The sequence below is a fragment of the Enhydra lutris genome, unplaced genomic scaffold (assembly GCF_002288905.1).
Source record: "Enhydra lutris kenyoni isolate GAN:26980312 unplaced genomic scaffold, ASM228890v2 scaffoldscaffold19, whole genome shotgun sequence".
Classification (NCBI taxonomy): domain Eukaryota; kingdom Metazoa; phylum Chordata; class Mammalia; order Carnivora; family Mustelidae; genus Enhydra; species Enhydra lutris.
The window spans coordinates 17719158-17863336 of record NW_019154103.1 but is presented as its reverse complement, the minus strand read 5'-3'; the positions used below and the strand labels follow the sequence as shown (position 1 = coordinate 17863336).

The following is a 144179-nucleotide window of genomic DNA, read 5'->3' as shown; positions in this document are numbered from 1 at the left end:
CTGTGTAGATTCCAAAGCATGTCTCAGCTCAGAAGGTATTGCTGACTCAGCACTCCCTCCCTTCACCTCTTCGCCTTCTCACTCACTGCAAAAAAAGAAGTCCAGATTCTTCTGCCTCAAACAGACTTTTTGAAAATGACATGAAAACCAGAGCCTGTTACCAGAGGGAGCAAGACCCACCAGTCCGGTTCCCACCATCGTGGCTGGCCGGGACTGGGGGACAGTGACGGACGGACATGATTGACAGGGCCAGGCCCAACTTGGTGTGAAGGCCAGGGGCTCCAGGCCGATGAAACACCTCTGGAAGTGTGCCCAGTGGAAACACAGAGCGGCATGGGTTTCATGCCAAAGATTTTCGGGAATGGGTCCAAAAACATCTTCTGCAAGAGGAAATGAAAGAGGAAATGACTTGTTATTCCAAAGGGGTGAGAGGGCTAGGGTGAGAGTTGAAAGAAGGGTTGAAAAGAAAGAAAGAGAAGTGAGCTGTGAAGGTGAGGATATGCCGAAGAGGGGAAGTGAGCCGTTGGAGCTGGAAATTTTAATAAGCTCACAAAGATAAGGAGGAAGTAGGGACTGTTTGGAAGGTAAACACACCATAATGGAAAGGGCAGCCTTGCCAAGAATAACAACGGCGAGATAATTAAAGGAAAAGGCTAACATAAATGTGAGGAAAAAGAGAAAACGCTGAACAGGTCTTCAGTATAAGAACATTCCAACTCAGCATTTCGTAACTGACAGCATAAACAGGAAAAGGAAAGAAACGCATTCTGCGGCAGGCGCACAGATATCCTACCCTCTGCTGTCCGTGTTATCTCTCCATGTTTTGTTGACTCAGGTAGAGTGGGATACGCTGGGTGGGGTGAGAATTACAACCTCCCTTGTTTATCTCTCTGGATCCAGTGTGTTTGGGGTATTTGTCACGATCCCAGGAACTTCATTAGCTTCTGAGAATCTATTATTTTGCAGTGTTAATATCTGTGATTTAGGAGGCACTGCAACCGAGTCCTACACCTCCTGCACACACAGAGTTTCAAGATTTTCATGAGCTCCTTTCACACTAGCTAGTGGGGTACCCGAAAAATGATTTTAAAGGATGATCAAGCTTATTAACTGGTGTACTAACCCACACGCAACATCCCATGGCTTGGTACTCTACCCACTTCTGCGCTGTACATGGTTCAGGTCCCACTCAAATTTGTGTTCTCTTTTAGCTCTTGAGCATTCTGGAACTTTCTTTCTAGAAATGAATTAAATTGTTCAGAGGACTGGATATACAAAGAGGGAGTTACAGAGACCATAGACAAATAAAAATAATACCTACCTCTAAAGATCCAAATTAGATCTCTAATTTGGTCAAATGAAAGCGATGTTGGGGGACTTCTGCCTCCATTATTACCAAAAATATTTATATATAACTTCATTTATTTGAATTTTTTTTAAAGATTTTACTTATTTAATTGAGACAGAGAGATAGAGCGCTGGTGGGAGGGGCCGAGGGAGAGGGAGAAGCAGACCCCCCGCGTGGAGCAGGGAGCCTGTTGCAGAGCTGGATCCTGAGACTGGGATCATGACCTGAGCCCGAGGCAGACACTTAACTGACTGAGCCACCCAGGCACCCCTGTAACTTTATTTATTGAAAAGACTCAATTATTACCCAAAATAATATTTATATATAACTTAATTTATTGAAAAAAATATAAAAAATGACCAGCAAATAAATATTTTTCTTTGTCACAAATCTAATTTCACCTTAATGCTTCCCTTTAACAAAATTTTCCCAAGAGTTGCTTTATGTATGTATGTATGTATGTAGAGTGGGCACACAATGTTATATTAGTTTCAGGTGCACAACATAGAAACTCGACAAGTTTATATACATTATGCTATGCTCACCCCAAGAGTAGCTACTATAAACTGTCACTATTTGCGGTGACATGCTAACATACATAGAAAATCCTGAAGACTCCATCAAAAAAACTAGCAATAAATAAAATAAATAAATAAACTAGCAGCAATAAATGAATTCAGTACAGTTGCAGGATACAAAATTAATACCCAGAAATTGTAGTGTGCCTATGCACTAATAATGAAGTAGTAGAAGGACAAGTTAAGGAAACAATTCCATTTACAGTTGCACCAAAAATTAAGATACCCTAGGAGTAAACTTAACCAAAGGCTGTTTTATATGTATCTAGATTTATAATACCTGCTCAGGCTGCTCCAAAAATGTGTATCGAATGTAAGACCTTAGGAATACTATGTGACTAAACATACCAACCCTTGCTTTATTTCCTCTCGTTGGGGTTTTTGTTAAGTTTAATTTCATATGGTGTTTTAAAAATGTTTTTACAAAGTTTTCTTTTTTTTCTTTTTTTAATAATACATAACATTGTTTCACAGCAATTCAGAGCGTCTTAAAATCTTGACATATTTCTCTTCTTTTGCCAGGAGCAGTTGATGAGAAATAAAATAAAATAAAAACCTCAACTTTGGCTCTTTTACCACCATAAAAACCTGATAATTTGGCAATATTATCTGTATATTAATTAAGATATGAAATTTAAATGTAAAGAACCAAGAAAGATGACAGCTGAACAGGCAGTCTTTTTAAATGGCAGGAGATCCGTTTGGTTATCAGAAAAGCAGGTGCCCTGGAGCTACTATCCAGGCCTGGCTTTGTCCCAGACTACCTGTGAGACAAAAGAGACAAGCAAAATGAGAAAAGAGAAAAAGAAGGTCTGCCTTCTAGAGAGGCTGGGGAGATGCACATAAGGAAAAAAAGAGCACAAGTTACACAAGGACCCTAAGATCTGAAGCAGAGTTGAGTTGGAATCCAGTTAAAGCAAATGGAACAAAAGCCGGTTGTCGTTCTGTGTGTCAGAGTCCAGAGAGGATAGCCTAGCTTTTCATGAAGACTCTCAGAGGGATTGTTACTGGATTTTGGAATAGAGAATGTGGCTCTCAACCACCAGTCAAGACCAACAGTCCTAGAACTTGATTCATTTGACAACTGGTATGCCCAGGAAAAGGCTGTTGACGCTCTAATTTTTACTTGTTTGTTTGTTTTTAGGAGAACATTTGTTTTAGGGTTATTCTTACTGCATTTGAGAGCAGCATGTATATATTTGATTTCTATTTTTGATATATATAACTTGAACTGTGATCTCAAAGAATTAAAAACCCCCTTTTAACACACTTCAGAAATACAAGGTAGTCCTCAGTTCTTTACGGTGCTGGAATGGGGTGGGGCTGGAACAATCGAAATATGGAATACCTGGGAATTTCGGATGTACGAAGAGCCTGGAAAATGGAACTCCTAAATTGGTATCACTACTCTTACTAGAAGAATGGGGAGTAGAGGCTAACACAAAGTGAGACAACAGACAAACAGTACAACCCATAAAGCACCGATGGAAAACTGAAGTTTGAATCGAATTTCTTGACTACTCCCTTCCTTGTATCTTCATTTTAGAAAAGGTTGTGGGGCACTTGGGTGGCTCAGTTGGTTGTGTTTGCCTTCAGTTCAGGTCATGATCTGGGGGTCCTGGGGTTGAGCCCCAAGTCAGACTCCACAGACAGTCTGTTTCCTCCCTCTGCCTCTGCCCCTCCCCCTGTTCCTGTGCAAGCTGGTTCTCAAGTAAATGGATACAATCTTTAAAAAAAAAAAAAAAAGTGTTGCTTTAAAGCTCACTCAGGGCAGGTGACTCATTTACCATTGTGCTTCATTCCCAATGTCAACATCTAGCTTATTATTTTTTTTTTTTTTGTACACAGTAGAGGCTCAATTTGTTTGATATATCAAATTGAGGATAAGACCTAGACATTCCTTGTGAGTCAAATCTCCTTGATAAATTTTCGTGACAAATTTCCAGCTAGAGAGAATTGTGTGAGTAGTATTTAAAATGAAATTCCGGGGCGCCTGGGTGGCTCAGTGGGTTAAAGCCTCTGCCTTCGGCTCAGGTCATGATCTCAGGGTCCTGGGATCAAGCCCCTTATTGGGCTCTCTGCTCAGCAGGGAGCCTGCTTCCTCCTCTCTCTCTGCCTGCCTCTCTGCCTGCTTGTGATCTCCGTCTGTCAAATGAATAAATAAAATCTTAAAAAAAAATAAAATAAAATTTCATTAGAAGTCTCTGGGATGCTGAATGAAGATACATTAAAGAGCCAAGTTTTATCTTCTAAGTGGGATCAGGAACAAACAGAGATAAGGCATTTACCCAGGCACATGAACCGCACCTTAGGACAACTCAGAAAATGTCATTTCCTTACCACTCCAGTGGAAGGTGAACTATAGAAAACAGAGATCTCCAGACTTTTGTGTTCTGGTCCTATCTTAAGGGCACCCAGAGACCCTCCTGGAAGAAGTACATTTATTGTAAGTTCTCTTAGGACCACCTGACAAAAAGTAAATGCTTTTTTTCCTTTAGGGAGCATGTTTTTATTGGTGTCCTGATTTTACTGTTCATCAAAATGTCACAAGAAAACAACTACTCATAAAGCCATCTCTTCCTTTTGCTTCAGAATATGATCGGCTGCCAGGATGCATGAGGGGAAGTTTATGGGGATGGCAATTATCAACTAACAGCATTTTAAATACATCCTTATTTTATGGGTTGAGTTTGGAAACTACTTCCTTACACTGCAGGTTTTATTAGTACTTAAAAACAAACTTGAGGGGTGCCTGGGTGGCTCAGTGGGTTAAGCCTCTGCCTTCGGCTCAGATCATGATCCCAGGGTCCTGGGATCAAGCCCCACATTGGGCTGTCTGCTCAGCAGGGAGCCTGCTTCCCCCCTCCTCTCTCTGCCTGCTGCTCTGTCTACTTGTGATCTCTCTCCCTCTGTGTCCAATAAATAAATAAAATCTTAAAAAAAAATAAACTTGAATTTCCCTGCTCTTTGGGTAAATAAAAAGTGGAATCTTACTTTAGTCTGATTACCTTTATATTGTAGGTACTTTGAACTGATTATTTTAATTTAACTTAATATAATTTTATATTTAATATATGTATTTATATATTAATATAATATAACAATTATAATGTTTTAATTAATTTATTTTAATTTCTTTGGATTACAACATAACACCGTTCTCCCTAGCACATATGAATCTCCTCTTTGGTTCTTGTGTGGAGGAGGATGGACAGTTGTCCACCACAGAGACTGAGAGGCTGCTGTGGTGGGTCTGAGGCTGAACTATTGGTAGGTCCTCTCAGAGGATCCATCTTTGTGGTCTAGACGATAAAAGACGATCCGTAACTTGACTGATGCCTTCTTCTCTTGAAAGCAGAAGGCCTGATAACTTGCCTTCTAAGTATCGGCAAGAAGAAAACAGTTGTATGTGTTTCCTGTTGTTGCTGTAGCAAATACCACAATCTTGGTGACTTAAAACAATCCAAATTTATTTTCTTACCGTTCTGGAGGTCAGAAGACCAAAATTAATTTTATTGCGTTAAAGTCAAGATGTCAGCAGAGCCATGGTCTCTGGGAGAATCTGCTTCCTTGCTTTTTCCAACTCTTGGAGTTGCATTCCTTAGCTCATGGGCCCTCCCTCCATCTTCAAGGGCACTGACTAGCATCTTTTTTCTTGACTCAGCTTCCCCCTGCTTCTGTTATACAGCCTTCCTCTCTTCTGTGACCAGATCTCTACTGCCTTCTTCTTCTAGGAACACTTGTGATTATGTTTTGGATCCACCTTGGATAATCCAGGCTAGTATCCCTATCTTGAGATCCTTAATTTAATGGCATCTCCAAAGTCTCTTTTTGCCATATAAAATAACATTCCCAAGTTCCAGGTATTAGGATCTGAATATATGGCATACCCCTATTAAGTCTTCCACAACAATTGTTGAGCTTTTTCTAAAAATAGAAATACCTGAGTCATGTATCGAGAGGGGGATCCAACTATGTTTTTGCTTCTGCAAAAATTCATGATATAGAGACAATTGTTTCAAGAGGAGAAGTAGGGAATTCCTGAATCACAAAGACATGGTTGTTTCTCCTATAGGAGTTTAGGAAATAAAGGTGCTTTTATAGTTATAAGTGAATTGCCATGAAAACTAAGATTGAACTTTGAGGCATGCCAACATCTCTGTTTCACGTTTGAGGAGTCTGAGGCATGGTGATATTATATAACTTGCCTATAATCACATGAGAAGTGAGTGGTGAAATTTGGGTTTATTTATTTATTTAAAAAAATTTTTATTTATTTATTTGACAGAGATCACAAGTGGGCAGAGAGGCAGGCAGAGAGACAGGGAGAAGCAGTCTTCCCACTGAGCAGAGAGTCCAATGCAGGGCTCGATCCTAGGACCCTGGGATCATGACCTGAGCCGAAGGCAGAGGCTTTAACCCACTGAGCCACCCAGGTGCCCCTGAAATTTGGGTTTAAACTCAGAGCCTGTGTTTGACCTACTAGACCAGAGTGAAGAGTAGAGGGTGAACTGAGGGCCAAGGTGACAAATGATGCTAAGGAGAGATGGGTATAAGTAAAGGTGGGAACAGTGTTGGCTTCTCAAGTCAGAGTCATAATCTCCAAGAGTTAGAAGGCAACCAGACCTTCTAGATTTCATGAGGTGATACCTTGCAATCCGGTATGCTGGGCACCTAGGATCCAACCTACGCTGGTTTTTTGTTATTATTATTACAAATAGCGGTCTGCCTAAAGAAGAGCTGTGGAACACAAGGCCTGTGTCTGCTAAAGGAGAAGTCAGGTGAGGGCCTGACACCCCGTCCATTCTCACCTGCTCCAGATCTTCTTTCCTCGGTTCCTTTCTTCTCGCATCATCGTCCGTCCTTCTGCTCTGGTCCTGTCTGGTCAGCCTGCCAGCCTTATCTAAGTCTGCCTCTTTCATTTTATTTTCTTTTGACCCAACCTTCCATCATGCTGTTACTCAGTTTCCTTCCTTCGGGTTACCACTACATTTCTTGGAGGAGTAATTCAGTCTTGCCAAATTGACTTCATGCCTGCTCCTTTCTCCTCCCCCTACAGTCAGGGTTCCCCTCCCACAGCTCCTCCAGAACTGCGCTCATAGGTCGCCATGGTCTTTCTGGTGGCCAAGTCTACTGGCCTGTTTTCAGTTCTTCTCAGTGACACCTCTGCAGTATGTGAGACCACTGATTGCTCTCTACTTTTTGGAATCCTCATTTTTGTGTTCTCTCCCTGAGTCTTTTCTTCATTCCTTCCCCAGTGTTTCTGTGTTAGAACACTGATGATTATGTCTCTGGTCCTCACCTCTTATCTCTGCATACCTTCTTCATCTTTCATCTACTCCTGCTGTCTCAGCCAGCAGGACCGTGGGGAAGACCTCCCTGTCCAAACTTGCACCTGGACTCTTCCTTCTAACAGCTTCCCTGAGATCTCCTTCTGGATGTGACCTGCAAAACTGCAGACTTACCATCTCTGTCTTCTTTTCTAAATTTGTTTCATAGCTTCTGTTATTTGGACACCATCTACCTAATATAGCAAACCAAGAACTGTGGAGTCACCTCCTCTCTCTTTATTTTTACATCTAATGGTCATTCAATTCTGTGTCTTTGGCATCCTTTTTACCACCTCCTTGACTGAGGCCTTTATTCTTGACTACTCGGTTATAATAGTCTTAACTTGTCTCTCTCTCGCCAGTCGTCTTCGAAGTCTGTGCTGCTCCAAAGTGCTCTGTAATCAGTCACTGTTGAGAATGTCTTTTGTCCTTCACGACGTCCTTCTAAGTCTTCTAGGCCCAGCTAGAATGTTGGATCCTTCTCTGTGGAGGAGGAAGGGACTGCCCTTCATTACGGCTGTGTGGCGCTCAGTTCCTGCTCTGGGTCTGAACCCCCAGTGGAGTGTAGCTCTTCAAGGGCCTTGTCTTGTGTCTCCAGAGCCTGGCACAGGACCTGGTTCCCAGGAAGAGCTCATGAAGGTCTGTTGGATGACTCATGGAAGCCGTGACCAGAAGATGGAGGGATGAACCAATAAAGCTACAGCAAGATGATTTTCAGAATGGGTGAGAGACACTTTCTTGTGTCGTATTTTCTTTCTTTTCCACAGTTTGCACTTTTGGGCTCATTGACCCAGACTGTTCCTTTCAGTACAGTAAGGAGGGAAACTGGGAGAATAATGTAAAATAATTAAGTGAGGAGTCCCTAATTAATAATTTCATCTGCTGGCATTGGGTTAACCTTTCACCCACTGGTTCCCAGATAAAACTTTCAGAAAGCCTCATTCATACTTTGTAAATTGGACCAAACATTTTTCCTTGGTCTTTCAGTAATTCACAGGCTTGGGCTGCATTTATATCTTTCATAAGTTATGCAATTATAGGAAGGAAACTTCTGAAGCATTTCTGAGTACTGACTCTGGTCCCCTATTAGAAACCCCATGTATTTTATGAGAAAAAGGAGGCAGCTGTCAAGAAGAAAGGAAACTCACATTTACTGAGCCCCAAATACTTGGCAAGCACTCTGCTAAGTGCTTTCACAAACATCTCACATCTTGCAAAAACTTTGCCTGGAAGGCAAGACAAGACAGAGATGTGCACCGAGGGCCTCTGCCTTCTAGTCAATATTTTGTAAATATTTAGTCACATTTATATGAAGACCAGGCTGGGCACTGCCTGTGGGAAGAGCTGAGAAGGAAGATGTTGTACAAACTCAGCATCCTCCTTATTGTTCGTGGCAATTCAGCTCTCCTTCAAAAAAGCAAAGCAAAACCCTCCATGACTGGCCCCTTTCCTCCTTTGAAGGCACTTTATGCCCCGTTATTATAACTTGCAGACCTCTCTTGTGATCTCACCCCTCCTTCCCACCCTAAATGAAACTGTCTGAGTTAGAACACAGATGAAACTAGGGCCACAGAGACGACAAATAGCAAGTTTGCCACATACAAGTCAATTAGGTAAGCAGTCCTGGACCGGTAAGGTACCCCCACAGTGTTAGGGGTTCAGACTCCCTGGAACTTGTTGTTGTGCCATCGCTACAGCAGCATATTCATATTCACGGTCTGGGATGGCTTCCTACCATATCCATGTTCCATCCAACGGGAAGGAGAAAAGTATGGGCATGATTTGGAAGCTCTGCTTAGACCTCATTGGCCAAAACCTAGTCATACTTTAAGAGGCTGCAGCCTTCCCAGCTTGGCCACAGGAAAGGAAGGGACAATGGGTATTAGATATCAACCAGATCTCTACTGCCTTCTTCTTCTAAGAACACTTGTGATTATGTTTGTAAGTTTGTCAAATAATGCACTTTGACTATATGTGGTAGTCTTCGTGGAAGGAGTTCTGTACCCATGTTTCCCCCTCTGGCCATATTTTTAGTGTTGCAAACGTCAGGGAGGTCCAGTGTCCTTTTTAGAGGGCAACCTTTGGTCACTGCCCTGATAGCCCACTGCTCTGGCAGACTCGCTGTGGGGTGGTGTGTACCCAGCTCAAAGATGAGGTCAGACAGCCTTAGGGAGTTTGCTTTTCTCTGGGTTTCCCCCCAGTTCTCCCTTATCTTCAAAACTTAGCAAGACAGATCTTAGCCACTGAAGAGAAGCTTCCAGGTCTGAGCATAGTGAGCCCCTCCAATCACACACGAGTAGGGCATGTCTATTCAAGGACTAGTTCTTGCAGGAGAACTTCCGGGAAGCGAATAGAAATTAGGACACTCTTTCTGTTGTCACGGGTTAATCTTAAATGTTTAAAAATTCTTTTCTGTCAGCATTCAGTCTCAATTCTCTTTCCGCCTTTTCTCCATATCGATGCCTACAAAAAAGTTCCCTGTTGGGAGGCTCTCAAGTCATTGTGTGGTGAAGTCATTGAAAAAACAGCTGTGTAGCCCCAGCAGGTGTTCGTTCCTGGGGGTCCAGGCACCCTGCCCCGCAGCTCCCATACGGCAGCATCAAGAGCAGACTTAGTATGGCCAAGCATTTTCAAAGGCAAGGGCAACAGCGTTTGCTCATTTTTTCCTCTCTTTGTCCCAATCTTTGCTTCTTTCTTCCCCCTCTTCATCTTCTCCTGGAGGGCTTTCTTCAGCTTGCATTTTCTAAACCATCTAAAACAGCCGTCTTCTGTGCTCGCTCTGTTCTAAGTGCTTTCTTTACCTCGCTTCCCATTCCGTCCTCCCCTGTAAGAGAAGACCTGTGAATGCTCCCATTCTCTAGGACAGGGCATTGAGGCACAGAGATGTGAAGAAACTGGTCCAAGACTGCACAGTTGGCTATGCCTATCTGAGCTGCCGTCACTTGCCTCTGGCTGTACCCGCAGCGGAACTGGGATTCAAGCCCAGGGCTTGGACTGCAGCCCTCCCGCTCTTCTGGTCCACCATGCTTCCTGTGAAACATGGTCCTTACAATCAGATGGCCACTGAATGGGGGGGGGGGGGTGTGGAGCTCCTGTCTGTGACCTCTCCCTCTCGTAGAAGCTCCTCCGTGCGCCCCACCCAGGTGGGAAACACTGATTTAATCTCAGCGGAGCCTAAAGGCAGCTGTGGCACATATGCTGCAACAGAAGGCACTAGAAAAGCGTTACCTATATTTCATATCCTTGTTCAAGGCTCCACTCTCCTATTCACCTGCCGGCATAAGGAGAGTGCTTTTCTTTTGCGCAAGCATAATCTGAAATGCTACTTTTGCATCAGAAAACTAAGAGGTTCATATATCCTGCCTGGATGGGAATGTTTTTCAGCCTCAGAGCCTATAAAAATATTGTGGCATGAATGGTTCAGCTGAAACAACAGAGTGCTGGGAAAATGAGTCTGCAAAATGTACTTGAAATATTAGTCATCAACATGGTATAAAACACCATTTCTCCCACAGAGGGAGGCCTGTGCCTGGGAGCTAAGTGCACTTTTGCCTCCAGGACCAGGTGGGGATTGTAGGTTTATGCTTTGCAAACTCTTAATTACCCAGACCCATTTACTATTATGAAGATTAAAGATTAGGGAATATATCTCATTCCTCTGAGCTTCCTGATATTTCTTCAACAGTGATAGAAAACAGAAGTCTCTTTGTACTATAAAGACATGAGAATATATATATATAAAATAAGATTGTATGTAAATATTATATAAAATTTATACATACATATTTTATATTATATAGAAATTTACAATAAAAGGTGTATTTATATAATAAATTATATTATACATAAATGTATAATATAGGGACACCTGGGTGGCTCAGTCCTTTAAGCCTCTGCCTTCAGCTCAGGTCATGATCCCAGGGTTCTGGGATCAAGCTCTGTGTCAGGCTCCTTGCTCAGCAAGAAGCCTGCTTCTCCCTTTGCCTGCCCCTTCTGCTTGTGCTTGGTCTCTCTCTCTCTCTCTCTGTCTCTCTCTCTCCTTTGTCAAATAAATAAATAAAATCTTAAAAAAATAACATAAAATGCGTAAATTATATTATATATATAATTATATATTTTTATAAATTTGTATACATCTTCTAAATAATAAGTACTTACAGTGTATTCTATATATACATATATAAGCCAGTGGAGCAAAGGTTTGTTTTTAAATTAACCTAAACAATAAGTTCTGCAACGAATCTTCCTTTCAATAAAAACTTAAGACCAAAAAAAAAAAAAAAAGCCAAAAAACACAAAAAAACTTAAGACCAAAAATATAAATAAAAGGATAAATACAAAAAGGTATTAAACCTTGCTGAGGACATTAGTTTGGTGTCTTGTGGAGACGTGGACTGGGGTGGGATGTGGTTTTCTTTGAAAATGATGATTAAAAATCTTTTTTTCCCCTCTTAAAATCCCCTGGAGGTTTTCTGCAGAATTTTAACGCAAGTTGCCCAAGATTTTTATTATTAGGAGACTTCTTATCCTGATCTGCTTAGGCATATAGCTTCACCTTCCACCTCTGCATTTTGGGCGGGCGGCTTTAGGTTTTCTCCAGCATTTGGATCCGGGGTGAACTCTCCTCCCGCGCCTTCCACGGCAGTGACTGTGTGCGCGCCTGGCTGGACGAGGCGCCTCTCTGCCAGCCAGCGCCCCCGGGCCCTGCACCCCCAGTAGCTTCCGGCCCATGGCTGGGGTGGGGGGCTGAGTCCCCCGAGGGCCGCAGCGCAAACTGACGACGTGTGACGTGTGATCATCGTGGATTCAGAGAGCTTGAGCGAGCTGACCCGCGCTGGATCTTTAAATGCATTCTAAACACAGGGGCTGGATGCTCTGTTTTAATTAGCAGCCTCCGTGATCCTTGAACTTCCCCACGTGTTCTGCTGTGGTGGCTACACACCTCGTTTAAGGAAAGGACTCCTTTGAAAGAGTCACTTGTCCGCACAGCCCATTTCCTGGAGGCCGGCAGGCTGGCCATCACTCAAGGCGCCAGTATTTGTGGACTGCGGGTAATAGATTTCTGTGTTTGTTTTATGAAGATTTTCATTCTCAGACTTTGAAGAACTTTGGCAACCCTTACGTGAAGGCAGCTCAGAGTGAGACGTGAACTCAGGTGCAGCAGGCTAACCCATGGTGCCCACAGGCGGTTTGCTCCCTCCCTGGCTTGGTGGTCACTGAAATCCCTAGAGAACTGGTTGGCTTGGCTGAGCTAGAAGCCCTCCCACAGGCTCTCAGAGATCTCCTGGCAATGTGTGTGGTATTATTTCAGGAGTACTGGTGGGGGTCGGAGGGGTGGTAGGGTGGGGGTGCGAGGCTTGCTAGAATTCCAGGGGGATATTTCCACAGAGGTCCCAGAGGCGCTGGGGCCAAGGTTATATCCAACAGTCAGAAACTTCTCGAGATTCTGATCTAAGACCTTATGGCTAGAAGGTGCTACGGGGGCATCTCAAGGCAAGCCTGGTTTTGTGGATTGAGCACTAGATTGGGTGGGAGTCCTCAGGAACCAGGAGTCTGGTGCTCGCTTGGCCTCTACCTCGGTGCGTGGCCTTGGCTGTGTCATTCTCTGGGTAGCTGTAAACGGCGGCAGATGGATGAAAGTTTCTTAGAGTAGCCAGTTTGGAGAAGTGGTAACAGGGCCCCCCGGGCGAGGCCAATTTGCCCACATCCAGCAGCTCGCTGGCAGAAGCCCCATTAGCAATGCTGTCCCCACACCCTGGAGAGCACCGGGAGGGACTTGCATGAGCACGGCAGGCAAGAGAGACCTCATGGAGTGTGACAAATGAAAAATTTTAAAACGACATTTACTTTTACAAGTCAGACATTTAAGTGGGTCCTTTTTATGGAGCATTTTCAATTTTTATATCACCTAAGAGACTTTTGCATTTCTTACAATCCTTCTGCACATTAAAAATGAATTATAGTCTCATCCATTTTTAGTAAAGAATTTTGAGGAATTTGTAAAACAGACAAAAGTCCGCATGTGCCCCGAGACAGTCCAATAATCTGAATGAGGTTCCCCTCGTGATTGATGGACTCGTACTAGTAACTGAGGAAAAGAAATTAAACGTCAAACTTTCAGTCTGAACCTAGTGTTTGGTATCATTTGTAAATATTTTTACCGTCTCTCCGGCGGCTTAACGTGTTTCTTAATGTTTCTTCGGGGAGAGTCATGTGGACAGAAATCAGCAGACTGTGGGGCCAGTGTTCTGAGCCGGAAGCGCCCAGGCACCCGTGTGATGTGTCCTAGGGCTGTGGCCACCAGCGTCTTAATGCCAGGCTCAGAGCTAACTGGTTTGCAGGTATGCACTCATTTAATTCTCACAACAGCACTGCAAGAAAGTACTGGTTTGTCTTCTGCATTTTAGGAGGATGCTCTGAAAGGTCAGGGGAAGTGCCAAGGTGTTGGGTTATGAACGCAGGCATTCTGGCCCAGTGCCCTTGCTGGGTACCGCGGTGCTGTCTTGCTGCCTGGGGGGCACCCGGGCTGGCCTGGGCCTTCCCCTCTGGTTTTTATTACACAATGTTAGGACTGCTATCTCAGCAGGCTCTGAAATGACCCTCTTTAAGTGTAAGTTTCTAGAGAAGAGGATCCAGGTTTGGTTTTACATGTAACGGGTACTAATTTTCGACTTGCCGGATGATTGGGTTGAATCGAATGGTCTGTATTCTGCACTCCAGAGAAGAACTGGAGGCCGGCTTTCTCCCAGAGTATGTAGCACTAATGTGGGCTGTGCCATGCTCCCGTGGCCATTTGGAGAGCTCTGGGTTCCAGAATCTGGTGAGCGTGCAGCTAACCTGGATGATAGCGATGGGCCGGGTAAGGAGACCAAGTCTCCGTTCTGGGTTTACGTGATTGGAGTATTGTTGCCCGTGGCTTCTGCAACCAGTGCTTGACCCAGTGGTGGAGCCTTCCCCTGGCCCCGCTGGATGCCTTTCATGGGCATGTGCAGGTTAGAGAGCTGCAGGGAGATGGGAACCAGGCCTCCGAGGAGACTGGGAAGCACCCAAACAGGGGAAGGTACAGGGAATGTTTTCCCCAGCAAGAAAAGCTTTCACCTGCATTGGTAATGCTGTAATTCACGCAGTCTTTTATGAATGAGGAAGTTAATTTGTGGATATTTCGGTTCAGAAAATTCCTTCTCCTGGTATTCCATGGCATACGTGAAATTTAGGACACAGTGCCCTGATCACAGTTATTTTAGGAAGTTAAAAAGAGAATACTATAAATACTGTACTCTACCAGTTCTCTAGAAAGGGGGCAGGAATTCGATTCTCTCATTCACGGCTATTTTCCCAGCACTTAGAACAGCACCAGACATTGTTCAGGGGCTGGGAAATACTTGTCGAGTGACTGTGAATGAATGAAACATGGAGGTTACTGAAAAACCCTGCAGGCTCCTGGCAGAGCTCCTCGCCTTCCCTAGCGAGGCCTTATTTTAGTGATTTTTCAACCTCCAAACAATATGATCTTATATAAAACTTGAGGATATAAATAAAAATGTCTTTGATGAATGTGTCCCAGGATGTACCCTTCCTTTATTTCATAGCTCGTTGATGACTCTGAAGGTGTTGTGGGACCAGCCGACAGTCCGAAAGTCAGGACTCTGGGTGACGGCTGCCGAAATCCAGTTTCTCTCTGTCTTCTATTTTGCTTGCCCGATACTGTAGCCAGAAACTATTGGTTCACACAAAAGTAGTTTGCCTCACAACCCCAGGACATTCCTCAACAGAAGTGATTCAGAAGCTTGTGAGGACCAGCAGAAAATGTTTCAAAGTGGAATCATTTACCGTACAATATCTATTTGCTCATGGGCCTCATTGTCGGCTTGTCAGATCGGAAGGGCTGCAAAGTTTATACAAAGGCTAAGGGTATCCATGAGATGGATAAGTGATGGGCATTCATTTGTCGCTGAGCCCGCTCGTCAGTTTGTCTGAAGGGAGGGCGCCACGTGGGTTTGCCCGATCTTTATTGTGGCTAGTATCCTGGGAGAGCTGCTCAAACCCAAATGCTCTCCTATGCTCGCAGAACCGTGGAACTCCGACGAACATCGAGGGTAGGAGGGAAGAATGTAGTTAGGTAGGAAAAAAGCCTCATTAATGAGTGGGACCTGGCCTGAATTAGGTTTTCACTCACTTATCCATTTGTTCGTTCCCAAATATCTGTTGAGCGTGTACTGTAAATAAAGGGCTACTCTCATTGAAGAGGTTAACGTCTAGCTGCTGTAGATATAAAAATATCAGGGAAAATGGGAAAGGCAAGAGTAGAATGATGTAGCTCACGTCACTTGGAGGGAGTACAAGGACAATATTGGTATGAGGTGGAGGGGGTTAGTGAAGGTTTTTCTAGCTGCCAGTTCCTTGGATTGCTTGAAAATATTAAAACAGTTAGGAATATGCTTGGTGTTCATCACCAAGCACCCCTCACCCACCCCCCCAACACTATAGAGATTAGCTGTTTTTCAGAACAGATTTAATTTTATAAACTCCCAGAAGTCAAAAGCGACATCAAAGAAGAACATTCCTTGACTGAGATCTTTTTGGGTTGGCCCTGACGGTATGCCCTCTAGTAAGGAGTGACTCAACTTACTGTGGGTCAAACATAAATTAGGTCACTTGGAAATTGACACACATCATGAATGGTTCGAGTTATGGGGCACATTTTATTTTACCATTTTACCCAATACCTATTTGAATTTTAATCAGCTGTCAAGTAAATATTTAAAGTTGGATAGTTGTTGCCAAGGAGGCTCATAATCCCTGAATGGTAATGTTGCCTTTATCTCTACCTCCCAAGTCTGGAGAACACGAAAGTGCTTGGGAAAGAAGAAAGAAGAAACGCATTTCAAGATAGACTACATCGTTTGTTTGTAGACTGAAGACTATGGACTACAACCCATTTCATTGGAGGATGCTGTGGTTTTGACACAGGAAAGAAAACGCTGTAATTTCCTTCGGGTTTGCCCATCTGCATTTCCTTCCCAGGCTACGGTGGTTATCATCGTGGCTCCGAGGATCATGACTTCCAGGAGACAGAAGAGAATTAACAATCACTTAATTATTAATCCCCCGTAATTGGAACTGAAGACTATAAAACGGAAAGGATGAGAAGCCAGCAGGCTGGCGGAAAGGGAAAGAAGGAGAGCTGTGAGAACTGCTTTGGCGTTAACCCTTTAATTAAGCCACTCCTTTGACCTCAGCCTTGACTGTCTCTCTGTGAGGCTCTCCGGGTACTTCTGCAGGGAGGAGGAGACACGGAGAGGTCACACTTGGTCAGGGGAGGGAGCTCTGGTTTGCTGGGCTAGCTGGAGGCCCAGTTCACACGGGAGGTACAAGGTCAAGTCAGGTCAACGGGAACCAGCCTAGGCAAGCAGCAGCGGCTCTGTGGCTTTCGGCGCTTTTCAATTTGGAAGAACCGAGAAGAGCAGCTTCTCTCTGAATCATTGCTTTCCCAGGCTTATGAATTTCAGAACCTCTTGTACTTTCTCCATTGCTTTCCAAACACGGACTCGTTTCAGGCTTCCCTGCACACAGATTGCAGCGATGTCGGCAAACAATTTTGACAAGATGTGCAGCTTTGAGGAAAAGCACTTTCAGCTTACAAGGACATGCACCGTTGTTGGTCTCTTTGCGGCGGTGGTGGTAGGAGCTCTGGTGCTTGGCACCTGGCCGGCACCCCCAGGCCTGGAGGGCCGCCCACACGGTGGGGCCTGGGAGGGCAGTGGGCTGCCTCCGGTGTTCTGGGCGAGGCTGTTTGTGACATGTGTAACCACCAGACCGTCATTTTCTCTGGGCTCTAGGGGGAAGAAAGCAAATTTCATCCAAGGTTTTGGACTCCCACCTTCCACATTTAAGTTCCCAGATCATTTACCGAACACCATTTGTATGCAGAGTGCTGTAGAAGGATGAAGAACAAACTTGAAGATCATCACTCTGTCTTTTAGGAGCTACCTTCTAAACTGGAACTGAAAGTTCATGAACGCTGATGTAAAGGCTGGTGAAACAGCAGAGAAAGGACAAAGAGACTCCAGGAAAAGGGGAATGGATAGGATACTTTCTAGCTCTTCCTGCTGGGATTTTCAAAGGGGCCGGGGCTCTGCAGCAAACTTCGCTTGTTTTCTCTTTATAAGGTTTTCTGCCACGTATTAATTTTCTTCAGCCTCCTTTGGTTGATTTTGTTCTGGGTTGGTTTCCTCTTGCGCAAGGATGTGGGTCTAATTGTTAACTGGAGGCTGGCCTGCTTCTGGCCTTCACAGACTAGCTCCTCCCACCGAGGGGGGCGGGCACCGGGCGGCAAAGGAAACCAAATGTCTTTAAGGACAGCCAAGCAAAAAGTAAAACGACCGGATTTGAATTAAGCTCTTTAAAAATAAGAGAACACGACTGTCTATCGTTTGCTTTTAAAATTCAGGGCTCTGGGGCGCCTGGGTGGCTCAGTGGGTTAAGCCTCTGCCTTCAGCTCAGGTCATGATCCCAGAGTCCTGGAATCCAGCCCCGCATCTGGCTCTCTGCTCAGCATGGAGCTTGCTCCCCCACCCCCCTGCCTGCCTCTTTGCCTACTTGTGACCTCTGTCTGTCAAATAAATGAACAAAATTTAAAAAAAAATAAAATAAAAATAAAATTCAGGGCTCTGCATTATACACGTAGCCGGTACTTTACTGAATACCTAGGACAAATGATAAAGGTCAACACTGTGTTTTGGGCAGGGAGAGGAAAGACAAGGTAGAGGGAATATTTATATAGGGAAACGAAGAACTTAGAAAAGAGGCAGAGCCAACGTGAGTGTTTTCCCAAATCCTGAAAAACAAGCTGTGCATGGCCAGGCAGGATGCGGAGCCCTGGGCTGCCCCATTGATGAGGAACAAGCCGTGCTTTATGAGCCTGGGGTTCAGCTCCAGGAGCCCTGGGTGCTCATGAGCTGGTGACTTAGCTCCTTTCTGCCTCGGGCGTTCATTTGGTTAAAAACGAGCAATAAAAATAACGTGCAGAACGAATTTAGCACAAAGCAAGCCCTAAATAGAGGTTAGGACCCGCCTAGCTAGACTGCATTTCCTGCCTCCCTTGCAGCTAGGTGTGTCTGCGCGATTGCATCTGGCAGGGAGGGGAAATGATTTGTGCTGTCACCGCCCGGCTTGCTGACAAATAGATCCACGCTGACCTTCCCCTGGTTGTTATTCCTCTGGGATGGGAACAGATTAGAAGGTAATCCCTGCTTTGAGCCGGCAGATGAGGACAGCGGTGGTGCAGCAGAGTCAGGGTGGGAGGAATCCGGGCCAATGTGTGGGCAGAGCGGTCCCGGCAGCTGAGACTGGGTGGGCCGTCATGCCGGAGAGAGCCAAAGTTCCAGCTCGCTGTTGGAAAGGAGCTGTCGTAGTGCCTGACTTTTACCTTACTGATACGGATTTTGGTGGGAGAGTCACCGGGTTCTTGGCAGCTTCTGTAAACAGGCATTGAGGCTGTCTTGAACTGCACCTGTGAGACACAGGCTCTGGGGAGACCCAGGTATTGCGTCTTCCTGAAGATTCCCTGCCTGGCCTCCCAAGTGTTCATGATACCCAGCTCCTCCCCACCCCCAAACCCTCTCACAAAGGTGTGAGTGGGAGAACCCGGCCTCGTTATTGGGGGTGCGAGGGTGGCCCTTTTCAGGGGTGCATGTCTCTGTGGGATTAATGCTTAACAGGGGAGCCAGAGTTGGGTGTCCCTTGAGACTTAGACTGCTTTCAAGGGAGCATGGCAGCTCTTGCGGTCCAAATCATGTGGTATGATCATTGATTGTAGGCAGGATAGTGGCTCCCCCCAAAAGTTTGGGTCTTAATTCAAAGAACCTGTGAATATGTTAGGTTATAAGGCAAAGGGAGTCAGAGCTGCAGATGAAATTAATGTTGGTAACCACCTGACCTTGGGGTGGAGGGAGAAGCCTGTGCTCTCCAGGTGAACCCAGTGCAATCACCTGCATCCCTCAGGGGGAAGAAGATCTGGGACTGGAGGACTAAGAGAGATCGCAGCACACAAAGAACTGCTTCTTGTGGGTTTGGAAGATGGAGGAAAGGAACCATGAGCCAAGGAAGGTAAGGAGCCTCTAGGAGCTTGCTCTTGGCTGAATGTGTCATCTCAAAATTCATATGTGAAATCGTAATGGCTACCATGGGTGTAGTTAGGAGGTGGGCCTTTGAGGAGGTGATCTGGTCATGAGGGTGGAGCCCTCCTAAATGGGATTAGCATTCTTAGAATAGCGACCCACAGAGTTCCCTCAGCCCTTCTGCAAGGTGAGGATTTGACGGGGAGTCTGTGACCCAAAGAGAACCCTCACCCGGCCATGCTGATCCTCTCATGTTGGACTTCCAGCCTCCAGAACTGTGAGAAATACATTTCTGTGGTTTATCATCTCTCCTGCCTGTGGTATTTTGTTAGAGCAGCCTGAGCAGACTAAGATAGAGCTGGAAGAGGCAAGGAAATAGATTCTCCCTACAGCTTCCAGAAGGAATACAGCTCTGCTGACACCTTAATTTTAGCCCAGTGAGTCTCATTTTGGACTTCTGACTCCCAGAGCTATGAGATAATAAATCTGTGTTGTTTTAAGCCACTACATTGGTGGTGATTTGTGGCAGTTGTTACAGAAGACAAATTCACTGCCCTAATAATTAACAGAGCTGATTATCAATATTTGGGGACTTAATTCTCAGGCTCAGAGATAGATAATTTTCCAATGGCCGATTTGGGGAAGAGTTCAGAACAAAACCTCACGAATGGACAGGTAGAGACCTGAAGCAGTAACCTTGAAGCTCTGTTCACTTTATGGCAAAGAAAGCTGTTTTCCTGACCACCACCTTCTTACTTAGGATTTCTGTCTGGTATTTCTCTGTTTGAAAGGGAGTCTTCAGCCTTTCCTAAAGAGGTGTGACCTTTATGTATATCCACTTTTGAAAGTGTGGTGGGTTAAGAATCACTGAAATGTGACAGAAAACAAAAATCAGCATGGTTTAGGACTATTGCAGCAAAGGTTAAAATACCAAATAAAGTTAAAATCGGTCAATTATTACAATAATATGTAAACCAAAGAGATTTTCACATGGTAGCTGAACCTTCAAACACAACCATTTAAGCATATTAATGTCATTTAAAATTATACATGGTAAAGTATGCAAAACTATATATATAAAGCTGCCAATTTGAATATCCAACTTAAATGTCTGCATTATGGGGTAGGGGCCATTCCTAATTTAGGAGTGCACATTGTAATTATTTAAATGCAATGCCTGGTAATCTTAAATGCTAACATAGACGTTGGACTCAAAGGACAGCTTCCATTAGCCAAGGCTGTTATTCCGTTTTTAAACCTTAGGCTTTGAGAGAAGCGGGAGAAATGGAACAGAAGTACTTGGTTTCCTAAGTTCCAGACCTTCTAGTAACTAGAAAATAACCAATACTGTTTAAGGAAGCAAATGAGAGAAGTTAAAAAGAGCTGATTCGTAGTATCTTGGAAGTGAAGTTCAGAGTTTCAGTCAGAGATGTGTGTTCAAGGAAAATGCTAGTAAAAAGCTAACACTGTCTCCCCAACATGTGCAGCAGCTTAATACAGAAAGCTATTTTTATTGTATAAAGGGAAACATAATTGTTTTGAGCATTTTCTTAGAGACTCTGTAACTAAAGAAAAATAGAGTACAATGTACTGTGTTTAGTGACACAGACACATCTTTGGGTCTGCCTGGGTTTGGAGTCTCTCCATCTCTACACGCATGTCAGGGGACACAATGGAGTGAGAGATGACAAGTGTAAATTTTGAAAAGCGAGAATTTAGGGAATTAGGAAAGACAATAGCTAATGTCAAAAGGTGCTGAGGAAACTGCCTATAATTTTTCAAAACATACTGCTTTTTTTTTTTTAAAAAAGATTTTATTTATTTGACAGAGAGAGATCACAAGTAGGCAGAGAGGCAGGCAGAGAGAGGGAGGGAAGCAGGCTCCCCGCTTAGCAGAGAGCCTGATGCGGGGCTCAATCCCAGGACCCTGAGATCATGACCTGAGTCGAAGGCAGAGGCTTTAACCCACTGAGCCATCCAGGCACCCAAAACATACTGCTTTTTAGAGAACCAGAGAGTGAAAGCAAGAAAACCAGAAATCCTCCCATATCAACTCTGTAATTGTTTTATTTAAAAGCCTGTCTTCGAAACTTTCGCAGTTTTCTCATGCTCTTTGTAATATTTGTTCAGTTAAATCTCTTTGTTCATCTCGGGGAATGTGTGCATTTCCAGGTCACGAAGGCAACGATTCTCTCTATGATGCTCTGAAGTCTGAAAAGTTAAATCTGCTTCCGATGCTCATTTGATCTTTGTTACTATAGCTAATCAGGAGTTTACGGAGGGATCTAAAGTGCCAGTGCCACCATCATAGGGTTGTTTTAATTTTCCTTGGCAAATTCGACTGCATTTTTCCATTACATCTGGAGCTGCCGGTGCTATTGTATTGAACATTCTAGTTTTCGAGGAAGAACTTGTGCAGTTGGAGACCCTCGGTTACCTCCTCCAACAGTGTGTTTCTTCTGCATTCTATGTATAAAGAGCGAATAAAGAGAAACCTTCTCCAGAGTCAGAAGAGGTTGACAGAATAGTTTAAATTTTATTTTATTTATTTTTCAAAAAAGATTTTATTTATTTATGAGAGAGAGAGAGTGAGTGAGGGAGCAAGTGAGCTAGAGAAGGAGCAGGAAGAGGGGCAGAGAGAGAGGGTTAAACAGATGCCCCGCTGAGCAGGGAGCCCGACGCGGGGCTCGATTCCGTGACTCCAGGATCACAACCTGAGCAGAAGGCAGATGCTTAACTCAGGCACCCCTAAATTTTAAGGAATATCTTTGCAAATTTGGGTCCTCAAGCTCATTTGGACCTCATTATTTTCACATCAGTAAATACAATTTTATTTCTAATGATGACTGAAATTTTGGCAGTAGTTTGTTTTTCAGACTTTTCCCCCCACGCAGCACATTTTCCAGGTAGTGCTTCTGATTATCATAATCATTGACATTCTCTACAGTTGACTATCTTCCAAAAGTTTAATCATTTTTCTCTTTATTCTTGAAGTCTTTAATCCACTTGGAACTCATTTTTGTGTATTGTGTGATATAGAGGTTCAGCTTCATTTTTTTCCACATATGGGCAAGCAGTTGTCTGACACTTATTGAAATGTTTCCTCTCTGATCTAGAGTGCTACTACTTCACAACTCAAGTTTATATATGTAAGTGTGTATCTGCCTGTCGATTCTGTATGCCATTCCTGTATTTTTCTTTCTTACAGTCTGGTTCCATACTGCCTTCATTAATATAACTTTATAATATTTTTTGGTATCAGATAGGGCCCTTCACTCATTCTGTTTTTGTTATTGAACATAATTAAAAAAAGTTTTACTGGGGAGCCTGGGTGGCTCAGTGGGTTAAAGCCTCTGCCTTCGGCTCAGGCCATGATCTCAGGGTCCTGGGATCAAGCCTCGCATCGGGCTCTCTGCTCAGCATGGAGCCTGCTTCCTCCTCTCTCTGCCTGCCTCTGCCTACTTGTGATCTCTGTCAAATAAATGAATAAAATCTTAAAAAAAAAAAAGTTTTACTAAAAAGGGAAAAAAAAGTTTTTATTTATTTCAGAGAGCGGGCAAACACGCGATTGGGGGGAAGGGCACGTGAGAGGGATTGAGAGAGAATGTCAAGCAGACTCCCTGTTGAGTGCAAAGCCTGTGGCCATGTCTTGTCCTGCCCCCGAGATCGCCACTTGAGCTGAAACCATGAATCAGCCGTTCAACCAGCTGAGCTACCCAGGAGCCCTGACCCATCCAATTTTTTGTCAGAAGACAGACTCAGTTATTTTTAACCCTTGATGTTCCATGCAGGGTTTAGCATTGGCTTATTGAGTTTCAAAAACCTTTGGGAATTTGATAAGAATTGCCTTTAGTCCACATATGAATTTGAGGAGAATGGCATCTTTATAGTATTCAGTCATTATATGCATGGACACGGCACATCTGTCAACTTTGTTAGATCTTCTTTTATGTTTCCCGATCAAGTTTTATAATTTTCTTCATAAGAATATTACAAACCTTAATTTATCATTAAGTCTGGGTTTTCTCTCTCTCTCTATATGTATAATTGTATTATCTAAGAATCATGAGAGTTTTCTTTCTTCCTTTCAAATTCTTTTATTTATTTTTTTCCCCAAGCATTAAGTAGAACTTGTCATAGTGGGATGCTTTATCTTCCTCTTCCTCTTCTGGCTTCTCTCAAGATTTTCTCTTTGTCCTTGGTTTCGTGTAATTTGAATATAGCATCCCTAGATGGTTTGCTGTTGTTGCTGTTCTTGATATTTAAGAAAACCTTGCTCAGTGTTTTTAAGATTCTTGGGTCTGTGGTTTGGTATCTGCCTGTCATGAATATGGAAAGTGCTGGGCCATTACCAGTTCAACTATTGCTTCTTCCTTCTCTTACTTCTTCTGATATTACAATCTTTCATTTGTTATACATTTTGAAGTTGTCACACTGTGCTCGGATGTTCTGTTCTGTTTCACTCTGTTTTCTCTGTGCATCTCAGTTTGAGAAGTTTCCACTGGCCTATTTCCCCTGACTTTGCTCCTGCTTTTCTCAACTGTGTCAAGTCTACAGATGAGCTTATCAAGATAATTCATCATTTTTTTTTTACTGTGTTTGTAATTTATAGCATTTCCTTTTTATTCTTTCTTAAGGTTTCCACCTCTTCACTTAACATTACCCATCTGAATTTGCGTATTGTCTACTCTTTCTGCTAGAGCGCTTGACATATTAATCGTACTTATTTTAAATTCCCTGTTTGATAATTCCATTAGCTCTGCCATATCCAAGTCTGGTTCTGATGACTGCTTTCTTTCTTCAGATAGCTGCTTTTCTCCCCCTGCCTTTTGGCATCCTTGTAATGTTTTGTGATTGTAAGTAGAATATATTGTATCTAATTTAATAGTAACTAATTTAATAGGCCTTTACTGTGCGGATTTATACTACTCTCGCTAAGAGCTGGGGTGTGTTTAATGTTTGTTGTGAATATGGTTCTGGAGGCTTCACATTACTCCAGCATCCTTGTTTTTGTCTATGCTCTTGGCTTTGGAGCTTCCCTAAGTACCGCTCCTCACAGAGAGCCTGTGTCTTGCCGCTCTTATGGCTAAAATCCACTGTTATTATACTGAAGCTTGGTTGATGTGGTGGTGGGGGGGAAGGGAAACATACTATAATGTTTTTTTAGGTAATCTCCCCACTCAATATGGGGCTCGAACTTGTGACCCTGAGATCAAGAGTCACATGCTATACCGACTAAACCAGCCAAGTGCCCCAGTAAGCTTTATGTAATCTTCTGATGCACTCTGAGTCTTTTAGTGGGCCTGTGTTCAGGGGCTGTGGTCTTCATACTTATTTCTCTCTGTCCTGCAGTGGTTTGCTTTTTATTTTCCCTGCTCCCTACTCCCTTCCCCAGCTGTTGTATTTTGAGTCTATTTCCTTGAAGCCCTGTCCTTGTTCACTGTAGTTTTATGGGTTTTCCCCCCCCTTGAGTGAGACAAGAAGGCTGGAGAGGAGCTGGAATGGGGAGGACTTCCTTTCCCTTATCTGGGATGAGGTTTCAAAACTGTGCTAAGGCAAAGAACTTTGCCTTGGAGAGTGGCCCTATTTAATGGAGAGGTCTCTGAATATATTTTGTAAGGATTACTCTTTCCCTCCACTTGCCAGAACCACAGGGAAATTTTTGTCCAATTCTCAGATCCTCAAGTAAGACCTGTTGGAATTTCCTGAGAGGAAGCCCATTAAAATCCAGGGGGACCAAAGATTGCCCCCAGAAGAAACTCCCCTCGGAGTTTCTCACATGTTAGTCCACACTTCTCTTTCGGCAGTTGTCAAAATTACCATTTTATTGTTGCTATTGGTTTGTGGTTTCAGCAACTTCTTCTCTAGTGAAGCCAGTCTGGGCTGCCATATCTTTCTGATGGGCCTCCCTGTAGGGTTTGGGTGGCATTTTGTCTTGCAAACTCTTATCTGAGAGATCCAAGGAAAGTTTTCGATTTTCAGTTTGTCCACCTTTTTCTTCTTGTAATGAAGCGAAAACTTCTAAAGCTCCTTACCTTTTGAAGCTGAAACCATGTGTCAACTCTGTGTTCTTGACAGAAATTGAGTTGATGGGAGTGTATTTTGTTTGGAGTGCTTAATTAAGTTTACTGATATTTTATTTGGGATTTTTGAATCTATGTGTATGAGTGAGATTGGCTTATAAATTTCCTTTCTCTTACTGTCTTTGTTTGCTTATGGTGTCAGGGTTTTATAAAATCACATAAAATGGATTGTCCCCTCTGGGCTGCTTTTTTTCTTCTCTCGAATTGTTTGTGTAAGATTGGAATTAGTCCCTGAAAATTGTGTAGAATTTGTCTGGGCCCATTGTTATCTTTGTGGGAAAAATTTAAAATCTATGTCAATATCCTTTATGGTTATGGGACTACTTGGCTTGTTAATCCTTCTTGAGTATGTTTAGTTAAATTACTGTTTTCTGGAAATTTGTTCGTGTAGTCTAAGTCATCGAATTTATGGGCATAAAATTATTCATTACATTTTCCTATTGATGTGTCTACTGTTTTCTCTTCTGGTGTCTTGTCCCTGTAGGAGGATTGTAATCGGGCTGGAGGTAATTTTCTTTAGGAAACTTCTCTGGTAATTCAATATGTGATTAGGTCACAGCTGAGTTTTAGAAAAATGAATAAAAATGAGTTTTTACTTCCTGCCACTCTCTGATCAGGGTCATCTGTTACCAACTCTAAGAGTAGTATTCGCCTCCAAATGTTTTCTGTCATTCTGTGGGATATGTTGGGCCTTAGCCTAGACTATGTGTGGGCCTATAGATTGAAAATGTCTTTAATAATTGGATCTTTTTGATATCTTAACATTTGATGAAGATCTCTGCAACCAATTTGGCTACATTCTGCATGAGGCAGTCCAATTCAGAGGCTGCATTTAGACACAGCCTGTGAATCCAAAGTAACATGAGCAAAGTTCTAGTCACGCCATAGTTTGTGGCTGCCAAAATGTGGACACGGAAGCAGTTATTTTAAAACTTGATAAGCAACACAGCATTTTGGAGGACTGTGGAATAAAATGAATACTTCTAGTTGCCCAACTGGAAAAGCATTTGCATGATTATTTACACCCTTATCATTGAATGCCCTTTATCTGATCATAGGATGTATGTTTTGGGTAAGAGTTCTCTTTAAAAGCATAATTTATATTTTAAGTAAGGTAATTTCTTCAAGCAAGATTTATGTTCTAGGGATTTTTCTATGTTTAGTATTTTATTCTGGCGGGATTTAGTAATCTTTTTGTTAAAAAATGAGGATATTTTAATTTTTATCCCCTTTAAAATATAATTTATACACAAATAAGACTATCTATCTATCTATCTACATATATTTAGATACATAGATGCCTTAATATAATATTCCTGTATTATATTTTTTGAGGGGGGGGTATAATTTATACACAAGTTAAATTGGGAAGTTGGAAACTTCTTCAGTGTTCATGTAATGTTTAATTTAAATTATTTCCAACCACAGCCTAAGTCTCATGCTGCTATGGACAATCTGTGTTTCTTGGTATATGTTCCAACATTTTATTTAACAAAATAGAAATAGAAGAACAAATATAAAGGCACCAAATGTGAAGTATAGCTAGAAGGCTTTGACAGACATAACAGCAAAGCTACTTCATCTTTATAGCATTTGATTCAGCGACATTGTAACTCTGAAGATTTCATCTTTGAGCATTTAATTCTGTAATTTAAAGAACAACTCGATGCGACATAAAAAGGAGAAATGTCCAGTTCAATCCGCACACACACAAATCGAGAAGTATGAAGTGACATCCGCTCTAGCAAATTCAGTCTTGATCTGATTCTGATTATCTTAGAAGAACCTCTTCTTGACGCTCCAAACAACTTCCTCATTTTCTTGAACTCGAGAATATTAAGTTTAAGTCAGCTTGGAAAAAATAATTATTAATGATTAAAAAATATATGCTACATTGATAAAATATGGTATCTTGAGATCTTCAAGACCCACATTTTTAAGCACAGCGAACCACATGAAAAGCTAAAACTGCCCTCAAATTAGCAGATAAAACAGAAACCTTAAACATTAGAAAATAAAAAGAACCTGTCAGATAATAAAAAAAACATGACCAAGGCAAATAGTTTATTTTATACTCTCTTCACGTAGATTCCTCAGAAAACAAAAGATAAGTGCTAATGGTTTATGGGGAGGTTCAATCTCAGGGAAGCAGGCGTGAAAGCAAGAAAAGCACATCCAGTGTGGTGCATTGTGGAACTGCAATGAAGGAGGCGTAGGGTGGTTAGGTCATGCAGAATGTCTCCAGAGAGGCTGGAGGCAAGAGCTGACCGCAGAGATATGGTCATTCATCTGACAGCTCTTTCCCATCTCCCCTTATCTTATTGGTCTAAACCAAAGGAATTAACTCCTGTGAACTTTGAGGACTACTGGGAAGGCTGGGGTTCCTCCTCGTCTACTGGTAATATGTATGGAGCATCCATTGGCTTTTTCTACCACTGGAAGATCTGTATCTTTGTTAAGGAAGCTCCCTGTGGAAAGCGAGAGGAGTAGTAGAGGCCAGGGTTGGAGGATGGTGGCTGGAGAGAGAAGGCAACATTTGGGATGGTGCTTAAATTAGTTTTGTTATTAGTACACCTGTGAAAAGAGTATGTGTGTTTGTGTAAGTGACAAATTTATGGCTATACATGGGCATATCTGACTCAGTTTATAAGTAAATGTAAAAGTGGAGGGTAGATTGTTACTGTAGAAGAGCTTGTTAGAGAGCCTGCAGGAAGAATCCAGATCATGTCAAACTTAAGATGCCTTTAGATGCTTCATTGGGAGCAAAGGAGATTTCACTATAAGGCCAAAGTTTCTGGATGGCGCTGTGTTGGCATAAACCTAGAAGGAGCGTAGCTGGCAGATGGTCATATCGAGGTAAGGTCCTTGAGCAAAGCTGGCCAGGAGGCTGACCTGTGGCAGTAGCCCGAGAGTAACCAAAGGAGAATGCAAACAGGTATGGGAGCCATCCCACCTCTCTCCCCATGGGCTCAGTGACAGCTGAATAGGCATATTCCAACCTAGTCTGTTTTCCACTCATTTCTGATGATTGGTTTCTTAAGTAGGCATATATTTTTCTTCACCTTATCTGTAGGAATTTAAATCTTCTCAGCCTTAAAGAAATGAAGAACTTTGGTGGGTGCATAAATCAAGAAAACAAAGTCTCCATCAAGACCAACACACAGAGGTGCCAGAGTCTAGGAAAATCAGGAAGAGTAAATGATCAGTGTGGTATGACTTAAAAGACTGACTGACAGAATCGAGAGATTCTCATTTCTCATCTACCTGATTTCTGTCATGTAGACCAGGGATGTTATTTGGAATTACTGTTGTAAATGGGAGGACCCTTTATATTCAGCACATTATTCACTTTAGGATGATTTTGGAAAATTTGTCATATTTTACATCTGGGTATCTGCTTTTCACTTTAAGAGGGTATGACCAACCAGGTGGATGGTGAGACTAAGTTTAGTCATAGTATGAGCAACATAGCCTTCTTACATTCCATTTTTGAATGACCTCTTAAGGGTTTTTTTCTGTATTTAGGATGTGTTAGATGATTTCTAGACCAACCATCACTATCATCTAAAAATGCTTCCTATTTGTTCATCTATAACATGTTGAGAATCTACTTCATCCTGCTCAATTAGAGATCTGCTTATGGAAGATATTTAGAATATAATGTTCCTGTGCTCACTCATAAATTGAATGCAGCCTATCAAATAATTAAAAAATGTAAATGAGGCCCGTTTAACAAGAGTCAATGTTAAAATATTTGGGTGCAAATTTTTAGGGGTTATTTATTTATATTGTTGCAAAAATAATTTCTAAAGTCAAGAAACAGATTTTTGTGGTTGAATATGGAGACCTTATCATCAGTTGTCTCCTTAACTGCGAGATGGAGAATTTAGAAGCAACCCCTGGGTCATGTGAATGAAGCACCATTTTGCAGAGGAAACATTTCAAGCATCCTGACATTACCAAATTACTGACATTTCCATTTTGGACTTCAGAGAATACTTTGGATTATGAGGCAATTATTTGTGGAAATAACAGGAGTTTATAGGAAGCATGGTGAAACTGAAAAGTGCTCCCCAGTCCCTTTGCTCATTCAAACTTGTTCTGAATAGATTTTCCCTTTCCCTTGAATGAAATATGGCTCATGTCCATAAATTGCCCATTTCCTCCCAGAAAATCAAAAGCTTTTTAGCCCCATTAGTAATAAAAACAATTCTTTTAAAGTTCCATATAATAGCAAACTTTATACTTTATATCAAATTAAGGTTTCTCCCCTTCCCCAGCTTGGACCTGTTCTGGTTGAGGGTCTGCAGTGGCCCGCAGGTGTAGAGAACAACTCTTTTATCTTCTGTTTCTTCCGTCTGTACCCACCCCATTTGGCTGTCTTGTTCCTCCATGGGTATGAGGGGGATAGAAGAGAGGGAATATTCAGGAAATCCCTTGGTCTGATAATGGGGTTCTCTGGTGTTAGTGGTTGTTTAAAGCTGATTTTTTTTTCTCAAGGGGACACTTTTATGGGTCTCTTTGAAATTCATCCCATTGGCCACACCTGAGTAAATTTCCTGTGACATAGGCATTGAGTCTTCTGTCTTCCAGCTGGCTATTTTTAATTTTTCCCTTTGCCTCAGGTCATATAAGTCCATCATCTTCATCCCTGGGAGAGTCATATCACCTTTTCAAGCAGTCCTTTTGGCAATACTTAATATGGTTTAGCCTATTCTCTCATCATGGCCAACATCTGATTTGTGCAAAGTGCGTACTCATTCTTGCCTTTACTCCTATGTTATCCCAATTTCCTTCCAATAAAGCTAGCTTTCTTGGCTGCCATCAGCCACTTCAGCCAATTTCTCCCTTGTAGGCTTTTTTTTTTTCTTTTTCCCTGAGTGATTCCATGATCAGTTTATTGGATCGCTAGAGGAGAATGGCAATCTCCTCCTACCTGACTTGAGGTGAGAGGAAAGCAGCTTCTTTCTTTCCCCTACTAAGGTAGTGGGAAGAAAATGCCATAGCATCCAACACCTTTCTCCAAAGATATTTTCTTTAATGGCCTCTCAAATCTCAGACTTTTTCTACCTTCAGTGGGTGGACTAAGGGTCACAAAATTGGCTTTAGCCAATGACCTCTTCTTTTGCATGTCAAAATGCATCCTGCCTACTTGCATGAGTAATTCAACACTTCACTCAGGAAACTGGGGAAACTGGGACTATCTGTGATCAATGTTCTCTGATCTATACCAGAAACTAAAATAGAAATGCTCCATTTTTAACATACTAGTACATTAAGTAAACCCAAATTAAGAAATTTATAGTCACATGCATATTTTCTGCTTGTTACGTGAGGATTTAGGAAAAATTGTGTTAAGAAATATTTAAACACATTAACAGATCAAGAAACCAAATAGGTACCCTAAGACGATATTTGTGTGTCTTACTCTGTCAACAATTCAGTTTACATATTTTAAAAGAATAAAGAGCGACTAAATAAAAGACTGGTTTTTAAAATCACTGACATTTATTTTTGCATTAGCAAATATCTCTAGAACTCTAGTATGGACCAGACACAATGCAAGGGATAGAAAGAAATAGAAGTGAGAGACGGATTATCATTGTGGCCTGGGATTAGGCAGGGATGCAGAGGTAGGAAGAGGGAAACTTGTGAATATCTAGACAGAGAAAGACTGTAGAGTTCAATATGACTCTGGAAAACAGAAGAAAGGTTTGGCTTAGAGTTATATAGCCAGAGTAACCAAATGATGATCTTTGAGAGGAAAAGCTAAAAGCAACAAAATAAAATGTTTCCTTGCCTTTTCTTAGAATGACCTACATAGGCAGGACCTAAGTGGAAAGCAGGTTGGAACTGATAGTGTGTTTTCCTTGGAAATAGCTAAGGGTAGATTCTTAAGCCACTTGCAGCATAAAAATGACTCCATATAACTTTTTCTATGTAATTTTTAGAATAAGAAAACTCACTTGAGTTCTAATTTAGAATTCCAAAAACTCTCTCCCTTGGCCCTGGCTGCAAAAGTGGGGCTGGTTATTGTTCATGGAAAGCTCACATTCCTGAGGAGTTGGGTCAATTAGATATACCTTGGAACTAGTAACTAGTTATACCTCAACATTTGTATGAGAGAAGGTGTCTTTCTGGGTCAGTCTGCCCTCAGTTTTTAGTTGAGGGAAATGTAGCCACTGCTTGGAGAGAGAACAGCCAAGGCTGGTGGAACTGTGGTGGCTTGTGTACTTGGGTACCGTTTACATTAGAAGTTTATTGCTCTTTGCTCCCTAAACCCTCAGAGAATTTTTGAAGTGGATCCCCCCCGCACACAAATGAACATATATAGGTTTTGTGTAAAGTTTCATAGGGCTTCTAGACCTCCTGAAGCCCTTCTATGGACCTCCTTTTTCATACTACAAAACAAAGCATTTGATATGTTCTCATGAAAGAAATCTTATATAACTATGTCCAAGGGAAAAGTATACTAGAATTGCAAAGGATAAGATTAAAAAAAAAAATACATATATGACTGACAGATAAAGCATGGAAAAATTAGAGTGGCTTCCAGAAAAAGGGATAGAGGGAAAAGATAGATCCATACAAGGTCAGTGTATCAATTTAAAAAAGATGCTGTAGAGAGAAATTAATCTACTTAAAGATGGAGAATATACAATGAATGGAATAACTTCTTTAAAAAAATTGTGTCTCTAACAAGAAAAGTAAAGAACCAGAATTTAGTCACCTAGGAAGTACAGGAGACCTTACAAGAATAGCCATTCCCCATGGGTGAAAAAGGAAATAATTTTTAAAAACTGTAAGAAGGCCAAATCAATAGGTCTGAATAATGGATTATTAAGGAAATGGCCATTATTCTAACAGAATCACAAATGATTATTTTTGAAAATGAATTATTGAGGCCAGATAACCGAGATGTATGCAAAATAATTATATATTTTAAAATAAATATGTACATACCAAAAAAAAGTCCAGACCATTTTTATGTTCTCCAAGGGCCTAATTTTTCATTTATTAGTGCTTCCTCCTAAGAAACCCTTTGAGATATAATTGTCATTGATACTGAAAATAGCTACACCCTGGCAGTATGTTACTGTGTAATTCTTCCTTTATACTGTGTAGCCCTAATGAATATGCAATGTGTTAGGTGGCATGGAAAAGAGGCTCTTGAACGAGTCACTGTCTAGCTATGGATTTAAATACCTCAGATATAGTCAGAAGCAGCACTAAAATGTGATCACCTTGGATAAGAAACATAAACAAATGTACCTAGCATCTCTTGAAGATAATTTCACTTTACCAAAATACAGATATTTAGGGTCGCCTGAGTGGCTGAGTTGGTTTAAGCGTCTGCCTTCCGCTCAGGTCATGATCCCAGGGTACTGGGATCGAGCCCCACATTGGGCTCCTTGCTCAGCTGGGAAACTGCTTTTCCCTCTGCCCCTCCCCCTACTCGTGCTTTCTCTCTCAAATAAATAAATAAAATATAAAAAAAAAGAAATACAGGTATTTGTTAAAAGTTAAGTGTAACATTGAAATCTTGGAGTAATTCTGGAAGAGATCATTTGACAGGCACTTCTACTCTAAGTAATTCATCCCATTGGTGTGGATAGTTTCAGGATCTGGGCATTTTAGGGAAATATTTCCATACTAAACACTTTACATTAAACATATTTCCACACTAAACAGTCACCTGGAGGGGAAGTGGTAGCAGTTTTTATTAAGCCATATTCTTTGGTGTATCTAGATGGTGCAGTCTGTGGGGCAGAGATATTGCAGAGAAAGACAACAGGACTGATACTAAATGGGGATAAACGTGGTAATAAATCTGATATGGATTAATACTTTACCTATGATGCAGACAAAATGAACAAATATGTTTCTGGTCTGATGTGAACAAAAAGATCTAGTCATACTTCTGAAAATTCCTAAGTACCAGAATTTGGTGTTTAAAGCAACATATCTTAGGATTTGTCAAACAAGATGAGATAGAGTATGAATATTTATCTCTAGTGCCAACTGTCCAAATTGAAACTAGAAACATCTGTCAAATGATTTTCATTCTACTTTTTAATGCTATTTTTTCCCCTGTTTTATTTTTTTCCAAACACAGTGTGACAGAATGTCAATAGGAAAATCCTTGCTATAATATGAAGAACCCTGGACTTCTTGAAGTGGCTCTAGGTCTTGGAATAAACTATTTTTGGATTCAGATACTATGATTGGGGAGTTCCAGGCAGTAATCTTTCTCCAAACATCCTCAACAATCTCCATAAATTTTTATGGTTGCTAGATTTATCAAGTTGACCTTGAAATAAATGTATTTACTAAGAAAATTATTACACCTGAGTACTTGGTAAATTGAAGTATTTTTTAAATTTAATCTTAGGCACAGCTATCAAAAGGAAATAATGACTCTCAATACCTAGAAAAAAGATGTTTGATGATCAATTTATATTTGATATAAAATGCTTACCACTCCAGATAGCAATTGAACATACTATTTTTTTAAAATCTTGACATGTTAAGTAAACTTTGTTGAATTTGAAAACATGCAGTGGTGTGATTAGACTGTTCCAAGTTTTTCTTGAGCTAAAGCAATCCTTACCCAATTATCACTGAAATTAATCTAAACAATATTGAAAGAACCATTCAGTTTAAGTTGAAATGCTACTTGTCAAATGTAAAAAGTGAAGAAAATCTAGTATATCCTAGTTGGCAAATACGCTTTTTTTTCTTTTTTTTAAACTTTTGCTTTAGGGAAGTAAAACAAACCTGCACAAAATTCCAGAAAAAGCAAAAAGCAAAATGTAGTTCTTCGAGGGAACATGAGAACTGGATTGCCCACTGCATGATGGACATCTCCGCTCTTTTCTCTCTTGTGTTCCCAGGCAGTGATTGTCCCAATGAAGGCTTAAAAATATGGTAGCTGTGGAGTCTTAAAGTTGTACAAAGAGTCAACATATTAATAGAAGATTCTGCAAGTCAGTGTTGGACCCACTGATGTGAAGTGGCAACTCGAGCTTCAGGCTACCTTGTTGCTGATTCTGATCCTTCAGGAATGAAAATGGTGGCTTCTAAACCCTCTTGTAGTTAAGCATCTACATAGTTTCCTGCATTTATGAATCAAATCTGTTCTGAATGCCCCTCAAAGCAAAGAATGTTCTTTCCTTTATAACTATGAGTTTTTTTTTTTTTTTTTTTAAGGAGAAGAGAAAGATTACTGAGAAAGATTATAAAAAATTGAAAATTATTTTCAGGTTATTTTTGTACTTTAGTAGTAACAGGAGGTGGTTAATTCTGAACATTTATCTGAAACTTTACACCAGTTTTGCCCTGGGCGAGTTTGCAAATCTTCTTTTCTGCCATTGGGTCCGGCTGAGGAACTTCTGTTTGCTGAATCATGTGTGCGGTAACCGGTCCTTTGGGTCACCCTGGCAACCGCAGTCCCCTCAGTCCAGGCCACACTCGTGTTTTGCCAATGAGAGGGACAAAATGGAGGATCTCAACCTGATGCTGAGAAGGAAGAAAGAAAATGGGAGAGAAATTTGAAATCGATTGAGCTGATTGTACCCCTCTCCAAAAGGACTTCTGTTAGAACACAGATGATCTTATTGGAAATGGAGTAGTTGTTCCCTATTCCAGAAATAGAATAATAGAATGTCGTGCTGTGGTGGTTTTGTGATGAGAGGTAAAATTGAGAAATGCAGGTGTGAAATGTTCAGAGTAAACAGGATATCCAGCTTCGGAATCCTAATTATCCTTATTTATCCCAGTTAAGGAACTGTTGTCCAGGAGTAGCACAAGTGATTTCACCCAGAAAAGTATTGTGAAAAATGCCTTAGAAAAGAATTCTCAATTTTGCATGCCCCTCCCATGATATCTGTCCTCTTGCCTGATATGCATCTGTTTTCTTTCTCTTTTTTACTTGGTCAGTGAAGCAATAATTACCTGAAGGACAGCATTTTGAAGTTTAAGGGGAAAATCTGAAAACATATACATAAATTAAATAATTTTCTTTTTCTTGATAATAGGGACAAAGGCGACATACATTTCAGTGCTGAGAGAGCATAGTTCTACCTTTCACTTTCATGTTTTGCCTTGTTAATACAAAATAGCACCCCTTGGAGGACCTATTCCTAATTCAGAGTTCGTTAATCACTGAGCACGAGCCATTCTTTCAGTCTAAGGATGAAAGACAGCAGGTATTCCTGATTTTACACAGAGAAGGCCATCTTTTGTAGATTCTAAAAGATCCCTTGCATCCAAAAGGAAAAAAGAAGAAGAAGAAGAAGAAACTCTGGGAGTCCGTGGGTCTCGTCAAACAGCAGTCTAAAAATTTATGTCAGCATTACAGGTTCAGGCATATGCCATCAGAATTAGAGCTGCTGGTCAAATGTTTATTTACAAAGAGAACAACCTAAAATATTTGTATATGTCTGATGTAGGCTCTGGTCTTTGCATTAGCAGAAGGGCCAGCAGTATTCTGTCATCAGGGTATTTGAAAACACTTGGGATCAGTTGTGATGTTGAGTCGTGTTTCAACATTACTGATATGGCCAGTAATGTCAATGATAACACACTGAGTTTGAAAAGGTTGTATTTCAGTGACTTTTGTTCTGCTTGAAATGCCAGAAAGTGGTACCTTCTGCCACGCCCACCGGCCCCCACCTCCCCTGACCCACATGAAACTGATTTAAGCTTTGTTGGTGAAGGTGTGTGTGTGTTTATGTGTGTGGGGACTGGAATCCAGTGCCCACCCAGTCATATCTTCCTGTTCCCCCCTAGTCCCCTGCCTTGCAGTCTTGGTTAGTGGTGAGAAATGATAAAAGAAAACGAGGACAAAGAAGGATTTGGAAAGATAAGGGGAAAGGGGCAGAAGAGGAAATAACAAGGGAGAAGTGGGGAGGGGAATTCAGACTGATGATACCTCCACAACCTCATTCTTAACCACCCACCACCCCAGAAAATACCAGTCAGATTGGAAGAGTCAGGGAAAGGACAACACCAAACCAAATAAATAAATAAATAAATAAATAAATAAAAAAATAAATAAACATCAGAAAGGTCACAGAATGCTGTGTGGCTTATGTGTATTAGGAGTGACCTGAATTTCGGTTTCTGCTCAAGTCAGAAAAGCTCCTATAACCCACAATTCTTTACATAAAATTCCTTGGCAGTTGCCACTGCAAATCTTCTGGTCTTTTCCTGTCTCTGAGAAACAATACTATAAATGCAACTGCTGTCAATCATGGAAGCCTGCCTCAAGGTTATGCCAGGTCAGATCTGGAAACCCAAGGATCAGTGAGTGAGGTGTTGATGGCAGGGTGGGTGGCAAATGCGAATGGAAAGAGCTTGAAATTTACAAGCTGCTGTCACAGGAAGATTAGGGCAAGACAGAGGCCTAAATTTGAAAGAGCCAAGTCAGAACGCAGGAAGATTAGGAAGTGGAGGACTAAGGGAAGAAAATGTGTCGTGGTTTTATTACAGAAAGCCTCACAAATTTAAGCACTCCGCTAGGAGGGATTTAAATGTACAGCAGACCACATGTTCCTTCCAACATGGCCAAATAATATTCCATCTTCCCACAGAGTTTCTCCTCTCTTGCGTGCACTCTGCCCCTTCCGTAGGCATCCTGTCATTTCTTGGGGTTACGGAGTGTCTGGATCGTCCCAACAGTTCCTCATTGGCTGTTTGGAATTAAATCTCCTGTTCATCACAACAAATGGCATATGATTAAAAAGCCTGGCAGTTATGTCATTCAAAATACATACCTTTGATGGGGACAAATGAACGAGGATGTAAACAAAAGAAGAGAAAGGACAAGTGAGGCAGCAACGTCTTGCAACCTTCCGGCTCTCTTTTCTCTGTCCTCCCACAGCCCTTCCTGGCTCCCTCAGGACTCGGAATGCCCAGCAGATCATCAGCAGCTGCTGAAAATCCTCTTCTCACAACCTGTTTCAGAGTCTTCAGCATATTTTGACAAATTAATGTTGGTACTGAATTCTCTTAACAAACTTTACCTGAGTAAGATGATTCTTACGCTCTCTGATTTATGAAATACAAGCGCTGACTCTCTTTTCAAACAGGGAAAGATATTTTTAGTAACTCAAAGGCGAGGTATTTATCACCTCTCTTTCTTCTCCAGGAAACAGCCATCAGGGTTATGCAATGGCAGTTGAGAATGGGTGTGTGTAATTGATGTAGTTGATGTACTTCTATTTTTAGTACAGAATACACCTCAACAAAATGTCTTAATGTTCAGTGACTTCATGGCGCAATTGTCAGCTGGATTGTTTCCTATCCAGCTCCTGCAGTAGCTCTCTTTCAGAAAAGATTTGAAGGCATCAGAGATTCAGTTTCTATAACTAAACCTAATCAGTCTTCCTTTGGGACTGAAACAGGTAAAATAACATTGACAGTAGAATGGAAAAGTCTAAAATTTATATAAAACGTCATTGATAGCTTTTCTTTAGTCTCATATAGATAACATGATGATCAATCTATTTGAAGTACACGACAGATCCTTTCTCTCCTGTTGCTGAAATTAAATGGGACCATGAAAAGAGAAAGCCTAGAAAAACTGATGAATTTTTTAGGTTTACTGAACGAGCATCAGTGGCCACAATGGCTGCAAGGGATCCCACCCTGAGGAAACAGAAGTAGCTCCTAAAGTCGAACATTCTCTTGAGTCGCCCCACAAATGTCATTCACATAGTAATAAAACATTTTAAGTCTGTGGAGTCCTGTGAATTCTGAGCATGAGGCTTTTTTTTTTTTTCCTGGAACAGAAGGAAATTATAGCCTGTTGTGATGGTTCCTGCAAAACAGTCTCACAGATCTTTCTTCTGCGTTCTCTTCCCTCGGCTTCTGTGACTACATATTCTGTGACTTTTCCAGCTGCCTTTCTGGCAGTGGCTTCTCAGCATCATTTCTGAGTTCCCTGTCTCTCAGTGGCCCTGAAAAGGTGGTGCTAGCTGTTTTCGGCTTTAGGTCCTCCTCCCTTGTCAGTTCCTCTGGCTCTTGGGTGTGTTCACCCACAACTTGGGTTTCCATATGCAGACTGGGAATTCACACATCAGGGTCTGTAGTGCAGCTCTCGCTCCTGATGATTGGATGTGACCATCTCCTGGACCATCCTGCCCAGCACGCCCAGGGCCACGTAGAGTGGGTGTGCCACTCGTGGAACTCAGGAGCCCCGGGCCCTCCCCTTGCTGGGTATGTGTTCCCTGTCTTCAGATGGCACTAGCACTCATCCTGTGGCGGAGGGACAGAGCAGAGTCATCCCAATTCCACCTTCCCTCTTCGTGCCTGCAGCCAATTAACTACCAGTTTCTCTCAGTTCTCTCCGTCTCCCATCACACCATTCCACCTTCTCCCCCCATCACCATCACTCCTTATTTAGGTGCTGTTAGCTTTCTTCTGGACTCGTGCAAAAATGTCCTAATGGATCTTCCTGCCTCAGGTCTTGATTCCCTCCAATCCCTTTTTCAAACCCCCGTAGAGTGATTTTATGAAATGTGAGTCTGGCCTTATCATTTCTCTGTTGAAACTCTTTAATGGTTCCCCAATGCCTTCAGGTTAAGTCCAGTTTCCTTAATGGCCCTTTGTGGTCTGACCCCTGGCTGCATCTCCAGTCCCCTCTCACCTGCTCTTACTATGTTTGTGCTCTTTGCTGAGCCTTGTGGAATTTCTAATTTCAACTCCTCAAATGGAACATGCTTTCTTACCCGCTCCGGGTTTTGCTCATGTTGCTCCCTTTTCTTTTCTTCTGGAAGGCTCTTTTGTGTGGTTAGTTAAGAACGCAGGCTCTGAAAGGAGACTGCCTGGGTTGGAATCCTGGCTCCCTGTTTCCCAGTCCTTTGCTCTCCTGGACCTTGATGGTGATGACGATGACGACAGTGGTGAGATCAGTGACTGTATCTCCTTTTCAGGGTTTTTATGAAGATTAAAGGAGTGGGAGCCAACGCCATACGTGGGTTCAAGTAAAGACTCAGTAAATGTTAGTGGTCTATTACTTCTCACCTGATCAGATAATGTCTAAGAATGCTTGCCTGGGCTTCTTCATTGGAGTAGATACACTTTGTGTTTCCATAGTACCCGCATACCCTTGTGGGGACCGCTGTCACACACGCTTTGGTCCCTGCTTCTCTCTTCACCTCTCTCCCCTGACTGGTTACATATTTCTTGAGGTCAGAATTTTATTTTGGTCACCGAGGCTCTAAAAACACGTCTGGCTGGTAATAAGTGCTCAACAGGCAACTCGATTTCCACATAGAAAATCTTTGCTTTTTAAGAACCAAGATTTCAGGAAAAAGAAGAGATTTGATGTCTGTGTTTTACATGTCCTATCATGGCAATATATTTTAAGGAAGTACTTATATTTGACTGGGATGTCATGTTGAACTAAGATGTATAGCTGTTTGGATTTCTCTCCTGTAAACAACAAAAACCAATAAGGAGACAATTATAAATCGCTTCCCTAGGAAAATCAAAGTCTGCCTGAGGTTATTGCTGTGTCACTAGTGCTGTCAAGGGTTTCCACACCTCCAACGGTCTTAATAGACAAGAGAAATGGAAAGAGGAAAAGATAATGCACTTTTTAAAATCTGAGTGTGCTATAAAGACCCTGGGCTGAGTAAGGGGAAAGGAGTTGGTTAGGAGGGACCAGGAAAAGCCTCTCTAAAATAAGTCAGATTCCTCTTCTTGTTCTCTCTGGCGTTTCTCGAGACCAGTGTGTGAGTTCTGTCATTCTATCAGTCTCCATTCCTGTTTCCATTTGTCTTCCTGCGCTTGCTGCTGCTACTCCTCCTGCTGACATCGGTCCTCTTGGTGAGTTTTAAAAGCTATTGGTTGGAAGGTGGTAGACGCAAGATCATTTTTACTATGGATCTACTCTAAACCTGTAAGAAAAAAAATGTTTCTGAAAATGACATATTTAATTCCTTACTTTTTTTTTTTTCCCCCTGTCTGGATCCAAGTCAGGAAGAACATGTCTAGAAACCCGTAACACTAGTTTTGTATGGAATTGAACAAAGTTTTTTTTAATGGAAGAGATAATACCAAGAGAAGTTTTTACCATGAGTGGAGGGGCAAAAAGAGGAGGCATTTTAAAGGTATAATTCATATTCCCTTTATCAATCACTTTTAATATCTTTGGTTGCATGGACTCTCATTATCAGAAGGGCCTCTGTTTTATGGAAGGGGAAATGTATCAAGTTTGGTTATTAGAAATAATGTAAGTGACTAGTAAATTTGGGGAAAGTGAACAGGTAAGCTGAGACTAATAGAGAAACACAAAACAAAGACAAGACAACAAATACCAGTCATCTTGTGGCTGCGGTTTGGATGCAAGCCCAGTGACCACGGAGAGAGTCAAGATCTTGGTGAAGCATTAACTGTACCTGCATCACTTCTAGTTACAGATCTTCCTCAACTTACGGTGGGGTTATGGCCCAATAAACCTATCATCAATTGAAAATATTGTGTCGAAAATACATTTGATACACCTAACCTACTGTATATTAATCTACCAAATATCATAGCTTAGTCTTGCTTATCATAAATGTGCTCAGAACTTTTCCACTAGCCTACAGTAGGGTAAAGTCATCAAAAATAATTTTACAAGAAATTATTGAATATTCCACATAATTTATTGAACATCGTACTGAAAGTGAAAAACAGAATTGCTGTGTTGGTACAGAATACTTGTAAGTATATCTGTTGCTAACCCTCGTGACCATGTGACATAACAGAAGGTGTGGCTCACTGCTGTCAGGGAGGGAATTGTACTGCATATTGCTAGCTTGAGAAAATACCAAAATTCAAAGTACAATTTCTACTGAACGAGTATTGCTTTTATACCGTAAAGTTGAAAATTCGTATTGAGCCATAGTAAGTCAAGGACCATCTCTACTTTAGAGTGATTCCTCGTAACTGTTCTCTTTTTACTTTTTCATTTTTTAAAACTGTAAGTATGAAGAAAATCAGAGAGGATAGTAAAATGACCATCTATATTTAAGAAGTTAGGGCCCTGGCAAGAAAGGGATGGCAGGCTCAAACAGGAGAATTTGAAGAGAGTTTGAGAAAGGACTGTTTATGAAGGTATGGGCAGGGTTTGGGGACCCACCAAGGGACAGTGTAGGCTTGGGGAGCTACTAATAATGGGGTTTGTTATCGTCACAGGCCTGGAGACATGAGAGTAAGTACTGTTTATTTAAACCTAGAGAGGCTGCCTGTCAGGAGTGGTGGTGGTGGGGGGCAGGGTCATACACGCTCCATCTTCTCTTTCCTCCAGCTCTCCTGCAGTTGTTTCTATTGGCCAAACCCAACAGGAAGTTAGAGGTCACAGGAGTCCACTAACGTGGTTCACAGAGGTCAGCCTCCTAGAGAGTATAGTAGGGTGGAGGATATATGTGCAGGACAGAGAGAAGATATTCAGCACAGTACAGGTAAGAGGAAGAACTCCTATCTAGGGGTGGAGAAACGTAGGGTCTAGCTTGTTTTTCAAGCTTTAGGTTGCGATCCATCAGTCAGTTGTAAAAACAGTTTAGCAGAGGGTCACCAGCATTTTAAAAGAAAAACAGAATGGAAAATATTAGGGTGAATCTGATGCAGCAAGAGTGTGTGATTGTGTGCACACCTATGGGCCTAAGTTCACACTGGCTGGATGTATATTTCTTACTGTTGGTCATAGTGAAGGAGAATATTTAGCCTGATTCAGAAAGGGCAAAGAATTCGAGTAGGCATTCCTCCAAAGAAGATCTACAAATGGCCAATGAGCAAATAAAAATATGCCCAACATCATTAATTATTAGGGGACTGCAAATCTAGCACCCATTAGGATAGTTATTCTAAAAAAAAAAAAACCCACAAAAAAACCAAAACCAAACAAATAGAAAAGAATGATCAGTAAGGATGTGGAAAAACTGGTGATGCTTCGGTGCTCCATTGGTGAGAATGTAAAATGGTGTTGCCCCTATGGAAAATTCCTAAAGAACTCAAACAGAATTTCCATATGATCCAGATAGTCCACTTCTGAGTATATATCCAAAGGAATTGAAAGCAGGACCTTGAAGAGACAGTTGTGCACCATATACATAGCAGTATTGCTCACAACAGCCAAGAGGTGAAAACAATCCAGGTGTCCACTGATTGATAAATGAGAAAATAATATGTGGTATATACATAGAACAGATTATTATTCAGCCATTAAAAAAAAGAGGAAGAAATTCTGACAGAGGCTACAACATGGTTGAACCTGGTGGACATTTTGTTAAGTGAAATAATCCAGTTCTCAAGAGACAGATTCTGTATAATTCTACTTAAATGAGGTATGTGGGATAGTCAAATCCATAGAGACAGGAAGTGGAATGGTGGATGCCAGGGACAGAGAAGAAGGGGGGATGGGGAGTTGTTATAAAATGGGTATAGAGGGGCACCTGGGTGGCTCAGTGGGTTAAGCCTCTGCCTTCAACTCAGGTCATGATCCCAGGGTCCTGGGATCAAGCCCCACATCGGGCTCTCTGCTCGGCAGGGAGGCTGCTTCCCCCTCTCTCTGCCTGCCTCTCTGCCTACTTATGATCTCTGTCTGTCAAATAAATAATTAAAATCTTTAAAAAAGATAAAATGGGCATAGAATTTTAGTTTTAAAAGATGAAAAGGTTCTGGAGATGGATTGTGCAACAACTGGGAATTGATTTAACACTACTGAGCTCTGCACTCATGGTGTTACAGGATGAATTAGGTCCTCCTTCCCCCAATTAATACATTGAAGTCCTAACTCCCCAATATCTTCAGAATGTGACTGTATTTGGAGATAGGGCTTTAAAAAGGTAATTAAGTTAAAACGAAACCCTTAGAGTAGCCTTAATCCAAACTGACTGATATCCTTACCAGGAAATTTGGACACAGAAAGATTTCAGAAATGTGTGCACATGAACAGAGACCAAGTGAGGAAGAAAGTGACCAGAAAATGTTCATCTGCAAGCCAACAGGAGAGGCCTCAGGAGAAATCATATTGGATACCTTGAACTTGGACTTCCCAACTTCCACAGCTGTGATAAAATAACATTTCTGGTGTTTAAGCCATCCGGTCTATGGTATTTGTTATGGCAGCCCTAGAAAACTAATACAGATGGTAAATTTTATGTTATGTGTATTTTTATCACAATTTAAAAAAATGTGGAAAACAATGGTCTAGCTGGCTCTATCTTGGAAGAAATCTGGAGAGAAGTTTATGAAGCAATAAATGATGAGATTGCCAAGAAAATAATTTGTATTCTGTGAAAGGAGATTTGACTGGGACTGTGTGTTGAGATACATGTTTAGAACTGTAGACTTGTTCTCCAAATTTGAGGTCAGCATAGCTATAAACTAAATGTTGGCGGGTTTTCCTTGCCAGGTTCAATATAATCCTAGCTTGGAAGGAAGCTCTTGAGGAAGCAGTCTGGGTTCTTGAAACTTCCCCAGTAGTACAAGTATCAAACAATCATGAAATTATTAAGTTTATTAATAACTTTGCTGTGCTTAGCATAACGTTGGAAGGATATTGATCATATAAGTTAAATATTATTCCCAACTTTTTTTTTTATTACAAGTTGCCAGTGGCACTTTATTTTTTTCTTTTCAGCTTCCTGTCATGCAGTTTTCTTGGCCTTTTGGCCTGGATGCCACAGAGCCCGACATTGGCATGGGCCATGCAAAGATTGGCTACACCTTGAAGTTCCCCTCTTCTGTAATGACTCTGGCTTTCTTGTTCTTATAGACATTCCATCTGGGCATGACTAGTCCTCTCAGCTGAGTAGCAAATTCGAATTCTTTAGCAGAGTTGCCTTGCTTCTTGGGGGCTGAGGGCTTCCCAGGGTAGAGGGCAAGCTTGGAGCAGTACTGTAGGCATGGCACGTTGGCTTGCAGGGACTCTGTGGACTTGTTCCACCTTCTTGGATCCACCAAGATCCCCATGGCCCATGCCGCCATCTTGTGAATGCCAGCAACCTGTAACTCTAACAAGCTGAAGCCCTTGCCACACACTTCGGTGTGATCCCTCACTGTGGGGCCCCTCACAATGGGCCTGTTGGGTCCACTTGGCTGTGAGGCGTGCCTGGGTTTGCCAGACCTCATGTCTGTGGCTCTTCTGTGCCGGCTGGTTGAACCACGTGGCTACGTGCTGCTGCCACTCCTCATGGAAGTGGGGCTTCAGGAACATGCCGTTTGGGCTGGGTGCCATGGCTGCTGCCTACAGATCTCCTCCATGGGAGACTGGCCAATGGAAAAGAACTGGTGCCACCAAATATCCTGAGATGGTCTATTCCCATTTTACAGATATGGAAATTAAGGATCAAAGATGTTAAGTTGTTTACATACCTATACCTCATAACACACGTAATTCATATGTAACTGTGTCTGAAGCAAGGAAAAAACATGTATAGTTTTAAACTTTACCTGGTACATATCTGAGAGAGATATCTAAAAGGAAACAATCATGTGGTAAAGGCCTTTTAAATAATAGGAAGAAAATATTTTCTGTGCCACACATATTGGAAGTCTTTCTATTCCTGCAGGAAGTGGGGAGATCCATAAAACCTTTTGAAACTTGCTTGTGGTTAGGCTTTGGGGTTTGTTCATAGCAATCTTTGAAATCAACTTTATTGAAGTATAATTGATATAGGAAAAACACATGCATTTTGTGTGTAGAGTTTGTTGACTTTTGACAACTATATACACCAACAATCCATTAACAAAATGAAGACAAAGAACTCCATCACTCCCCAAGTTTCCCAAAGCCCCTTGTCAGTTAGCCACCCTGCTGCGCACTCCTGTCTTCCCTTCCCCCTCCTCCTCCCTACTCCTCTACCCCTACTATCCCTGTTCCAGGAAAGTACTAACTTGTTTTCTATTACTGTAACTGAGATATTCCCCCCACCTATGGCACTTGATATAAATGAGATTTTACACTATCTAGTGTTTTGTTTATCTTTTTTGTCCTGGCTTCTTTCTGTCAGCAAAACGTTTTTGAGATTCCTTCATGATGTCTATGTATCAATACTTTATTCCTTTTTATTTTTTTAATTTCTGGGTAGTGTTTCATTGTATGAATATACCATGATTGGTTTATCCATTTATTTATGGAAGGCCATGTGAGTTTTTTCTCCCAGTTTTTTGGCTATCATGAATAAAGCAGCTGTGAACACTCAAGTACAACTGTTTGCGTGGGCATATGCTTTCATCTCTCCCGGCCAGTTACCTAAGGGTAGTGTTGTTGAGTTGTAGGTGCATGTTTAACCTTGTGAGAAGCTGTGAGGCTGTTTCCAAGGGGGTACCACATGGCATGCCCATCAGTAATGCATAAGAGTTCCAGGTGCTCCACATTCTCACCAGCACCTGGCATTGTTGGTTTTATAAATTGTAGCCATTCTGGTGGGAATTTAGTAGTTTCTCCCTGTGGTTTTAATTTGCATTTCTCTGATGACTAAAGATGTCGAAAACATTTTCACATGCTTATTGGCCATTTGTATGTCTTCTTTTGTGAAAGTGTCTATCCAAATTTTTTGTCCACTTTTTATTGGGTTATTTGTCTGATTGTTGAATTGAAGGAATTATCTGCATATTGGGGATCTGAGTACTTTGTCAGATATGTGCTTTGTAAATGTTTTTTTCTGACCCTTGGCTTGCCTTCCCATTTTCTCAGTGGTGTTTTCTGAAGAGTTTTATATTTTGATGAAGTCCAGTTTATTAACTTTTTTCTTTTACGGTTATTGATTTTTGTGTTCACTGGAGAAATTATTGCCTGTCCCAAAGTCATGAACTTTCTCTCTGTCTTAGAAGTTTTGAAGCAAGTGTTTTATAATAGACATTTGCTCTGGAGCAGAGTTATATTAACTTAAAAATTAATAAATAGCAAAAGTAATAATCAGATACAGCATCAGCTCATGGTTATGGGCTGAAGGTAGTGGCGTGAGCAATTTTAGTATTGGAGACAGAAATGACCAAAATTAGCCTATTACCTTTGCAAAATGAAATTCCTAGCCAGTCATTGCCATGATGTGGGCCATTACTGGAGCTGAACTTGTGAGGGTTGCCCATGTGCATGGCAGAGAACAAAATGAGAACAGAGACAAACAAAAAGTAGAATTGAGGCAGCTATGGCACTGATCTGACCAAGGGTTCTGCTAATAGGAGAGTGACAAGGGATAGTTGAAAGCAGGTGTATATTGTTCGTAAGTTTTATACATATATATATATGCATATATATGGTAAATTGTATATACTTTATTTCAAAACATCAGTCACTTTTTTCCTAATGAAAATTCTTCAATAATTTATCCACGCAAGGCTTGATATAGAGACACCTGAATTGAGAATACCAACCAACATTCTAACACATCAGCAAAAGCCCTTTACAGAGGCACATGAGAGGATTTATTTGCTTCTAACATGGAACTTAGAATAGATACCTTTAAAGGCAGAGAGAAAATCATGGTATTTCTTTGCCACCTAGGGTTCCGATGAGGTGAATAAAAGAAGACCCACTTGTCCATTTGAGAGCTAAACTTGAACTGAACATTTCTTTACCTTCTGAAATGTTCAGTTAAGTGCTTTTACACTTCAATTTTCCAGCCTGGGCCAAGACCAGAAATGCCAAAATGATATGAGAAAGGCTGTTCTTACTGTTTTTCTGGCTGGGATTGGAAGAGAAAGTGCCAGCAATCTTGTAAGAAAGCCTGTTCTCGAAAGATCTGCAACCCAGTTTGCAGAATCAAGGGGTTTGGATAGTTCAGATGAGTCTGGCTGAGTGTCCTGGTGTGTTCATCCGAGTAACACCCTGCAGAAAGCATTTTGTCTTATCAAAGTCAACCACAGAATACTTTGTGTACTTCTTCAGACGTCTTAACCATCATGTGTGCCCATCCAGATAAACCGCTAAAGGCTAGCTGAACACTGCCAAATTGAAATCTTTGAGTATGATCCCTACAACTAGGATTCAGATTTCAACTCGAAATAATGAAAATAGTAATCACAGCGATAATTTTATAAAATGTTTACAGCATTGGCTCCAAAGTGCATCAGAGTCTTTAAACTACAGAAGGCATTAGAGATAACTTAGCCTAACCTCTCGTTTTATACTTTAGAAATTTAAGGTTCAGAAAGATGAGGTTATTTGCCCAAATTCATGTAACGAGTTAGAGGCAGTGTCCAGCCAGGAAAATAGGAAAGTTTCTTTCCTGTGATACATCATGAAGTAGGCTGAATGATTTGTTCTTTATCATATATGAGCCCCCCAAAAGAAAAACTGCCTGTAAAGTTATTATGTGGTCCTAGTGTGGCAAATAAAAAGGAAATTCATTAGAGGTACTGGGATGGAAGATTATTACTTCAGTATTCAGGGCTGGAGTGCCAAACAGTATCTTCAGATCTCTTAAAACCCCTCATTGATATGCTGGCTTTAGGATATGTTAATTATTTGGCAGCATTATATGCTGGAAGATGTTTTTTCTAAAAAATCTTTTTATTCTGAAAGCATCTTGCTGGAGGGTCGTTAATGCCTTGAGAACCTGAGTTGCAAATTCTCATTCACACACATCTCTTCGAGATGCAGAGGTGAAAGCTGTCATTCCTGATGACCATCCTACTTGGACTGTGGGAAGAACAAGGGAGCCTGGCTGGGGACAGAGGGGTGTGGAAACAGACGCCATGGGTGGGTCCACAGAGAAGATCAGGGTCTCTAGCTGTGAGTGAAAACCGCAGCCCTAGTGGGAAGAAGGAATCCCCCAGCTGCAGACAGCTTTGCCTGTTCGTTGCCTGCCTCCACAAAACAGCACAAAGGCTGTGCCAGGGTTGTTTCTCTTCCTGAAAACAGCTGAAGTCTGCTCACTCCCAAAACTACAAAGTGTTGGGTATCTCCCAGTTGTCAAAATTCTTATTCTTGGGGCACCCGGGTGGCTCAATGTGTTAAGCCTCTGCCTTTGGCTCAGGTCATGATCTCAGGGTCCTGGGTTTGAGCCCCACATTGGGCTCTCTGCTCAGCGGGGAGCCTGCTTCCTCCTCTCTCTCTCTGCCTGCCTCTCTGCCTACTTGTGATCTCTGTCAGATAAATAAATAAAACCTTTAAAAAAATTCTTATTCTTTCCTTATAGAACACACATTTCTTTTCTTCCCTGATGTTTACAGCAACAGTTGTTCTATTATTATTATTATTATTGTTATTATTAATATTGTTAAATTTTTAACAGGCTCTGCTTTGCTGGTTGATTTGACTAAAGAAAGTATTTGGAAAATATACAGCATTTGTATATAATATTATTAACTCAATTTCCCCATTGGTAAAAATTGGGCTCGGTCTCTGTAATCTCTAGGTCCCTTCCATCTCTAACACATTAGGCTTCTCTGTGTGTGGACCCTCTGTCACACAACTTCTATTTCTCAACCAGGCAGCCAATCAACCACTCTGTCCCCCATATATTTGTATAAAACATATTATGGGAACCTGACAGGAATGAACATAAATACATTTCAACGAGACTACATCAAATCGCCTTAACAACAGCAAAAGTATTTCTATGTGCATAGCACATGCACTACAGAGTTTCTGTAATATGGAACACTTTGAAGTTATGGTAAAATTTGTGCTGAGACAGACGTGAAGAACTTTGGTGACCTCAACCCCATCAGCTCCATATATTCTTTACTTCCAGGCGAAACACCCGCTGGAGTGATGGCGTGATATGAAGGAACCTATGCTGTTCACCAGAGCTGGTAAGTTATTCTTAAAGCCTTTAAATAAAAGTCGAATCCCTCATGACTGTGGATTTGGATAACGGAGGCACAATGACTTTTTCATTAACGGAAAGATATATTATTATTAATGGAAAGATCTATTATTCATAAGACGATAGTCAGACAATAGATTTTGCTCATTTTATTTACTATCATTGGTTTTATTTAGCAGATGTCACAATGTAAGCAATTTCTATTAACGGGAATATCAAACAGTTGGAAACGGGGCTTTTGAGTGAAACACCTGGTTCAGAAATGATACGTGTACGTCCTGTGGTAACAGACCTAATCCCAAATACATATTTTTTCATAAAATCTTACCTGGTTCTCTACTCTTTAAATAGCTCTCCATTTTACCTCGGACTTTTAAAAAACACACAAAATAATTCTTAAGCATTAGGTCTTATCATGAAAGACAGTATATTTCAGAAGCGTACGTGCCCACTTATATGAGGAATTTAAAACAGTCAGACTCATAGAAGCATAGTTTGGTGGTTGCCAGAGACTGGGGGAGGAGGAAAAGGTGAGGTGTTGGTCAGAGGGACAAAATTTAGCTATGTGAGATGAGTAAGTCCTAGCGATCTACTATACAGTACAGGGCATAGAGTTAAGAGTACTGTTCTGTATATGTAAAAATTTGCTAAGAGAGTAGATCTGATGTTAATGTTCTTGTCACACCTGCATACACACACACGCACACACACACACACACACACACACACACACACACAGGAGGGCAGGAGGAAACTTCTGGAGGTGATGGATAAAGTAATGGCATAGGTTGTGGTGATGGCTTAACAGGTGTCCATTTATCTTCAAATCGATCATGGTGAATACATTAAGCATGTAAAGCTTTTTGTATGGAAAGAAAGGAAGGGAGGGGTGAGGGACAGAGGGAGGAAGAGAGGGAGGGAGAAAGAGAAACCCTGGGGACTAAAGAGGAGCTAACTCTCTGTGGGATCGACAAGGTAAAAGCTTCCCAATAATCTCGATTTTTGGCAAAGCAGGATCTGTGTGTTAGGGGCAGCAAGAGAGGTCATTAATCTGTGGAACCCAGATGGTCGCCACCAGCAGGTTTCCAGGCAAATGTGAAGCCTGCTTCTGATTAGCCATCCTCTCGCCTCCCTTCTTTACACTTTCTCTCTTCACACTTTCCCTGTCCCCCCCCTTCTCTGGCTGCTGGGCTGTCTGCCCCTTGCTACTTTCATACGGTCCTTCCCTTTCTACAGCCCTTCTCTTCCCTCCAGTTGGAGATACCCAGCCTTCAGCAGATAGAGGTTATTCTTTAAGAGATTACCAGATTAAATGATGCATAATGAGATTCAAGATACTTGTATGCAGGGTACCCTGTATTTGCATTTTGAAAAAGCAGATTATTAACCCTAAACAAATACAAAATTGACGTGAGAATGTTTATAAGTGGGAAAAGATTTTCTAGTGTTTTCCTCTACTCCAACCTACTGTGAAGTCAATGGATTTCCAATAATTTTTTTTTTTTTTTAATTTGAGAGTGAGATAGAGTGAGAGAGAGAGAGAGAGAGAAAGAGAGAGAGACGAGCAGGGGTCGGGACAGAGGGAGAAGCAGATTCTCCGCTGAGCAGGAAACCCAATGAAGGGCTCGATCCTGGCACTCCAGGATCATGACCTGAGCTGAAGGCAGATGCTTAACCTACTGAGCCACACAGGTACCCCTCCAATAAATTTTTTAAAGTAGTGCTTAATAAAGAATTACTTTTCTTCTAAAACTTTACAGACTCTTCCCTGGCCCACAGACTTCTAGTGAGGGATAGAGTCGTGCCTTCAGATGCCAGGAATTGACCAAATCAGATAAGTAAGACTGGAACACCCTCCTTTTTCTTAATAGTAGTTGTATTTTAATATTTATTTCATTTTTAAAACAGAAATAGATTTGCATAGTTTAAGAACTTTTAACAAGAGTGAAAAGGAGCACAAAGTTCTCCTCTCCTCAGTCCCATATCTGGTAGTTTCCACCCCGATACCACATAGAAAACCTCTGTTTCTAGCTTCTTGTGTAAACTTCCAGATATTTAAAAAACGTTTATAAGAGTGAGTGTTAACACCGGTTCCTTTTCCCGCTTAAGAAAAAGGAGCATACTACGCACACTTTGGTATTTCCCTCCTCACTTAATATGTCTTACATATCTTTACATACTGGTACTATGGAACAGCCCTATTCTTTGAAAAAAAAATTATTTATTATAGTTGAACACTATCCCAATATTTGGATGCACCGTGATTTACTTAAACAGTTCTCTATTGACAAACTGTTAGATTGTTCCAATCTTCTGCTATTAAAAGAACTGCTGCAGTAAATAACCCTGCACATTCATGATTTTGCCCATGTGTGAATATATCTGTAGAATAAACTCCTAGAATTGGAACTGCTGAGTCAAAGAGTACATGCATTTGTAATTTCAATAAATATTGCCAAATTGCCTTCCAGAATGATTATACCTATTTACACTCCCACCAGCAATGAATCACTGCTCCCATTTCTCTGTATCTTGCCAACCCTAAGGGTTGTCAAATTTTTGGATTTTTACCAACCTGATAGTGAAATATGGTATCTTGATGTAGTTTTAATTTGCATTTCTTCTATGTGGGAGTGATTTGAGCATCGTTTCATATGTTCATGAGTCATTTGTATTTCCTTTTCTGTGAACTATCACTCACTTTTCTAATAGGGTTTTTTTTTCTTTTAATTCTATGGTTTCTTTGTAGATGAGAGTTTAGTTCCTTGTAAGTATACTCAACTGCAGATACCGTTTCCTGGTTTGTTGTTTGTCCTTTTACTTAAGAGTTGTTTTAAAGGCTGAATGATGTGGATAATTGCATTAGTACTTCTTGTCATTTTGCCTGCACACACAACTTTGGATGAAGATAGGTAGACAAATAAATAGACTGTGTGTGTATATGTAGATTTTTTTAAACAACCCTCTCTTTATCTTGTTGTATAAATACATGACACTCATGTATCAACCCCTCCTGTAAGCAAATGAGTACAAGCATGTTATCCAAAAGAGGTTCAAGGGGTTTAGTGAGTTGCCACTGGTGCTAGAAAAATGACTGAGACATTGAAACTTTACTCCCAAAGTTCACAATTTGGTTATAAGGGTGGCGCAGTTGTACATGCAAATAAAGAAATAAAATAGAGGGCTGCCTGGGTGGCTTATTTGGTTAAGTGTCTGACTCCTGGTTTTGGCTCAGATCATGATCTCAGGGGTCGTGGGATCGAGCCTCAGCCTCTCCTGGGGCTCCATGCATAGCAGGGAGTCTGCCTGAGATTCTCTCTCTCTCTTACGCGCTCGCGCAAATAAATAAATTTCAAAGGAAATACGATAGAGTAAGAGACATACATATAAACAGGTAAATCATGAGGATGCTGCAGAAACAATGTATAATTAGTTGTGAGCACAGTGATTTGGCAGTAGGGCGGGTGGACTGAGTCACTGTAAGTTTACCGGCATTAGGTTAATCGTTAAATCACTGCCTCAATCAGACTTCTGTGCAGAGAAGAAATTCTGTGCCGGGAGTTTTAAGCAGAAAGGAATTTAATGTAGGGGATTATGAGTTTACAAAACCACTGGGAGAGACTGGAGTGAGGGAAGCAAGGAGCTGCTTTGACCTCAGGTTTCTGGTGGTCCCATCGCCACTGTAGTTGTTAGGGAAGAGGGGACACCCAGGCTCCTGCTGTTTTTGCTCCAGCTGCCTCTCTCCCAAGACCCTGATGGGCAGCGAGGAGAATGTGGACCCTGGTCACTGCCAGCACCTCTGACTGTCAGAGCTTGTCTGTCAAGTGTAACTGTCACAGGAAAATAGCCTTGCCTGTGTTTCAGATTTGTCATAGCTACATCCTTTTTGGCCAAATCCAGAATGCACCTGGAACTGCAGCTGCAAGGGAGTCTGGGAAATGTAGTTTGAGACTTTGCAGCACTTGTAATTCAGGGAATGTGGTGATGGATGCCAATAGTTTCAGTCACTTTGGTATGTATTTATCCGATTATCGAGTGTAAAGCAGATGACTACAGACTGGGAACATTAAATTGATATATTTTGTCTGGGTCTGGAAGAAGAAGGCTTCTAGAAAATAAGATTTTTTAAGGAGCTCACCTGGCAGGAAACCTGGTAGTAAGGAGCAGAAGGATTGAGGACATGGGGCTTTAAAGCATGGACAGGACTAGGAGAATTGTCAAAGGAGTGGTTGGGAGGGTTGAAGAAAGATAAATTGGTTTTCATTGTTCTATAGGCATATCAATGATGATAGGAATAACAACAAAAAGAACAATATGATTTAGTAGATAATGTGTGTGAAAACCTGTGGTAAGCCATAAGGTCCTGATGATAAGCAATACTGGAGTAAAGTGTTCTTTTCACATATATGCAACAAAACAGATTTTAAAAAGTTAGCAATTTGCCCAAGTTCATTTTACTGTGTATTACAACTTGAATTGAATCTTCCTTTCTTCCTCTATTCCATTTTCCCTCCCTCCCTCCCTCCTATTCTCCATCTCTCTGTCTTTCCTGTAATTTACTGAGCATTTACTATCTGCTGGGATCTTTGCTTGGATGGTCAGACGAAATCCTTTTCCTCAAGGAGGCAGTAGCCTTGTATCTTGTCTACCTGATGTTTATTTGGCATTTTCTTCATTGTATATTTGCCTCTCAGAATTGTATTAGTAGCACTGGATTCTGTTAGGAAGCTAGCTGCTTAAATCCTACCTAGAGAACACACATACACAAACAAGACACAGGCCAGTTCCAAAAACAGGACGGTAGAATCCAAACTCCAACCTTCAGAATTCTGTTGGTGGCAGTGAGCACGGCTTCCTCGAGGATGTGTGGGTCCTATGGATCTTGTATAGAATTGCCTACATGTGCAAGGGTTGTAGGATTTGACTCCGGGGGGGAGGGGGGAGGATAAAATGGAAGGCTAAAAATGGCTACAAAATATCTCCAGGATATTAGAGTGAAGCTAACCACATAAAAGACACATGACATTTGCCGGTGAATAGATAGACTGAGCATTTTGGTTCTTATGCTGGTTTTTAGCTGCCAGTGATTCTTGTGGCAACCATCCAAGTTTTCAGGACACTATCACATTTTTAAGTTTTCCTAATGAATTATAATAACATTTCTGTAGTTTACATCAAATTGTGTTGAATGGCATTTTTAGCAAATTGTGTCACTTTGTGAATTTCCAAATTTTACAAAATTTCTGTGCCAAAAAATAATCAGTGAAAATGATTTTGTGTGAAACTTTTTGAAAGCCAAGTTTAGCTGATTTTGCTAAACAGCACAAGCAAACAATTTATTCAGTCTTTCTCCAAGTCCTTTTTCTGTGCCTTGTTCTTTGCTTCCAGGCCCCCCTCCCTTCTCCCCCTTTCTAAGCTTCTTTCACTCTGTTTACTGGCCTTTGTTTCTGCTCCTAGTTTGTCTTTCTCTAACATTATCTGCCCTCTCCACACCCCTCCATCTTGAGCTATACCAAGCCTTGGGCTATGGTTTTGGGTTGAGGGTCACAGAGGTCATGGATTTTCCACTGAAAGAAAGAAAGGAAAAAGGGTGGGGGGAATGATCACTTTTGGTCTCTCTTCTGCCCTTGGTGCTGAGAAATTCAGTTGAGATCAGTATCCCAGCCAGCATTATTACTGTGGGATTGAGACAAACACAGTGCTCACCACAAGAGAGGCCATAATCATGTTGCTGAGAATAAAAGAACATATTTCTATATGCCTGGACTCGTGTTTTGAGATCCTTGCATGTGGGTGGTTAGACGACCATGGTAGGTTTGGAGCATGTGCTTCTGAAATGCCCTGTTTCCCAAGGGAGAAACAGTGAAGAGGAGTGGAGACAGCATGCATTTTGCAATCAGGGTTCCTGGGACGGAATCTTGGCTCGTCAGCCACTTAATCCTCCTAGTGTCAGTATTCTTTGTTACCAAATAAAGAAACCAGCTACTGATACAGCTCTAACAGTATTGCTAACAAAGCGGTTACCATTAATTGAATAATTCCTATATGGCAGACATTCTGTTAAATACTTACGTGCCCTGTTTCAAACTCTTTTACAGCACTAGGCAGGAGCCATTTCTCCCATTTTATGGATGAGGAGACTGAGGTTAGAGGATTTAAATTACTTACCCTAGGCCGCTCAGCTATGAAGTGGAGTTGGATTTTGAACCCAGTTCCGTCTGATTCCAAGTCCCATTCTTGAAGCACTACCCTAGGTAGAAATGATGATTAAATAATGCCACCCACCCAGAGTTTCAGACATATAGGGAGGGGGTCATTCTTTTTTTTTTTTTTTTTTGAATCATTTTGTTTAAGGCTAGAAATTCTGGGAGGCGTAAAGTTAGCTCTAGCTCCTACTCTGCTTCTTCAAGAATTTTCTCTCCTCTCTGTGGGCACACACCAGGCCAAAAGATGGCAACTAAGACCATGACCCGAATCCTGGGAGATACCAAGTCACCACCAGCCCTGTGTCTTTGACCATGTATACAGCTTGGTAAACCATCTAGAAAATACATGACACACGAAAACTGGGGCACTGTCTGGTCTCAGATCAGAGACTGTAGGAGGGTGTTGTGCCCAGCTGGAATGGGAGAGGGAGATGGGGAAGGAGACCAGAAACATCTTGCTGCCAGTAGGTCTTAGTGGTATTCCTTTTTTTTTTTTTAATTTTTTTAATTTTTTTATTTTTTTTTTTCTTAGTGGTATTCCTAATGGAAGCCACAGAAGTTTACAGTGACTCTTGCACAAAAGCCACATAATTATAAGACAGCGCTCTATTCCAGCCTCTTGTGGCTTCCATGTGTGTTTCTGTGATCCGAGGTTGTGTCTCGCCCGTGTGTTAATTTCTACCTGCTGAATACAATTTGGTTTGTAGTAAGTGATGCTTTCACGAAGTTTCTCAGCAGCCCATTTCTGGGTGGGATTCTCTTCCAAACCACATGAAGCCAGAGAATCTGCACGAACGTCTGATTGGTATGTTCTGCTTTAGGAGGATAATGAGTCTGCAGCAAAAAAGATCAAGTCCCTAAGCTAACTACGCCAAATGCTTTAGGTATGTCTGTAAATTTGGGATTCCGTGAGTTTACTGACGCCTTTTCAGCGATGCCTAGATCACAGTGTGTCAAATCACATTGTTATTGTTGAGGTTTCAGGAAGTCTTTGATTATTTCGTGACCTTTTCCCTAAATAGCTCCTATTACTTTGATACAAGAATTTTTGAAGTGCTTTGCAATCTTTCGCTATTCCCTGGGGCCCGGGTCAACATTCCTATCGTCTCTATTTCAAGATGAAACACAGAGAGTTTAAGTGATTTTCCCATGGGCTCCCAGCAAGTCAGCATCTATTCTGGACAGAAACTTCTTAAGCTTCTGGCTTTAGATGAGCTCACGGAGCCACATATCTCTTCCATCAATTATTTATACACATTATGCATCTGACCTGGATATGCTGGTGCTTATTTCCCATTTGCATAACGACGAACCTTTCTGGCCTCCATGAAGGACTATTTCCTCAACTGAAGTAGCCGAGATCTAATGTGGGTCTTGCTTTAAGGACTCAGGGAGGGTCAGGGAGGGGGATGACCCCAGTCAGCGCACGCCAGCCCGCAGTGTGCGTTTTGGGTAGAGCTTGGTCAGAATGAGGTTGAGCGGTGATCCGTCACAGGCTCATGGGAGAGAGATGGGGGAGGGATGCACATTTCTTACTTGGGCTTTTCTAAATGTGAAATTCGGTTTCATTGTGGAGGGCCGGAATCTCTTCCGGGCTCTTAGGCAGCTGGAGACAGGTCTTCACGAAATACTGTGGGTAATGAACTTAGGTTCAGGTACCACAATAAACATGGGATGTGGGTGAGGGCAGAAACTTTTTGCTTTATGTTTGCCTCTTGCATTCAGAGCAACAGATCATAAAGCGTTATTTTAGAAAGTCTGTAGGGAGAATTTAATACCATAGTCTGGTAAGCGCTTTCTGTTTAAATGACTTGGGTTAATTGTTTCTTTGTTCCAAAACTATCTTGTTCAATTATAAGTTTATTCAATGAACTTTAGAAAATACAGGTAACAGAAAGAAGAAAAAAAAATCACCGAGTTCCGCTTTACTCAGGGGTAACCTATATTAACATTTTGGTGTATTTTTATCTTCCTTAAAAATGGACTTACTGTCGATCTGTCTCTCTCTTCTTTAAACAAGGATTATATGTTCAAATTTGTGATAATCTACTACCTATTTTATACACACATACACGTAGGATTATACGAGGCATACTGCTTTATAAACCTGCCTTTGAAACTTCAATTCAGTTTACTTTGAAAATCTTCTCTGGTCATTAAACAGTTTTCCCCAGCATCATTCCTGATGGTTGGATAGCATTTCATTATATGGATATATCATTGTTTATTTAACTGATTCCTCATTGCTAGACATTTATGCTGTTTCCAAGTTTTCTCTGTTATAAACAGGCTGTGATGAAGACGTAAATCTCATTTATAATGGCATCAGATCATATGTTTTATTTGTATCTTCCAGAAGACCTGAAACATAAGGTTGCTAAGCAATAGTGCTGTATGGATCTTTTTATGGGAAAACCCGACCTGGGAGAGCAGCTTTGAGGCTAGCCAGGGCTGAAGAGAAAATACGTCAAACAGCAAAGTGCTCATTCTTGTCCACTAGAAATGGAGAGAAGTCCAATGAGCTAAGAGCCATATGTGGCTAAGCAAATCTGCTCGTACAGAAGACTAGATGATGGCAGAATGGTTCTTAATTAAGATACTGAATGCAACAGTTAAAAAGGTAAGGAACTCGTTTGTCTAAACTTCAAGCTTGCTGAAGTAGTTGCCCGAGGACATAAGCATACTGGTCCAGTCATCCACGCAAGGCTTTCCAAGTCCTGTTTTCTAAAGTAAAAACAAACAGCAAACAGAAAAACTCCAAACTCCCACATCAGAACAGTAATGACAAACATCCAAATCCAAACCTACCTCTGGTTTATTTCATTTGGTTCTCCATTAGCTGGATCTGATTCTGCCTTTCCAAATTCAGCCGATATCCCTAGATGCTTTTGGAAAGACCAAGTTGCCTCATGCAATTTTTTTTTTTTTTTCATGTAAAGGCCTCTTTTGCTAAAGATCTTTCATTATCAGCAAAAACAAGATATTGTGGGAATTAAAAAGAGACCATTCACATTCTATCAGTTCTTACCTCAGCTACCCCCCAACAACACCCCAGCTTTTTTTTCTCTTTTTTTTTTTTTGGACACATACATTTTCTATGACTTTCAAGCCTGCCCTGATGATTACTTGACTGGCAGACGTGAAGATCTAAGCTGAAGAGCCATGGGATCTGAGCAAATTGCCGTGGTTTTACAGATTGAAGAAATAAAAAACATGCATTTTGACTATTCAGACACTGATGGTCTGTGTCTTCTATACCAGGACTCCACGTGGCCTAATGATGCCAAGCTTCTCCTTAGAGAGTTTGGATGGCTCTGTGAGCAAGGTTCGAGAATAATATGTGCTGTTTCCCTTCTCCTTGGGGTGACCATTGTCTCCAGTTGGTCCTGTGCTCAGTGAGTCATTAATTAAACCCAGAATCTCTCTAAGTGACCTGTTGCAATGTGGAGGTTCATTCCCAACCTATTCTGCTTCACTGCGTCCTCTCTGGCCAGGGCGCCTTGTTTGTATTTTTTAAAAATTTCCCTCATTCTTCCTCACACCATGAGGATTCATTTTCGAGAGAGAGAGAGCAAAAGGCTAGGTGAAGAAAAACACAGCCACCTCCAGAGTGCAAAAACTGCAATAAACCCATCACCTCTCACGAAGGCAGAGCATGAAAAGATAAAAAACAGCCTGCCAAGAATGTAGTAACCACCCATTCACTTTTAAATGCTCTCCACACTTCAATGCACAGACCTAATTACTTTTCTGCATTCCCAAATCCACTTTGCCCGTACTGCAATCAGAAACCTGGCGTTAAAATATTTTAGACTTGGAGGATCAAGACTAATTATGGCCTTAGCTGCACCTTTTGGTTTCTCCCCCCCCCTCACCCCCCCCCCCGTTCCCCCTCCCCTTCTTCTCTTCTTTGGGTTACTTTAAAGCACGCTCCACTGGAAGAAAGGCTGCCCAGTCCCAGTCGGGGGTGAAGCCGAGAGAGAATAAAACAAAGAACGACTCAACTCAATTCAGTAAGCTTCAATGAGGCTGGTATATTTAATGTGAGCCCAGGGTTAGCCCACAGAATTGTGGCAGAATGCAATATTCTCGACAAAAAAAGATGTGTTTAAGGTCGACTAAGGCCCCATAAGGCTGTTGTTGGTGTTTAAGCAGTCCACCGAGGTATTTAGCACCGAGGGTTTCTAAACATTCCAGCTGAGAATTAAACTACAGCTTTTACAGTAGCCGCTGAAAGGTTTGGGGGGCTGGGAGCGTCCCCTCCCCCTTGTATTGAAAGGTCAACAAACAGTAGGAAAGATCATGTCATAACAAAGATGAAGCCACCTATTATGGAGTCTAGTGACAGCTAATAGCACTATCAGAGGGACTAATCCAAGGTATTAAATAGTGTAATTGTTAAAATAATATCATGGTTATTAGAACACCCAAGCATGAGACGGTTTTCATTTTACATCACATGGAAATGTCGCAGGTGAGCTTGAGCCTTCGCGTGACAGGCACTTGTTATAAATATGTAAATATTAGAAAATTGCTTCAGTACTGCAATTTTTCTGCAGCCTACAGAATGCATTTTTAATACGCAGATGTTATGTTTTGTGGCATTTGCTAAACTACTTTTGGGTAATTTTGCCGAGTTACACTCTTAAAAAGCTTTCATTCACACAAAACAATTTGCTGTGTGAGTTGGTGCTAATGTTTTACTTCAATGAGGCATTTTTAGTTTCATGGATTTAATAAGACAAATACTACCGCGAAAAAAAGCATCGTTTCTCAGAGATGAATTTGTGAAATGGCTAAGGGAGGCTGAATGCTTAGAGAGGGAATTTTACAGAAACTGCAGCTCTCGGTCTGAACTCTGGAAAGTTTTATGAGCTTGGGATCTGGGCACAGGTATCTTCGGCTTACACGGTTCTTATTCAGAATACTGGAAGGAAATGTGATCACCTTGAGGGGGGACAAATGTCACAAAAACAAAAGAACCCTTAACACGGAAAACACACGAAGCTACTGAAATGCCTCCCTCTTTCTTTTAGTTTCCAGTAGCCAAGAATCCAAACCACAGGTTGTACTGGGGAGAGGGTTTAAAACAATATGATGTTTCAGACGGTCAGAGTTTGCAGGGTGCTTAAAACATAATACAAAGGGCACATACACTGGCTCACAACCACCAATTAACCCTCCTTGTTAGATAGGTAATTTATTCCACTCAGAGGCATCAAATATCAGAGAAATCATGGGCCAAAACAGTAATTATCTGCAGGGAATTCAAAGGCTTTGAAAGCCAATAATTCCAAAGAAATAAAAACAGAGTCCTTTTCACTGTATAGACTTCATCTTAAAACCTGTAATAAGAGCCAGGCCCTGGCTGTGAGCCTCTACACTTCAAGGAGAAAAAAAAAAAAGAGGCCAAAGAAGGTGAAGGCAATATTCATGGGGCTTTTCTGCATAAAACTATCTGGGAGTGGAGGTTAGAGACCTGTCGTCCCGGACACTGTAGCATACATGTCCCCCATCCAAAATGAGAATGAAGGGCTGGGTTGGCCAAAAGTGGGACTGGAGAAAAAAATCTTAAATTACCAAGCTAAAGAAGATGACAAGAAACTCTATTTAAGAAGTCCAGCAGTTTAATTTGAATTTTTTAAAGCTCGAGTGACATAAAATAATCTTTCCTAGGATAAAAAAAAATAATCACAGAATTTCTCAAATTTCATGGCAAACTTCTTGAGAAAAGCATTTATTCTTAACAAGCTCATCTCCTTTGAGCTACATCTGTGTGTTGTAATGTCTTGTCTTGGTCATCTAGAACCAAAGGAGCTGGTCATTGAAGGTTTGACACTGAGGTTCTCCCTTCATTGTACCCTCACATATTTTCCATGATTTTTTTTTCTGTATTAAAAAAAAAAAAAAAAAAAAGAACCAAGTTCAAACCTGTAATAAATTACCTATGTTGTATCTACGTATCTCACACATGAGTGTACTAGCATTTGGTGTGTCTACCCTTTCACACACATGGCTCCTGAAGAGGCTGTAGGGGGGCCTTGACTTTTACACAGTTACTACCAATTTCATAGAAATTCATGGGGGTAGCACCTACTTTTCACTTAACAAGGTCAAGGCACAAATCCACATGCCTAATTTAATTGATTTCTTTTTTTCCTCATCATTATAAATCCGTACCAGATGTGAGGGAAAGAGGACCACTGTTCCCTGTAGTTCAGTTGCTCAAATCTACCTCTGATGATTTTCCTGTGGACTTCAGAGAACAGATTTGCATTTTCTATAGCAAACTTTTCCAATGAAGTAGAATTCTCCAAGATTCTGTTTTTGTCCTGAGTTGGGTTAATGTTAGAATTGGACACTGCTGCGGTCTATGACAATCTAAGATACCGAATCTGGTCACTTTGCAGACTGAATAAGGTTCTTGGGTGATGTTTGAGGACTGTTGACAAGATGTATGTATAAGTAATCATGTAGCCCAGCTGTCATGCAACAGTGGCTTAACGACATACCTCCTGGTATGTCATCCAAGGGAGTTGGACTAGATCTCTTTGCTGCCCTCCTCCAATGCTGAAGGTTTTGTGATACTATCATTTGTCCGATTTAGAGCAAGACATTTTATTATTCTTAAAAGAGCACTTTACTTTCTGCCTTTAGGTATGCGAGAAAAATTTTAAATTACATTTATTTTGGTAATTAAAGATAAAATTGCCTGTATCTGAGCTGGCAGGAACATTGAAATTCTTACACAGCCAATGCTAAAGTGCCATTTTTAGCATTTCAAATTTCTTAGCACATTTAAATTCTCTCATGTGTTCCTTTTTCAGGGGTTTCAACAGGGAAATAGAGGCTACTCCTCTCAAAAAATGCAAAGCAAATGCATAGATAATGAGAAAGCCCCTCACATCCCACCTGCTGCCCAGAAGTCATACGTTTTGTAGTGTCACCTAAGAAATGGAAGAACAAGAGGTACACCAACCGAAACTCCTCTTGGTGACACATGAATATGGTAGAAGATCGCAGTACTCATTTAGGCTACTTAGTCCAGTGACTCACTCTCTACCCTCTTCTTCGTGCTGATAACTCTTGCATTTATATGTTTATCCTGACCACTTACTGGAGTTTTCGTCCTACTGGATGAATTTGCACAGCGCCCTGGTCTTGGGGTGTCCCAGTGTCACTCCACCCGGTGTGGAGCTCAACAAACTCAATTCAACTCGCTTTGGTTTCCCAGCGTCTCCTCTTGGTGGGGTTTATTTCCCTCCAAACTGAGGACTGTGTCTGTCTCTTTTCCAGACCTGGGCACCTCTCTTCCTCCCTGGCTGGGTGCTCCTGTGATTAACAATAGAATGGCCGTTGTGGAAGTTCTCCAGGTTCAAAGCCCTGAGGGTACTTCTCACTTGTTGCTCTCTTGCAGGCTTCACTATTATTAGTTCTTAACATTTTGCCTTTAGGGAGAATGCTGTGGTGTTATTTCCCTTCTATCTGCAGCAGGCAAACCATCGCAGACACACATGTCACGCCGTCCCTAAATGAGGCAGTGGGCTTCAGCGGCTCACCTGACCACCTCTTCCCTTTCTCTAATTCTGCTGTTAAACACACGTTTGTAACACACCCCCGTCCCTGCCTGAAAGCCTATAGAGGCTGCTGAGCTCCCAGCTTCAGCCCTCAGCTCCTGTCTGCTCATTCCGGCTCAGTCTCCTTGCTTCTACTCAACTGTCCGCCGCCCTTTCTCTTCTCCTTCCCTCCCCGAGTTCTAACCACTTCTCAGCCTCTTCCCATGATATATATATATATATTTTTGCTTGTTTCTACCCACTTTGATCCCCTTTCCTTTGAACTACCAGACCACATCTGATCTTTACCTTGGATGAGTATCTTGGCTACGTTGGCAGAATGGGAAGAACTCTGGATTGGAGTCACATAAACCTGATTCTAAAATATGTTTCAACAATGTATCAACTTTGGTCATTTTACCTCTCTGAGTCTTTGTAGCCTTTCTAAAACATAAAATGGGGATATAATGAGCAGTAAGGACAATGATTACAAGTGTGAAAGTACCAGCATGTTATCAGATCCTAAGTGGTACCTGAATTGGAGTCTTTACAATTGTTCTTAATTTTATATTTCTGTTTTCTTACTTTGGATTTGGGTAATGTGTTCTACATCCCTTTCTCCGCACCAAAGCCCCAGACATTGTTATGTAAAAAATTGTGGCCAATAAATAAATTTGGAACAAAACTTCCATTTTGGAAACTTGGTCTAGAGTTTTCCAACAAGGCAAGATAAAACTACTCACATCTCAGACTTTGAAAATACCAAGTGTAGAAACAAATTACCTCTTGTATAGAGAAATATACCAAGAGTAGAAACAAAGTTAAATCTTGTATAGAAAAATCTTACCCATGCTAAAGTCCATGCACAAATGTTACAATTTTATAGGAACTCTCTCACCCTGACAAAAGTATATCATTTACTACATAGTTTATCCCACTTTCTTATAAAGTAAATATATCAGTTCTAAAGAAATAAAGCTTTGAGGATGCCCTAACCTACTTCTTTACATACCATACCTATCACATATACGTCATTTATATGGGCGGGTATTGTTCTAGCACTTTGCAAAATATCCATTCACTTCACATTTGCTTCCCCCAAGAGGTAGGCACTGTTACAATGGCCATTTTCCTGATGAGGAAACGAATCCGTAGAGGGGCTGGGCACCAGACCCAGAGTTAACACAGCTAGGAAGTTTAGAAGTGGATTAGAAGCCAGGCAGGCAGTTGGCCCCCAGAAGCCCATGCTCTAAACCAACAAGCTATGATTCCTCTTTTGCACCTTTCATGTTTTTATAATTTTCTCCTTGTTTGGGCTTCTTTCATTGGCTGGCAAAACTAGCATGCAATTAATATCAGTCATGGCGGTTATACTCTGCTCCGTGCCTTGACCTGTTGGGTTGAAAATGGGGCTGTCAGACTCTCAGAGGAAAGAAACTTCACACGCCTATGGGATGGGAGAAAAAAATTTCTCTCTTATGTCAGGGGAGAGATTATTCCTTTTATAAACAGTGAGTATTTTGTTTTGCCTCAGAGATTAAGAAAGCAGAATTGACATCACTGAGTCATTCTTTCAGTCACTACCAAGAATCTTAAAATGCATGTAAATGCAGTGTCACAACATAATTGCCTCAGAGAACACATCTCAAATTGTGAGTGAGATAATAGAGAATTATGTTGAATTGGCCAGTTGACTTAATTATATTTTGCCAGTACTAAACTGTACTTTCCAGAATTGTAATTTTAGATTTGAGACAGTTCAGCAATTCCTGAAGAAAGAACATCATATGGTCAACGTGTTTAAAAAGCCTGTTTTTCTAGAGTTTTACTGTGTTTTTAAGGATGTCAACAACCATAGCATTGGAGGGTTTCTGTTGGCTCTTTTACACAATAATATGGGTATTGTGATTTATCAGGCATTTGCTCAGAGAACTTATGACTGCTTCCGATGTTACAGTGGGACGTGTTTCTTACCTGTGTCCCATCAGTTTGGGATTCTCAAGGGGAAGGAAGGGCTTGTTAATTTTATATTGGTCTTTGAAGTCACATTTATCTATCATGAAAGGACCTCATTTGATGAGCCATTTTGGTATACAAATAACTTTATAAGAAGATAGAAATAATTTAATTGTGTGAGGGATTTTAAACCCCAGAGTTTTGTTTTACAAATGTAGACTCAAATGAGGCTTGAAAAGTCACTCTCTTACATTTGCTAAAACTCACATATATACGTTTTTATAGCTTTTCAGCTGAGGTCCACGCTGTCACCCTCTTTCCTTAGGATGAAAAGGGGATGCTGACACCCTCCTATTTGGTATGTTATAATGCCTGTGCTTTTGTTAACCGAATAGTAGATACCTGGGTAAGTCTGACAGTAAAGCAAGCAGCTGTTAATAAAACATAGTAGAGGGTATGGTTATCAATCCACACACTCAGATGGGCAAGAAATAACACACTTTTAGGATTGCTTTGAGCCAACTGTGATCCATCCCCGTCCCCAACCCTTCTTATGTGTCAGACAGAATGTTTGGTGTGATTGAGGATTCTCTTTCCTTCCTGTGTTGTGCAAAGACCCCAGAGTATTAAACAGCAGTACTCTGTACTCTCTGCCCATCGCTGGCCACTGGGGCAATTTCTTTTAAGGACACCCATTCTCTGAGTCTGGATGTACATTTCTGGTCAGGAGGTTGGACTGGGAATCTTTGCCATCCCCGGGAACCCTTGTATTTGCCTTGCAGTCCTACTAGCCATACAGAGCCCTCCCTCCCCGATCAACCTGGGTCTCACCATCTTCTGTTCACACCACCATCAAACAGCACACGGATCCCATCCCTTGCAGGAGCTCCACAGGCTCTGCTCTCCCAGGGTGTGGGAAAGCCTCCCTTTACCTTTCTCCTCAAAACCACTGCCCTCAATCTTCTTTCCCTCTAGGACACATGCCATGACATCTTTAATGACAGCAATTGTCTTCTACAGCTTATGTGTTCTGCTCTGTCACAGACCATCCCAGAGCCTAGATGTAGCCCTTGGCTAGAAATGGCAGGAGACGGGGGTAAGGCAAAACAAAGGGCGAATAAAACCAAAAGAATTTCTCTGTTCATTATCCTACCATTTTACCATTTAAATAAATAAATGCTCTTATGCTGGGCTTACCTGTACATACGATAGAGTCATAAAATCCCACCATAATCCCACGAGGACATGTTTATTATCTTCATTTTACAGAGGAAGAGTTGTCCATTTTCCCTTCCAGGCCAGTCATGAGGGCAATAAGGAGTAGGGCCAGCATGTCAGTTCAGACCTGTCAGACTCCAAGGCCGATATTCTCTTTAATAATATGCCATAAATGAGACACTGAACCGAAGTTCTTTGCTTTATGAAGAAAGCACCATCACCCCTAGAATATTTCTGCCATGTTAATAGTGTAGACTGGATCAGATGGTTTCTTCTGCTTGGGCTTCTGTGAGCTTTCTGCCTGCCGGAAAGTTTCATTCTTCAGACTTCTCCGGGGCAAATTTTCCCAAAGGCATGGCCTGTGAAGGTGGGTGTGGTGTTTCAGCTCGGTGCGGGTCGCTGTTAGATATTAGCATATATCTGGAGGTCCACAGATGGCTGGGCCTCAACCCTGGAGTCCTTGATTCAGTGAGTTGGGTTGGTACTTAAGAATTTGCATTTTTATCAATCCCATCCCAGGAGATGTGGATGCTCCTGGTGGAGGGGACACATTTGGGAACTAGGGTTCCAGGTCATATTGGCATTTCTAATTTAATCTGAGTGAGGAGGAAGAGAAGGTAATTGTTCTCATGCCTCGGTTAATTCAGGGATTTAGCTCAGCTCCGTATTGCTAACTGCTGTCAAGGTTTAACATAATTATTTTGTGTGTGCATGTGTGTCTGTGTGTTAATTTTTAAAAAATTAAAAATTAAAAATTAAAGAATTTGAGTATATTTGATACTCAATGTTACATTAGTTAATATTATCCAGTTTTAATTTTTTCCCTAGATTTTTAAAAAAGATTTTATTTATTTATTTGACAGACAGAGATCACAAGTAGGCAGAGAGGCAGTCAGAGAGAGATAGAGGAGGAAGCAGGCTCCCCGCCGAGCAGAGAGCCCAATGTGGGGCTTGATCCCAGCACCCTGGGATCATGACCTGAGCCGAAGGCAGAGGCTTTAACCCACTGAGCCACCCACATGCCCCCAAACAGTCTAATTTAAATTGTATTAGACAAGAATATTATGATTTTTATTACATAAATTAGACTTAATTAAATAACATGAACTTCTTGTTAAACGTAAAAACCCAAAATTCTTTATATAAGTCCTTAATGTATGACATGAACTCGTAGCACACTATTTAACAACTTAAGATTCTAAAATAAAAATACATTACTTTTATTAAATGGCATAAAAATTATTTGAATTACCTCCAGGGTGTTGAAGAGATTAAATAATCCAAGGAAAGGCATTCAGGACTCAGAAAAGGAAAGGGAAATCTTGCTCTAGGAGAACAGACTCCTTTTCATATATTTATGTGTGTGTATGTAGGTATATATGTGTGTGTGTGTTACTATTCCTTTCTTCTTTTTCCTTTGGCTAGTGGGATATATGTCCTTACCCTTGAAAGCCCATTGGGCACAGGGCACATAGACTGAATGCTTAAATGGAGCAGGTTCTTCATTAGGCTTTGGGGAGAATATCTTCTTTTTAATGCCTTCTCTTTGAGAATTTAATGCCTTCTCTTTGAGTCAGGGCTTCACACCCAGTGGTTGGAGACATGACTATGGGCATGGGAAGGTGGTTTGGAAACCCCCAGTTGGGCTTGTCCCATAGGCCTTCCATTAAGGAACAAAAGGAATCTTCCCAGTAATATACGGTTAAGCCTATTTTACCAGGATGGGAGGCCAGATTGGAATCTGGGACATTCCAATAAGGTAGACATTCACCTGTAATGTTTTCCATTCTTGAATCTTTGTTCAACATGAGGTGGCATTATGGGACTCAGGATTCATGATTTGGGACTCTCACCCTTTTTCCTTCCTTTCTTCCTTAGCAACAATGGGTAACAGAACTTTTCATCAGAGTTCCCTGGGAACGGTTTAACTTTGGTCCTTTTTATCCCATGTAAAACTTTTTTGGCCCTCCAGACCTACTCCAATAATATCATTCTTCCTTGGTTGGGCACTAAAAGTGTGCCATGAGATGGTCCCAATCTCTGTTCCTCATCTAAGCTTAAAACTTGCTATCTCCTAATACATACTGTGTTTTGGTTAGCACTCTGCTCATTTTTCTTTGGCACCTTTTTGCCTCTCCTCTGACCAGGAATGACAGTCTTGGGTGTTTGGTGGCCCAAATTCTCCTTCCTTTATGAGAATGAATATTTGACTCTTGGTTAAGTTCTGCTGGGATTGATACCTGTTTGTATAATGTTCATTTCTGCCACTGGATTGTGAGTTCTCGGATAATCATCCTTGGGATTCCTCTTTCTGGAGCAGCCAGTGTTGCACTTTTAAAGATACACAATGCCTTCCGCTCTATTATTTTGTTTGATCTCCACAGCACTTCTGTGAGTGTGACATTTGGCTTGTACTGAAAACAAAGAGACTAGAAGAAATCTAAAGATATATAGAAAAATAGTATTAAACAGCATTGCAGAATGAAGAGCCAACCATGGCATCAAGCCGAAGCAATTTGGCAAGCAAATTGTAGGTAACAGAACAGAGTTTGAAAATTGTTGTTGGTATAATCTGAGGAGAGGTCATTCTTAGTACCTGGGGTTAAGAAGTTTTCTGGCTTACTGACATTGACTATAGTTGGAGATGCCATGTCTAGTGATGTCTTTTGAAGCCTGTGAGGAAACTACCATATTCTGAAGAACATTGCCTGATCTGTAAATGACAATGGACCCTGTACGGTCCTGAAGAGTTGGGGATGGTCGTTTGCGGTAGGCTGATCTCATTAGGCTGAGTAACGCTAACCAGCATTCGGTGGAAAAGAAAAGAAATTCACACAAGTAAAAGTCAAGGAAAGAGAAGTTTATTGCTTTTAAAATTAATCAAAGCAAAATTTCCTGCTTATATTCCTTTCTTTCTAATGCAGGAAGGCAGAGTCATGGTGAGATCCCTAGGACACCCTGGCTATGTCATGTGTATGACTTTGAATAAGCCTCTTAGTTTCTTAGAATCTCATGATAAAAATGGGTTAATGAAATGTGTCCTATAGGGGGCCTTGTGAAAATAATATAATGCATGTATATTAAAGTACTGTATACAAATAACATAAAAAAACTTCTGAATTATTTGTTTCTTTGCTAAAGGTATAGCAAAATGTTATAATAATTTAAAAATTGTATTTCTACTGTTTTATTTGCTTTTCCTTAAATATTTACTTTTTTAAGACAGGCTTTCTGTTTTGGTCCTCTCAGGATCTTCCTGAGGCTGTATTTGAGTATGGCAACCTAGGTTCTTACGCTTGGGTCCCTGCTGCTGGCTTGTTTCTGTACAGATACCTTCTGTATGCTGGCTAGTATGGGCTGAATTGTGTTCCCCCAGGATTCCCATGTTCAAGTTCTAACCCCAGGACTTCAGAATGTGACTGTATTTAGAGAGAGATGGGGTCTTTAAAGAGGTAATTAAAGTAAGATGAGGTTACATGGGTGGGCTTTAACCCCGTTTGACTGGTGTCCTTATTAGAAGAGGAGATTCGGACACAGATTTAATTTATAGACATTAATCTCACCACCATCTTGACTGATACTTAGTCTATAACGAGAGAGGAAACAGTATTCTTTTTATTTAGGATTCTTTCAGTAAGGACATAACTTGACTTTGACTTTGATTAATTTGGGGGAACTATCTTGAGTGCCTGTGGAGTAATTAAGTTGATTGCTCGGGATGGCTCATGGAAGTGTTCTTGTCGGTCTGAGCATATAAATTATGCTACAGAACCATTTCCAAAATTAAATTGAGGTTTTGATAAGACACATAAACTCTTTGAAACTGAAGTTTCAGTATGGCAGTAATTCTCTCAGGGCTTAATGTGTTTATTTTCTTATCTCTGCGTTCAAATGATTTCTTCCTAACCCAACCTAAACTAACTAGTTAACTAACTACCTAAACCAAAAATCTCTGAATTCATTATTACCTTTTTTTGTTGGACTTACTCTTAGATTGGGCATTGTAGGGTATATAATCCATGTGACAGCTAGTGTATTTTCATATGTCTTCAGGCTTTCTAAGACTTTGTTAGTTATTCTCTATTTTTTCTGGGAACACTGAGATTGGTCCTGAAAATTGGGGGTTTCCAATAAGGAAATGTGGGAAAAATGTTGAACAACACATTTCCAAAATGAGACCTTCTGTTGTAACAGATTGAACATGACCACAAAATCTTAATTTTTTTTCCTTTTAAGAAGTGAGTCTGTGTTTCCTACTCTTGAACCTACTGAGCTCTAGGACTGCTTTGAGCAGAACACAGTGGAAGTGATCCCCTGCCAGTTTCTGGGTCCAAGCCTTAAGAGACTAGAAAGGTTTACTTCCTGTCTCCTGGAACACTCATTCTTGGAGCCCTGATCTACTGTATAAGAGCTATGACTACCCTGAGACTACCCTGATGGGAGGAAGCCCAAGCTAGCCACATAGAGAGACAGCATGGGGAGAGATCAGTGTTGGCCAATCTCTTGCTATTTCAGTTACCCTGTTCCAGGCTCTACATATGTCAATAAGGAATCCAGACCAGCTCAACCTCTAGCTGAATATCACCAAATGACTCCAGCTGATACCATGTGAAGCAGAAGAATGGCCCAATTTGAGTCCAGTTCTGATTGTGACCTACAAAATAATAAAAAAATAACAAAATAAGTAAATTTTAGGTGTAGTTCATTATATAGCAATAGGCAACTGGAACTTTAATCTTAAAGACTTACATAAGGATGATATAAACTTCTTGAAAAATGCTTATTTATAATCATGTAAAGTTAATTTCTGGCAAAATCTAAAACCTAACTTGACTGACTTGGACAAATTTAATCTTCTGTTTGAGTATTTTTAACTATTCACAAAAATTGTATCTGAATGCTTTTATCAAGAATAAATGTTGAATTTTTTAAAAAAAGATTTAATTTTTTTAGAGCAATTTTTGGTTCACAGCAAAATTGAGAGTAAGGTACAGAGATTTTTTTCACATACTCCCTGCCCCACACATGCATGACCTTCCCCATTATCAACACACCCAACCACAGTGGTACATCTGTTATGATGGTTGGACCTGTGTTGACACATCATAACCACCCATAGTCCATAAGGTTACACAAGGGTTCACTCTTAGTGTTGCACATTCTATGGGTTTGGACAAATGTATAATGATACATAGCCACCATGATGTTATCATACAGAGTATCTTCACTGCCTTAAAAATCGGTGCCCCACTTATTTATCCTAACCTTCCCTAAACCTTGGCAACGACTGATCTTTTTACTCTCTTCGTAGTTTTGCATTTTTTAGAATGTCATAGAGTTAGAATCCTACAATAGGTAGCTTTTCAGGTTGGCTTCCTTCACTTAGTAATTTGCATATGAGTCTCCCCCATATCTTTCATGGCTTGATCACCCATATCTTTTTAGTGCTGAATAATATTCCATTGTTTGGAGGTACCACAATTTATTCATCCATTTACTTGCTGAAAGATATCTTGGTTGTTCCTAAGTTTTGGCGATTGTTAATTAAGTGACTCTAGATATCTGTATGCAGGTTTTTGGGTAAATAGTTTTTCACCTCCTTAAAATAACAAGAAGGGCAATTGCTTGATAGTAAGGTAAAGACATGTTTGGTTGGTAAGGACCTGTCAAACTGTCCTCACAAGTGACTGTACCATTGTGCCTTCCAACCAGCAATGAGAGTTTCTGTTGCTCCACATCTTTGCCTGCATCTGGGGTCAGTGGTCTGGATTTGGGCCATGAGAATAGGTGTGCAGTCATTTGCAGTTTCCTGATGACATGTGATATAAAGTGTAGTGGTTTTTTAAATGTATTCTTTGTTCTCTTTTAAAAAATTAAGCAGGTTTCAGATATTGTATTTTATTTTTCAGTAAAATGAAATGTAACAGTGCTACAAATAGAGATCTCCATTTTGTAACTTGTTTGAATAAAAACTGCATACTGTGTAATATAGGATAAGCAAGGAAAATGGGGATAGTAATGAAATGTGCCTTCTTTTACAGATAGTGCTTTGACTTCAAAGGGGATTATTTGTCTGTTATTTATATGTTCATTTTATAAAGTTATAGCCAGACGTATAGAGAAAAGAATTCTCTTTAGATGTCTTAGAATAGAAACATAATGTATTAAAGATCAGTTGATATCTTATGTTTCCATCAGTGGTGTAAATTAAGATTTAGTTGATAATATAATTGAAACCTCACAAAATATTGAATAGCATTTTCATTTAAAATTGGGAATTCCCTATATTCTCCAGTTGATAAATTATTCTTATGCATAGAAGAGCTAGTAAAGAAGAATTGTTTTTATAATAAGCATTTTCTCTTTTCTTTTTCTGATGTCTTATGTCAATGGAAAGGCACCCCCAAAATAAGTGCTGCTTCTTATCATCGTGCAAATGTGATTCCAGAACTCACTTCTCTGTCTTAATCACTGAAATTATTTGGTTATCAAAGCCATACACAGTTCATGATTTGACTTTCATCCTTTTCAGACTTATCCATGATATTGGTCTGGCCTTGAAAACATTAGAATGGCCTTTGTTTGATATTCAACATGTAATTTCAGAAAGACGTGCTCATTTTAAAGATTGAGACTGAGTGTTAGTGTGATTGAAGCGTCTTAACAAGGCCTGGGAATAGAACCATAGTTTCTAAGGGTGCATGTGGGCAGAATAGGTTGGGTTAACAATAAAATGGCTGAGGGCGTATTTGTACGTGTGACTGTGGGGTGTGTGTGTGTGTGTGTGTGTACATTCAACTTTCTTCCCTATAGTGGACAAAAACTTTGTTTATTTTCAACAAACATCTTTTTTTTTAAAGTTTAAATTTTAGTTATTTAACATGCAGTGCAATGTCAGTTTCTGGAGTAGAATTCAGTGATTCATCACTTACTTACATACAACACCCAGTGCTCATCACATCAAATGCCCTCTTCAAAAACATCCTTTAAAGAGACTATTTACTAAAGAAATCCTTAACGTCTTCTTTTTTTAAACAGAATTATTCTACATTTGATATTTTGGCAAATAATTTCTTCCAATCAGCTGTTCCTAATAAAGAGACAACAGGCCATATGTTCTGTGACAAATTGGACTTGTTTCAGCAGCGGGAGTTACATGACCTGGTTTGGAAGTAGCAGAACACGAGATTAGGTGGCACCTGCCCTCAGTTAACTTCCTCCTTCTGCGTGAGGCCATTTTTCTATGTTAAGTTCATATAGTAATAACACAATTGTAATGTTTTCAAAATAGAGATTAAGTTACTTGCTGAGAAGTGTGTCTAGGATTTCATGCTGCTTTCTGCCGTCATCAGTGAGTGAATAGATTTTGTACAGTTTCTGCAGACAGCTTCTCCCACAGAAGGAGTTACTGTATTTATTTGATTTCTCTTCTTGCTGTAACTATTGCGAACCATGGTATGGCGGCGGGGGGAGGCGCTGGTGTGGGGTTCCTGATGATATAAATGTTAGGTGCCACTGGATTGGGGCTCTGGGAAATCCTAACTTTCCAGGCAGGGTTTCCTAAACTAACTGGGGGGTCTTAAGAGAGGGGGTGTTTCTCACAAGGATCCACCACACAGGTGGTCCAAATTTACTCTGTGGGCAATACCACTCCAGGCTTTACCCTCACCATGGAATAGACCTTAAGCAATATGAGACAGCAAAAAGATTTCTCTGGCCTCAATGAACAGTAAGGTTAAAGCCACTTTGGAGTACAAAATGGATAGGTTTTTTCCCATGGAAAGACACAAATACAAAACCCCAATCCTTTATTAGTAACTAAATGAAATATCTTTCAGTCTTGATCTTTATGAAGCTCATCATACTACTATTCATGTTCACAATTCTGATTTTTGTGTGTGAACTACTTTCTCGTGAATGCATCCTTAAGAATATCTGCTACAAACTTTCATTTCCGAGAAAGCTTCGAGAAGTTCCTTTCCTACCTAAGAAATGCTCAGAAACATCCCTGCTTGCTCTACCTCTAGCTGCAAAGTTGGTGAGACTCCATGACTCCTGATCATATTATCCCCCCCTCCTGCTGTTATTTTTGCCACTTCTCTCGGTGCACCCCCCACAGCCTGGTGCCCACATGATAAATCCGGCAGCTGTCCCCATGCAGTTGGCCCTGCCACCTCCCCCAGCCTCGTGCTCTCAGGAGTGTGCTCAAGGGACCAGTGATGCTGAAGAATTTCTCAGGTCATCTGCACTGACCTAGAAAACCAAAGAGGTTCTAGCTTTTGCCCATAGCTGGAGGCAGCGACCCAGCTCTGCTTGGCCCGGCTAAAGAATTCAGCAGCCAGAGACACAGTTCGGACGGCCACCCCAAAGTCAGGATGCTGGGAGAAGTGCAAGCCCAGTGCTCAAACTTGATATAAAAACCCGAATGACCCCAAAGGACACTTCACCCTTTTTGTTCTTCGGAGACATAGCTAAAACGCTATGATTTGGTTTTAGAGAATACGCAGCTCACTCGAAATTATTTTCCGAAAGGTAGGATGTGGCAAATGGCACAAATAGCCAAAAGAACCTCGGTGAGCGGAATGTGGGCTGTCTTCCTTCTTGTCTGCAGCTTCCCACTCCCATAAGAAAATCGACTAGGAAACGCGGACGGGGGATAATTCCTTCTCCTGGCAGCTGAGCTGTAATCTAGCCTCTCGTTCTTTACTGAGCTCGCACTTGCTGGAGACATTTTAATGTCTTAATGAAAGGACAGGGAAATTATCACTCACTGATTTGTGTTTTTAAATTTGGAGTTTCTAAATTAAGCCTACTTAACGATACAGGCATGCCCATTTCCAGGACTAGATGTTCGGCTCCTCTGTTTGATGTGTCACCTTGAGGGTTTCCTGTGAGGTAATTATCATGCTGGGATGAGCTAATCTCCCCTAGAATAGTACACCTGCCTCATTCTGCTAACAAATAGGCCCCTGCCTTCTAGAGACTGCCTGACCTGACTTATTATATCTCTCCCATCAGCAGAAAGACTCATATCATCACTGGGCCAAAGGTGAATTGCCTAGAGACAAAGTTGGAATGAATTTTTTGCAGTCCCATTTCGCCAGACATTCAAACCACTTCATTCTGAAGAGTGGAGACCTTTAACTCTGTCACATATTTATATATGCTTATAAGACCGGGGAAGGGTCTTTCTGCAGATCTGCTCGGGGTGAATGTATCCAAGTACTATGCCTAGAAGAAACCGGGTCTGCCTCTCAAACCTTTGTTCTCCAACGTTATTACTCTGAGAAAAGAGAAATACTGTTGCTGGTGGTTTAGTTTACTTGCGTTTTGGAAGTTGCCTGGTGGATGCTTTTGTCATGTGGCGGTTGGTGTAGAATTTCAAATCCGAACCCAGGCCAGAGCTGGAGTTGGGGGCGGGGGGTGGTGAGATCCACTCAGACGTCCGTCAAACCCCTGGGAAAGAAAAAAAAAAAAAAGATTTTCTTGCTGATGCCTGTTTTCCATATAAAATGTGGCTTTTTTTTTTTATAGTTTTTCTTATTCCCTACAGCAAAAGAGGCTAATATTCATTTAAAACCCAATAACAATTAAAACCCCCAATAACAATTAAAACCTACAATGAACAACTGCTCTAGCTTTGTTTATTGCATGCATAAATAATCATACTTCAATGCACATGTTAGTATCTATGATCTCTTCCCAGATTAAGTTTGCCTCGAGACTGCTTGCTTTGGCTACTGTAAATGTGACATGAATTACGCTCAGGAAAATGTGTCTAACATGCTGGGTTTGAAGTAAATTATTTTCTTCTAATATACCTACACAACTGTCACAAGGAATTACATTGCAGATTTAGTGATGTTAAGTGTCAATTGTAATTTGGTGACAGCCATTTTATTGGCTATGCATATCGCTCTGCTAGGACTGCTTCTCAGTATGGAGGCCACCGTATCATTAAAAACCAGTGATCCTTCACTGATGACATAATTTGACTGGCAGAGAGAGGAGCAGAGAGGGGCTTGCTTCCACCTGCACAGAATCTGCTGTATGTCAGAGATGAATTTGCCTTCAAATTAGAAACAGCACTGCTGATGAGGGGCTATGATTTTGCTTGAGTTCTTTTAAGGCGTTTTTCTGGAATGGTTACTGAGCAGCTGATAGAAGTCTCCTTTAATATGTCAAACATATATATTATGCAGCCTGTAAACATTTCAAATATTTTTAGTCAGAGCTTACAGTGAGTTATCTATGAAACCGTTTCAGCTGAACTGAGCCACATGTATTTCTGCACACTCATCCATCCATTCTTTTGTCTGCAACTCTGTCTTTGGCATAGGTTCCAGGAATAAAAATTTATGTGATAAAATGGTAACCGAAGGGGGGAAAAAAAAAGCCCTACAAAAAACAACCGAGATCTAGTATGAGCTCAGGGCTTCGGCAGGTGGGATAAATCATCAGAGCTAGGTAAAAATTTACAGGAGGAACAGAACTGTAATCATACGTTCTGAAAATTTTATAAACTGACAATTCAAGTTATGTGTTTTATGCTAATACGCGTTGTGGCAGCGTCTAATAAACAGCGACTCCCTCATAAATCGTAGAAAAGCCTGATGACATTCATACTAAGCACATACACAGGCTCACACACATTCTGTTCTTGCGCAGGAAACAGGAAATAGAGTCCAAGACTTTCTTAGTAAATTTAAATCAATATAACTGCATTCCATTTTCAGTATTTAAATTAAATTTCTTGCTGCAAGGCACTGTAAGGAACAAAGCAAAGTACCTTAAAAGAAAGTGTATCGCTCGTAATTTTACCTCATTTCACACCTATTTGACAGCTTCTCTTAGCCAATTGGTTTCATTGAAAATGCTGACAATATTCACCTATTAGAGTCCTGCACTTCTATGTGGAGACCATTCCTCTTAGATACACTTCATTAGTTTTCAACATGGAAAAATAACTTTTTCCCTCCTTTCACCACTGACACGTGCCACCATTTCCCCCTTCTCTTAACACAGAACTTATTTATTTATTAAGAAAAGAAACTTTCCAGAACAATAAATAGCATAAATTATTCAGCCAATTTCAGTCCAGCCACATAAATCATACTCAGGCCGACAAGCTCCTTATGACAAATGCTTTGTCTGAGAGAAACACACCACTGAAGGTTTAATCAGAGGCGTTAAACATTTTAGACTTTCCCGTTTTTATTCTTGGCCAGGAAAACTCTATTTCTCTGTCTACAGAGGCTCTTCAGAATGCTCTTTTTTTCCCATGAGAATATTGAGACCATTTTTATCCACAGTAGGGAGGAGGGTGTTAATAAAAGTGCACTTTTCTGAAGAAAAATTCAAATGGGGGTTGGCAAATCTTCTCAATTCTTGAAAGCATGTCTCAGGGCCAACTGTGGATATGTTAATAGTTTTTCACATGATGGGCCATCAAGCCCTACTTTTCGAGACTGGTCAGGGTGTTCCCACATCCACCAAAAAGAAAAAAAAAAAAAAGTAGCAAGTGGAATTTGGAAGCAGGATGAATCTAGAGTCGTCGGTAGAATCAGAAGACGCTGCTTCCTCTTTCGTCTTGTCATTGGCTCCCATGGCTTCTGCCACTTAACGTTTTTTAACCGAGGCTTCCTCATTTACTGCCTTATTAATATAAATGAGCCCCATAAAAATGCTTGATTACAGCGTGGTAAGCTAAAATATGCCCATAAAAAATCTTTTTTTGGTCAGCTTCAAATAATGGTGATATTTTTTCCAGTAAAAGGAATGAAATCTTAACTCCCCTAATAAATTGCCAACTTTTCCCCTTAGTTTTACCGTTTAACTAATTTTTAGACCATCGGTGATTCAAGGCATGTACATATGTTATTGGGGACATCAGATATTTGTGATGACTTTGAAACTTAACACTGAACACCAGGCTTAATCTGGAGAACCATTTTCTCTAAGGAGAAGGCTTCTCCTCGACAAAGAGCAGTTCGTGAGGTGTTTTTGCTCCATTTCATTTTGTTTACTTTTAACAACAGAAGGCTTGCCACTCACTGAAGAAATCCAACCATTTCATCAGTGAAAGTGGTCACGACCAAGTGAAGGATAGCCCGTTTCCTCGCCCAGTTTTAGTCAAAAAGGGGACTGTGTTGTCCACGGTTAAAAGCACTAGGGAACACTAGGAGAAGGTGGGAATCTGCTGGTGGTGCGATGGCAGAGGAACCAGGGACTGTAGTTTTGGAGAAGGGCAGAGACAATGTCACCGAAGGTTTGTCTACACCAGTGGTGCCCCAACTCTTGCCGCGGAAAGCCTGTCTCAGCAACCCAGCATCCTCTCCCCAACACGCCTTCCCCCCCTTCCCCCCCAGCATATGTGAAGACACTCCTCCAATGGAGCCAGAAGAAAAGACAAGACCTGGAACACAGCACGACTTCCCTCTGGGCCTGTTTTCTGCAGTAGTTTCTGGACTCAGTCTTACTTACGTTACAAGCTCTGAGTGAATTGTGGCCCGAGCAGCTGTGGCCGTGGGCCATGTGACAATGTATTCCTTTCTGAGGTACATGTGGCATTTTGCCATCCAAAGGTACAGCACATGGATCTCCTGAGAAGCATGCATCAAGTTTATTTTCTGACTAGTAAATGAATAAATTTTTCTGACACAATTGGGAATGAAAGGAAAATAACCTGCTTTTGGAGCTATCCCAAGATCTGATTCCTTTGGAGCAGTTCACGTAATTTAACAACAACAATCCAGTCGTCAGAGAGCTCCGCTCTAAGTATATAGCCAGCTAAAAGCCTTGCAGATGAGGGAACTCCGGATCCACAGGGGCCAAGATAGAAGTGGGTAGCTTTGAGCAAGCCCGGGGGAGAAACTTGAGCTCAGGGAAATGTCAGTAAGATTCCGAACACCCTATTCTAGACAGACTAATTTAAATCCCCAAGTTTTCAGGAGATGATAATACAAGGCACTCTTGGAAGTGGCTGGGTTGTGATTATAGTTAGTCTAGGCCTTTTCTCCACTTGATTGTACTTGTTGTCTCTTCTGTCAGGGCGCTGGTGAGTATATATGTAATTGGGAGGAAGCTGTAGCAGATTACTGAGGAAACGAAAGAAGGCAAGTGCAAGGATTGGGATCCTATACCAAGAAGAATTTGGAATTTTACATGAAAGGAAAAAAGTCAATGCAGAGCAGCATGTTGTGACATTTTCAATGAACAACTGCTCTTCCTGAATTTAGTTTCTCTTAGACCAAGTCATCATTGTCTGTAAGTTGAGTGAGCCTATGTCCCCACTTGCCCACGACAGTCCCAATTTATGTTGGTTGAGCAAGTTAGTTAAAAGTAATATCTCCTTGTTTTCTTAAAAGTGCCCTGGCTTGAGAGAGAAATTATATAGCTATCCTAAACATAAACAAAGCTCCTTTTAAAGTTAATAGATTTGTATAAAGGATGAAAGAGGAAATGTTTTGATTTGGTTTTCAAATCTGGTTTCCCTGAAGTGAGAAAGAGAGAGCAGGCAGAGGACATGGAAACGGCAAGCCAGGCCTTGATGGTAATACACTCTGGCCTACGTCTTTCTTGTGGTCCTCATGTCCTTGGTCTTTCTTCCCTAGGTCTTCTGTGAGGATATTTTGAAATATTTTCAGATGAACAATTTAGGACTCCAAATAATTTCAGATTTTCTTCAGATTTCTTGTTATAATATTCAGAAAAGACTAAGGAACTGGATTTCATACGACTCGCTTAAGTTAACTAGGAAGTTGGGAATGGAATCAAATTTCATTTTATTCCACTGTGAGAATTATCTTGGGTAGTGTATTAGACAGATGCTAGCCTTCTGGGAGCAATCAACAATGAATCATAAGTAGGGTATGACCAAGAGATTCAATTTTCATATGATTTCGGAGAAGTTCTGATTCCTTCAAAGTTAAAAGAAAATGCCAGTAAGTTAACTGAAGAAACAACATGATTAACAGTATTTGTAAACATGGAAACTACTGATCTTAAAATATTTAATTACGATTTTTTCATAAACTTAGAAATTTGAAATTTCAATTAATCATACTACTTATGTTAATTTTTTAGAAGTTAAAAATTACACTTCGCTGACTGATGAGTTCTTTTGATGAAACACAGGCTGGTTAATGTGAGGTTGCTGTGAATAATGATTTTTAGGGTATTTTTCTTAGCATAGTATGCATTAAATTAATTACTTTAAAATGTATACATGAAATGATACATTCGAGGTCTTTGGAAAAACAGGAAATGTAGAGTACTGTTATGTTTTGCTAGGAATATTATCTTCTATTTAGGTTCACTTATTTTTCATGTAACAAAACTTTAAATTGTTAATTGAGGAAACACCTGTTTTACCTGATTTTCTTAAGCACACTGGATGGATATTGGATGCCTTGCAGCAAAACTCTCATTAAACCAGGGATCTCGTGATATGCACTACAATGGCTGAATTATTGCATCGAAGAGAATATTACACTAAAATTTCACTGCGCCGTGATCCTCAGGGACTTGGCTATAGAATTGCTTGTAAATGGAACCATTTTATAAAAACATCCTTCCAAAGCTTCAGGATTTCACAGACTTGGATAAGAAGAGATACTTTGTTATAGATAAGGAATCGATTTGGAGACAAAAAATATTAGAAACAAATGAACATTTCTAGAGCCCATTTTATTTAACCTCTCTATAAACTGCCTGGGGAGGCTTAGATGACATTTCTGTCATCAAACCAAAATGTGCTGCTATTTTCTTATACCAATGGGCATAGTATCTTCTCCTGGCACAGTCATTGATATGTGGGAGGCATGTGACCTGAGCCAGCCCAGTCATAGTACTTTGAGTACTGGGCTAGAAACACATTCTATAAGAAAGTTTGCTCATCATTGCAGCTGAAGCCATTACATTATCCTAGGGGTATCCTGTTTTAGAATGGTCTTATCGGATACTCTTGGGATAATTATACTGATAGCATTTGCTGTGGGGTCTATATCAGGAGATGGTATGTTGTAGAATTTTCAAGATTTATGATGACTTAAAGCCTTTTGGTCAGTGGAAAGGCAAGGTTGCAGAAAGATTTGATTAACTAAGCAAAGTATCCATTATAGCAGGGGCTTAATACATTTTTCTTTCTTCATGGTCGGTCAGTGTCTATTCTCTGGTTTTGTCTCTATTTCACCTTTTCTGTTTGATACATGGATTGGTTTCCTTCTAGCTTCCTTAGTGCAGTGCCTGGGAATTCCCTATTTGCCCTGGGCATGAGAAAACCCCTTAACCCTCACATGTTATTGTGGCTGTTGAATGATCAGTCTCCTACCATCCCATGTCATTAGATAGTGTGGTTTTACCTAATCACAGGGTAGCTGGACATTCCAATCATACTGCAGTTAAATACATAACTCCTGGGAGGAAAACCAGATCCAGGGGTAAGGTTGTGGCAGATTGTCTATTCCCCACATGACCACGATATTTCCTTCCACTGTGCTCTTCTAGAACTTTGTCATTCTCTCAATAAGAGGCAAAGTCTATGTCTCTTTCTCTTTAAGCTGGGTGGGCTTTGTCACCAGTTTTGACTAAGAGAGCATTGGGAAAGTGATGGTAGGAGATTTCCAAAGCTAAGTCCAAAGAAGGGATACAGTTTCTGTCCTGATTCCTTCCCTGGGGATGATTTCCTTTAGAATACAGTTAATATGCTGTGAGGCCATATAGAGAACAAAGGCCCCTCTCTGTCACCAGTCAGCACCAACTCGCCAGCCATGTGAGGAGGCCATCTTGTAGGCACAACATCCTGTCCTCAGTTGGGCCGCCCCTTCTGATGCTGTGTGGAGCAGAAGTGAGCTTTCCCTGCTAAGTGCCGTCCAAACTGCAGATCTGTGAGCAAAAATAAATGGATGCTATTGTTCAAAGTCATTGTTTTTGGTGATTTGTTGTATGGCAAAAGATATTAATCTTCATCACTTTATGAGATAGAGTTAGTATTATGCTCATTTTATAGAGTAGGAAAGAGAGGCCTCCAACAGTTAAATAACTTGTCAAGGTTACCCGAGAGCTAAATAACGGCAGATTCTCGAGACTCCTTCAAGGCACAACTTCTCACAGAGGAGACAACACCAGCCTATCAGTCATGGTATAGCTGTAAAGAGTGTGAGGTCTAGAGACAAACCACTGGCAATTGAATGTCCAAATAGTGCAGAGCACCAATTCCTATCCCAGGGAATTGGCAGTAAAAGAAACAGGAGAATCCTTGCCAGCATGGAGCTTCCTTTCCAGCATGTGAGAGACAATAATATGAAGCTTTTAGCATCTAAAGCATTTGCCACGGTGTCCGGCACATAGAAGCAATGTGAATATTGGTTATTGGTATGATGATTGAATGTGAAAAGACTGTGGTTACTATCTGTGACCCAGATATTACAAACAGTATTGTCCATCCATTTTAATGTCTACGTTTCAATATATGAGGAACAACATTTGATTTTTGTGAGCTGAGCACAAATTTGAAACCGACTGAGCTAATTCTAGCAAATCATACAGTTCCTAGTGTTTAATATTCAACTATTATATAATGGCCTCTAGGACTCTATACATCTATAACAAGGTGGCAGAAGGAGTTATGAAAATAATTTCAGAGACACTAAAAAAGATATTCCAATAGTAGCTTGACCCTGCTTGGAAAGTGAAAGCTTGATTATCAGTGGTATAGTGGTGGGCAGGAAATGTTGATAATTGAAGCCAACAGATAGAACCTCAGCTCCCTGGTTCCTCAAACCTTTTCCCAGAACAGATAAGCAGCAAAACTGGCTGGTTTAAGTTTCACTTCCTTTTATTGCTCCTGTGGACATGCTAATGAATAATAGACAAGGAGAGGCAAGAACCCAGGTAACTCATCTGCTATGGATGTGTGGGACTGGAGGGGACCTTGGAGTCTCCTCTGGTCTATTTCCCTCATTCTAGAGTTGAGGAAGCTGAAGTCTGGAGGTGCTAAGTGTCCCGATGGCACGTGACTGGTGAGCATCTGAGCTGAGGCCAGGTCCCAAGTCCCAAGTCGCTCACATACAGAGCTTTCATCAATTTCCACTCACACTGTCTCACTCCTCCGCATATCCGCAACTACTAATCATCTGGGGTCTCTGTACAAGTAACCGAGTTAAACAGAGATGAGGTTTTCTTTTTCAGTGTTGTGATCAGGAAACACGGGGCCAGGAAGGCACCTTGGTTTTCCTTTAGCCAGAGTCTCAGAATTCCAGCCTCTGCAGGCTCGCTCAAGAGATTGACTCTATCTGGAGTGTGCCTGGTGTTTTAAATTCTCATCCTGGGTGCTTTCCCACGTAAAGGAAGCTGGCTCGTTCTCCTGGTTGGAGGAGGTCATCAAGAGGCCATGACCTCTAGTTGACCCCCAAACTAGATCCGGGCAGCTAGAGGAGGATCCTACCAGCTTCCCTGGGTTTGGAAGGTACACGGTCCCCACCATTCCCACCGTGGCAGTGGTTTTCAAGGACGCAGCCTTGAAGAGAGCAATGTGTTGTTGAGGCCATCCGGATGGTATAGGACTGAACCCAGTTAAGGCGCCCAAACTTTTAAGACCCTGACCTGCTGCTGTGGACATCTACCTGTCTCCAGGGAGCCCAAAGCAAGCCTTGTAAGTAAGTTCTTTGGGTTCTTAAACCTGCGCACCTACCAATCTGGAGTGCTCTGTCCTTTTCTTCATTCTCTCCTTGCTCTCCTGTGTGTAAGAGCTAGTTCGTGACCCAGCAGCAGATGGGTTGGGATGCCACAAAGCCTTCCCTGAGCTATGTCGTTGGTTCTTCCCTCAACTTCCCTCATATCACAGCTCCATGAATTGCTTCTGTTCTGAACTGGAGGCTCCTCGAGGTCAGAGACCAGATCCGCACGGCATCATCCACGAGTACAGCAGTCTATACCTGCTGTGATACATACCCTAGGTCTTTCCTAGTTTAGTAACAAGTTTCCAACCTGTCCCCCACAGGGTATCGTAGCTCACCACTTGGATTTCATTGAATTCCAATCAATGTGAATTGATTGTGAAGTCATGTCTTCAGAGTGTCCGTGGCAAGAGTAATAAAGTAATAGGAGGGACATGCTTTTTATCAAATTACTACTAATATGCAGTTGGCATTATGAAATGATCTAATTTATTCATTTGGTAAATATTTGGATCACTTACTAGGTAAAAGGCAACATGTTAGCTCCCCGTTTAACAAAAAGCTGAATAGCTGAATAAACGTACGTGATTTATTCTAAGAGCGTATGACAGTTTGTCCAAGCCATATTTTCTGTGATGCCTTTCCTGCCCCTGCTCATAGAGACAGAAGTAGGACTAGGAGCTGGAGAGGTGGTTTGTTGTAGTTTTAATTTCCCTTTACAGACATTCATTGGAAAACAGCTGTACTTGCCTAACATGTAACATATGTAGTCAGGATTAAGAGGTGGCTAGTCAATTCTTTAGGGTTCTATTTTCTTTCTCTGGCCACTCTGGGCATCGGAATCTTAATTTCAATAGTCCTTTCTGTCCACCTTACTCAGGTAACTATTTGTTACAGTATTTGAAAGGGATAGCAAGTTGCGCATTTAAAAAGACAGTTGATAGGTTTAAATGAATAAAACATACTATATACAAGAATATATGCATATGTTTCCTGAACTTTTGAGATTAACTTTTAATTTTTCTTCACTAGGAATTGGCAAACTCTTTAGTAAAATATAGTTCGGAGATTTTTTTTCTCTTCTGTGGTTTGAATTTATTTTCTTCTCTCTTTGCCCAGCTGTATTAATTATGTTGCAGGAAGAGTTGAACATGTAAACAACTGCTTCAGTAAAATGCAGTCTTTTCTATAAGTGAGGTGTATGTAAAGATCACAGGGAAAGGATACTTAAGCTTTGCTTGGGGAACTAGAAAATTTCTTCACAGAGGTAAACTTTCAGTTGAATGTTGAGAATCAGAAGGGGTTTTCTACTTGTACAAATGGAACTAGGGACTGGGTGAATGACAGTGATTCAGACACTCACCCATTTTACGGAACCATTATTTACTGACTGTCTTAGATAAACCATGTGTTGTGGTAGGTGCCAGAGATCCAAAAGTATGGATGTAGTCCTAGATTCGGAGCTGGTGCTTGGAGAGAAAGATGCAAATAGGTAATTATAAGACTGTGAGTGAAGTGATAGGATTATGTGCAGAGCTTCATGGTAACAAACATGAAGGATTGAAAGAATTTTATCTTTTCAGAGAATTAGAAGTATCATTGAACTATAAGAATGGGGCAAAGGTAGGTAGAAGCTGGAGTGGTTGGGTATGAATATGAAGTATGAAGAACTTTGAATGTGCTTAGGAGATAGTAGATTCTCTCTTAGGAGAGAGTAGATCTCTCTTAGTAGATTCTCTCTTGTCTTTGATGGGAAACTGCTGAGAAATTTTATGCAGTTAAATTTGCTCTCATTTGTAAGTTCTATCCCCAGCAACAGTGTGAAGGGGACAGGCATGAGTTAGGAGACTTTTGTGCAACTTCAGGCAAGAGATAATACATGCCAGGATTGGCCGTAGCACTGAGGATAAAGAGAATGAAATTTTTACTGATTTGATATGGGGTTAAAGGAGAAGGATAAATAGAAGATAAATATAAATAAAGGCCAAGTTTCTTGTTTTGCAATGAGTGGGAGGTAGAACATGTAGATCAAATACAGTTTTGAGAGAAAGATGATGAGTCACCATCCGTTGGCATTTTCAGATGAATATAATCTACCAGGAAATTAGATTTAAGAGTCTGAGGACAGAAATAATGCTCTAGGCAAATTAGGTTGGGGAGACAGAAGAGAGATGGTGGTAGAAGTTAACACGGCTTGGGAAGCGTGCAGAGGGTGAGAAGAGATGAGGGACAGAGATTGAATTTTGAAAGCTTCAAAGCTAAAAAGGAAGGCTGAAGGAGAGGAACTTTAAAGGATGCTGGGAAGAAATAGCCATACAAGGAGTGGAGGAAGTGAGAATTTCGTGTCCTGGAAATCATGAGAGGAAAGCGTTCAAGGAGGGGTTGGTCATATGATACTCTAGAGAGCTCAGGTATGGTAAAGACTAAAAACTACCAGTCAGATTTACCAAGCAGGTCATCGATAGGCTTGGTGGTAGAAGCACCTTTCTGAGGTGGGAACGGAACGGTGTTTAGCTGGGGTAAGGAATAAACAAGAGGCACCGAGATTTTGAAAGTGAATCCCTTTCTATGGCAGCTTGTTTGTGACCAGAAGCGCATTCTCAGGGTAGTGTCCTGAGAATGGTGGTGGTTGCACTGTTAGACTTTTTAAAGATACAGTGATGGTGTTCATACATTTAAATTCCCAGGGAGATGGGAGACTGCAAGGTGGAAGAAGGAGAGGGGCTAACTAGCCCACAGTATTTCAGAAGAGGCATTGGGGAACGAAATGAGGCTACTGTTTCTTTTCTGTCTGTCCCATGCTGTTCTTGTCCCATAACACACTGAGAAGGGCAGGTCACTTCCTTGTAAAACCTGAATATTAATTTGGTCTCCATATGGTGCAGTCTCTGTGGTTTTGAATTCAAAGGAACACAGCCCAGCTACCAAAAAAGTAAATTTTTTATTGGTGTTTCTCTAAGAATGCCTGGGGCAGGGGAAGTACAGTTCTAACTTGGAGTAAGACTTCTTAAATTTCTCGTTTGACATCTCCCCCTCCCTGCCGTAACAATCTTCCCTCCCCCAACTTACCGTCGCTGCGTTCACTGTGGAGTTTCCATAGTACATTGCGAAGCAAAGCACACCACCATTCGCTTTCAAGGCCTCTCCCTCTTGCCAAGGTCACACACTGGAAACTGGCAGAACAATCTCTCCTGCTACATACTTGCCAAAAGAAGTTTGTTCTGTTAGAGAGGAAGGACTGGAAAAGAACAGAGGCGCGCATGGAAATAAAGAAGAATTGAAGCTGAGGTAATGGCCTAGTAGTTCTCAAACTTTTCGCATTAGTCAGAATCACCTGAAGAGTTTGCTCAAATAAACTCCATCTGAACTCCAACCCAAGAGCTTGTGATTCAGTAGGTCTCAGGTGGGCTCAAGAATTTGTGTTTCTGGGGGCACCTGGGTGGCTCAGTGGGTTAAGCCTCTGCCTTCGGCTCAGGTCGTGGTCTCAGGGTCCTGGGATCGAGCCCCGCATCGGGCTCCCTGCTCAGCGGGGAGCCTGCTTCCCTTCCTCTCTCTCTCTGCCTGCCTCTCTGCCTACTTGTGATCTCTGTCTGTCAAATAAATAAATAAAATCTTTAAAAAAAAAAAGAATTTGTGTTTCTGGTAAATTCCCGAATAATGCTAATACTTCTGGTCTGTGAAATACACCTTGAGAACCACTGAACTAGTTAGCTTAATGGGAAGCAAATCAGAGCAGAGACTTGGAAGCTGTGGAATGCTGTTACTAAAACCGAGGTAGGAGGCACGGTTTTTATTAAAGGCAAAAAGGCAAGTCTGGTCGTTAGACGACGTGAAGCAAGGCCTACTTGAGGCTGAGCTACTGACTTAATGGCTTGGGTTCTTTTGCTTTTTAAGATGAGTTGTAACTTGTTTCACAGTTAAAGGAAGGGATACATGTGGTGGTGGGGTGGCGGGACGGGGGAGGGAGGAAGGGGTGTTGGTGGTAGCTGGGCTTGTCTAGGTAATGGGGTTGGAGGCATTCAAAGGTAGACAGCAAAGCAGGTTTTCATGCATTAATTGATAAAGGACAAACTGGTAAGTGAGGTAAAAATTGTTATTCCAATTTCTCTTCCAGAGGGTCTCAAGAAGTTTTGTGAATTTATTTTTGCATCCAGACTGAAGTAGATTTTTGGCCCTCTAGGTGAGTGTTTTTTTCCACTTACAGAGTAGGTAAAAGTGTCTTTTTACAAGCAGGTAGTTTATGAGTCTGATGTTTTTGACCGCTTTACCCAAAATTGAGAAATGATAAATATCCAAGCACATTTCTTAACTATATAATCATGTATAACTTCAATGAAATTTGAGCCATATATTTCCAGTTCAAGTTTAATAACCAAATTTCCATACTGTTGAGTAACTAAACAAATTTTATGCTTAAGATATCCCTTAAGAACTTGTCAATGTACTTTTTACAGTGCTTTGTTTTGCAGAAAATGTTGACTTATGTCCAGAAAAACAGATGCCAAAGCAGGAAAAAATATGAGACAAATGAGCCTTTGTTTTACAAATTCTGATATAATTTTAACACAGGTAAAAAAAAAAAAGTTTGATTCCCCTCAGAACTTTTCTAAGCAAATAATATTAGAATTCTTCATCATGTTACTGTGTCTATTGCTCTACAGTTGAACAAGTTAGTTTGCAAGGAAATAACTGCATTTGTGAGAGGAGAAAAACAACAGACACATAATCACCTAAACTTTGGACAAACCTCTGAAATGGAAGCCAATATAGCAATGAAATCACAATGAAATTATAAATTTATGGAGGAAAAGCTGGGAGGTTAATTTTACCCTTTGAAACCTCAATGAAGCACAAAATTCAGGGGAAAAACTAATAATTATGACTAAGAATTGTAAGATTTGGAACATCAACTCAGCAAATGAAGACATTACCACATGGCAGACATTAGCCAATAAAATGCATCCAATCACTCTAAAATGAGATCATAATGCAAAATGTGAGCACTGTGGATTTCCGGAGAGATGGTGCATTTATGAAAAAAATCCATTTATTACTTTCTGTGACTGAACTCATTCAATCCACATTTACTGAGCATAGACAATGGCCTTGCACTTTATGTGAGGTGCTTAGGAGGATGAAAAGAAGGCATCAGGTACAAATCCTGACCTTAAGCAGATTACAGTTTAGTTGGAGTGGGTGATTAGAGGGAAAAGAGACAAACAAATCACTGTAAGATAAGGAGAGAAGCCAAAGATAAGAAGAGAAGCAGAGAGAAGAGGGTTAAGAAGGAGGAGGCAGAGCCTAGGATGATCTTCAAGCACGAGAAGAAATTGCTCAGAGCCTTACAGCATACTACTATATTCTTTGTTTTTTATTGCACATGTTCTCAAAGTATATAACACATAACTTAACTGAAAATTCCATGGCGTACGTGTTTTTGAGAGGCAATTTATAGCAAACCAACACACCTTAGCATGCAAATCAGCACAAACAGGAGTATAAAACTCACGAATGGATATGTCAACATAAGCTAGTTTATCAAGCAGCAAACTTCCCCTGTGTCTCATTGGTTTAAAACTACAGTTTAGATTGGATAGATTATCTGTAGAAAGGTAACATTGTAAAAAGTGAGGAGAGTGGTTTGGAGGCAGGGGAAACTTTTACTAGACTCCTGGAATAAGTTGGGGGCAAGAAATGGTGAGGGTTTGAACCAGTAGAGTAGCAGCATGACTGGGAAGGATGATACAGAGTCAAGAGATTTTCACAGGTAGGTTACATTGGAAATATTCAATGCAGGAACCGAGAGAGGAAGAGGTGTTAGACATAATTTGCATTCAGTTTGGTTGACTGGGTGGGTGGTGATACTATTAACCAAGAAGATCTCATCATTTACCCAGAAGCAGCCAGCAGGTTTGGGATGACTTCGATTGTGGTATTTACAGGAAAAGTCCCTTTGGAGATGCTGACCAAGTAGTTAGAAATACATATTTGGGTCAATGAAGAGAGATAGGACTAGGCATGTAGATTTGCAAACACTTGGTCTTAAGGTAATAGTGGAAGCTGTGGGATGGCTGCGGTTTCCCTGGGAGGATGGGGAGCTGAGCACAGAACTGTGGGGAAAGCCTTTACAGGGTAAAGAGATGAGTCCAGCGTCCAATTCTGCTCTTTTCTAGAGTAGTCTCTTATTAGCATTTTTGGGTTGCTGTAACTAAGTATCACAAACTGGGTGGCTTAAGCAACATAAATTTGATAAATTTATTGTCTCCCATTTCTGGAGGCTAGAAGTCCAACATCAAGGTGTTAGCAGGGTTGGCTCCTTTTGAGCGGTGGGAGGGGGAATCTGTTCCATGTGTCTCTCCTGATTTGTGGTGTTGTGGCAGCAATCTTTGGCTTTCCTTGCCTTGTAGGTGCCTCCCCCCCGATCTCCGCCTCTATCTTTGTGTGGTTTGATCCCTGTGTATGTGTCTCTCTCTGTGTCCAAATTTCCCTTATTTATAAGGACTCTGATCCTACTGGACTGGGATCCACTCTAATGACTTCACCTTAACCTGATCATCTGCCAAGACCTTAGGTCTGATTAAGGTCACATTTTGAGGTACTGGGGTTCACGATCTCTACCTATGAATTTTGGGGGGATAAAATTCAAGCCCTAATAGGCTTCAGAAGAACTGCCTCTTTCCAGCTTGTTTTGGAATTAGGAGAAAGAAGCTGGACTGCAATAGCCTGAGAATTAAGAGGAGAGATAAGAACACCAAGGCTGTGAATGTAGACTTACTTATTTGGAACTGTATCCATTACAAATCAAATGGCGAGAGCTAGGGCTCCATGGATGATACAATTTCCAGAACAAACTACTTTAAGTTTGCCAAAGAATCATTCAAAGTCTGAGGTATCTTAACAGTGTTTCCTTGCAAGATTATTTCTTCAACCTAAAACATATGGGCTTGTTTATTTGGTGAATAATGGTGCATATCCCTAGAACATGAGTTAGTAGTCATTCACTTTGCATCTAGTGTAATGTGCTCTTTTGTGATGATACTTAGAAGTTTGAGTTTGAAAAATGATGTGTCTCAGAGAGTATGGACTAAGCAATTTTAGATATGGCAGAGCAATAAAAAACATTCCTGCCATGGATTCATTGGAGGTGCAAGGACACAGATTAACCTTGGGAGGAGTATTATAGCATTTATTTTTTCAAAAGAGAGGGAAGACTTGGTATTTAAATTCTCACTTTCATTTGAGGAGGGAAAAATATAAATCTTGGGATGTCTGAAAAATATTAAAATGTTCACAGAATTAACCATCAGTGATAATATCAAATGTCACATTTCTACTTCATCACGTATTGGGAGCAACTGAAATATGCAACCAAGTGGCCTACGAGGCTTTTCTTACGGTGTGTTAATTTTCTACCAAAGTTTCTGGGTGTAAGTATGTGTATACAGTTTTGTTTGGGGTCTTAGGTGATGTGGTTTGTGATTTGCAGTTGGATTTAAAATAAACACCAAGGAATTCAAGTGTTTTTGTAACAGAATTTTAATAGTATTTATCTTTTAGTGACATTTGTTTATCCTCTTATTTTCCCATTTTTATTCATTTATTTACTTTTTGGTCGAAACAGGTTACATGTTGAGAGAGTAACCAATTGAATCTATTTTCCCTAAACATCATACCTTAAAAATCTGTGATGTTTCTGGAGCATTTGGATTCTGAAAGAGCGGTTTCATACCTTACGGTCCTTTGTTCTTTTTCAAAATTTGTGTAAGTGAGATGTACTGTTCCTGGGGAAAAATAGTGATAATGTAGACAGATATTGAACTTTTCTCTCCCCAGGTGAAAATTCAGAACATCAAGCTATTTATATGTGGTATGTTTTCCATCAATAGGTGCAGAGTGACCACAGAGGAAATTGGTGTAGAGCAGCTATATCCAGTATGATTTTTCTATCCTGCTTGCCTGAGTTTTCTCCCTTGCAACTGGTCTTGGGGCTTCTGAACCCAGTGCTAGGTCCTGGGTCCCTTCCTTTCTCTCTCCCTGGCAGGTGGAATGGCACATTTCCTTGTTTCATCCACATCTGAACATTTGCTCTGAAGGCAAAAGGACTAAACCTTGTTTTCCATGGAAGCATTTAAAATGTTAAGTCAGAAGAGAGTCAGTAAAAAGAATACTGGACTTGGAATTAGAAAACATACTAGATGTTCTTTAATCCTTACCAGGCTGCTTATAGCTTAGACAGGATATTCAACTCTTACTCATACATTCCTTCTTTAATCCATTGGCTCTTCCATCCATTCATCTACTTCTGTCCAACAAGCATTTATTGAATGTTTCCTGTGCTGTAGACACTGTGTTAGGCACAGAAGCTAAGATAAAAACCACAGACCCTATCTTCAAGGAGTTCATAGATCAGTTGGAAAGATAAAAAAAAATCATGGTTGGAGTCATGAATGTTGTCGTAGAGATAATCATGTGTAAATGAGGAGGTAAAATAATATGATTTCTAATGTTCTTTTTACTTCTATAATTACATGGTTCTAAGTCTATAAAAATCCTAAAAGCTGTTCGCATGCCTTTCGACTTGGGGATAAAACAGGCCTAGAGATATAAAGATAAAAAGTCAACCTGTTTCCTCCACTTAACAGGCCCCTGACTTGAACGGAAAATAGACGAGTAATTGAATGTGTGTATGTGTATCCTTTACTTGCTCTCGGAGTCCTTAGACTGCGACATTCCTCATTACCGTAGGTGATTAATGGCCTTGGCATCCTGGCACCTTGGACTACAATTTGTTCAGAGTCAGAGGAATTTGGAAGTAAGTGAATGGTAGTCTCCGTGTGCTAGATGGAGTAAGGCAAGAAAGGTAGAATTTCATCATTCTCATCTCCCTATGTTAGAGAGGCGAGGGGAATCATCAGAGAGGTGAGAGCAAGACTCCAGAAATGTGCTTGGTGTTTCTTCCTGCACCTGAAGGTATTTTAGAAGGAGTATAGGCAACACGTGACTTACGGAAATATACGGCAAAGAACTGAGCTGTAATAACTAATGTTTCTCATTTGCAGCTGTAGATACCCTCTAGGTCCTGGTGGAGACATTACCTTATAAGAGTAAAACTTCTCTTGGGGGAGTTATGACAGTTAGTGACTATTACTCCAAAAGCTTACCTCCCATTCTTTACGACTACCAGTTAAAAAAGAAGGCAACCGAAAAGACTTCAACAGGTAGACTTTGTACAAGTGTAATAAAGCTGATGTGATTGACTTGTTTAAATAGGCAGTGTTTAATCAGACCAACAGAATCCATTTGAAGAATTTCGAGAAGAGTTAATATAGTTACAAAGTACTGGAAAGGCTAGAGGCACGGATGGGGAAGGTTATCGAGAGAGAAGTATCTGTAGGGAAGCACTCCCCACCCCTAGGCCCAGAGGCCCAAAGGTGAAAATGATGTTTTGTAGAGTCTGAGGCTGCCGGTGTGGGCCCCAAGTTACCCGAGTACGACTTGGAACCATGCTTACCTGTCACTATTGTGACAGCTGAAACTGCCGATAGAATCTGGGGACAAAAGGCTTCTTTCCTCCTCAGTTTCATGCCAGTCCACTGGCAGAACTTAACAGGCAGTCAGGCGGCAAGGGAGTCTGGGAAGTCCAGCTCTGCAAGCTTCCTGCCCATGAGGTACCAAAGAGGGTAGAGAAAATGAAGGAGGAGCCAAGAGACAACATACTCCAGCACAGGTCTCGTTGTCTTATCTCTCCTTGATAATCTGCTTTATTTCCTGAAGCTTGTCCACAATCAAGCCAGTGAAGGAGAGAGTGAATTAAACTGAGAGAAAGAAGAGGATATAAGATGGTGGCAATCTTGACAGAAAGAGAAAGAAAATGAGGAGTTTAGAGAAGAAGGAAGACAGAAGAGGGATATGAGGTTGGATGAGAGTGCCCTTGAATTAGTACAACATGGAGTTCAAAGCCTTTGGGTTCGAGTAAAGTGAGCGATAACAAAAAGAAATCCAATTAAAATGGTGGGATTCATGAGATGGGGGTTAGGTTCAGCTTGCTACTTATTTCAAGATCTATTTATCCTAGGAGAATTTCAAATTCCCTGAAGTCTCATAGTTATCACGGTATAACACCAATATGTTGCCATATGGCTGGTAAGTTAGGAATAACTGAAAGAAGACATGAGGGCTGAATAATGCCCCTGGTTTCCCATGGTCCACAAGGGTATCAGGGGAATCTGTAAATTCTTTAATCTCCTATTACTAAGAAAATCCTTGGAATGCAGGGAGCTCGGGATCAGGGCAAGGATGCTATAGAGGCTAAGGACCTTGTTAAAGAAAGTGATAAGAGAATCTGAGGTCTTTGGGAAGAGGTGCTACCATCACCCTCCCTTCTGTAAAACCCTCAAAGCACCAGGCAGTACAAAACATAACACGTGGGACACTAGCACAGAATACTCAGTAACTCGGTACACTGGGGGAACACACCAGCAGAGGCCAGCGAAGACCCGGATGCTACTACACAGGCCAGAAGTCCTTCCTCTGTCACTATTAGGACAGGAGATCATCTCCTTCTACCCAGATAGCGTCTTGGGAAAAAGAGAGAGTGGTGTAAAGTCCGTTGAGAGGAGAGATTTAGCCTTGCTAGAGAACGTAAAGCAGTCTTTTTCACCAGCCACTTAAGGTTCAGACTGGGAGATGGGAGTATCTTGGGTGCTGCAGAGCAAGATACGATGAGTTCTGTGGTGGAGGGATGCAGCCACCTCACAAGCTGCTTCTTCAGAATCTCCTGATATTATGAAAGGCGTCATGTTCCTAACTGGTTAGAATAAATGAGAACAAAATTTTTCCACCTGAACCCTTTTTAGAAGGAATATTTAAAATATCAGTCTGTCCTTCTATGAAGTAGAACAGTCCCAGAAAATAAGTTACTTTTGAATTACTACATTTATGGTTTCATGTGATAGAGAATAGGGTAAGCTAATTTTCAGGAGAAAGCGCTTATAATTATTCATTATTTATGTTATTATGGGAAGGTCTGTGTGGTGTTTTTAAGAACCTATAGAAAACAAGGTCTTGTGTTCCGAGAAGCTGATAATTTAAAGTGATTCATTTATTTGTAAAGCGAGGGTTATTGTAAGAACAAAAGGATAGTCTTTATTAAACTTTATAAGCTAAAGGAGAAGAGATTGTTTCCATCCATCCCCATCTTTCCATAATGCTTTTGTAATGGGAACAAATATTAAAATGATCCGTTCTTGTCAAAAGAGGGTATATTCAGATTTGGGCGACTTAATAAATAATAACAGAACTCCTAGGCTACCCACCCTGCTATGGGACCCTGACCCCAGAGCGGCCATACCAGAGTGAAGTATTCCGAAAGCCCATAAATTACATTTTTATTTTTAAAATTTATTTGTGGTAACTACAACATTAAATTGTATTAAATAATGACTTAAATAAGTAAGATAATAATTTAGAAGTGAAATTGTTCTATGTCTGTGCTCAGATTCCTAGAAACAATGTATACAGACTAGTTATTTGTTTCCATAAATACATGATGATCTCATAATGAGTTAGTTTATAGTTTTATGCATTAACTTCTCAGATTGCTTGAGTATCATTTTCTACTGGCTATATTATATTATTGGGTCACCATAATACTAAACTGCAGGAGGTTTTAGCTGATAATTCCTGAAAAGTGCTTACTTTTGAAATAAAAAGCAAGGCAAAAAAAAAAAAAAAACCAAGCCACAATGCTGACTGAAAAAAATATTTATATTTATATTAAACCCCTCAGCTAGATTCTCAGACACATCACTGCTTAAAATGCAGTCACCTGACAAAAACAGTTCTAATTATTACCCCCTTGGGCTAACATTTTTCAGAGTGACTGGCTAAAATGCACTCCAGCTCATAATTTCTGTCTCTGACAGTGGAAGACATAACCTAGTTTCCTCTAATGCAAAAGTCTCTAATCTAGAGGGCAAGACCCTGCTCCATATAACACTGAAGGGAGAAAATGCAATTTGAGCACAAGGAAATTGCACACATAGTTTGATAGTTCTACCACTCTTAGAATTTTTTTTTTTTTGCCCTCCTCGGGTTTAAATGTCTTGTTTTATTTTATACTAAATTATGACCTGGCTGAAATTGCTATGTTTTCTTTGTCATATTCTAGAAACCTCTTACTATAAAAGTGAAGGTTATACTATAGTTCCATACTTCCATTTTTTCAAGGGGTGGGAATGTTCGCGTTTTGACAGTTCAGCAGTGAAAACATTAAGTTACTGGGCTTGCTACAGCAATATTTTTTTCGGGTTGAATAATAGCTCTTTTGTCTTGGCAAATGGAGCATATATACTGCATTAGAAAAAGGTAATTAAATCGTTTTGAAATGACGAAAGTGCAGATTTTTGACTTGGACTAATCAGTAACAATTTCATTGTTGAATCTATGAACGAACAAACTTGTATGATTGCCTGGGAGAGGTGAATTAACCTCAGATTGTTCTGGTTCACTTCACAGGTGGTGGCTGGGAACGCATTGCCTGGAAATTGATAAGCCGGAAGGCTAAAGAAGTTTCAAGGAAGTAAGTCCTAAGTTTTGCCAAGAAGGCAGCTATCAGGGTACGGTACTGGAGCTTTTCATTAACAATTTTTATTTCTGTGAATTGGAGAGACTTTATTCCCCTTCCTATCTCTTTCTGCTGACAGCTGCTGCTTAACACCTTCCTTCCAGCTGGGAGGGCAGCTGGATGGCTGCATACGCGGCTAACGCCAGGATGGCTCCTTAGCGAGCAACCGGGGCATCAGTTTCCTCCTGGAGACTGCACATGTCACCTTCACGTCTCATGCATCTTCCATCATTTATGTAACTCTATCAAGGGGCTCTGGTAGAAGGCACTAGGCTATGAAAGTGCAGTCTAACCGGTGACTGAGAACAAAGGCCGCCTTTAGCTATGAATGATTCACTACAATGGTAAAGAATACTTTTTTTCCTCCAAAATGACTTTGAATCCTAAAGAGTCAATGACTAGGCCTCCACACTCAAGAAATAAAAATAAAGAAATGGTATAGAGGAAAGATTTTTTTTTAAACCTGATTTTGAGAAACATTTATTGAATTACTATGCACAGAGATTTGGCAATGTTTTGGGTGAACTTGCAATTTCAGGAGAAACGTTCATACCCAGTAGCTCTTCCACATGCTACGGTAACTTTTCCCCCTACCCCCCAGGTCTCTCAGCTTCTGTCAGCATGTGTCACGATCTCATCAATCTCATCAGTACATATGGAAATAGGGGGGTGCTGATTTGGACAAGATTATTTTAAAAGTTATGGGACTATATCTGATAGGTACTTTAAAACATCTTGTGTGGTTTATTAACTGGTTTAATCCAATGAGCTAATAAAGAGACTCCATAGTTCATCTCTAGAAAATGAAAACATTGATTTTATTTTTCAATCATGAAATTATAAACATGAAAATGTTTTTTAAAAGGTACTTGTTTTCCTGCTACCCCATGTCATCTGTGTCCTTGGGAGCAAGTAAGAATAATGAATAGGAAATACTTTATGCATAACGATATACCCCTGAGATTGGCACTCAAGCACCCTTATCTCTCCCCTGCTCCTGGCCTGTTTAAGAAACCCACTCGGTCTCAACTAAGGTAACATTGAAAGTATGGAGAGGTTTCAGCCCAGAAACACAGAACGCCATCTTTGGTGCTAATTCAAGGAGTCTTATGGACACCATTTTGAGGAAACTCAGAGTATGGACGCATTTGGCAGTTTCTTGTAGATATTAAGAGACTTGTTTAGAAGGGTTTATTTAGTACGTTTGGTAATTGTATTTTGAAATTAAGTTGTCAGTAGAGAATACGTGCTAAATTTTGAATGCAAGAAAGTAGTTCACAACAAAGAACAACTACATACTGAACACACTCTTCTGGAAAATAGTTGAGTATTAAACTTATCCTTATTGATGTTAGTTATAGGTCCACAGGACTGCGTCACAATCTATCCTTTGTTCTGTTTTAACCTCACAATATTATTCCCAAGGAAATCTGAAAAATAGTAGGTTGAAAAGCTTGCTTCTAAGCTGTTCGGTCAGGTCTGACTTTCATAAACTTAATAGTTTCTAAATATTTCCAGATTTGGCTGTATGATATTATCAGAACAATTATGAAATACCTGCAGTAATACTGTGCCAACATAGTCTTTGGTATTTTTTAAAATGTCTCTATTAACTGCTTCCAAACATGGAAGGTACTAAAAATAATTTAAAAATTAACTCAACCAAAATTAATGGCTCATCTACCCAGTATTAGTTTTATACATTGCATTTATTGAGGGCTTACCGTGTTCCAGGCACTTTAGTAAAGCTGTATGTGTATTATTCTATTTGATCCTCGAAACAATCCAGTGGAAAAGTTACCACTATTCAGTCCATTTTTATAGATGAGGAAACTGAGACATGGACATGGCATGTAACTTGTCCTAAGGTTCATCGTTGCTGGGTAGAAGAAGCCTTGGTATCAAAACTTAGGTAGGCTGAGGCTGTGTTCTTTGCCCTTACATTTTATTATATTTCTTTTTACTAGTTAATTTTGATTCAAAAACTGTTAACATACAAGGTAGTTCTTTCAAAGAAAATGTTTGCAGGGTAAAAATCATTAATAAGAAAAAAAAGATGGCTCTGTGAGCCAGTGGCCATGGCGATATCCCTGTGTCCTCCATCCCTGATCTTGAAGCTTGGTAATAGTGTGGGGAACATGTGGCATCTTCTTCATGGACAGAGCTGCAGAACATGCCATTTGCCTGTGGGAATGCTAAATATGAAAGCATGGCATAAATGGCTGAGCAGTTTTATGAAAAATGGGCAATTTTATATTTTTTCTCTTACACGTTAGTAAGATTTCTACATTATAACAAGAGACTATGGTATGTTTAATGAAAATACTGACTTACATATATCCAGGATAATATTATATAGTGAAATTACATACTAAAATGGATTTTTTTTGGAGAAATGACAATCGTGTTTTTAAAAAAATACACACTTTTTGATTCAAGTATAAAATAAATCCTCTGATGAAAATTACTTGGACAAAACTGAATTCAGGTTAAAAACTGAATCATGAGTTTTCCAGGAAGAGTTTTATTTTGACCTAAATGATATCTGAGAGATGAACTTCAAGCTCGATACATTTTTAACACGACAGAAGTGCTGTGGCCTCTCGGTGGGTGTCAGGGAGGAAACACTTGAGGAGGCCTTTATCTACCAGCCTTCGGCCAAGGGGCTCAGCAGCCTGGGGTCTCGCTGGTCTATTCCTGATCCTCTCTTAGCAGAAAGGACAGAAAGCAGGAAAAGTGAAAGCGGCTTCTGAACAGATTACTTTCATTTATGGACTTCATAAATGTCAGAAAGTTAATGTAGAGGCAATTAATATTCCCAATTCTTTTTTTGGTAATAACATGCAGCCACCAAAATCTTGCTAAATTTTTTTGTCAAAGGTGAGAAAATGTGTAATGCTATTGTTTCTCACATTTATTTTTGGAGGAAAAAAACCCAATTTTTATTTTGTCATTAGAGCCTGTTAAATAAAATCCCAGTAAAATTCATGTAAACAAATCTATGCAAAGCAGTGAAAAGAAAATATTTGCATAAGTGTCCTATTAATGAAAGCTAGTTTCCGAGAGTTTGAGATTCACATTCTTCGATGTGTTTTGCTTACCTTTCCCATCTAATTTATATGGTCATATTGGGAATATATTTAATGTGTGTATGCACACACATATATCACAGAAAGTAGTTTGAGTTTTTAATTAGTAAAAATTTCAGAGGTCAGCAGTTACCCTTTTCATTTAGCTTTTCACTTCGGTCTTGTATTATTTGTGTTTTCTGCTCACTTCTGTATAGACCACAGTAAACATTTGGAAGGCATTTTGTATGGCAAGTTTGTGTATTGCAATTTTTGAGCAATGCAAACATCCCCCTTAAATAAACGAAAACAGATCCCAGAAAGGGTATGCTTCCAACACATTCCCCAAAGATCTGAGTGCCGCTGTGCATTCTTGCTCAATTTAAACAAACTAAACTTCAGTTAGTCTCCCCTCCCCTAATGGGCACCCCCACTGGGAACATTGTTAGGTTACCACCATGGACAAGGCCTCAGTACAGCTGGATCTGTAAACAAGACCATAATCCGCATGAAAGAGCTCTCAGAGTTTTGGCAGCACTCGCAGTGTTGTTCACATATTGTGCCAAAGCAATAACAAAGCCATCATTTTTAAGTTTGTTCACGGATTTGTATTAATCAAGAAATTTTCCAGAAATTACTTCTAAATGAGGAACCTTCCAGAAAGTTACCATTTGGCAAGAAGGCTTCCAGATGCCTTTTTTTGCTTATCTGCAACATATTCTTCCAAATAAATTACAAATTTGTGGAAGTTTAGTCGAGACAGAAAACACATTGCTGCTGTGTTGGCGGAAGGAGGCTCCCTTCAGTTCACTCCCTGCTTCATCAAAGCCTGGCTAGTGCTTAGGTCATTTTTTTCTTATTAGGAGGAGGAGGAGGCCAGGCCATCTAACTTGGCATTCTGGTGATAAACATTAAGTATTGATATTTGGATCAGAAAAGCAATTATTAGATTACAGTCAGAACTGCACACTAAGCATTTAGGAAGAGACCAGGAGAAGGCTGTTGGACCTTTGTTGGAATTTAGTTGTTGGTTTTTATTGGCATATTAGGCGATTGATTCTCGCAAATTCAATCTTTTCCAATTTAGACCTTATTTTTAAAACTCGTGCACAAGCAGGGCTTCTGCAAACTATTAGTCTGCTCTATAGGAAAAAAGGGGAAAAGAGGAGGATATAACAGTGCAATTAGACATGAGTAGTGGGACAAACCTAAAATTTTTGATTTTCAACATTGCCTTAGTCCTTAAGTACTTAGAATACTGGTTTTTCATGTACATCTCAAGAGATTAAAACAGTCCTGGGTGCGCGTGCTGAAAACTGAAAATGCATCTCGGTGTGTGATTCAGCCTGAACGGAGGGTACCTATGGGGCTTCGGGGAGGGTTAACTGTGTACAAGCTCGAGACTGTCTGTCGGGAGGTGAGGACCTGTAAGTGAGTCTATCACCAATGGTTTGTGTAGAGTTTTGGTTGTATTTCGTCATTTATTCAGGTCCGTGGTACCTTCTGGATGACATTTATTTTTGTTACAACAAAAGAAACTCTTTAAAGTAACGACTAATAGTAAATAAGCCCTTTCTCCAGCTGAAGACAACCCCCAGCCTCCAAGTTACACATCTTTCCTGTTTCCTCCTATGGTGCATTGTTTAAAGCACCAATATATCGTGTTTATATTCTGCCTTGGTTTAGAGTTACTTGTGTTCATTTCTCCTCTTCCCTTTGAAAATGTAATGTTCCTGGATGTCTCTCTCAGTATCTAATACGGTGCTTTGTACGTAGCAGACTTTGACTTTGCATGAATGCTTATGTAACTGATTTCAAGAGGTTTATTGTTTCTCTTAAAAAAAAAAAAATCCTTCTCTGAACAGATAGCACTTTGGAAGCCACTTTAAACTGTAGAGAACACCAGCGTTCTACTGGGTCAGTTATCGCTGCAATTGAATGAATAATACTCCAATAGTCTCCTAGAAAACGCCTCACTTAAGGGAGGATCTATAGTATATGATAATTAATAAACACTACAAGGGCATGAAATAATGACAGAATCATAGTTTTGGTTTTAAAGTATATAATTGTTCTTCAAGAAACAAAACAGCTAGCCAAGTCATTCATAATCTCTTCGGGAATCAGCATACTGTCCCCAAAGAAAGTGTACTTGAATTTTTTCCAAGTATTTGACTATACATTATTGTTGTTTATATCTGATATATTGATGCTGATTATTTTTTTCTGTATATATAGTTGTTTCTCTAAAGACTATGTATTTACTCTGTTTTTGAATTACCTCATCTTTGAATGGTTGATTGCTGTATGAGATTGAGCGCATTCACCTAATTTTGAAGAGAGCTTTCATCTAAGAACACCCTTGTGCCTGTGGATTGTGACCCAGTGATGTGGTGACTTTTGTTTAATATCAGTCAATGGCCAAACTGCATTACTCATGTGGCTATGTCGGTTTAAATCAACCAAAATAAATTTTTATAAATCTTTTAAAAATTTGACTGAAGGTGAAATAAATCGATAGTTTGGAAATTACCCTTTCTTTACTACCAATAGAGACTTGGAAAAATTAGTCAGATAAATACATTAAAATATTTATTTCAGCCAATGGGACATCTTTAATCACACCCTTGAAATTTCTTTACTTTGAAATTGTTTATTTTTAGAAAAGGAATTATTTAATCTTCTCCTTGATATTCGTAGTACTTAATTCCCAAACAGAAGCCACTGTAGATTAAGATCTATCCTAAGGGGTACATTCAAGAGACGAACTAGGAAAAAAAAAATAGCAGGGAATACACAACAAATGCGATCTAAGTTCTACCAGCTGCATATTCTCAGAGCTGTGCAGATCCAAGTGCCCTTGTGGATGGTTCAGGAGAAGGATTCCTTGTGTTCAGGGAAGGTCAGTGATGCTGGCAGGGTGTCATTTGGTGCTTGATTCACAAACATTTAGGGTTGCCTCAGCCATTTTTAGGTAAGATCGGTTATTTACTAGAAAGGGCAATAAGAAAATAAATAAATATTGTTTTATAATCCAGCAATGTTAAACTAAAGAAGCTCTCTCCAGTAAACAGCAGTTCGCAAAAGCAGATGTGAAGCCTCTAGTTGTTTCTCACGAATTCAAAATGTAAAAATGAGCCCTGCAAAGCTGAGAACTCTGGCACAACCATGTCAGTTAACAAGACAGATAGTAGCTCCCTATCTCGGTTGCTTTTGCCTACCTGACATCTGGTATCCCTTCACAATTTTTACTTTCAAAGATGCTTTAGGAGTTTTGCTTTAAAAGTGATCACCGTAAAATGCTTGCCTGCATACTCTAATCACAATTTTGGGAAAAGTGTGAAAGAGGGACAGTTTTCCATGCTACTGATTACATTGTTTGGCTAACGTTGTTGGAGGGTTCAAGAGTCTGTTAGAGAGGTCACATTGTACAGAGAATTCAAGGTGGTGATTATGGAGAGTAACTAGGGATAATGGAGAGAAATGTAAGTAGGAAGAGGGGACAGCTCTGGTTGACAATAGCAAAGCATTATGCTGATGAGAGAAGACACATGAGCATACACAACAGAACATACAACAACATGTGTACACACATCATGAACACTCTCATTCCCTCTATCTGGCCAGTGGAAGATGAAATTCACCCAGGAGGGAGAAGCCACTGAAAGATTAGCAGTACCAAGAAGATGGAGGCTTGCCTTTTGTTCAGGAAAGGAAAGTCAGCTAACTGTAGCAATTCAGAAGGTTTAATTAATCCATTGTTTATGTTATTTATTTTTTTGAATCAGTGTGGACTAGTAGAGTGATATGGACATACAAGGTAAAGTTCCTAATAAAATATTTCTGTGGTACTCTCCTAGCTTGATACCAAGCTCATTTTAGTTAGCTGATTAATTAATTCCTATATGCTGGGTACTTTATTTGGGCAATAATTTGGCCAAAACAGAGAAGGTCTCTGCCTTTTTGGAATCTATGGTTTAGTTGTGGAGCAAGCAATAAGCAAGTAAATTGTATTTAAATATAAATTATGATAAGTACCAGTCTTATAAACTCTGATCTAATTTTTATAACTTACAAAGCAAGTCGTGCTTATTTTTGTGAATTTCAAGTTCTGCTCCTTCCCATTTATTATTAACATTTATTCTGTACTTCTAAGCACTGCGTTAAATGCTTTATGCATTGTTTTATTTAATACTCACAATTAATTTAAGGGACATGTACTATTGTATTTATACAGTGTGGTTAAATAATGTTCTCAAAGACCTACTACTGATTAGAGAAGGGACTAAATTCAAACGTGGGGCTGTTAGTGTGTCAAGCTTTTTCTCTTAAGAGCTTTGCTATACTACCTCTCTGGTTAAAGGATAAGACCTATGATCCAATATGCTAATATTTCTAATTAGTGCTACTCTGTCATATATATTTAAATGTAAGAACATGCACAAGGAATCAACAAGGGAAGAGAATTTCTCTACCCTACCCAGGGTCATCTTTACTATTTCTCTCATCACACAGCTGGGCTGTTGAATGTTGCTATAGAAAATCACAAAACTATTCTGACTGGATCTGTACAGAGTCATGCTTTCTAATTTTATGGCTGCTCACAATTCTTTTGCTGACTCCCTATCACATTTCCTACAGCAGCATTTCCACCCCATCCTCCATCTCAGCAAAAGCCTTTATTTCTGGCTTGACTGATTAATGTTTGGAAGTGTGTTCTATTGGAGAACTCTTTTCCTGGTCCTCTTTGTTTTCATGTTTTGCAGGAAGGAACAGCACTGGATGAGTACTTCCTGTTTCCCCCTGTACTCTTACCCAGGAGAATGAGTGATTTAGTTGATAGTTAGTGCAAGTAGACTCTGACATCCACAAGTTCACATTCTTTTATTGGGCAGGTTGTATGTTTCAATTAGCTGCTTCCTTTGCTTACCCTTCTTCTATGTCTTCCAGAGAAGCCTGAATGTATTCTCTTCTCTCCTTCATGTGACTGCTTACCAGGGCTGGCAGAGACCAGCCGGGCATTTGTTTACTCAGTATATACCACGAAGTCCACATATGTCAATGTAGCATTTGCTGTGTGGCTCTTACTGATCTAGGTTCACAGGGGAGGAAGGGGTCTAAAGATGTTTTTTTTAAATTTTTATTTACTTTTTAAATTTCTTTTCAGTGTTTCAGAATTCGTTGTTTATGCCCCACACCCAGTGCTCCATGCAATACGTGCCCTCCATAGTAGGGTCTAAAGATTCTTAAGACTAGTCAGGTCTTCAAGGACCTTACACACTGTTTGGCAAATTGAAGCCAGTAACAGTAAAAGAAGGCTTATGCCTTTAAAACATATCTATATTTCTAAGAAAACATACAGACTATAGAATTCCAGAGCAACTAACAATAGTCTGTGTCAGCCATGTGAACACCAGAGTATGGAATTCCAGAGAAATAAGAGATCACTCTAGTGGAGATGATCAAAAGGAAAGGTCCCTTTCAATAAGATGATCAGGAAAACATTCCATCTTCTCTACAGTTTAAATACTCTAAACTTACTTGAAATTATATACCACCATTCCTCCATGAGAACGGGAAATGGTGCCTTCCCTGTTTCAATTAATCTTTATTATAATATGAGCTCTGAGGAGGTATTCTTAGGTCCATTATATGGACACAGAACTGCCTAGAAAAGTCCTGAGAGGTTAAATAATGTGCTCAAAGTCACATGGTTAATAACTGGTAGAAAATAAAAACCCAAATTTGACTCTTTTGATGTTCATGGTGTTTTCTTAAAACCAGGGCACTTTTCCAAGCTGGTGTGGGATGAAGGACTCTGGATAAGATTAGGAAGGTCAGGGTTTGAGTCTTGGATCTGCTATTTTATGTTTGCGATCTTGAACATTTTACCTCCCTACTCTTCACTGTCTTTTGTAGAAATAGAGGTAAAAAAAAAATTCCACCTACTTCAAGAACTTTGGAAAAGTAAACACAAGATAACACATCCGTCTTGTAGTGTTCTGACCTAGAACTTCATTTCACCTAAGAGCTGTGTAAGTAACCACATTCTTAGCAGCATGAACAGAGATTGGGTTCCCTGGAACCAGACTGTGAGGTGGGGAGTTGCATGGCCAGCTTTCACTGGAGAGTGGTCTTGGGCCACGTGTTTAAAGAAGTAAAGAAGGAAGCAGAGTAGTATTGGGTAGAGTGAGCAGCTGGATGGCCATCCATTGCAGGGGAGGCCTCAGCTGATCATGGCAGGATTCCTGAGGCTGGATGGCTCTTCAGAGTTGACTCAAATCAAGGCAAAGGAGCCTGTAGTTTTGTTTCCCTCAATAAGCCAGTCATTGGCTGTGAGTTGCCTCTCTCACCTTGGGTAGGGGAGGTCCCTGCAGCTGAAGGCAGTCCCCAGTCAGGGGTGTTACAGTTGATAGAGATGTTCCTGACAGCCCGAAGTGGGTGTATCAGTCCTCAAAAAGGACATCTGGATAGAGCACTGCAGGATCCTCTGAAAAAAGATGAAACCCTCAGAGCCCTTACCACCTCTACCATGTTTTCTCCGTGCTCGCTTCTGTTTTTTTGCTCTTCCACCCTTATGCGTACCGTGCACTTGGCACTTTACTCCCTGCTTGAGCTGCCACTGCAAGGCTGTGTCTTACATCTCTTAGCTTCCCGCACTGAGGAGAGGGCTGACACGAGGTAGAAAAAGCTCCGTTAATATTTGATGTTGGTGATGTTAATGGTGGTGATGATATACCAACTGTCCTGCTGGGGACTGAGGAGTCTGGGAAAGAAGATAAGGCCTGATTGATTTTATTTGCCAAATATATAATCATAGACTATAAACTAAAGGATGTGAGAGAATCGCTATAATTACCAAAGTACGTTAGACACACAGAAGTGCTCAATATATTTCTGGAGAGTGGATGAGGAAGAAAATGAGTAAGAAGACAATGAAGGGGGCACACGACTGGCTTTCATTCTGAGCACAACTCAGGCTCACTTTGGACATGGACTGGGAAGTCAAAAGGACTCTCTGGAGATGGTGGTCTTGAGTTGGGCATGACAGTATGGGTAGAATGGGGGTTAGAGAGGGAGGCTGAGGACGACGTAGTGCGGTAGGTCCGGGAATATTCTATGGCAGGAGAATCTGACCTGAGGGGTTTGAGTATGCACAGGGGCAAGGAAGGACACTTGGCTTGCCCGGGGTGAAGTATAATTTGGGAGTGGACTGCCAGAAGCAAGGCTCAGTAAGTAAGGGGACTGGAAGAGATTGTGAAGGGCTAGGGAGGCTGACAGTACTAAGTCATGATGGGGGTCCTCAGGTGGGGCGTGAAAAATGGAAAAATGTATTTTTTAAAAATTATTTTATTTATTCATTTGACAGACAGAGATCACAAGTAGGCAGAGAAGCAGGCAGAGAGAGAGGAAGAAGCAGGCTCCCTGCTGAGCAGAGAGCCCAATGTGGGGCTCAATCCCAGGACCCTGGGATCATGACCTGAGCCAAAGGCAGAAGCTTTAACCCACTGAGCCACCCAGGTGCCCCAATGGAAAAAAGGTATTTTTAAGAAATAGATGGCTCAGAATGGATTGGAGGGGAAATCAATGAGAGTCAGAGTGACCAGACAGAAGGTTGCAGGGCATTTAAGTGTAAGCAATGAAAGCCTGAACAAAGGTGGTTGAAGATGGAATGGAGCGTAAGGGTGGAGGTGAGGAGTTAATCTCCAGGAAAGAAAAATATGAATCAATAACATGCTGATTTTTCCTACTTTTTTAATTCCTTAAATCTAAAAATGTTGCTAAGGATCAGTGACAAAAGGACTTCAAATTTCTGAAGTATTTATTATCTTTTTAAAAAAGTTGGTGCCGCGATCCACAATATATCTATGGTTTTAAAAATACTGAGACTTACCTGTACAACACAACCACGGTGACTGTTCTGACTTAACTGACTAGGCTAGTTAAATGCTAACTCAGTCCTTTCACTCAAAGGAGCCGCTGAGTATCTGCTCCTTGTATAACTCCTCTGTTAAGTGTGTTCACATTGTAAAGTGACCAGTTAAACCAATCACTCGATTTAGCCCAAACATTTAAACCAACTGTCCAGCATTACTTATCTCTATTTCCCTCCCTCCTTCCCTACCTATCTGTTCACTAATCTACCTACCTACCTACCTACCTCTATCAGCAAAACTGAAGTTAGGTGATTTATTTCCTGAGCTAATTTTGTAGTGATTTGGTTTTACCTCAAGGCAGGTCTGGTACAATGTGACCTTGGTTGAAAGAGGATGTTTCTCATAAGTGCGGACACGATGAGTGATGTATGCGGAATTTATCATAAATATATCAACTCTGATATTATTTTATAAATGCAAAGTACATCAGAATTCATTTTTTCTTTGTTTTTCATCTGTTCTAATTTAAACTGCTGCATAATTTCATGAAACGAAAACACATGAGTCTACTTAAAAAGTGTCTATCCTGACTGAACCCTTAATTTGGGGCTACCTAAAATTCAAAATCTATTCTTTTTGTATGTCTATACATTTTTCAATGTAACCATCTGTGCCTATTAATTAATTAATTACATTTTTATAATTTTTATCTGTTTTATCCCATTACTATTTATATAAGATTAACATATCTTAAAAATTTATTGACTCTGTAGTAAAATACAATGGTTGAGATTATACTCCCAATTCCTTTCTCGTCTTAGATTGCTAGGCAGATAATTTGGAAGGGAGAAGCCTAGTTTTCTTCTTCATGTTTCTGGACGTAGCTAGTCTTTGTGTTTAATATTTGAAAAGCTGACAGCCATTACATTGACTTATTTTAAAATTTAACTTTTTATTTTGAGATAATGGTAGATTCACATGCAGCTGTTAAGAAATAACACAGAAAGATCTATGTGTTCTTCACCTCTTTCTTTCAATGGTAACATCTTGCAGCATCATAGTATAATATCACAACCACAACATTTACGCTGATATAGTCAAGTTATAGGATATTTCGATCACCACAGTGATTCCTTGTCTTGTAGTTTCATAGGCTTAGCTACTTTCCTTCTCTCTTCTCTGTCCTGTTCTCCACTAACCTATGGGGAATGTTTCTCTAATTTTAGGCTTTCAAGAATGGCACATAAATAGAATCTTCCAGTATGTAACCTTTTGGGACTGGCTTTTTTCACACAATATAATTCTCTGGAGAGTCATTCAAGTTGTTGCTTGTATCAACACATTTTCCTTTTTTATTGCTGGATAGTATTCTAAAGCATGATTATGCCACAGGTTGTTTAAACATTTACCTGTTAAAGAATATCTGGGTTGTTTCCAGTTTTTAGCTGTTACAATAAGATCGCTATAAATATTCATATAAGAATTTTTGTGTCCATATATCTTCATGTCCCTGGCATAAGTGCCCAAGGGGGCATTTGCTGGATAGTATGGTAATTGTGTTTTTTAAGAAGCTTCTCTAGTTTAGCTACCCTCTTCTAGGGTAGTTGTACGTTTATATTCTCACCAGCAATATATAAATGACTGTTTCTCTGCATTATTGCCAGCATTTGGCATTATCACTAATTTTTTTATTTCTACCATTCTGATAGGCAGGTAGTAGCATGATAGTGGTTTAATGTGTACTTCCATAATGGCTAGTGATGTTCAGTATTATTTCAAGGGCTTACTTGCCATCTGTAGATTATCTTTGGTGAACTCTCTCTTCATGTTTTTTATCCATGTTTTTAAAAGATTTTATTTATTTATTTGACAGAGAGAGAAAGAGTGAGCACAAGCAGGGGGAGCAGGAGAGGGTAAAGCAGGCTCCCTGCTGCTCATGGAGCCCCATGCAGGCCGATCCCAGGGTCCCAGGATCATGACCTGAGCTGAAGACAGAAACTTAACCTACTGAGCCACCCTCTTAACCTACTGAGACACTTAACCTACTGAGCGTCCTCTTTTACCCATTTTATAATTGGGTTTTTACTACTGAGTTTTGAGACTTCTTTAGAGTATTCTAGGTACTATTCCTTTGTTGGATATGTGATTTTCAAATATTTTCTTGCATCTCTTGTAAAACAAAAGAAGGTCTCTTGTAAAACAAAAATTTTAAAAAATTTACTGAAATTCCATGTACCAATTTTTAATTTTATGAGTCACTGTTTTTAGTATTAAACCTAAGAAGACTTGGTTGAGCCCTAGCTACTGAAGATTTCCTCCTGTGTTTTTTTCTAAAAGTTTTATAGCTAAAGTTTCATGTACATGTCTGTGATCCATTTTGTGATAATTTTCGTAGAAGGTGTTAGGTTTATGTCACTTTTTTTGGTTTTGTTTTGTTTCTTGTTTTGCATATGGAGGTCTAATTGCTCTAGTACTAATTGAAAAGTCCATCCTTGCTGATTGAATTTCTTTTGTACCTTTGGCAAATATCAGTTGAACATATAAGTGTGGTACTATTTCTGAATTTTTTGTCCTGTTGATCTATGTATTCATCCCCCCAACAATATCATACTGTCTTTGTTACTGTAGCTGTCCGGTAAAACTCACTATCAGGCAGAGTGATAGTTCCCACCTTACTCTTCTTTGTCAAGATTGTTTTAGCTATTCTCATTTCTTTTTCCCTTTCACATACATTTTAGAATAATATTTTTAAAAAAGATTTTATTTATTTATTTCACAGACAGAGATCACAGGTAGGCAGAGAGAGAGAGGAGGAAGCATGCTCCCCGCTGAGCAGAGAGCCCAATGTGGGGCTCGATTCCAGAACCCTGGAATCATGACCTGAGCCGAAGGCAGAGGCTTTAACCCACTGAGCCACCCAGGCACCCCTAGAACAATATTTTCTAAATCTACAAAATTATTGCTGGGATTTTTATAGGAGTACATTTGGGGAGAATTTTTAGCACATAAGACCCATGCATATTTTGTTAGATTTACACCTTAGTATTTGCTTTTCTTTGAGCAGCTATAAATACTATTACATTTCTAGTTTCAGTGCACGTAAAGATTCCTAGCATATAGTAATATAATCTTTTTTCCTGTTTACTTGTGTCCTGCAATCTTTCTGAACTCATTTTTTACTTTGACTTTGTTGTTGGTGTTACCGTTTTTAAAAATTCCTGGGGATTTTCTATGTACACAATCATGTCATCTGCAGATAAAGACATTTTTACTTCTTCCTTTCTTATCTATATGCTTTTTCTTTTCTTCTCTGGCCTGATTGGAGTGGGTAGAGTTTCTAGCACTATGTTGAATAAAGATAGTGAAAAGAGACTTTCCTTGCCTTGTTCCCAATTTTAGGGGAACACTATTCAGCTTTTTAAAAAATATGTTAGGTTATGTAGTTTTTGTAGTTGCTTTTTATCACATTGAAGAAGGTTACCTTTATTTCTGGTTTTGTTTTTGACAGTTTTTATTACAAGTCATGTTGAATTGTGTCAAATGACTTTTCTGCTTCAACTGAAATGATCACATAAATTTTTCTTTAGCTTGTTAATATGGTATATTATATTGATTGATTTTCAAATATTGAACCAGCACTGCACCTCTGGAATAAACCCTACTTGGTCGTGGCATATAATTATTTTTATAACTTGCTGAATAAACACTTGTTAAATTTTGTGAGGGATTTTTTACATCTGTGTTTATAAAGGATATTAACCTTTAGCTTTCTTTGCTTTTACTTTCTTTACTTGGTTTTGGTATCTGAGTGATACTAACTTCAATCAGTAAGTGTTCCTTCCTCTTTATTTTTTGGAAGGGATTTTGTAGAATTGGTGCTAATTTTTCCTTCAAGTTTTGACAGAATTCTCCACTTCACGCTGTGGGCCTGGAGGACTGAGCAGGGTAGTTTTTAAATTACAAATTTAATTTCCTAAATAGATATACTAGTAAAACTATCTGTTTCTTGTAGGATGAGCTGTGTTAGTTTGTATTTTTGGAGGAACTGGGGAATTTCATCAACGTTGTCAACTTATGTTGAGTTGTTCATAGTATTCTCTTATTATCCTTTCGGTGTCATCAGAGTCTATGGTGATATCTCCTGTTTCATTCCTGATATTGGTAATATACATCTTTTTTGTCAATCTTGCTAGGAGGTTGTCAATATTATAGCTGTTTTCTAAGAAACAGCTCTTTGTTTCATTGGTTTTATCATTTATTGTTTTCAATTTTATTCTTCTCTTTTTATTTTTAATATGTCATTTTGCTTGATTTAGGTTTGTTTTTCTCTTCTTTTCCTAGGTTCTTAAGAAATAGCTTTAATTATTGTTTGAGATTTTTACTTTTTTCTAGTAGGTGAATTTAGTGCATAAATTTCCCTCTCAGCACTGTTTTAGCTGTATCCCACAAATGCTGATACATTGTATTTGCACGGGCATTCAGTTCAGTATAATTTTTGACTTACCTCGAGATTTGCTCTTCGATCCATGGATAATTTACAAGTAGGTTGTTGAGTTTCACAGTGTTTAGAAGTTTTCCTGTTATATTTCTCTTATTGATTTCTAGTTTGAGTCCATTATGGTGAGAGAATGTACTCCAAATGATTTCATTTGTTTTCAGTCTGTTGAAGTCTGTTTTATAGGAACACAATATGGCCTGTCGTTGTATATAATCCACAAGCACCTGAAAAGAAGGTGTGTTTAACAAATGTCAATTAGATCCTGTTGGTTGATGGTGTTGTTGAGTTCTTCTTTGTCCTTGTTGCTTTTCTGTCTAGTTCAATCTGTTACTCAGAGAGATGTCGAACTCTCCAATTATGTTTGTGGATTTGTCTATTTCTTCATTTAGTTCCACTAATTTTTGTTTTGCATTTTTTTGTGGCTTTGCTGTTTGGTGAATGAACATTTAGCATTATTGTATATTTTTGGTAGATTGACCCTTTTGTTATTATGTAGTATTCCTCTCTAGTAATATGCTTTGTTGTAAAGTCTAATTTGTCTAATATTAAGTAGCCATTTCTGTTTTGCTCTGTAATTTGATTGTCTTAAATATTTCCTATAGACACATTTAGAACCTCATTAGACAATGTTCTAATTCTTTGCTTTAACTATCAAACATGATTAGAAAAGTCAAGAAAAGAGGATACCTATTTACTCTTCCCCCCCCCCCCCCCAGATCTCCTGCTTGTCTTCTACTTTGGGCCACTTTTTATTGAAGTTGCTACTCCACACTTCTTTTCCAGATCTGTAAGTCTTACTGCTTTCCCCTGCTACTAGCCACTACTTACCAGCTGAACTTGTTTTTATTTTTAGTGTAAATGTTCACATATTTAATAGTACCTTTAAAAAAGCATTACTGCATTTAAAATGGTTCTAAAGTTTATCTATAAATAGCAATATAAATTAAAAAATACAAACTTGAAGTAAATAATTTAACATTAGCTATAGTACAAATAAGAGTAAATGCATGTGAGTCAAGTTATGTCACTTGCTTCTGGAAGAAAATGAAATCTAATTATTAGATCTTTAAACAAAGCTAACAAAGATAGTAAAACCCTGGAATGTAAAAGGGAGATGTGAGAAAGAGCATTCACAATGAGCTCAAAAAGTTTTGAGACACACATTTGATGTGTACTCTGGTCTGCAGCAAGATCTTGACATTGTCATATGACATTGGGATAGCAAAATAAGTAAAAACAAACAGTGTTTTTATCTTACACTAATTTTTTACACCAAGAGATAGGCTGGAATAAAAGCCAGTTGAACCCATGCCAGTCCCCAAGCAATGTACAAGGAAGGAGTTGCACAAGCATGAAAAAGCAAAACCACAGTAAATCACATGATTGAAGTAGACAGATGCTGCAGGTGAGTATGGCTTTTATTTTGAATAAAAAACAAACTTTACTTTCATTAAAATGACATTACATTGTATGTTTTTCCAAATTTACATTCCTCAGATACAATTTACATTAGGATTTTTTTGTTTCTAAGTTATTTTATATCTCCATGTTCTATTTTACTGTGAACTTCAATACAAACGATAAATCTTACTGTTTTAAAGTACCCTGGTTATTTATACAGTAAGGGCTAATGGAAGAAAAAGTTCCAGACCTGTATCTAGAAAGTTGTGTGGGATGTTACTTATTAGATCGTAGAGTCTGATTAGAGACCTTTGGGAGTACTCCTTTCTCCCTGGCCTTTTGTAAGCAAAGACCTTGCTCTTTAGGAACATTTTTCACGTTGCATTTTAATTTATTGATATGCCTTTCTCTCATGAGAGTGTGAGTTCCTGGAAGGCAGGGATCAGCACCTTATATGCTTGTGAGCTAAGCCAATGTATCGGAAGGGATGAATTTTATTGCAAAGTTTATTTATAACATTTTATAAATGGTAATTTTGAGGACATGAATCTGCTCTAGCTAGTTGCAGATATATTGCTTTATTATCATTTGCAAAGTGGAAATGAACTGTAATATTTATCAATCTATTAACTCATATGTATTTGACATCTACTCTGGGCTCTGCAATCTACTGATCACTGTAGGAATATAAAAATAGTACAAAGCATAATTCTCTCCTCCCAGGAGTCTCTAGTTAGGAAGAGAAAACTAATATATGAAACAATTCAAGTAAATCTAAGCTTATATACAGCCTCGGCCTAAACTGGGTGGGAATGTATGCACATTAGAGATTCAAAGGAGGGGCAGAGCCCAGAGGACTGGAGGATCAGGGAAGGGTTCCTGGAGTGGATGAGACTTGATTAGGGTCTTGAAGTATGGGGCAGGGTTTGGGTAGATTGAGGAAAAGACTAGTGGTTTTGGAAGAATGAGGAGTTTCCTGAGGAAAGGATTTTAAATAGGAAATACATTTTTAAATTACGGAAAAGAAAGAAGAGGTCCCAAGAACCATTGAATCTTTTGAGATTGTGCTCTCTCTTTGTGATACGAGAATCAATCCTATTTCCCGGAAGGATGGTGAGTGACAGATAAAGAAAGAGATTCTTTGGCGAGTGGGGGGGTCAGGATAATTGTTGTTCCATCCTGATGGACCATCCTTATTCTAGTCAGAAGAAACTCCGTGAGCCAAGACTAAACCTTCTAAATGGGGGAGAGATAATTGGGGACTTCTGGGAGAGAGAACACTCAGTAAGGGTGCCCAAGGTGACATGAGGGTGATGGCCTCAAACTATTAAATAATGAACTCATTAAGAAAAGGACTTCTGGTTAAGGATTTATTCCCCCCCCCCCAACCATTGCCAAATACACAGACCCTGGCATGGATAAATATCCTTAAATTTGAAAGATTATGCCCATGTGTAAATTTAATACATCAGTGTTTAATTATGTAAGTCATGTATTTTTGGTATTTGTTTTGAACATGATTTATGAAATGTTGGCTTGCAGAAAATTGGCACACAGAGATATGTTGAAACAGGTTTAGAATCTTTATCAACACAAATTTTATATAAAATATACATTTTATATATCTTAGTAGTGTTATCACTCTTTCTAACACATTTAAAGGAGGACACCTATTTTCACGTTGTGGGTCTTAAAGATAAGTAAGAAAAAAAAGGACCCATCAAACAATTCTCTAGGTTTCCCTAGAAAATGTTCTCTCTGCTCCATATGTGCTTTGAGTCTTAACTAAATTAAACTCATGCCTGGACCAATGTCATTTGAATTTTAAAGGTTACGTACATAGAATGTCAAAACAACCATTGAAAACACATTACTGAAGTGAAGGATTGGCCAAGATTACTTCCAAGGTTCCTACCACACTTAACATTATCTAATTCTACGAATGAGAAACACTCTATCTACTGCAAACGGCTCGGTTTACATTTTGCTAAGCGACTGGTTGACTGGCTTTCTTGCCTAGGTTCCAGATTCTCTGGGGATGCAGGCACAACCTCTCGCAAAGCAGCAACCCCCTCGAATCACAAGTTGATCCCAAAGTAATCGTGGTAGCAGAGCGATGCGCGAGGCAGCTGCTCCACTGCCGTTTATCTGCGCACCACATGTTTGCATGAAAAATTGGTTAAGCGCTTCATACTTGGAACTTGTTTTGTCTGTAACTTTGGGAACAAGAGAACTTGTATCACCAAGTTTAGAATGGTCTTGAATTTTATGGCTGCTTCAATTTGTATCCAAATTTGTGTCATCTGGATTTCACTCCGGTCGTGCTGGCATCACATGACTTTCTGGTTCTGAGACAGACTAATTAAAAGGTGCATCGTCATCACATTGCTAACCACGCATTTTAGGGAGCTAAGTGTAAGTAAATCAAAATCATGTGCGCTAAATTTACTGAAAAATACACGTGAATTTAAAAACAAATGGGAAAAAAAAATCGGTGCCAAAATGACCTGTTTCTTTGCTCAAAACCAAAAAACACTGAGCCGTTATTTACTGAACTTGAAATTGTAGTTAGGCTTGTCAGTTTTCTATTGGAAAGAAGAGAAGCTCAAGATGGCAAGGCAGTGACTGGAAAAATATTCTAACCAAAAAACAAAAGGCAAAATTCTATTTTAGAAGGTTATGCTTTTCTCAGATTGTGAAGGTCATTGCTATTATCTCAAGAGAGAGACTTTTCCACGTACTGTCAGAGGATATAGTCTCAGGATTGGAAGGGTCCTGAAGGTTGTTCCGTCAGGCATTTCTTCCTGGGTTTGGGTCCCTGCCACCTGGTTAGTAGCTTGTGCTTGGACTTCTCTGTGGCAGACCAACCTCTGTCTCTGGAGGCAGCCATTTCACATTTATGGACTACCAGAAAGACACCAATTTCTCTGACGCTTCCACCAATTGATGGTTACCCCTCAAGACTCTAGAAAATTGACTTAATCAATTTTTCTCAGAAGTTTGTTCTAGTTTTTATTTTATTAGCAGGGCAGCAACTTACATGTATTACCATAAGAAAAAGCGAGTTTATTATAAGCATTCAAATGGAACGGAAAACAGAGAGATAGAGAGAGAGAGAGAAGTAGGCAGGAATCGAACCAGCTTTCGACAACTGCATTTTCTCATTCTCTCTCTCTCCTGTTTTCCTTGTTTCCCTCTCAGCACCTTGGCTGCCTTCTGAAGTTTGTTCTGTTTTCTTCTCTCTGCTGCTGAGGTTTCTCTGCTTACAAAGTGTTTTGTTCTGTCGTCATTTAAGTTTATACATGGTGTTGGTTTGCTGTGGGCCAACTCTATCTGCTGGCTTCCTCTTAGCTTTTGCCTCCATTACTAACTGGTTCAGTCTGTCTGTGTTTTCCAATACAAATTCCATTCAGGGACCGTCAGGTCCAACTGACCTTTTACTCCAAGTGCTGGTATAGTTATGCTGGTTTATGGACTGGCTTTTTGAGTCACAGTCATATGTCAACTACTAGTCCAATCACTACCCCTGCCCCACCATGCGTTGTATGATACAATAACATGGGTATCTAGGAGGAAGGATTTTGGTAGAGGCAGTATCTCTTTATAGAGTGTGGAGTGGCTAGAAGCCCACAGTTGACAACTCGTACACATTTCATAAGTTATTTGAAGTGTGTGTTTGTTTGCCTTCCTACCCCTTTTATTTTCCAGGTTAAAGATTCCCGGGCTTTTCCGTCGTTGCCTATGGGACATAATATTGAGTGTCTTTACCAATTTATCTATCTTCTGTACATAATTTAGTTGGTTTATATCCCTCTTAAAGTGATGGCTGCAAGTTTAAAAAAACATCCCAAGCTGATCTGATCAGTGAGGTTTATGCCACCCAAGATTCAATTACCTTTTCTGAAAGTCGCCACACCTTGTTGACTTCTAGAACTTGCTGTTAACAAAAGCCTCTAAGTCTTTTATGCACATGCTGCTAAGCCAGCCGTCTTCATGCCTCATGTACAACTGGCTATTTGTATTCAAGTTTAAGATCCTTTATTTATATTGCTTGAATTTTGTTTTATTTTTTAAAGAAAAAAAATATAAATAAAACAAAAAATACTCCCAGTATTCTGGAGGTTTGCATTCCCTATTGACCTTACTTGGCACATAGAAAGTCTTTAATAAATAACCGTTTTGTAACTAAATGTAGAAGAATCATTTTGTTGAAGTTTGACTTCATAAATATCCATTAGGTCCTTTTGGACTGACCCTTAATTTGTTACTCGACATTTTTACGCCCAACCTCATGGGCAATAGTCATTTGATCATGTGTCTTTAGATCCAACTTCCATTCATATTCATATATTGTGTGACATGCCATATATTACATAATACACCCAATGGAAACTGGGGCACCAATTAGTAAATATTAACATGTTTTGCAGCTAAAAATCAGAATCAAATGTTGCTGCCAAATGAGTTTGGTCATTTTGCTGCCAATTGAACTATAAAAAAAAATCTGGTTTTCCAAGGTTTTTGGATTTTAGAATTATGAGTAAGGGATTCTTGACCTGTGATGCAGAACATTTAGACCAATGTCTGGGACACAGTAAGTACTAGGTAAGTGTTACTGAAAACTTCTTCCGGTTTGGCACTGATTCCTCTTACTCCACCCAGCTCGATAAAAAAGTGCATTGAACAGGAAGGATCCCGGGTCTTTCTTGGATAAAATAGCTCCAAAATCATGAGATAAGCCAATTTTAAAGCTCAGAAATGCCACATGACTTTTGCATCAATTATTTTAACTCCATAGGAAAAAAACCAACACACATGGGAATTTAGGAAATCATCCATTGAACCCATACAGGTAGAAATCTACTTCTGTTTTATCAACCAGAAACATCTATGCTGAATGCTGAGAATTTACGAAAAATAGCAGCAAAAAAATTAGGGAAATACTGGTGTGAGTTTTCCCCTTCACCCAGTGTTTGACTTACTCAATGGCAATGACTAATTCCCCAGAAAACCTGAAGTCCTCTTCTGCAGTCTGGCTGACTTCTCAATCAGTCTTTTGTGGGAACCCTGAAGATCAGCAATTCTGTGAGTTTCCTCGGCTTTGATGGATTCAGTAGGCTACATTTGTCTTGGTCATTAGAGTTCTAGGATAGAAACAGAATTGATATTTTTGTTATTAAACTTTAAGATAAAATATAAAAAAAATAGCTTTCAAAGATAAAGTGTAGGAAAGCCTTCATAAATTTAAAGATTGGAATTGTATCTGCCCCTATTAAAGTTGGCTGAGTTAGTACACGCATCATGGATTTTCTTCCTAAACTTTCCTTGCCGGAACCACCACTTTTCTTGCTCATACTTGGCCAATATAGAAAATTTGAAGTGAATATCTCTGACTAATTTTGCAAACAGGTTTTGGGAGCTCTAATAGCACTCTTAAAAATCTTACTATTTAAGAACTGTAACACCGAAATTATTGAATGAAATGTCTGTTTTGTTCTTGGCAAATTTCCCTTTCGTTATTTTCTGTGGCTCTGTAGACCTATTTCTCTTGGAGCTGTTCATGGATGTTTGTTCTCCATTTTTTCTAACATTGCTAATTGTTCCAGAAGGTAAGAATACTTCTCAACTGAGCCACTTTAACTCACTGAAGCGCTCAGTAGACTGAGACTTTGGCTCTGTTCTCTCACACAAACCATGCCCTCCAGTGGCAGAGCAGCCACAGTAAGTCCAATTCATCAAAAGCAAATCTGGATCTACTTCTCCCCCAACCACAGAGGTGAGCCCACCTCCTATTGCTTACATGTTACCTAACTTCAGAGTGGAGGTGTAAAGCAAAGGGCGTCATCCTCCCCTCCATCATCTGTGTTATCCTCCTGTGACCATTATCAGTGGTCCCTCAGAAAGTTTCCTTTTCTACCATCTCTGTCGAGCAAATCTCTGAGGTTGCTTCAGTTAGACTCACTACCTTATTTCAGACCCTGACTCACAACCTATCCTTGGGAAAATATTTTATTTTTAAAGTTTCTGTTGCTCAAATGACTTCAGGTGTTAGATGATCTCTTCTGGATCTCTGTCTCTTATATTTATTTATTTACTACTGATGCAAGGGCAAGTTTCTTTTTCGGATACATGTGAATCAATATCTATTATCATACATATATCAACATCATGTGTCAATACATAATACATAATGTGTCTGTATATGTAAATCTGCTGTAACCAAATACCGTAGACTGGTGGCTTGAACATCATTCATTTTCTCACTGTTCTAGAGGCTAGAAGTCCATGATCAGGGTGCCAACTGGTTGGTTCTGGTGAGATCTTTCTTCTGGATTGTAGAATGCTGCCATCTTGTTTGCTCACATAACCTCTCCTTTGTCTGGAAGCAGAGAGTGAACAAGCTTTCTGGTGTCTGTCTTTACAAGGGCACTAATCCAGTCATGAAGGCCCCAACCTCATCCCCTAACTTAAACTTAATTACCTCCCAAAGGCTCCATCTCCTGATATCATCGCATTAAGCATTAGGGCTTCAACATACAGTAAGTATATGTTGAAGAAGTTCATGACACTGGGTACTTGGTTCTATAATCATATTTAAGGCAGGCCTATGGTTCCATCTAAATTGAGGGCAAAGCTATCAATATTTATGGCAAGATGATAATAATTTTGTCCTTTTTAAAAAAATCGTTTTAAAAGATTATTTGAGAGAGAGAGAGAGAGCATGTGGGAGTGAGCATGTTGGGGGGAGGGGGAGAGGGAGAATCTCAAACAGACTCACCACTGAGTGGGGAGTTTGATAAGGGGATCCATTTCACAATTCTGAAATCATGACCTGAGCTGAAACCAAAAGTCACACTCTTAACTGACTGAGGCACCCAAGGCACCCAATAATTTTGTTCTATAAAATATACTGGTAGAGTGGTGCCTGGGTGGCTCAGTAGGGTAAGCCTCTGCCTTCTGCTCAGGTCATGATCCCGGGATCCTGGGATGGAGCCTCATGTGGGGCGCTCTGCTAAGCTGGGTGTGGGGGAGTGTAGGTGTGTAGGTGTGGCGGGGGGATCTGCTTCTCCCTCTGCCCATCTTCTGCTCTCAAATAAATAAATAAAATCTTTAAGATAAAATAAATAAAATAACATACTGGTAGAATTAAATGTTTTGAGAAAGTCTCAGTCTTGCTAAGTTAGCAGAAAAAGTTCAAATATAAAATTAAAACAATTATAGGAAATGCAGTACATAATAATAAAGAGACAAAGGTAAATTACAAAAACCCCAAAGTACCAAATATTGCTCTGAACCAGTTTCAGTTTCTATCAATTCCCATAGGAAGTGCCCATATGAGACAATACATATGTGAAGCAGCTTTGTAAGGCACGAAGCTTTTGAAATGCATTTTTATTATTTGCATTGCTGACTTTTGCTCTTCTGTTGTCACATACCTCGGGCCAGATTCTCATCCCCCAGGGCCAGGGAGACCAGATTAACAACAGCCTCCAGTGGAGAGGCCCTGCGGGGCTTCTGTAGGTGGGGGCGGAGGAGGCCAGCTGCTGTGCAGGAACCGAGAGAGGCTGGGTCTGTAACTTTTTGCCGCCTCTGATTCCCACAGCCCATGGACAGGATATTGGAACACAGCACATTAGATTCCTCTGACCACTCTTTCTGAAGTCCGTCTGAGAGAAGCTTGAAAACAGTTTCTGGGATGGCAACTAGAAGACACTAGTATGCTTGGGAGAACACGTGGGAGGCGAGGGGAGCCTGCAATTAGGAGGGTACAAGCCAAAGGGTCGAACATCAGCCGCCTTTTCAGGTAGAGAGTACAAGTTAGCGGAAGCTTGCAGTGAGGGGCTGTTTGGCTTGGCCACCCTCTTTATTGAGATCTCCGTGACATTGTAATTAAAAGCCTCGGCTGTGGAGTCAGCTGACCTGGGTTGAGTCTTGCCTCTGCCCCTTACCTGCTGTGTGGTTTTGGGCAATTTATTCAACCTCTCTGGGCGTGCACATTTGTCAAGCAGGCTAAAATAAGTACCCACATAATATTGTTATAGTGAGGATTAGAGTAGGTAATTCAGGTAAAACACCCAAACTGATACCTGGTGCAGAGTCCCGTAGTCAGTGACAATTAGGTGTTCTTCGTTTTACTGTGGCTGCTATTACTGTTTCTGTCGGAATTTGTATCCTGGCTCTGCCACTTATTAGCTGTGTGGCTTTGGGTATGGTGCTTAGCCACTATCTCTCTGCCTCAGTTTTCTCATCTGTAAAATGGGGATAATAATATTACCTATCTTGTAGGATTATTATGAGGATTAAATAAGCTTAATAGCTTTAAAGCCCTTGGAAGAGTGCCTGGCACAAAGCAGTTCCATCTAAGTGCTGGTTAAATAATTAAATGACATTATTATCATTACACTGATCAAATTAAAAGACATTTCCCTTGACTTTACTTAAAAAAAAAATATCCCAAACTAAAAATTTAAATTCTAATGAAACATGCTCATCAAGATTGTGGAAACATCCAGTTCAATATACTTGAATTAAAAAACAGTCTAGATAGTTTACAAACCTTAGAACTACTTTATTAATGAAGTGCTTTATGTTTTTAAAACATGAAAATAGTGCATTTAAGTCCTAGAATTGAGATTTTCGTAAATATTTACCTATGTCTTAAAACCTCCACTGCATAAAGTTTGCAGGCAAACCTTCAGGCAATCAAAAGACTTGCCTCAGTGAAATGTAAAATAATAATAAAGGGGGACATTGGGCCGTCAGAACTGACAACATATCCTGAGAATGGAATTATGTAAATGGCAATTCAAACTTTAGAAAGTAAAGCCACAATATGCTTGGATAAAAGCTCCCCATACTTGTGAAGGGAATGTGGAATGTAGGTTAAGGGAGGGAATGTGAGCTGCTCCTTCCCTCCAGTGGCCAGCAGCTGGGATGTGGTTACCAAGGTGGCTTGGCCAGGATTCCTAGGGCAGTGGATCCTACTCTTTCCTTGGCTCACATACTTCTTGGAGGATCTCCTGTGATCAGCAGACTATCTACCCTGAACAATACTTTTTTTTTTTTTTTTCCATCCATTTTTCAAGGAGTTTCAAAGACTGCACCATATCAGGTTGAGAACTCCTGGTCGAGTGCTTTGCTGAAACCTCAGCTCCGCACTTGGGAGGAGTTCAGAGTCTAGCATCAGGAGATTGGACTCTTCTGGGATCTCTTGAACTTTTTGATTGTCCCTCTGGAAGTGGGGCAAGTCACTTTTGAGTGGCAACACCCACGCTCCCTTGATGGTGAGCAGTAGGCCCCTGGCAGGTATGGGTGTGAACATGAGCATATATGTATTGAGATGGGTAATTACACGCCACTTCTGTGTACTTGATAAGGCCCGAGTTATAGCATTTTGTCCCTTTAAGTAGAAAATCTTTCCTTCTTTTCTCTCTTCCTTTCTTTCTCTCTCTCTTTCATTCCCCTCCCTCCCTCCCTCCCTTCCTTCCTTTGTTCTGCCTTGCAGAACAGAAAGTGGAAACTCAGAAAGGATAGGTGGACTATCCAAAGTTACACAGCTAATCCCAGTGCCTACTTACTCTTCTTCCTACAAGAGAGAAAGAGTAATTCTCTTGTCCATTCCTTGAAATATACTTTAAATATTTAAACCTGGGTGAAAGAAAGACCTGCCATCTTTGGAATTTAGTTTATTGCCTTTAATAAAATCATTTTATTAGGAAGAATTATTATCTTCTATCTTGTTTGTATGTAGAATGTTATTCTTGCAACCTTTCATTCTCTTGGTGAGAAATAATACCAATCCAAACGTTGCACTTATTTGGTAATTTTAAGGAATGCAGTGAATGTAACCCCTGACAATTCTAAAATTCTTCAGCAACTTGAAAATATGTTGAGAATGTTGGAGTTAAATCATATCTCCCAAAGAGTTTTCTTTACTTTTCCTATTAAAAAAAATTTTAGTTCATTCATGTTGAATCTTAGGCACCTACTGTGTGCCTGATAGTGTACTAATATACCGGTTGGACTGGTTGGATGAGTTAATTTTTTTTTTTTTTTTAAGAATCTACTTCTTTTATAATCAAATTTCACATTAGCTTGAGTTTTTATAAACAACAAGAATCCAGATACCAGGTATTCCAGAAATTTGAATATTAGCTTATATGTGAGGACTACCATGCTGGCTGTGACTAGTTTGTTCTCTAGATCCGTGTCCGCACTTCTTTGCCCTGCCCTGTTCTTTGGAACGTATGTGGGCATGGGGAGGGTGAGAATGCTGGTTTTGAAATAGTGACTTCTCTGGCATCTCTTACCATCTGGCATCTGGTTGTGGTTGACCCGTAGAGGACCAACAGGAAATCAGAGGGTGGGAGGCGAAGAACCCTTTGTATTTATTCTCTTTCTCTGACTTGCTTGCCGTGGTCTGGCAGGGATGAGCTCTTCTGCTTTGCATCTGTCAGAGGTCGCCTCTCTCAGCTCCAGCCTTCTTCAGGATGTGCGCATCATGTGGTACATCTGTAACATTGTTTTGACTACTTGCCCTTGTCAGACCTGGGGCTGGTACTGGCTTCCCACTGTTGCTAGTCCCTGGATGCCTCGCCATTCCTTATTGGTTCTTTTAGCTCTGCCCACACCCCTGTAAATAGTCCTTTATTTTGAATGTGCCATCTGTTTCCGTTAGCATCCTGACTGATACTGCCAATTAGTCTGTGCCAAGCACTATACTACGACTTCAACATGGATTATCTCATATAATACGTACTCATTCTATGTGGTAGGTTCTAATATTATTCTTATTTAAAAAAAAAAAAAACTGATGAAAAAGAGATTTAAAGAGTAAACTGCTCAAGGCAACATAGCTTGAAAGTAGTGTGGCTAGGCTTCAACCCCGGGATGATTCTAGCGCCCATCCCTTAACCAAGGCACTGTAGGTCTCTAGTTGGAGTTTCTGAGAGATAGACTCTGAGATGAAGATTTGCAGGCAGGCAGAATTTTGGGGTGTAAAGCTCTCAGGATCAACACCTGTTGGGGGGGTAAAGGAAGTAGGACTGGGGAGAAGTTGAACTGTAGTGTAGTGACAACAGAAGCGTAAGTTCAACCCAAGAGGAGCTTGGGAGCTAGAAACACTCCCAAATTAGTATAAGGGGCCTGGGCTTTTATACTTTGGCACTGCCTTGTCACTCAATGCAAAGTCTAAACTTAGGCCCTCTTCAGCCAAAGCGAGTCTAGATGGAGACTCTGTTGAGAATATTGACTGCCAACACTTCCAGAAGCTGGGGGAATTAGGGACTAGTCTTGGAGGGTGAATCTGGGCAATACACCATGGCATCCACCACATCCTTTGAAACACATATGGAGGTCATGAGTTGGCAGCTTGCTCAAATCATTTGTGATCTCTGAAAACTTTATTAGACTCATGAATATAGCTGGCTTTTCTAGCATACACATACGTGTACGTGTGTGTGCCGATCGTGGTGTAATTATTTGAAATTGTTGAAGTGAAGAGACCTGGTTTCTAGTTCCTGCCCCTCTGCTGACTATCTGCACGCCTTTGTTCAATTCACTTAATGCTTCTGGATCCCAGTTTCCTGATTCATATTTTGAGGCTCTTTGATTAGATGTCTCTAAGGCTACTTGCACTGTGATATTCTAGGATTCTATTAATTTATTAGCTTCCTAAAATCCAGAAATAGTAAAAGTAAACATGTTGGAATGCTTTTTAAGTAATGCTGGAGACTATCCCTTGCAACCTCGGGTTAGTGACTTTCTCAGGCTCTCTCAATTAATCATGGTGAACTTCATGAACATTCACACAGCCTCAATATCACCATGTTCTCTGAAGAACAGAGATGCCCCTTGTCTCTCCAGAATGTCTTTATTTGGTATATATGATTTTAGAATGCTAGCACTTCTCATTCTTTCTGTATAGCTCATACAGATGTTTTAAGAATTATTTTGAAATTACTTTCATGGGGTAATTGTCACAATTTGAACATGCATGGTCTTAATTTGGACAGCTACATCTTGACCAAAGCAAGAAGAAATGGAAACTAGCTTTAGCTTGAGTTGGTGAAATAAAACTGATTCTCAAAGTGTAAAGAAGCTAGAGAAACAAATAGGTAAACAGACAAAAACTAGTAACAAAAAAGACAAAGTATTGATGATAGAATTCTAAAAAAATGTTGAGTAAGTACTTAACATTGTACACTTTAACTAAAACTAACACAAATATATCTTAACAGAGAAAAGGGTTAAATAGTGAACTGAGTAAATATAGAAATCCTTTAAGATTGATTTTCCTGAGCTGTGGCAAACGATTCAATGAAAATGGAAAATAACTATTATTGTCAGTCATGTATGGCCCTGCTTGTATGATTTCCCAATATAAGCCTTATGGTCGAAGCTGCTTGGGCCATAAATAAATAAATAGACATACCTTCACTCTGGCTTCCTTACCTGACTCTCATTAAACCCTATCAGCAACTGTAGAGGGCCAAAGTGGCAATTTCAATAAATATTTCATTACATGGGAGCCCATTTGCTGGTATTTCAAGTAAATAAGTATATTTTCTCACTCAGTGGACACTAGAAGAGAAAACTCTCCAGTTTCCATTTTCAGACTTTCTTTTACTTTCTGGGGAGGTCAGTCATTTTTGTTTTCCAGTGTACAACTCGATTATTTATTGGAAGAAAATGTTTTAAATCAGGAAAAGAAAAAAAAATCCTACCAAATAATTTATCGAAGACTGTCTCCTGGCAGATTAATTCCTACCACTTAGCCAGGGCTCATTCCACAGTGATCAGACTGGTCAAGCTTAAATTGTAGGTCCACAACAAGTTGCGTAAATAACCCCACATACTGTGAACCTCTTTGCACTCAGTCATCTCCATGACCTTCAGAGAAAATGTCAGAAAGGTAGGAAGAAAAAATATAGCCTTCAATGCTCTAGTTATGGTATTTTCTAATAAATAAAAACCTTTTTGGCTTCTTTCATCTAAATGCATTTATCTGTTAAGACACAAATACTTCTCCGTAAGTGAGTAGAAATACTGCCTTTTTCCTTGTGGGTAGCCAGGAAATCCAATAAATGTATTTTCAGTTGTGCTTAGGAGCTACTTCGAGAGCCAGAGCTAACTGTCCTAGGTAATACCCTTAGTTTTTCTAAATTTTATCACCCTGATTTGCCTTTATAATATACTGTGGTCCATTTTCAATTATCCCCTTAATAAAGAGGCTGTGCATGTGGCAGTGTTTGAAAAGATGATTTCCTGAAAAGCTCCAGCTTCCATCCTGCTTATCCAAAGGATGGGCCTTGATTTAAGCTACAGAGAGATAAGAGCTGTACCAGTTAGAGATGGCCGGGTCTCTCTTTGCCCAGTAACTTCACTTCAAAACTGAAGTCCTATTCTTGGCCAAACTTTTTCCATCTCCAAGTTTTCAATTTTGGCTGGAGACATGACCAATGTACAGGTCCCCCAGACCTGAAATTATAAAGTTATCTTAATTCTTCTCATTTCCTTTAGTTAATATGTTATGTGTTATTGATTTTCCCCACCTTTTAAGAGAAAAGAGCACGATGCTTGCAGAAAGGGACCTGCAATTCTAGTAACCCCGCTCTGCCACTTAACTAATATGGGACCTGGCAAGTTACTAGAAGTTTTAGCATCTTCCCCTGTGAGATGTGGGATATTAGTACTATCTATTTAGCTGACACCACAGAGATGTTTTCATGATGAAATGAGTTAGTGTACTTTGTAGATGATACCAAGTTATATGATGGAGAGAGACAGGGGTAACCTCATAAGGTTGCTGCCTTCTTTCGGGGGCCAGAACATAAAACTCTGCTCTCTGCACACCATCCACTCCCATGCATTTGCCAAATTAGAAGGTCGAGGGTGACCAGCTTGCTGTCACTTATTGTGGATACCCAGCTTTGATCCTGAGGTACAAGCCCTCTAGAGCTGCTCATCAAATTGCTTGCCCCTGTGGACCAAGCCACATCCCACACAGACTGTGGCTGCTAAGCCATCTGCTGCTGAATCTAGTCATGGCAAAGTGTCCACAACCCTTTAAGAGACCACAGAGATTAAATTTACCCTTCTTCAGGGGCACCTGGGTGGCTCAGTGGGTTAAAGCCTCTGCCTTCGGCTCAGGTCATGATCCCAGGGTCCTGGGATCGAGCCCCACATCGGGCTCTCTGCTTAGCGGGGAGCCTGCTTCCTCCTCTCTCTCTCTTTGCCTGCCTCTCTGCCTCCTTGTGATCTCTGTCTGTCAAATAAATAAATAAAATCTTTAAAAAAAATAAAAAAATAAAAAAAAATAAAAAAAAATTTACCCTTCTTCACATCCCTGTTTTCCTCAACTGTCTACTGGACATGTGCTTTTGAATACCCCACAGGAACAGCATACTTGGTATGTCTGAAACTGGAGTTGATATTTCCTCCTCCCACATAGTTCCTCTCCAGTGTCCCCCACTTGAGTGAACCATGAGCAACACTAACACTCACTAAACTGCCCAAGGCAGCAAGCTGGGGTAGACTTCTCTCTCACCAGTGTCTAATTAAACACCAAAGCTTCTTGTGTCTATCGACTTAACAAAGTTTTTTTTTTTTTTTTTAAAGATTTTATTTATTTAAGAGAGAGAGAGAAACAGAGAGAGCACAAGACAGGGGGAGCAGCAGAAGGAGAGGGAGAAGCAGACTCCCCACTGAGCAGGGAGCCTGACTCAGGGATAGATCCCAGGACCATCGGATCATGACCTGAGCCAAAGGCAGATGTTTCACCCACTGAGCCACCCAGGAGCCCCTCTCCTTAATAAAGTTTAATTCTATTCATTTTTCCTCATCTTTATGGCTACCTACCCCATCCGAGGGCATCATTCAGCTTTACCTGAACAACTGCCGCAGCTCCCTAAATGGTCTCCCAGCCTCTACTCATTCCCTGCCTCTCTCAGTTCTATGCATACATTTTAGCCAGAGTTTTTCTGAAGTGCAAAGCTGAGCATGTCATGATCCTCCTTAAACTATACTCAGTGACTTCCAACTGCCTTCAAAGTAGTGGTCACATTCTATGGCTCCTGTAAGGTCAAATTTCTGTTATTGTCTCCAGCTTCCTTCTCCTCACTCAGACCATTGCATGAACAGCTTAGAAAGTTGAGTTATTGCTTTCAGTTCCAAGAATGTGCCATGAGCACCTTCATGACATTGCATATACTCTTCCTCCTCGCTTGGATCACTTTCTCTCTCTCTTTGCCTGGCCATTTCCCAGTCATTCCTTGGATTTCAGTTTAGATGTTGCTTCTTTTGGAAAGCTTCCCTTGAGTCCCTAAATTCTGACACTACCCCGTCCTGCTGCCCTAACACTTGATGCATCGTTCAGTCCTTGTGTATTTACTCACCTAGGTCTCTCACTAACGCCCATGAAGGCAGAATTCTCACTGGCTCCTTCGACACCCTGTTCTCAGCAGTCAGCCCAGTGTCTCACGCAGAAAACTCCCAAGTCGTTGTTGAATAGAGGCATGAATAAATGATACTTTTGTTTCTTTTCTTGGTAAAGCAGACTAATTCAGTTAAAAGAAATCACCAGTTATCAAGGTCCCGTGTTCCAGTTCTACTTCCCATTGCTTGATCATGGATGTCACAAAACCTGTCTAGGAAGTGAAATAATGCCCGTCTCAGGTTACCTCAAGAGTTGCTTTTAATAATAGGTAATTAAGACAAAATCTCACTGTAAAATGTACAGCTTCCTGCTCATAAAAGTATGTCATTACTATCACATTCATCGTGTTTTTAGTGGCGTGTGCATGTCTGTTAGGAGAAAGACACAAGAAGCTTTGGTGTTTATTTAGATATTGGTGAGAAGGAGTTCTACCCCAGATTGCTGCCTTGGGCAAGTTAGGCCTAGTATTTGAACTTAGTCATTTATAAAATTCTGTACTGGGTGTATCAGTTAGCTATTACCACATAACACCTCTCTCCAGAAACTTAATGGAGTAACACTTTTTTTAAAAAGATTTTATTTATTTATTTGGCAGACAGAGATCACAAGTAGGCAGAGAGGCAGGCAGAGAGCGAGGAAGGGAAGCAGGCTCCCCACTGAGCAGAGAGCCTGATGTGGGGCTCGATCCCAGGATTCTGGGATCACGACCTGAGCCAAAGGCAGAGGATTTAACCCACTGAGCCACCCAGGTGCCCCAACTTAATGGACTAAAACAGCAATTACTTACTTAGGTCCTGATTCTGGAGCTCAGTAGTTGAGGTAATTCAGGTTGTTAGGCAAGAGGTTAGTGTGGGCTTGGTGGAGGGCAGGGTTCCATGAGGCTAAACATAGGAACTCTTGGAGTTGAGGCTTGGAACTGGTGCAGTATAACTTGGTTGCATTTTATTAGGTAAAGCAAGTCCCAAGCCATCCCCTATTAAATAAGTGGCGAAATAATTAATCTCTTATGGGAACACTTCCAAAGACAAAGAGGAGTGGCTACAGGGACAGAAATAGTTGTGGCCATTTGCAAACCGTCTACCACAGTCTGTCACTATCTTCATTTGGTTAGTTACCAAGTCACAAATCTGACCATGTCACTTTTTTTATTTCAAATCATTTAGTGGCTCTCTGTTGCTTATAAAATAAAGTCAAGTTCATAGAAAAGACCTCCATGAACTTCCCACATTGGCTTTCTCTGCCTGGTCTTTTATGTTTTAGGGACAAAACATTTCTTATAGTTGCAACAAATCAATTGAGCTGTTTGTGCCCTCTGCAGCTCCTGCGGCTCCCTCCCTCCTTTCCTTGCCTGGATCATCTTACTCATCTCCACAATCAATGACATTAACGATACCATTTATTATATGGCAGGCACTGACTGTTTTAAACACTATCCCCATGAGGGAGGAACTATTATTATCTCCTTACAGATAAGGAAACTGGGACACTGTGAAGTTAAGTAACTTGTCCACGTTCACTCGGCTTAAAGTCTGGTTTCAGAATTGGAATTTAGAGTCTGTGAATCTAACCGCCAGGGTCTCCTACCTGTTAAGACAAGCTCAGTTTGGCCCATTCCCCTGTGTGCCTTCCATTTGCCACGTTCAGTGATCTCTTCCAATGTCTGATGCCCCTTTGAGTTGTGAGCGTGTCAAGAGCACAGAACGGGCCTTGTCTTCGACTGTACTGTCAAATGTGGCACAGAATCATGCCTCCGCTGCCCTCTCCATACTTCTCAAGATGCGTCTTTTGCACCATTAAAAATCTCTGCTTCTTGGAAGAAAAAAAACCAGAGTGAAGACTATTAGTCCTCACAGCATCTCCAAGAAAGAAGTGACGAGTGGGAAGCTCTATCTCATTTTGCAAACAGGAAATTCAGGCATGTGGAGATGAAATCACCCAGCGCCGTGCCAGGATTCTTTTTTTGGTTTTCCGATTCCTAGTTTTGTGTTCTATCTACCAAAAAGTGGTATTTGCCTATGAAGTGCAGCTGATGGTTGCTTAATTTTCCCCAGAACAAAGTGAAGAAACATAACAATTAAATTAAATCACCCAAGAGGGACGCCTTCTTCCTTTGTGAAGTTTGGAGGGAACAAACTTTTGGGGAAACTTTCTTTTCCCTGGGGTATAGTGCTCTCTTCTCTTTCAGCAGAATATATTGTGTCTGATGGAGCAAAAAATTGTTTTTAAGAAACCCTGCACCAATCTGTCTGCCCCAGCTCAGACACATGCTCGCACAGAAAATTAAATTCACAGAAATGAGAGAAAATCAAGAGAACCAAAGGAGCATGTCTTCCGTTTCTCAGAATCATTCTCTAGTGTATTTAGTGGCCTGTTGGGTGACAGGGTGATGAGGGGAAAGGTTTGGTTGAATGCAACTAATTTTTCATGTCTCTTTGCTTATTTCATCAAAGCAACATGAAAAAGTAAGCGTTATGCACATTTCACCTCTATGGTTTTAGTCTGTAAGAAGCTTTATTAGAACTTCGTTAAAACAGTTTTTTTTTTTCCAGTTTGAGTTTCATTACTATCATTTGCTTCATTAACAGCAGTAAGTTCTTGGGTGTGAAGCTTGCTTGAAATGGTAACTACTAAGAGAAAGCAGGGGGAGAAGGAGAAATAAAAGAGGCTTAAAGAATAGTGGCACCGAGAAACGCTCTTGGGAAAGAGAATCCTCTAGATGATCTCTGGCCGTCTAACTTGGTTTTCTTCTTCAACTTTTTTTGGCCTTGGTCTTAAATCATATCACCTCCTAAATCAGAATCTCTAAATTTCCTTATAATCAGCTCTTTCACACGTATTTTGATCATGGGTAGAATCTTTATTGATATAAACACGTGTTTTGTGAAATGAACCAAGGAAAAAAGAGACAAACCAACAAATCAGACTCTTAATTCTAGAAAACAAACTGATGGTTACCAGAGGCGGGGTGGGTAGGGATGGGTGTAATAGGGGATGGGCATTAAGGAGTTCCCTTGTCATAGGGAGCACCTAGGGATGGGTGGAATTGTTGTACACCTGAAACCAATATAATACTGAATGTTAATTCTACTGGAATTAAAAAAAAATAAAATAAAATGTGTTTTGTGTTGTTTTCAGTCATAGTGACTTCCCAATTTTACAGCTTCCCTCTGTCCTACATCTCTGGGAACTTCCTTTGCCAGGACACCCATGCATCGGAGTCCTGGGTTGTAAGCTTTGTCAAAAGAGGGACTTTGGCATGTCTTGCAAACCATGCTCCTTATAAATGTTAGATAAGGATGCTGCTGCCACTGCGGATACTAGCCTTTTGTAGTAATCTATTTTCCTTGAAGTAATTATATTTGCCTCAGTGACTCAAAAAAATCCACCCCCCCCAATTTTTGATATCTGACGAAAGACCAAACACCTCCCAGATTTTGTTCCTTTCTACTCCTGAATTGAGAGTTTGACTGAGAAACCAGAAGCCAAGTCCCTCCGGTCATCGTGCACAATCATGAGGCTGCATATGAACTGGCAGTTAAAGCTCGCCAACTCCTCAACACATCTCAGAATCTTCCACCCGATCTCTTCTCACCTCTATTCTCAGAGTGGCTGGTTTGTTATGAAACTAATTTTTTTCTAGGCCAAGTTTCCTTTGAGCAGGGTGCAAAGGCATATGATCCTGTGGATTAGAAGTGGGTTGTCATCAAAACGATATAGCTCTGTTCTTCTCCGTTCCTTTCTTGGAATGGCTGAGAACAGACTTGCGAAGAGAAAAACTTGTTGGCGTTTGGGAGCTGCCAGGTTTTAGAGAGCCCAATTATGTCTTTTTTGAACTAGCATTTCTTTAATAGAGTTTAATTTAAAAATGTTTTTTTTTTCATTTTTGACATTTCTTGTAGTTTTTAATTTGAGAGGATGAAGATATGTTTACTTATGGGGAAAGTAAAAAAACAGATTGCGTATGAGTGAGTGAGGTCACCTGGTCACCAATTGGGATGGTGTTCGAGTGGCCAACAAATTGCCTGTGTGTTCCAGAAAGTACCCTTTTTAATGGCTCAGTCCCTAAAATTGCCCCATTGCTTGTGCCTTTGCTTTAAATCATTGTAGTTCCATGAGAGCACTAGTCTTGTTAGTGGCTTAGCGTCTATTCCATCTACTTCTTATTACGAGTACCCACAGATTCTTTATGACAGTCCTTCCTCCTCCATTTTGGAAGAGTGAATTCTGTCTAAGTTCCAAGATTGTGCCAATAATAAGTCCAGTCCAGTTTCTTGACCAGGGAAATTGGTTCAGTTATGGGCACATACCCAACTGAAGAGATGTGAAGAGAGTTTTGCTGGATTTAATTTTTTTTTTTTTTTGGTTTTGCTTTTTTGTTTTGTTTTTTGAGGAGCCTTTTGTTTTCAATAAAGTCTTAGACTTTTGATTTATTTTCCGCTTGAGCTGTTGCTGGGAGGATGAGGTATGTGGCCAAGCCTTCATTTTCTGTCATGTGGGTCTGGAACTGAGGAGACCACTGAATGGAGCCAGAGCATAGAGCTGAATGGGTGGAATGCAGAGCAGAGAGCAAGAAACTGGGCGCTTGGTGACATTCTTTGAACACTAGATCAAACCTCACCTGAACCCATTGCTAGGTAGGATGCATATTATAACTTTTAGTCACATGAAGATCATCTGTTCAGTTTTAGTTCTAGATAGTGTTGTCTGTTAGCTCCAGAGAGTGGAAGGGGTCAGCTGAAGCGCTTAGGCCTACATTACAGCTTGGCTTCTCTGTCTACCCAATCCTGCATCTTCTCTTTCACGGGGGTTGATCCTAAGGACTCTCCCTAATAAAAATCCTACATAGATGTTGGCTAATTGAAGATGATAAAAAAAAGAAAGAAAGAAAGAAAAAAAAATCCTACAGAGGAAATCTAATTTTAGAGTATTGTTTTTGGGGAACCCAAACTGTGACAGGGGTGGCTTCTTCTAGGCAGACTGATTTTCCATCGGCTAACCAAAAAACAAAATAAAACAGAATATAACAAATTTGCTATACTTTGCTTTTGCACAATGTTTTGGTAATTCATCTGTTAGATTTTTCTCCAAGATTCAATAGTCCACATAGGAGACTGACTTATCCCGGAAGGGAGTAGGAGGGAAAGGAAATCAGGTAGACCACTATCTTACAAAATCTCTAATCCAATTTATGGTTCATTTTTTATTTTCAACATATCTGTATACTCATGAAATTATTACCATGATCAAGATAATGAAAATATGCTTTATCCCAAAAGTTTCCTCCTGGCCCTTTGCAATTCCCCCCCTTCCATTACTTCTCCCTTCCCCATGCAATCACTGATCTGCTTTCTTTCACTATAGATTTGTTTGCATTGTTTAGAATTTTATATAAATGGAATCACAAAGTATGCACTCTTTTGGCTTGCCTTATTTTACTCCAAATAATTATTTTGAGACTCATGTATATTGTATACATCAATAGTTCCTTCCTTTTTACTGATGGATAATTTTCCATTGTATGCATATATAATAACTTGTTTGTTCATTCACTTGTTGATGGACACTTGGATTGTTTCTAGTTTTGGGCTATTATAATTAAAGCTGCTATGAACATTTAGGTACAAGTCTTTGTATAGACATATGCTTTCATTTCTTTTGGCTAAATACCTAGGAATGGAATGGCTGGATCATATGGTAGGTGTATGTTTAACTTTTTAAGAAACTGCCAACTTGCTTTCCAAAGTGGTTGTGTCATTTTACATCCCCACCAGCAGTGTATGAGAGTTCCAGTTCCTTCAGTCCTTGCCAGTCTTTGTCTGTCTGTCTTTTAAAATTTTAACCACTCTGTAAGTAGGTAGTTGTATCTCATTGTCACTTACAATTTGCATTTCTCTAATGACTGCTGACGTTGAGCATCTTTTCATGTGATTACTTGCCATCCATATATTTCCCTTGATGGAGCGACTGTTCAGATATTTTGTTCATTATTAGAGTTACGTATTTTTATTGTGTTAAGGGCTTTTAAATATAACATATTCTGTATACAAGTACTTTATCAGATATGTGCCTTGAAAATATTTTCTTCAAGTCTAGTCTTTTTGTTCTCTTCTCATAATAGTGTCTTTCAGAGAGCAGAAGTTTTAAATTTTGATCAGGTTCTATTTACCAATTTTTAAAAAAAATTTTATAGATCATGCTTTTGGTGTCAAAACTAAGAAACTTTGCATAACTCAAAGCCACCAAGATTTTGTTCTATGTTTTCTTCTAGAAGTTTTATAGTTTTGGGATTTACATTTAGATCTATATCCATTTATTTTTAATTTTTTATGTGATTCATTTTCAGTTAATTTTTATATATGGTGAAAGATATGGATTGAAATTCATTTTTTTTTGCATATGGATATCCAAGTGTTCCAGCACCATGTGTTGAAATCGCTTATCTAATTTTAAAATATGGAGCACATAATTCCAGTGTGGTCCATAGACTATCTCAGCATAATCACTCCTAGTACTTGTTAAAAATGCAAATCCCTAGGTCTCACACTAGCCCTTTTGAGTTAAAATCTTATGGCAAATACCCTATGTGATTCTTGTGGATACTAAATTTTGGGAACAACTGGCATAATGTCATTATTACTCATTAACACTTTACTTCAAGTCAACACTGTCTCCACCAGAGCCCAGAAAAGATATAATTTAGAAAAAGTAAGTCTCCATAAGATGGAAAGAAACTAGAAAGTTTTTTATTTTTCTTAATATAAAAATATTTATACATATACAAAAGTAGATTGAATAAAGTAGATTTTCATGTACTCAGTGCTCAATTTCAGCAACAATCAATATTACTTTTTTAAAACAAAACAAAATACAGGTGAATTTTGCTATGTAGGGAAGAACTTCCAAGCTGAAAAAGCAATGGGAAAAACCAACAGTAGAAAAAAAAAATTGAATGAGCAACTGGAAAAAAAAAAAGGATCAATATATTGTTAATATAAATATTAAAGACCTCAACTGATCGAAAAAAAATCTTAAGTGGCTTAAAAGACAGGTAATAATCAGGTAATATTTTTAAACAGAACAAATGATTAATTTTTAATCAATGAAGGTAAAAAATTTAAAAATGGCAAGAAAACTCACTAAGTGATAAGCAGATAAAAGGGCATAAAATATAGCATTGAGATAACAGTGAGAGGATATTATGGAGCCAGTCATATTATCTTTAAACATAATGTTTTATAGCAATGGGAAAACATTTATGGTATAGTGAAAAAAGCTGAATACAAAATTGTACTTTTTGTATGTTCTCATGTATTTTAAAAAAAGGCTTACGAAAATAAAAGGACTGGAAGCAGATTTGCTTCTGCAGGTTATTTTCTAGGTTATCTCCAATGAACATGTTTGTTTTGCTGATATAATCAGAAAATAAAGTCCAGTTTTGAAGAAGAAAATGTCTGACATGGGACATTTCCTTGGCAAAGCCAGAGATTGGCACAGAGTACAAAGATGGACAGTGAAAAGGCACAGGGAAGGCTGAAGACAGGTTGTGTGCGACATCGTCTTAAGTGCAAAGGTACAGGTAATGGCTTCCTCCTTTGCAAGTATTACCAGTAGATGAAGATTGCCTTCACGTGAGTGCTACAGGCTGGGGGGACTGGCCAAAGCGGATAGATTCTAATGGCCACGCCACTGTCTGTTTTCCTGATCGGTTGTAGACCCTGCTCAAATCCATAGAGTTCCTTCAGGTGACACAAGGAGTGGGGTCCAGAGGAAATAAGTTAGAGCGGTAAGCCCTTTCTTCTTGTCCACCCAGTGGACACCAGTTAATGAAATGTCTGTTTGTTCATGGGCTCTGAAGTGTTACTTTGTATCGTTTTTCTTCTACAGTTCAGACACTAAATCTAAAGTACTTCACCAAATTGGAAACCCGCTCATATCTTCTGGGTTTGTTCTTCTGAACTGAAATTGAACTCTGGCACTTTAGATCACATGATGGTAGAACAATGTAACTTTCTGTTTGGGAAAAGAATGGCTTTTAAAGTCTCATAAATGGGTCTTGCCTCTTCTTGGAAATGAAGTAACACTTGTAAACTCTACTTCCTAAATGTTGTGTAATTGGGAATGAATAAATATTAAGGAAGGAGGAAAGTACAGATTATACATCTCAGATTATATGCAGGTTCAGAAATAATAAAAATGTATTCATTCTTTTAAAGTCCTACTATTGAAAATCACATCGAGAATTGCAGAGAGAAAGAGAGAGATAGAGATAGAGAGAAAGAATTGCAAAAAAAAAAAAAAAAGATATTAAAGGACACAAACATATTATGATTAAGGACAATATGTTAATCTAAAAAAAAGTAAACTAAAATGTCAAGTAAGGCTGATGAGATCGCAAAAGTACTACAAAGTTTACCACAAGAAATTTTTATATCTTTGTTCTTTGATAATTCTCTAATTTTATTGTTTCAGGTGGTATAGGTTAATATTTTTATGCAGTCTTCTGTGATCAGTACTAAAATAGCTATTATCAAAACAACTATTGAGTATCTAAAATATGCAGTACAAATCTCATAAAATAAACTAAATTTGTATAAAAAAGTTTTTCTCAGGCTTGTCAGGGAAATAATATGGAGTGACTGTGAACTATAAAAACTAGGCAACTTCTCTAAAACTAGGCAACTTCTCCAAAATAGCAACATAGGACACCCTAAGGAGGTTAAAAAATAGATTTAAGGATTGATCCAAGTTCTTTTCACTACTTTTGTAGAGTCTCTTTTCAAAACCAAGAATTGAAACATGTAGTATGATGATTATGATTCTACTTAAAGGAAGAACAGAGCAGAATATCTGAAATAAGAATGGGATGAAACAAATAGTATGTGTTGATTCATATTCTAAAACATGTACCATTAGATTTCTCTGACATGAAATACACATGGGTTTCATTTAGTTATAACTATGAGTGTGAAGTGTGCTAAAAAGTAGACTCAAAATAAGGTCAGATTATCATAGGATTATTATAAGGCAGGAAAATGTAAGATTATTAACGGGGCATTGAGCTCTGGATCCCCATGTACCTGTAGGAGTAGATGTCACATCCAAATTGCCAGGCCAGAGCATCTTAACTTTTCATATACTTAACCTGTCATATACTTTTTACTTAACTTGAGCAGTTTAATAAATATTACAAGCATCACATATTAAGTATCATAAATGTATAAGACATTCTGCAGTGTTCTGTCTTTGTGGAGAAGGGTTATCAGAAGGGATATATAAATAGCACTTTGAGACTGTTTTGATCATGTACTTATCAAGATAAGCCTGATTTCTACAATTAGCTGGCTCGATCAAAGATCTGTTTTGCTCCCATTACTTAGCTAGTAAATCCTGTACTTTCTCAGATTCTTTCCTACAATGAGCAATATGGCTGAAAACTCCTCATTTGATTACTAGAGAACACTGGCTACTTCGCAATATGTGAGCCATTATTTTAGGAATTATAGACATTCTATTCCAATACATTTGATTTGCCTGAGTCCTTGAGTTTGAAAATCATATGGTCTCATATGGGCTCAGTCTCTTGGTGAATTCCAAAGTTATTGCTCCTAAAAATTTGTAGAAAAATTTCCTGGGCTCAATTAAAAAAAAAAATTGGTTTTCTGATAATAAGGAAAGTGCTACCTTCCATTTTAGAATCTGGAGGCACTTGAGTGAGTGCTAACTTCATGTCAAGGACTGTGCACATGGTCCCTGACTTGCAGTGATTTGATGTATGATTTTTTTGACTTCACAGTGGTGCCAAGTGATATGCATTTAGTAGAAATTGTACTTTTTTGAATTTTGGTCTTTTCCTCGGCTCGTGATACACAGGGTGATTCCCTCATGAAGCTGGGCATGGACAGCTGCATTAGCCACATGATCACGAAGGCAAATAACTCATCCACTCACAACCGCTCTGTACCCCGACCGCCATTCTGTTATTCACTTTCAGTATAGTAGTCAAAAAATTGCATGAGATATGCAGCACCTTATTATAGAATAGGCTCTGTTAGGTGATTTTGCCCAACCGTAGGCTCATGTAAGCATTCTGAGCATGTTTAAGGTAGGCGAGGCTATAAACGATAATGTCTGGCAGGTTAGGTGAATTAAATACATTTTCACCCTAAGCGGTTTTCAGATATAACCCATCAAAAGTTGAGGAAGATCTGTGTTAAGCACCAGATTTTTTTTTTTTAAAAAGAGCAAAACAGAGTGTCTGTTCACCAATGCACTGTTTTATATTTGGTAGCATACTAATACATTATCTTGTGAAACCTTCCAAGATTGATATTATTTCCCCCATTTACAGTTGATAAAACCGAAACAGAAATGTCGCTTGCTCCAGATCATGCTTTTAGTAGAGCCGGGACTATAACTCAGGTATTTTTGGACTTCAAGTTCTTTTCTATATTATCCAATAGATATATTTCCCTAATGTTTTTTCAGACAATATAAACCATATAACTATTGTAATGCAGATATCCCTCTAGTCCAAAGGAAGAGTTTCTATACCTTGTCTAAATTTCACTGGCCATTTCAATACCACAGGAGCAGGAAATTATTCAATTCATGAGAAAATTCATGCACCTGTGGATTTCATCTTTTGTGCCAGATGAATAGGTGAGGTTGGATTTGATTTACTCCATGACTAAACTCTGAAATTGGGATTTAAAATGGATATGTAATCTCACTCTGATTCCATTTTTTTCCTGTACTGCTGCCTAATGGTTATGCAAGTCTCAGGAACGTATTTAAAGTAGTAACATGTCCTTTTATCCAATAACATCAAACGGAGATCTTTTTTGTTCACTTTTGCTAGACCTCTAACCTTTAAAGGTGAGTCAGGCAGCTGCAGAAAACCTGATCTTATTTTCTGCCCCTGGCAAGACTTTTTCAAGTTCATCTTTTTTCCCTTCTCTCAAAATCTGATGAAAAATGAAATGTCAGGAAAACAAGCTCTCGAGCTAAAAAACTTGTGTCTGTCTCTGTGACAGATGTCAGTTTGAAAGGTTTCAGGTCACCTGTCAGAAGTGTGCCATTGTGATCTGTACTCACCTTGACTCGACCTCACACCAACACTGAGTTCTGCTTTTAAAGATACCCTTGAAAAAGAATTAAATGATTTTAAGTCATTGCCTTTTCCTCTTTTAGCTCTAATTAATGAGACCAAGAAAGGAGAGAGAGAGAGAGACAGAGAAAGAGAGAGAGAAAGGGAGAGACTGAGACACCGACTTTTAAGAGGACAGTTTGACCTTTGGGTGCCCCTGGCAGTGAACCAATCAACATTCTTGTAGTCCAAACACAGATGCCTGAAGCTAAACAAGTCCTATACTTGTGAATAAGAATTCAGTTTGCTGTCAAAATACAGTGAAGATCAGCACAGTGCTGCTTTGAACAAAAATATCATGAATTAAAGTTTAAATATTTGTGATTAATAGAGAAGAGTAATATCGAGCAACATAATATCTCAATTGTGTCTCAACTCAGTAACAAATATTTCCAGTAAAAAAAAAAAAAAAGTCATGTGTTTTGAAAAGTCCTATATCCTAACTCCATATCTTGGACATAACTCCCTAATACTTTTATGCCTGAAACGCCACTGATACTATTGTACAAGTCAGTAGTTTGTAATGACTAATTAATGGTGTTGAATTCTGTTCTTTTCTGGATTACTTACCCAATGTTTCAATTATTTATCCTAGTGATAAAATTTTTTTTCCTCTCTCATGAACCTTTATCATAGCCCAGGAAATTTAAGGATTGGGGGAAAAAAAAGAGAGAGAGAGAGAGATGAATTTTATTTCTTCAGTTTGGGAGTATTCAAGACTTTGCCTTATAACCAAGATGATAAAAGATTACAGCTCCAAAGTCATGTTTGCCAAATCTAGCACTCTAAACAAGAGGCTAGGTGAAAAGAGACAAAAAGGTCAATGGAATATAAAACCAAAAACTTTAATAGCACTTTGGAGATGTTAGCTTTTTTTTTTTTTCTTTGTTTGACTCCTAAGTATACAATACTTCTCTTCTTTCAAGGGGGCCCACCCTTGACATGAAATACAAGTTAGTTTATTGAAGCTAGTTTCATCATACCCATGTCTAGAACAACATTATTTTTGTGTGTGGAAAAGCTGGGGGAAATAAAGAAGTGCAGGCCTGGAACGTGATTCGTTAGCTTGAACTGGAGACAGAAAGCAAACGCTTCCCAGTGATTTGTAGTCTATCTGTGACATTTTCCACAGGTATGCTTTAGACCAGCGTTTCTCAGGCATTCATGGGCCCCCGAATCTCCCGGATCTTCTTAACATGAGCTGACTCGGTAGTTGAGGGTGGGCTTGAGCATCTGCCTTTCTAACAGATTCCCAGGTGATACAGCTCCTGCCCAGCCCGGACCACACACCGAGCGCTCGAGTGTTTGCTTCTTGGCTCTTCACAGGAGTGTGTGTCAAATGCCTCAAGGTCTCCAAGTAGTTCTGAAGCCCAAGCAGCATCTCTTATTTTGAAACATTACCCTTCTGACATATTTTTCCTGTTTATGATTTTTTTCTATGTATCTGTAACTTGATCGTTTTTTAGGAACTTCACCTTTTAACATAAGAGTCATCATGTCACCTCAGAATGACCCTACTGTATTAACAAAGTCAAGGTCCATGACAAAGATGGTAACCGTGTCAAGTTTTTTCAACCCTTGCTTTTATTTGTTTATATATTTCCTGATTAATTTTTTTGTTTTCATTCCAGGATAGTTAACATTCAGTGTTAACGTTAGGTTCAGGTGTGCGACGTAGTGATTCCACTATTCTATGTCACCCAGCACCAATCATGACAAGTCAACCCTGCTTTTAATCATTATTTTTATTTATTTATTTATTTTTTCCTCACTAGATCATGGTCTTGACGAAGCATTTTACACTCTACTAGGTAATTTTATTAATACTGACTGACATCTCTTCCTTGCTATGCAACAGTCAGACTGTTCATAATCAAAAGGTTGAAGTCTTTGAAGTCTTAGCCCTTGGCCCAAGAAGCACCCAGAGGAAAACAGTTAAAAACAAGAGTAGTCAGAACTATCAGCAGTGTTTAGACCCAGATAACCACAAACATCCTGGAATTTACTTAACCATGTCTGATTTCCCAGTGAGTCATGTTTACATCTCTAGATGTTAGTTTACTTTCCCTTCATTTTTTTCTTGATCACTCATGCAGTGGAAAGCGGAAAAGAAGTCTTCCATGGCAATTAAAGTGCCAATACTTGAGCTCGCTCTGTGTTCCTGCTACTGATAGGGAGAGATATGGTTATTAGTCAAACAAAGCTGTACCAGTTTTCTCATGCTCATTATGTATTTATAACGTGGACATTCTGGTGACATAGCAAGCAGCTGCGTTCGCAGGAGACTCCTATCCAATGAGGGAGGACCAGATTTCACTTTACCAGGTTAAAACGCACCAGATTTAATGTTCAGTTTTCATCCTGTGTGTGTTAGATACACACGTGATTGCTGAGATTTTCATACCAGTGTATTCATAATTGTGTATGCCACTCTAAGCTATTCTTGTCCTTGGTAAAGATTCTTACTCTCTCTTCTGTCAAATGCCAAGATCATTTAAGCAAGTGAGAAATATTTGCTAATTTTCTCAAAAGCCTCAAATTATTTTCTGCATGAAGAGTGTAACCCATTGCTCCCTTCTGTTAGAAAGACCAAAGCAGGAGGTGGGCTGCTTCTCACAGGGTGAGACTTAGGGGCTACTGTATCACCACCGTCATGAGGAGGTTTATCTTGCGTCGTCGGCTTCATGTGGTGTATCCGTCAGACACGCGTGAGCACAAGATTGTAGATTAGAACCGGAAATACAGATTCTCCTCTTGCTATCGTACAGACTCTCAGTAACAATACTTTGAATAAACCTTCCCCTATAAGAAAACTGCTTCCACCTTTCGATGATATTGGTGGGGGAAAAATGGGGGAGGTAGCCATTGGGAAAACAGGTTTTTTCTGGCTGAAATTAATAATTCTGAGCAGTACTAAAATTAATTACTCTGTGGTTCTAAGTAGGCAGCGGATTTATGGTAAATGACAGAGTGTTTGCAAATTTTCCTGACTACTCGATTAGAAAATGCGCAAGCGGAGGCGTCAGCCGAGCATGCATTATTTAAGTGGTTGGTGTCTGGCGACAATCTGGAAACTGCAATTGTTGTGGTTGCCGTAGGAAAATTCGCACTTTCTGAGAGAAATTCTTTCACCTTTGTGTGCCCACAGCCTGGATCTCTCCTCGTGGCAGCTGTAGGAAACACAGGAACTCCATGACCTGGAAAATGTGGGACAACTGCCACAAGGTGACCCTGGAAGGCTGGGGTAGGCCCAATTAATTTAAAATTTTGCTTGGCCTTGTCTCTTCCAATTTTCTAAATCCTCTGGAAAAATGATTAATGCGTACACTGCCAATGCGAAAATATTTTTGACCCTATTAAAGTCGACCAAGGGTAAACCAAGTGTAGGCTGGCATTGTATCAAACTAGCTTTATTAAATTTGATTGGAGGTTTGTATGAGGAAGGGACAGACAAGGACATTATTTTGCACAGCGGCTCTCTTTTAAATGAAAATATCAAGAGGAATACAAAGTAGCAATATGCCCTGGACAGGAATCATTTTAAATATAGGAAAATGCCACAGAGAACTTTGTTTAAAGGGTAAACCATATTTGCTAGAAAATTTTCTGCTCTCTTATTGCTCTGCTGGTCAGTTACCAACGAGGCTGTTTAATTTATGGAAGAGGCTACGGAAGCCTTATATTTCTTCATTTATAGATGAACTAGTTCAACCTTGCTTTCTTTCTCTTATCTGTCATTGAAGTCTACAACTTAAAAGTCTGCATGTGAACCTTACTTAGCAGAACAAGGCTTATTCTCACCGTGTTTCCCCTATGTGTCCATCCTGTGCAATCATTTCATTAACAAAGTGATAGAGTTTTTGTTTGTTTGTTTGTTTTTTCCCAGTGGTTATTCTGTTTTGAATAAAAAGGGCATACTTCCGTCACAATTTCAAAGGAGGGAATTTCTCAACAGTGTTTCTTCCTTTTCCAAGAAAGTGAAAATCCTTTAATTTAGGATCCAACACCCAGATTTCACACACAAGGTTTCCTATAGTTTTCTTACACCTAGGAGAAATTTAGTCACGTGATGTCATCATAAAGAGTATATTCTAACCATTTATCATGTAGGAAGTAGAGCAATTTCCTTTGTGGCAGGCATGGATCTTTTTGATGGGATGAGGGGATGGTAGAAATTGCCTGGGATCACCTACCATCGGGATGACCGGAATTCAGCCGGAACAGCAGCTTAGGAGGCAGCGGTAGCCCAGGGAAGGTTCTAAAATACGCTGGTCATTCTAGTCAT

General features: G+C 40.0%; 1 pseudogene; it reads right to left on the bottom strand.

The window, feature by feature from the left end:
• Positions 1–44074: 44074 nt before the first annotated feature.
• On the bottom strand, positions 44075–44689 carry LOC111148428 (annotated as a pseudogene).
• Between the last annotated feature and the right edge of the window lie 99490 nt (positions 44690–144179).